The sequence below is a fragment of the Camellia sinensis genome, chromosome 12 (genome assembly GCF_055761805.1).
Source record: "Camellia sinensis isolate YWXY chromosome 12, ASM5576180v1, whole genome shotgun sequence".
Lineage (NCBI taxonomy): Eukaryota > Viridiplantae > Streptophyta > Magnoliopsida > Ericales > Theaceae > Camellia > Camellia sinensis.
In genome coordinates this window covers 28,694,751-28,838,929 of record NC_138972.1, presented here as the reverse complement: position 1 = coordinate 28,838,929, position 144,179 = coordinate 28,694,751, and the positions used below count along the sequence as shown (strand labels likewise).

The window sequence follows — 144,179 nt, the reverse complement described above, 5'->3', positions numbered from 1 at the left end:
AATGACATTTATGAAGAAATTTTAATAAAGTAAAAATTGTGAAGAAATATCGACAGAAGGTAAGATTGGAAAAGAAGATAAATATAATTATAATCATACATTCATATATTTTTTTATCCAATATAAATCAAACAATGGATAAAGGAATAAGTTATCTTACTAATCCAATTAAATAGTGAATACCACACTAATTTAATTGGATTATTAATACATTCACTAATTTGATGGGGTTATTTATTTAATCTTTAAAATATTAATTAAATCTATTAAATTTATAAAATTTATTTAATTCTTAAATTATTGATTAAATTTATAAAATATTTAATTTAAACTTATTTAATTTTTAAAAAATTACAAAAATAAAATCTAAGTACATAACTAATATAAATTAGTAAAAGATAATATCTATTATAAACTTTATTTCAAAAAAATTCAAATTATTATTCCATCTTTAAAAAGTGGTGGTTCTTATGTTGAATTTTCTTGATACGAGTAAAGGTAAATCTATAGTATTTTTTTTATTTATTTTCTACCATAGCTACAAATCAATAGTTTTTATCTAATATTATATGTCAAATTTTATTTATAACTTTTAATTGATGGTTCTTAAGTTTTTCGGTCAATTCTTTTTATGACTTAACTAATATATTATTTTAGTATTATTTGTAGCAAAATATTATTATTTAAATTATCTAATTTTACTAATTCAGTATATCTACTACTCATAATTTTATTGGCAATATTAAGAAATCAAATTCTAATACTAAATTAAACACTCAACGAAATAAAATACTTTCGAAAGACAAAATAAAAGTTTAAAATTTTTTCTTTAATAAAATCTTAATGGGTAAACTATCAATAAATCATAATATTTAGATTTAATTCTAGTTAAGTTTTATTGAAAATAAGTCATAATAAAATCTTTGCTAAAAAAAAAAAAATTTGTGACGATTTTTTGCATATGTAGTTAAAAATTGAAATTTAGTGACTTTTTATCATAATTTTTATAAATTGTCGCTAAAACTTACAATTAGTGAAATTTATCTGTGACAAATTTTTTAAATTGCCACTAAAAATTGAAAATTCGTGACTTTTTTTGTGACTATTTTTTTAAATTGTCGGTAAAATTTATAATTAGTGACATTTTTGTAATAAAATTTCTAAATCATCGCTGAAAATTAACAATTAGTGACTTTTTTAATAGTGTTTGATGAAAATGTCATTAATTACATAGGACCTACTAGACAATAAGTCTGCCTATTAGGACCTATACGTAAGTCCTCCAATCTTAATTAGGTAAGGTTTTTTACTAATTTATAATACGTATCAATATATATTTTATTTTTGTAATCATTTAAGGGACTAAATATGCTTGAATTAATTTTTTTTTAGACTTAATAGATTCCAATCGATAGTTTATGAACTAAATAGGCTTTGATTTATATATTTTAAGAATTGAGTAGATTCAATCGATAGTTCAGAGACTAAATAAATAATTTGACGATAGTTTAGGAATAGCAAGTATAATAAACATATAAATAAATAGGGGTAAATTACAAGTAGATTTGCTTGAAATATGATTTGTCCCGTACAATTTTAGAAATTACATTCTATCTCTTAAATTTTCTAATTTCATAATAAATTTTAACATTTTTAATGATGTTAGAAATTTATTTCAATTAACAATTCGGGTAATTTAATTATTAGATATGAGAGTAGTTATGAATTTATTTATTTTAATTAATTCAATTAAATAAAGAATTCTAACAAGTATTTGTAATTTTGCAAACTATAGGGACAATATGCATTTTAAGTAAATCTCATGAGTTATATTAGTGATTTATCCAATAAATATATATATATATATATATATATATATCATACTATATCTATATTTATATATATAATAACACTGGGTGATTTTTAAAAATGTCTAAGAGATGCAATTGGTTAGAATAGTGTCTATTGACCTAATTAAACGTTGGATGGCTAAAATTGCTTGATTCGAAATAAACTTCCAGTCTAAACAATTATTAACTTTTATTTTACACAATCTCACATCGGAAAAAGAAGGAAAAAAATGAGTTCTTTTCACTTATATAAATTGAACCTTATGTTCCAATTTATATTATAGTGTTGTGCATATTTCAGTTTAAGACGGTTTAAATTTTAAAATAGAATTTAAAAACTTTAATTAATTAATTTTTGTGTAAGGTGGTTGGTTTTTTGACCGAGCCAATTAGGCTGAACTGTTTACAGATTGACTAATTCACTGGTTTAACCACAATTTTAGCGATTTTATCAAAATATATTGATTAGATTTGTTTGATTCATAATAAACTTCTCACCTAAACAATTATTAGCTTTTACTTTACATAAACCCACATCGGGAAATTATTGATTAAGTGAGTTGCCTAACTTATTTAAAATGAACCATATGCTCCCATTTAATATTGTTGTATTATTTATACTTCAATTCAATACGATTTAAATTTTCAAAGTTTCAATTAATTAATTTTTGTGTGAGTTTGGTTGGTCTTCTAACCCGGTCGAATTGGCTTAATTGTTTTCGATTTGATTGACTGACTAGTTTAATTGTGATCTTTAGCTGTTTTATCAAAATATATTAGTATTCTTTAGAAAAAAATGTCACAACCCAAACCCGCGTTTATAGGTTTAGCGTCATGACCGGCCAGTAATCATAGATTACCTACGGCCTCCATACAAATAAACATTTTTATATAAAGTACGGGGCTTAGCGGAAATATAATATAGCATAAAAATTATCCATTGAGTCATGCGTATATAAAAAAGACTTCATATCATAAGCAAAGATTCACTCTTTATGTACATACACCACATTTGTTCCAAACATCCACATCTTATTGTTATACAAAACCCCAAAATATACACAAATACAAAAACATTTATCAAGCAAAAAGGGGTTCAATTAGCATGGCTCTACCTGAGCCTAATTACTTCACTTGGAAGCTCCTCAAAAGGCTGACTCAAGTAGACTCGAGGCTTTCTTAACTCTGATGTTCAACTTGCCCACCTACATATATATAAATAAATATTGAGCTAGGGCCCAGTGAGTAATAACAGAATAAAGAGGTTAGATGAATAAAATTCGATAATATTACTCGACCAGATCTCAATATTCAATTCTCATTAATCAATAAATTCCATTATCGATATCTTTCAATATTAAATTAAGTGGCACATCCATGAAGCAATAATATTTCAATAACAATAGACCATAAGGTCAAGCCAATGGACCACGAAGGGTCAATCCAATGGACCACGGAGGGTCAATCCAATGATCTCTGTGTTTCAATCAATCCAATGGCCATGGTATTGTTACCCCCAGGCAAGGGCCTATGTTTGAAGGATGCCACAATAGTTTCAAAAGTGAACTTCATTCATCAATATAAAATAACATTTTGATAAACCATTCAATCGATCGTTTATTGATTTCAAGAACAATAACAATTTCAAAAATAAATATTACTTGAACATATCTTTATAAAGTTACTACTCACAGTGGTTTGTCTTGTTACTAAGCCTCGGACGTCCACCTAAACAAAATACATAACAAAAGCACAATTGAAGCACCATTTCATTTTAATTCAATTCTTCTCATGTGTCTCTAACTCATTCTATGATTCTATGAGTCCATTAGGTGCTTAAGGATGCTAGAAATGACATAAGAATGCAATTATGCACTTACGAGAGTCAAAATTTGCTAAAACCAGGGTCCTCGCTCGAGCATAACTTCCTTCGCTCAAGCGGGGGTTCAAAAATAAGGATGGTCGCTTGAGCGTAACTTCAGTCGCTCGAGTGGTCTGTAAACTCTGCAAAAGTACTGGTTGTGTGATTTTTATACTCGAGCGTGGATTTTTTCATTCAAGCGAAGAGTAGCATAAACTAGGGTCTGCTCGAGCACAGGTTTTCTCGCCCGAGCGTGATGTAAGTCTCTGTAAAAATACTAGGAGCGTGAATATTTCGCTCGAGCAAGCATTTCTTCGCTCGAGTGGGCTAGTCATAATCTGGGTTTTCCAGTTTGATGTTTGAAGTTCAAAAATGATATTCAAAGCCCCAAAACTTGTATTTCTGGTACAAAAACATGGAAAATCATTATATAACTTGAAAACACTCCCAATTTGAAATCATTTACTCAAAATTATGATCCATTTGACAACCCAAAGCTTGAAACTTTATATTATGAACCATGCATGTATCATATTGAATTTGTATTTTCTTATATCTTTCCAAAACTTAATCAACCCACATGATAAGTATGAAAACATGGGAAAACCCTCAAGTTAAGTTGCAAAAATGCCATGCATGTAAGAATTTCATAGATTCTAACTCAAAATGCACATGCATGTATACAATTCAACTCTCTTCCACCCAATTCATGAGAACCTAACACGCATCCCTTAATTACATTCAAAAGAGTGCTAGAGCTAGTTGGATTAAACTTCTCTATGCAATATTTCCAAGAATTAAAGATAGATTTCATACCTAGTGTTGAATACAAGTGTTGGACCAGCTTAATTCATCAAATCTCTTGCAATTCTTGTCACGCCCCAAAAAAAATAACAATTAATCCTTCCTTAAGCGAAGAGTGCATAATAGAATTGATATCCTTTCATCCATCAGAGTTCGTAATACAAAAGATATTACATGCATTATACATTCATAAATGTTCATCCTGAATCTATAGCATGTAACATTAGTTAATAACAACAAAATAAATGCCCTATGGGCTTACATCTTTCCAAGATATCACTGGGTTACAACAAAAGAGAGTCCTAAGCTCTATACATGTTAAGCCCTCGGCTTGAAAAAACGTTTAAACACAAAACAACAAAATAGAGCCTCAAGCTCCTACGTCCTCCCAAGCTATGTCCTTGGAGGAAGCATGTCACTGGTACTTGAAAATGGTTTCCCAAGTAAGGTAAGCCAAAACCCAGTAGAAACAATCTAATACAATGTATGAAGTTCAACTAAGATATAAGTGTCAGATAAATGTTCAAAATTCATGATCAACTTACATTCTTTCCATAACCATTCAATACTGATATTCATATCTCAATCCATTCTCATTTATTCATTTCGAGTTAATTCATTTCATTCCAAGTCATATGGCAAATATACATAATTTTCTAAATGATCCAACTGAGACTACAACTCAGTTGTTCCCTATCCACATAACCGTCATACAAACACTTCAATCTTGCCATTTTACGAAAATTTCGTCCGCAGGATCGGCACCCTTATATTCACAAGATTTCGGGACTTTTACCCTAAACACTCCGGCCAACTTAATTCTCAATAGAGTCCATCAACTATCTCCTCCCAAACAATGGAATGCGTCCTCTTTCTTCTCCCAAAACATTATACATATACAATGTATTTAAATTCATCGTCATATACAATGACTATCCATAACACATATTTAATGCCTTAATCATTCCGTCATATTCAATGACAACTTAAATGATTAGTTTCAATTCACCTAATCATCATGCAATTTCTACAACGATCATAGATATCCTCCACCGATAACCCAATACAGATATTTCTAAACAGATATTCAATCTTTATAACAGATAATTTATCAAATTTTCCATGAATGAATGATTAAACAAATCCAACTACACCATTCATTTACATTTTTTCCCAATTTCACATTTCTCACATCAATTTCATTATTTATACAAAATAATATTCAAAACACATTTAGGGTAAATCTCCCCCATTATTCAAATATTAATTCAAATGCTAAAATTCACCATTTTAACACAAGATACCCTCATATTCAAAACCCCACAATCATCTATGGAACACAATATAGAAACCTCTTTTTCAATTTGGGAACAAACCCTAAGTTTACCCAAAAACTCCCAAGATTTCCACTATTTATACATAACCACAAATAACTAGGTTAAAACTCATACTAAAGTATAAAATATCCCTACCTCAAAGAAAGAAAATGAGCTAAACAAAAGAGAAACCCCAAAAGTGCCAAAATCCAACTCTAATCGGTTCAAAGAGAAGATCTTGAGAAGCTCCGCCTTTTTATCAAAGGGAGTAGGGTGGAGAAATCAAAGGATCTAGGCCAAAATGTAGAGAGAGAGAGTATTTTAGAGAGAGAGGCTCTCACCTTTAGGGTTTTGGCTGAAAGGATATGAAAAAATGATGTAAAGAGTGCTTTTCGCAATCTGATATATGCGCAGTCTGCTCAAGCAGAGGGTTTCACGTTCGAGCGTCAGACACAAAGATTTGTTCCGCTCGAGTGTAAGAAGAGGCCTACTCAAGCGTAGAATACACACCTTCAAAACTTTTGCAGACGACAGACCAACCGCTCGAGCTCAAGAAATGATGCTCGAGCTGTCACGACCCAAACCCGCCCCTATAGGTTTAGCGTCGTAACCGGTCAGTAATCCAAGATTACCTTCGGTCTCAAAAACAAAATTTCAAAATATTTATAATCATATCGGGCCTAAAGCGGAAGCAAAACAAAAATAACAATGTCCATTGAGCTTATGCATACATGATAACTACAATAATTAAAACATTTTAAACACAATAATAATTTATATACAAATCTTATATATCTCACACATATATACATTTAGAACTCAGCAAGATTCAAAGCTCTGGCAAAGCTAAGGGCTAATTTTCTTGGCTCTACCTGAGCCTAACTCACTCCATTCTAGAAGCTCTTCAAAAGGCTGACACGGGGAAAGTCCGAGGCTTCCTCTATCCTTGTTACTTAGTTTGCTCACCTACATATACATATAAATAGTGAGCTAAAGCCCAGCGAGTAATAACAAAATAAAGAGGTTAAGTGAATGAAGTTCAACGATAATACAAAAACCTGTTTTACAATTTTGAAACGATTCTTAAATCATTTTCGAAGGGAGGCATTTGCCATAATATATCAAATTTATAACGAAACATTTTCCATACCAAATCCCTTACCAAAACATATATTTCATTTTCCGAAACAATCTATTTCAATAGGCAAAACGATTCGATTAGCCATCACATCAATCCCTTGCAATAATAAAGACCATTATGCAAAAGCATTTTCATTAATTCATTAACTTCATCATTAAGATCTTTCAATGTCAAATTAGGTGGTACATCCATGAAGTAATAACGAACCGTATGTCAATCAATCCAAAAGTCATGGTATTGTTACCCCCAGGCAAGGGTCTAGCCATGGTATTGTTACCCCAGGCAAGGGCCTAGCCATGGTTCTATTACCCCCAGGCAAGAGCCTATAGCCATGATATTGTTACCCCCAGGCAAGGGCCTAACCATGGTACTATCACCCCCAAGCAAGTGCCTATAGCCATGGTATTGTTACCCCCAGGCAAGGGCCTAGCCATGGAACTATTACCCTCAAACAAGGGCCTATATTCAATGGATGACACAATATCGTTTTAAAATAGAACTTCATTCATTAGAGAACATAACATTTCAACAAGCCATGCTATCAATTATCAAATCATTTTAAGAATTCATTCAATCAATCACATATCCATTTTGATAGCAATAACATTTCGAAGGTAAAGATAATTTGAACATAGCTTTATAAGGTTATTACTCACAGTGGGTTAAATCGATATAAGGCCTCCGACGTCCACCTATACAAATCACACAATAAAGATATAGTAGAAGCACTATTCAATATTCATTTCATATTATAGCATGATTTACAATATCCATAATAAAGGTTTAACAGCTAATTTTTACATAATTTTCAAGCATTTCCAAAATTCAATTAAACTTATATATATATATATATATATAATTCAACCCCTCAATTTCATGATTCTACTTTCAATTTGGGCAAAATCATTAATTATCATCGTGAATTAACTTAAGATTTTCAAGAAAGAATTAAGGTTTTCTAGAAACATTGAAACTTCTCACACCACTACTTTTAATTCCAAATTTTCTCTTGATTATACACCTAAGGTTCATAATCCACAAGCTTAATCCAACAATTGAACCCCAACATTTCAAACCCTAAACCCCCAAATTCCATGACATAACTCTATATGCTCAAAAATGTAGATTTTGTGTTTATATAATCAAAATACCACAAATCTATCTATTAATGCAAATATTGAAGAAGAACTAGGACCCTTACCTTGAGAATCAATCAAGAAAGCAAAGCTCCAAGAAGAATCCTTCGCAAATCCAAAATCCAATTAGTTGAAAATGTTGAACTTCAAGCCTCTTCACTTTCTTGTAAGGGATCTTGCCCAAATCTTAGAAGAATTGAGAGTATTTAGGGTCAAAAACCTAGGGTTTTGGCCCATCCATTCATGTCAAAACGGCCTCTGGCCCATCCATTCATGTCAAAACGGCCTTTGGCCCATCTATTCATATCAAAACGGTCTTTGGCCCATCTATTCATTCATATCAAACATTTGTCCATAATTCAAACTGGCAGACTCATAAGGCTTATAAAGAAATAAGCAATTGGACAAATGACAAATTTCAAATATTGATATTACTCACAATGATCGGCTTGTGGATTTGCCCTGGAGCTTGACCCTACACATCATATAACACATATAGGTCACAAACGATTCCATCCGCTCTTTAATTCACATATTCCTCTTTAGGCTTCATTCTTATCTCTTTAACTCAATTACAATGCTTAATGCATGCCTAAGAGGGCTTGCAAGTGAAAAAGAACGAAAAACGAAACACAGAACAATCATACAAAATTTTCAGAAACAGGGTCCCCGCTCGAGCGTGGACTTCCCCACTCGAGCGGCCCCTCGAGGCCTACAAAAGTACTGGATATGTCGAATTTACGCTCGATCGTGCACTTTAGCGCTCGAGCGGAAGGCCTCTCTACATGGCTCCCCGCTCGAGCGTGAACTTCCCCGCTCGAGCGGATGTCATGTCTGCAAAAAGTACTGGATGTATCATTTTTACGCTCGAGCGTGAACTCGGACGCTCGAGCGGAAGTTCATCCTACATAGATCCCCGTTCGAGCGTGAACTTCTTCGCTCGAGCGGACACCATGTCTGCAAGGAAATGCTGGGAGCTCGAAATCCCCGCTCGAGCGGCGGTTCCCCCGCTCGAGCGGACATCAAAATTCTGGGTTTTCAAAATATGTTCTTGAGCTCAAATTCGACATTCCAACCACATTCCTTGCATATTATGGCTCCAATTTCACATATACTTGTATTAACATGGTACCAACACTAAAACACATCAACATGGAGCTCAATTTCATGACTCAAACACATGCATGGTTCATTTTCCACCAAACTCATTACCAATATAACAATTTCATGCATTCAACACTTACACCCTTGTAACTTGCACATGCATGTGGTATATTATTCTCATTCTCAACTTATATGATGAAGAGGTGGTCAAGAACATAATCTTCAACTAAAAACTCACATAGATCATGCATTTGGTGCTCAAATACGCAAATTCAAAGCAACTACATACATGCATGCAACATTGACCTTCAATTTAACATGATCAACTCAATTTCATTTCAATTCTTGTTCTTGACCATTAATCAACTTTGAACACACAAGATTACACATTAAACTCATGAATTCAAGAATCAATTGCTTACCTAGAGGCTCAATTTTTCCAATCAATAGCAAATTCTTGAATAATCTTCAAGATCACCAAGCTTTGAACTAAATTGCACAATTCTCCCCCTTTCTCTCTCTCTATAGCCGACTCTCCCTCCCTCTCTTGGAGCCAAAATCAGCCAAATGATAAGAAGGAGAGGTTTTGAGTGTATAGTGCCTTTAAGGTAAGTCACACTAATCAAAAATATCAATAATAAATAATTGGACACTTAACTAATCGTTCTGAATCTAATTATTTTGATCCAAATCAATTTTCAATTAAATCCCACTGTAGGCTTTAAAAATTACGCTAATCAACATGGCGTAATCAATTTCGGGTTCTGTGGCCGATAAGACCTTCAATTTAAATTCCAAAGTAGATTATCAAACAGATATTCCTACGGTGAACAGATAGAAATTCAAAACCATATATTTTCACATGATGGCACACAAAATCATATTAAACACATAATCATACTCATATTAAGGACCAATTAACATATTACGGAACAGGGATATCACACCACCACCATGTTAGCTCAGTATATTCTACTTGCATGACAATTATATTTTTTTTTTCTTTCCTTTTTCACCTCTACCCCCACATCACCACCATGTTTGCTCAATACATTAGAAGAGCCTTCCAAGTCATGTTATGATATAGATCCCTAAATACAACTCAACAAGTCATTATCGCCTCTCCAGTTTTTTTTAGGGAGATATATGCCCTTTATAGAGTTTTACATCACCTTGATTTGGAAGATCCAAAATCAAAGATACTGGTATTCGCAACTAAAAATGAAAAAGATTCTATAACCCACAATTACTTGCATGACAGTTACAAAATTAACCTTGACAGCTAATCAAGCAATGATTGTTCTGATTATAAGATATTGGGTTTATGAATCTTAGTATTTCATTGTCTGTTAACTACATTGCACCCATTCATCTCCCACAAACGAACATCATTTGTGGGATGGATCTTCTAGTTCAATTTTGTTCTCAAGTATTCATAGTCAATTGGATGGCTAAGAGTTGGTTGACCTCGTGTATGTTTCCCCCCTCTTGGTCTAGTTTAATTATTTTGACAAAATAGTTTTGTTATGCATCCAATTGAGGAGTTGTGATTAGTTTTTCACATCATTCGTTTGTTCAGCTTACATATCCCAAAAAAGATAAATAAATAAAAATAAAATAATTCAATTGTTCATCATTCCTTCTTCCTTGCTCCCTCTTATTTGAAAAAGAAAAAGAAAAATACAAAGAAAAAAGAAAAAGAAAAAGAAAAGCTAGGTCAAATCTGTATGTCATTGTTTTTGGGTGAATAATTTGTATGTCATTGTTTCAATTCAGTTGTTATTGTAACTTGTATATATACCTTTGAAAATGGCATGTGGCAGGATGGGAAACATCGTATCACCCCTCAATATCTCTATTTGGAAAATCGTGGAGTAAAGAACATATCGGTGTTGTCAAGTTTAAGTATTTTGTCGTTCTCACGACTGCTCCTTGTTAGAACGGAAGATGGTCATTTGAAAATATGTTGTTAGATTGCCTTTGATGTCTATATGCAGTTTTCTTCTATCATTTTGGAGATAGGTTTTTCCAACGATTCTTAGGGGCTGTTTGCTTCTTTCATTTTGTATTGTATTATTTTGTCATTCATATATGCTTATCATTTGTTATGTCATGTTGTTATTAATGTAAAACAAATTCAGTTGTTCATCATTCCTTCGTCCTTGCTCCCTCTTGTTTGAAAAAGAAAAAGAAAAATACAATGGAAAAGGAAAAAGAAAAAGAAAAGCTTACTCAAATTTGTATGTCATTGTTTCAATTCCGTTGTTATTGTAACTTGTATGTATACCTTTGAAAATAGCATGTGGCAGGATGGGAAACGTCGTATCACACCTCAATATCTCTATTTGGCAAATCGTGGAGTAAGGAACATATCGGTGTTGTCAAGTTCAAGTATTTTGTCGTTCTCATGACTATTCCTTGTCGGAAGGGAAGATGGTCATTTGAAAATAGGTTGTTAGATTGCCTTTGATGTCTATATGTAGTTTTCTTTTGTTATTTTGGAGATAGGTTTTTCCAAGGATTCTCAGGGGGCGGCTTGCTTTTTTCATTTTGTATTGTATTATTTTGTCATTTATATATGCTTATCATTTGCTATGTCATGTTGTGATTAATGTAAAAATGCTTGATCAAGAATTGCGAGTTTTAAAGCCCCAAAGGAGGCTTGTTGATGTGCATCTATTCTAAGGTTTTGCTTTGAATTATAGTTTACTGAGGGACATATGAGATGTGAGGGTTTCGGAAAGATGATTTTACTTTGTCAGTTAGGGTATCTAACGAGGGCTAAATCTGATAGTCAAACAATTTGTTACATGGTTGAATTTTACCCGGGACATTGAAGTACTTGAATATTTGCCAGTCCAAGCAAAGCTATTGCACTTCTAGCAACATATATATTGACTGTTTTAATTGAATTTTAAAGATATTTCTATATGAAAATATTGATATCTAAGGAAGAATTATAAATGAGTAGATGGCTAATTTTTGTATATTCTAGCAAAAAAGTAAATTAAAGTCATTGAAATAACAATCATTTTGCTTGGTTCCCATTTTTTAAAAACAGTTTTCAAAAAATTCTACACTCTTATTTTTCGTTTTTTTTTTGTTTTTACTGAATTTTTTAAATATTTTATATAATTTTTTTACTTTTTAGACACACCTAACATAAATATACTTAAAAAGTAAAAAAATTGTAAAAAAAATCTTTAAAAAATTCACTAAATACTAAAAATACAAAAAAAAATACAAAAATTTAATACATTTTTTGTATTTTTATGTATTTCTTAATTTTTTAAAATATTTTTTCATAATTTTTTTACTTTTTAGACACATCTAAGTAAGGTGCACCTAAAAAAGTAAAAAAAAAATGTTTAAAATTTTAAAAATATTTACTAAAAACAAAAAAATACGAAAATCAAAAAACTCAATTTTCAAAAAACTTAATCCAGAAAACTCAAACCAAACACAGTGAATACTCCTACATTCATCTTGGATACCAGAAATGGTTAAAACATAAATGGATGTTTCACTTGGCTTCCTATCCTTTGCAAGGTTATAGAGCAATGACTTGCTTTTGCCATAAAAATTTACCAAAACAACCACCCACAACTTACAAAAAAATTTCACAACGAGAAAAAGTTCAGTAAGAGTGCTACCAAGTCAATCAGTATACATCGTATTAGAATTCAATAAAAAATCCTTCACAAGAAATAGTAAACCCCCACTATTCACAAACTGATCATAGCAGGTCCACTATACAATCAACTCAACCTTCTAATCAGCAGCAAGACTTTCAAGCAAAAGGATTTTAAGAGAAGGGGAAAACAAACAAACAAACAAACAAACAAAAAGCTATCACACAACCCTTGACCAATGCCAGGTGCCCCAAGTGTTGCTGTTTCCTGGACTTCAGCCAGTATAGCACTGTCATCAGAATCACTACGACCATATAATTGTATCTTTCATGTATTGTATGTTGGCCTCAACTTTCTACTATGAAGATGATCCATTAGATTTTGGCCTAGTATACCCCAGGTTAATTAACTTCTCCACCAGCTTTTTCTCAACTTCAGCCTGAAAACTCCAATAAGAGGAGAAAATACAGATCAAACAACCAGGAACAGGAACACTCGTGCTAAATCATTCATACATACAAATGATTCTGTTGGTTATATAATGCCCCTCCCTACGATCGCTCTAAAAACAAGCCTGTGGACGCAAGGTCAAATGCCATAAAAGACATGAATAAAGCCCCCCCCTAACATCAATTGATTTTAGGAGAGATGGTGAAACTTGGTACATTATTCAAATAGGCAGCGCACAATTCCAAGTCATAGTGCTTGCTAATGGTGCACACACAGAGAGAGAGAGAGAGAGAGAGAGATTAAACCACAAGCATGGGGCTATTCTTTGGAATGTTACAAGCTAGCATCACATTTAGACCTGTCTTCAAAACTGTAAGAAAGATCACAGGTAAGTGCATAAAAACAAAGAATATTTGTATGAAAATTGTTAATTGTAAATCAAAGTTTACCTAATCGACGAGCAATGTCAGATCCTGTGTTATCAGAAGATCCTCCAAGTATGTCAGTAACACTGACAGTATTGTTCTGTACATGACCACCAAATAGTAAGATATGTTGATAACAATTGCTTAATCTTTGATCATAATGAAGATGGTGATCTCATGCCATTATGCAAGGACGGGAAGGCCATCAATGTAGGTGCTTTTATCCTTCATAATTCCTTCTTTGCTACCATTAAAATTTGTAAATAAGGAAATTGTGATTTTTGTCACAAAAATAGGTAGTTTTTGAAAGGAATAATAGGGAAACTTCCCTAAATAAAACAACCATGAAATTCAAAAAAGATGGAAGCTTTCGTGAATATATAATTGTTAACTTACAGGTCGGGTAGGTGCGGCGGCATGTAAGCGTCCAAATCTGGCAGAGTTGCAACCAATCCATGCATAGATCTATAGAAATAAAATAAAACAATTGTCATTAATCTAAATGATTCTTGATTTTTCGATTTTACAAACTCTAATCCAGTATCAATTTTAAGTAACCCATTTGGTGATATAACCATACATACAATCCAATTATGTCAAGACATGATCTATGCAGCATTACATGGCATATAAAAACTGTATAATATCTAAATAATCACATAAACTTGCATATTATTTTTCTTTTCCATTTTCTTTATTTTTTTCTTGATAAGTAGCGCTATTTCATTTTTCCGCAGGGAAACACTCCATGTCAATTAGAAAAAAAAAACAAAAAACAAAAACAAAGCAACACCCCTTAACCCAAACAAAAAAAAAAAAGGATCAGACTTGTGCTAAAACAACCTATCCCTAATCAGGTATTATTACAATCAGTCGAGAATAGAAAGCATTTTCACTTATCACAAAATCAACTGAGTATCAGCATTACATACATAGAAACATATTCCAATTTTGTATTCCCAGCTGACTTTGAAAATCATGGTTTCTCACCTATAGCTACAATAATAAATAAAAAATTAAAAAAACCAATTTATTCCCTCTTAAATTTCATATATGCCCTTAAATCTTTTATAACTCCCATTTTCTTTTTCATTTTTCAATAAAATATTACAATTTGCCCCCCTTTAAATGTTTATTTTGCTAAAAAATTACTTAACACAATTTCACATCCCTCCCATTGATGATAATATTTTTAAGCACCATAGGAATAATTAATACTAACTATTTCAATTATGAAATTGTGAACATAAAGAGTGACAAAACCTAACCTATTTGTGAAGACGTATGATCTAAAAATGAAGGGTAACATCCTCCAACACCTCAGTGAAGCACGTGACTTGCACACCACCACCATCACCATTGTTGGAGTTGATAACCTTGGAGCTTCCATCTGAAGATGTTCCCCCTCCTTCGATTCCCAAACCACCTACTCCTTCCGCCACCACATCAACCAACACTTCTTCTACTCCTACAGCAGACCCACAATTATGCTTCGTCGACTCAACATCTAACCCTCCACTCCCCATTTTCAAACACACTTCATGGAATTCAGAGCTTTTAATTGAGATTTTTTTAATGCATAAACTCGAATTTTACTATGAGTTGGGATGAATTGTGCCAGGGTTTTGTGTTTATGTCCTCGTTGCAGAGTATAGAGAGGCCGATATATTTAAGGTGGCTTATTGGAAAAGAAATTTACCCTGAAAAAAAATGTTTTTTTTTTTTTTAAAATAATGATATTAACATTTTTTTTATTATAATACTAATAAGAGTAAGAGCATCTCTAACAATTTTAACTTCTTTTTTTTTTTTTAAATCAAATTGGAATGAAAACTTCCTTTGATATCAAATACTCAAACAAAGGATTTTGTGCTTTCATCAAAATACCGGTCAAGTGGGCGGACAACCAAGCAGATGTCCAGCTGGTCGACTGCTCAGTGTATTTTTTTCACAAATTTTTGCCTAGAGGTGGTTATCTGGGGGACATCTGGGAGAACATCGGGTGGTAAAAATTTAACGGTTATGAACGGTGATTTGATGAAAGCTCCCATCGTCCTCAATTTGGTGCAAAATTTTTGATATCTTCAATTTCATACTTATTTGATGAAACCATTGGAATAGGAAAAGAGGTGTTTTTTCATCAAATTTAAATTTGATGACAGAATTGATGAACCATTGGAGATGGTCTAAGGGGTTGTTTCGAAAGTGATAAATAAATATATTTTTTAACTTTTTACGAAAAAGCGTATTGAAAATATAGAAATTATGTGATCCAAAAAAGATAAAAAGATAAAAAGGTATATTCTTGTAGTATATGCCAAATAACCTCTTAGGGATGTACAGTTTTTGGCCAAAAAAAAAAAAAAATTCATTATAAATTGTCATACCACTCCTTATTTTTCCACACATCTTTTCATAAAAAATAAAAGCTAACTCAAATAACCGATTTCCAAATGGGGTCTAAATCATTACCCTTCTAATGAGGGTCGTAGGGATGGTCATTTTCCACTACTCTGCTCCGCACCCGCATCCCGCGCCCTGTATAGATTTTCCCGCTCCGATTAAGAAATGGAACGAGAATGGATTTTGCTTCCCGACCCCATTCCACCTGAACCCCACCCCAATTGTATTATTAAACATATTTATATGTATATAATATATTTAGTTTTTCTTATAATAAAGTTAAATTACTAAAATATTATACTTAATATTAATTTTTATTCATTATTTTCTGTCTTATATAATATAATTTTCATTAAGTATAAATTATTATTCATAATATACTATATTATCTATAATTTTTTTAATATTTTTATTTTTTAACTTAAAAAAATAATTTGCCTCCCGCTCCGCACTTGTCCCGCTTCTGTTACCCCCTGATTTGTTCCGCTCCTAATATCATAAGAGGTGGAAGCAGATTTTTATAAATCCGCCCCAAACCCGACCCGTGACCATCCCTGAGGGTTGGCTTTAAAACTGGGGCTTTGAGCCTCAGAAATTTATTTAAAAAACGGATTGCGAAATATTTTAGGTATTATACTAATCTATAAAATAAAAAAATAAAAAAATCACCTAAATTTAAAACACCCCAACAAATTAAATAAATATTCAAAATTAATAAATGATTGGTATAGTGAATTATTTAAAACTAAAAAATGATTGTTTTTACTTTAAAAAAAATTAAAAAATTTATTGATACAATGAGTTATTCTAAATTAATAAATGGATGAATGTTTCCTAAATTTATAAATTATGTATAAAATACGATTAATTATATCAATTATAACTAGAAAAAATTAGTGAAGTCTCTCTAATTTTGGGTAGTAGGAGAGATAAAACATATATATTTTTTATTAGCTAAGATTCTTCAATGAAATTTCTCTGTGATCATACCAGAGAAATTTCTTTATATTGGGGCAAAATTTCTCTATGTTGGGGTGAAATTTTGCTCTGTCGAATTTTCTTTGTGAAAATGTTAAGAGGCCCCAGCTGCTATGAAAATATTATATTTTATTTATTTTATAAAATCTGAATATTAGAGACCTTAAAAAAAAATTCTACTTATAATTGTTTACGAAAAAAAAAAATCAAAGTTAAAATTGATTAAATCTTACTTTTGATTAACTATGTCACAATAAAGATTAAATGGATTAATAATTTTATCCTTTGAAAAATATTTAGTTGACAACTTTGATTAGCAACTTTACAACTAAAAATGTGAGAATAGTAATTTTTTAATAATATTTTGTTACAATTTATTTACTTTTTATTTGGTACTTGAGTTTAAATTATTTTAATCATTTTTTTTTTACTATTATAAACTTTGTTATATATTTAAGTAAATTTTATTTGAAGAATAAATAAAAAATAGGTATTTGGTGGATAATCTTTCAATTATAATTTCCTCCCCCCTAGATGTATAAAAGGCCCGAAAACTCGCTTTTGGGCCTAAAAAATGTCAGGCCTTGCTTCTAATTTGATGTCACTCATTACAGTTTCACCAACCATTTTCATCTTCATTGTTAGGATACATAATATCAAATTCTTTTTTATTTGAATTTATAAATACAAAATAACTTTATAAAATCATATTAGCAACTGAGTAATTTTAGAAATATATTTTTTATGTCTATTACTAGAAAGTTCCACAAAAATCATGAGTCAGGTTGGGGGGAAATTTTCAACCAAATAGCCTTCTGGCAAGTTGGGAATTTTCCCACACACCAAATCACCACCTAATCCTCTAAACTGGTGGGTTGATTGAAGTATTTTAGGGGTTTAGAAAACCTATTTTCTAAAATCATCATGAACCTTGATTACAAATAACAAAAATACACAGCAAGATCATTAGCAACTCAAATTAGTTGCAGAACTACTGAACTTCGTTAGGCAACAAAATATTCCATACAAACACATACTAAGGGCCTCTTGTAAACAGTCAAAAAAAAAAAAAAAAACAGTTAAGAGATCGAAAACCTATCTCATCGTGGATTTTAGTCCATTTGAAAAATCTATACACATACATGCATACATATAAAATTAAAATAAAATAAAAAAACAATTGAAAAAATTTCCAAAAAATTTACACACTAGAGATGGAGGGGAGCCAGAAGGGATAGATCTGTGAGAAAAATAAGAACTGAGATGGGTGGATGAGAGAGAGAGAGAGAGCACCTATGAGATGGTGATTCCAATCTGGAAGAAAAAGAGAGATCAGTAGCTGCAAACCGCGAATGAGGGCGTTGACGGTGGCGAAAGAGGGAGGGTTAGGTGTCGGGCGTCGATGGAGAGAGAGAGAGGGAAACAAGAGGAAAGCCGAGGTGTCTGTGTACAGTGGGTAATTATTCTGTAGACACGTAGCATTTTATAATATTGTGATTGGTGGAGAAAGTGAATAGATGAAAGGGCAATGCTAGAGACCTCTAATTTAGAGGCTCTAAACACACCTCTAATGAGGTGGAAAAGGTTAAAAAAAAAAAAAAAAAAAAACTAAGACACAACACTGATGTGACAGTGGGTGGGACCCACTGCCACATCACTAGTGGTACCTCTAATTAGAGGTCCCAAGCATTTTTCTAGATGAAATATTATGTTGGTGATTGAAAAATATGAAAAGACGTATTAAATGATGATTGGTGAAGAAGTACATGCACATAATCCTCTAAAAATATTAAATAATTTTCTGTGTACAATATAATAATAACTACATTTGGTTGAATTTTTTTAGTTTAAGATTTTTAAAAACTTATTCAAAAATTTAAAACTTATTTAGTTTAGTAGAGTTTTTAAAACTTGTAATTTATTTGGCTTAGTATTTTTGAAAACTTGTTTTAAAATTCAAAATTTATTTGATTTATGATTTTCACAAAATCGATTTTCTTTAGTTTTACAAATTGGCTAAATAACTTTTTATATTTTAGATGTATATGATCTAGATAGACTTAAATAATAAGCAAAATGTGAAGAATGCAAATAATAATAATAATAATAAATACGTAAAATATTAAAATTGTATTAATTTTTAAACTTGATCAATTTTTTAAAAAAAAAATTATACATTTATCATTATTTGGTAATTTTATAAAAAAGTTACATTTAAATGTAAAACATTTTAAATATATGTAAATTGAGTGGATATAAAACTAGAAGAAGAACTATTTAAAATTTTAAAACGCCCATAAAAAATATGAAGGGAAAATTTGTCCTATAAATTAGATTAAATGTATCTAAAAAATAAATTTAAATTAAGTATATGAAAAGTAAACAAATTTAACTATAATATTGTAAATATTTTTTGACTACAAGATAAAGCAAAACACGACTCAAAAAAATTAAAAAAATTGTTTTAAAAACTCGTAAATAAACAAGTTTTGAATTTCAACCGGCCATCGTCCAAAGTAAATTGTGATGGATCTTTCAACCGGTCATCGTCCAAAGCTTTTGCAGCAGTTATCATGAGGGATTCAGATGGCCATTTTATCGATGGGGTTGTCACCTCTTTCTTCTCGGCATCAGCTTTGCAAACTGAAGCGTTTGTGGTGCGTCTGGCATGCCGTTTAGCCCAGATGAATGGGCTTTCTACAGCTGAAATTGAGAATGACAATCAAGAGCTCAGCAAATTGTGTGTTTGAAACAGTCCCCCCCTGAAGATCATGGCAGTTGTGGCTAATATTCGCAGCTTTGCAAAGAACAGAGCTTGGAAGTTCTTGTGGACCTAAAGGCCCAACAACTCTGCTGCTCATTGGGTGGTTGTTGCTCAAGCTAGATCAACACTTCCTGCAAGTTAGGTAACATGTGTGCCACTGGAATTTGTTTCTGTTCTTTCCCATGATGTACCTGCTCATCTTTAGTTTCTTCTATAAAATCCTTACTATTCAAAAAAAAAAAAAAAAAAATTTGAATTTTTAAATTTCTAAAAATTATTTACAAAATATACAATTGAAAATTAGTTTGAAAACTCAGAATCAAATAAATTTTGAATCTTCTGATCAAAAGAATAAATTAATTAATAAATAAATTTTGAATCTTGAAAACTCATGTGAAAACTATTTTACAAAATAAGATTTAATGATATATAATGTTATTAATACGACTTATTGTTAAAAATTTATTTTAAAATTGTGATATAAAACTCTATATTAACTTTGCATTAAAAAAAAAAGAATATTCTTATTTGGTTAGGCATATAATTATAATTTGGTTAATTTAAAATTATCTCTTAGAGTAATGAAAATATTACAATTAATCCCATAATTTTAGAAGAATACAAGTTTTGAAATTTATGAATGTTGAAGTAAAAAAAAAAAAAAAGGGCAAAAAAAAAGGAGGTTAATAGTTGCATACGACATCGTATGTGCGATGAGATGGCACTTTTTCTCTTTGACAACCAGCACCTACGAGTTTGTTTGGTTCGTGTTTGTAGAGTAATTTTTGAGATAAAAAATACATAAATTTGTTTGGTTTGTCTTTTTTCATAAATGGTTTTGAAAATTTGTTTTGAGGAGAAAGTTTAAAAAAAAGTGATCGATTTGATGTGTACGAGAGAGTGAGTGATTTTGGAAAGTAGGTAACCAAACAAAATTTTAAGATTTTTTTGAAAAAATTTATTTGGTTTGATTACTCTTGAAAATTTGTTTGTAGAAAATTTTTTCCATTTTTTTTTTTTTGAAAAACAAACCAAACAAGCCCTACATGTTTCACTTGGTTAGCTTCAAATCTCTTGACTCTAAGGTCATGTTTGATTCATAAGATTAATAGTGAAGTATTAATAATCTTATTAAATTAGTGTGGTATTCACTATCCAATTGGATTAATAATCTCACCCCTGCTCCATTACTAATAATCCTACAAATTTGTTGAATTAATTATCCATTTGATTAATAATCTTAAACCAACATGTTAAAACAAATATAGGATAATTGGGCTTACGGATTAATAATCTCAATCTCATGCTCTAATCCACCCAATCAAACATGCCCTAAGGGGATGTTTGTTTGGACAGGCTGGATAAGAGGGATTGTAATCTATCGGACTATAAGTCTTTGGATACATTGTCCCCGGACTATTTGGTTAGACTGGATTTGTATCATATGTTTGTTTAGTCATGGGATTAGATGTCTGGATTGGACTTTTAGTGAATTCAATATTTGTTTGAGATATTATGGAAAAGGATAAATGTTTAAATGACTAATTTATCATTTTCAATTATTTACTAAGTAATAGCAATATTAAACATAGTTTTAATATTTTAATTATTTTTAGCTAGATTAAATAAAAATTTATTTTATTTTATTTTTTGCACAATTAAATAAATTTATTTTTAAAAAATTAAATAAATTAAATATAAATAAAAATATATGTTATTTTTTAATTAAAATTTTAAATAAATTTATTTTAAATAATAATAATAATTAAATAATGAAATAAAATAAAATATCTATTAAAATTTAAATAATGAAATTAAATAAAATATAAACAAAATTTTAAAATAAAATATCAATAAAATATCTATAAAAAATATTTAAAAAAATTAAATAAATAAAACAAAAATAAAAATTAAATAAATTATTTTATTTTATTTTTAAATTAAGACATTTAAATTTTATTAAATATAATACATAACTAAATATTAAAGGACAAAAATGTAATTGCATTGTCTAATTCTTATGGATGAGTTATTCTATAATTTCTATCTTACCCCTCACAGAATAGGATAGTCTCACAAATATTGGACTATTAGTCCAAGAAACTACCAATTCGAAATAAAATTTTGAAAACAAACAATGAATTATTAATCGGGTGAGATTAATAAACCAATCTTATGCCCTAATCCTTCGAAAACAAACAAACTCTCGGACTCTCTCCTAAAGCGACGCAACAACAGAAGAGAAGGGTCCAATTCCAATACTCCAATAGGCACCGTTCCTAGTTGAAAAATGAAAGATTTTTGATTTTGTGTCTTCATCTCTCTGAAAATGGAAGATCAAATGTGCTTCCGACTATCTTCAACGTCGAATTCGCTCCAATTTCTCTGATAATCTCACTTTTCCAATGCCATCTCCGATTCTTCCTTTCCTTTCGCCTCCACCGTCATCGTTCAGGTTCATCATATTTATACACTCCACCACCACCAAACTCATATGACTTCTTGTTTATACATGAATTATTATTATTTTTTATATTTAATTCGTTTATTTCTTTTGTTGTATCGATGTAGATGTCAAATTCTAGTAGCGAGGCTTCATCTGAGTTCATATTGGTGTATCTACCTAGTGGCTAATACGATTGCTTGACAGAATACATGTATGTTACTCAATTTGATATGATTTACCTATGCTATGGCTTTCTATGATTTGCTGTGAATTTTGATACGATGTGATTCCGATTGTCCGGAAGATCTTCAAGGTAAACACAATGGTGAGAGTGGTGACACAATTGCATCAGTGATTGATCAAGATCAAACTTGTTCACTAGACACTACATTGAAGGAAATCCAGTCCACTGGTGGTAGAAGAACATTCCTGGATGGGTTCGGATGCAAAAATTCCACTTGTAACTTTGCCAGTCGATTTTCTTGCTTTAGGACAATCACTTCCTTGGCTCCAATTGCTCAGGTTGGCATTTCATCTTACTCCTTGTCTGAAGAGCTTGCTTCTAACTATTTTTCTAGGTTTGTTGAAGACCACGTATTGAGCTCATTTGGTCTTCTGATTGAAGGAAAAGCAACAGGACGAGATAGTATAAATCTTCTTAGTTTAATTGGGATACCGGCATTTAATGAGAATGGCTTCCCTGGGTGTTTTAGGCACCTGAACATAGCTCCTATTCTAGGGATGCTCAAAACATCTGATTATATCAATTTAGTGCTTCCCAAGACTCCTTACACTTTGGAAAACATTCTTCATTGCAGCCCTAATACCTTAAAATCTGAATGGCATATAAAATTTTTGATATACCAGCTACTCTCTACATTGGCTTACATGCACCGTTTGGGGGTTTCCCATGGTAATGTATGCCCATCTAATGTAATGTTGACTGGTTTGTGTTGGTCTTGGTTGCGGATTGTTGATAAACCTATTCTGAGCTCTAATTCAAGTAAAACAAGTAAAGAATGCTCTCTTACTCTAACTTTGAGGGTTGGTTGCTGCATTCAGGGTTGTCCTTCTGAAGGACTTTATGCTGATTTGAAGATTTCCCAATCTATGGATTGGCATTCTGCCTTTAATAGTTGGTGGAGGGAAGAGTTGAGTAACTTTGAATATCTGCTCACCTTAAATAGATGAGCTAGGAGAAAGTGGGGGGACCACACATTTCATTCAGTGATGCCATGTGTGACAACCCCGACCTCCGAACTAGTATATTATGTTATTTTATTGAGCCTAATTGCATGATTGTGTGTTTACTTATGTGATTGCATGCTTAATTTCGTAATTATCTGTTGTTACATGGAATGTCTGTTTGAATTGACAACTTAGAGTCAGAAATTGAGAGCTTAGACGGCTTCAGAAACTGAAATTGAATAGCGTAATAGACTAATTTGAATATTTTAGAATTTTATGGCAACTATAATTGGAAACTGATTTGGATCAAAATAATTAGAATAAACTGATTGAATTAATTAGAATTGAGCCTAATTACTCAACCTTAATTATACTTGATTAGGCTAAGCTAATCACACCATATAAATAGCTCTAATCAAGCTTTTAGGCTCATATTTTCACACTTTGAGTTGAGAATTTGGTGAAGGGAGAAGAGACTCAACACTTTAGAGAGAGAAAAGAGGAGATTTGAAGAGAATTGCTAGAATTTTGGTGAATTGAGCTAGACTAACACTTGTATTCAACACAAGGTATGAAATCCATATTTAATTCTTGGAAATATTGCATGAAGTAGTTTAATTCAACCAGCTCCAACACTCTTTCGCTTGTAATTTAGAGTTATGTGTTAGATTTCCATGAATTGAGAGTAAAAGAGTTGAATTGCATACATGCATGTACATTTTGAGTGAGAATCTATGGAATTCTCACATGCATGGCAATTTTGTAGCTTAATTTGAGAGTTTTATCATGTTTTCAAACTTATCATGAGGGTTGATCAAATTTTGGGAAAGTATAAGAACATATATGTTCAATATGATATATGCATGAATCTTAATGTGGAGTTCAAGCTTTTGGTTGTCAAAAAGGATCATGATTTTGAGTAAATGATTTCAAATTGGAAGTATTTTCATGTTATACAATGTTTTTCCAAGTTTTTGTACCAAAAACACAAGTTTTGGACCTTTGAATATCAACCTTGAAGCCCAAACATAGTTCTGGAAATTCCAGAATTCATCGTGTTCGCTCGAGCGTGAAAATCGAGCTCCCAGAAGTTTTGCAAAATTTTATAGTCCGCTCAAGCGACTAAAGTAATGCTTGAGCGAGGACCTTTTTTACTCAGTCTTCCGCTCGAACGACTGTTGAGCTGGCATTTCATGCAACCAGTACTTTTGCCAAGTTTGCAGACCGCTCGAGTGACAGAAATTGCGCTCGAGCGATCACCTTTGTTTTTGAGTCCCCGCTCGAGCGAAGGAAGTTGCACTCGAGAGGGGACCCTATTTTCAGCAAATTTTGAGAAACTCTTTTAAGTGCATATTTGTATCCTCATGCCACTCCAAGTGTTCTTAGGCACCATTTGGACTCTTATAATCATAGAATGAGTTAGAAACACATGAGAAGAATTGAATTAAAATGAATTGGTGCTTCAACTGTGCTTCTATTATGTGTTTTGTTTAGGTGGATGTACGAGGCTTAGTGACAACTCAAACCACTATGAGTAGTAACTTTATAAAGATATGTTCAAGTAATATTATTTTCGAAATTGTTATTGTTCTTGGAATCAATATGTGATCGATTGGATGGTTTATTAAAAAGTTATTTGTAATGATGAATGAAGTTCATTTTCGAAATGTATTTGTGGCATCCAGTGAACATAGACCCTTGCTTGGGGGTAACAATATCATGGCTATTGGATTATTTGAAACACAAAGATCTCGTGTTTGACCCTTCGTGGTCCATTGGTTTGACCCTTTGTGGTCCATTAGTTTTCGCTTCACTGTGATTGAAATATTATTGTTCATGGGTGTGCCACTTAATTTGATATTGAATGACATCGATCGTGAAATTTATTGGATATAAAGAACTGAAACGAGAATTTAATTATCATATTATCGAACTTCATTCATATAACATCTTTATTCTGTTATTACTCACTGGGCTCTAGTTCACTATTTATTTATATATATATGTAGGTGGGCAAGCTGAACAACAGAGTTAGGAAAGCCTCAAGTCCACCCAGGTCAGCCTTTTTGAGGTGCTTCCGAGTGAAGTAACCTGGCTCGGGTGGAGCCATGCTAGTCAAACCCCTTTTTGTGTGTTTTAGAGATTTTGAATTTGTATATAGTTGGGAGTTGTATTTTTGTAAGACATGAATTCTGTACGAATGCGATAGATGTGCTTTTGGAACAAAACTTTGCTTATTATACTAGTTTTCTATATATACGCACAACTCAATGGATAATTTCTATGTCATTTTAAACTTCCACTAAGCCCTGTACTTTATATTAAGAGATTCTTTTGTATGAAGGTCGTAGGTAATCTATGATTACGGCCGGTCATGACGCTAAACCTATAGGGGCACGTTTGGATCCTGACACCATGGGTTATAGATTTTAGTGTGAAACCTTATGAGACTAATGATGCAGGCTGGCGAGATTTGAGCAAGAGTAAATGGCGGTTAGCAAAAGGAGATAAACAGTTAGACTTCATGTATTCAACACCCGAGATCCCTCATCATGTATCAGATGAATGCCTTTCTGAACTGCCTGTGTGCAGTTACAAGCCAAGGAGGTTACCACTGAGTGTTTTACGTATGGCTGTTTGTTCAGTCTATGAACCAAATGAATATCCTTCTACTATGCAAAGACTTTACTAATGGACCCCTGATGAGTGCATCCTATAATTCTACTGTGATCCCCAAATATTTTATTCAATACACTTTGGTATGATTGATTTGGCTGTACCATCATGGGTGGGTACCCCTGAGGAGTTCATTAAACTGCATCGAGATGCTGTAGAAAGAAATAAGGTCTCATGCCAAATTCATCATTGGATTGACATCACCTTTGGGTATAAAATGTCAGGTGAGGCAGCTGTTGATGCCAATAATGTTATGTTGCCTGCATCAGAGCCCACAATGCCCAGGTTGGTAGGGTGCCGCCAACTTTTTACCCAACCGCACCCTGCTCATCAAGTTGCTACCAAGAAAAGTTGTAATACCAAAGCTGAATTAAACATGATTCAATTCCAAGTGAATCAAGTAGAGGGTGAGAAATCTCTCATTCTCGAAACTGCTCATTTACAAGGATTGGAAGAAGCAGCTGCATTTTGTGCGGCATTTGAGTCCCCTCTACTGCTATCATCTAGAAAATCTTGTAGAGGATGACTTTTCTTCACAAAAGCTTCTAAGTGACAGTTTAGAGAAAAATATATCTGGGACACCTGACCATGGAAGCAAATATGGGTTGCGATAAAGGTTCTGAAAAGCGGTTGCGGTCGCCGTAACGGTTGCGGTATGGATTGTAAAGGCGGTAGCATAACGGTTGCGGTAACTGTGATATTTTTTTATTTTTCGCACTATTTGAAGAAAACTTACCTATACGCATATTTTTTTTTCAGAATCATGTTTATTGAGGTTTAAAATAGATTTTCATCAGTTTTTGTTAATTTTTAAGTATGATCCAATATACATATTTTCAAATCACTATAAAAGGAGCTTTTTACATTTTATTTCAATAGTTAATGACTTTAAGAATAATTGATTTTAAATGTTTACAAATTATTTTTTACCAATACCTAAACTAACTGAATAAAAAATATTCACAATTATTAAATGATTATAAAAATAAAAATTGCGCCATGAACAAAAATTATTTTTGAGGCATTGTTTTAGACCACTTTACAGCTAACTAAATAAAATTATTTACAATTAAGTATTAAATGAAATGATTATAAAAATAAAAATTGTGCCGTAAACAAAAATTATTTTTGAACTACTGATTTTATTTATTTTTAAGAGACATTTTTAACACAAGACATTAACAAAATAAAAAAATATTAAATAAAATGATTATAAAAATAAATGCAACCAGTATTTATATATTTTTTATTTTACATGCTAATATAATGAAAAAAAAAAAAAAACTATAAAGAAAAAAAATCCATATAATATTTTTATTTATTTATTTTTTTTTTGGGGAAAGAAAACTATTCATAATATTGTAAAAGGGTATAACGATGTGTAACAGACCATTACGGCTGTTATGGTACCGCTACAGCTATTACGTAACACCAAACCGACCGTTACATTTGTAAATTTTTATCACACCGCTATAGCGGCCGTAACGGGTGGTAGTAACCACCACAGCCATTACGTAACGGTGTTAATTAACGGTTGCGGCCGCTTTTTAAAACCTTGGTTGCGATCCATTGTCGACTTACATTATCTTCTTGGGAATATTGAGGTGGATGATGACATTTCTGTGGGATATCAAGAGTTACTGCTTTGGAGGCCGAAATCATCTCGGTGTAAGAGTTTTTTAGAAGCATCGCGAAAGACATTTTCTATTGGATGCATTTTAGCTGAATTTCATTTGAGGAGGCCATTATTTGATCCAACCCCATTGGCTCTGTACTTGGATAGTAGTGTTTTACCCAGACAGATGCACAAACTTCCCCCTCACACTAAAGTTATTGTTGAGGTATGCATTCAGAAGGATTAGAGGAGGTATTGTCATTAAATTTTCTTTTCCCCTTCTAGAAGTGGTTGAAGCGTTTTGTCAAACTTGGATGTTTGGTCTTGAGTCCTTCCTAAATTTATCTGACTACAAAATCTAAGGGCCTTAGTACTTCCCATTCTCTCCAAACTAATTTAATCTTTTATTCTTAAATTTATTAGGAGGCCTTTTGCCAAATGCCTTTTGGAATCTCCATACTTTTCAACAGCGGTTAGGTCATCCTACTTGTTTCTCAACCCTCTTCAACTTTTGGCGAAAGATGGATTATGTCTTCGTTATGCTGCAAATTTTGCAAAACAAGGAGCCTTCAAAGCAATGGGTCCATTTGCAGCTGAAATGTGTGCTCCCTATTGCTTATCGCTTGTAGTGACTCCTATATCAGATATTGAAGCTAAGTGGACGTATATACTACTGAAAGAATTCTCAAAATGTTTGAAACAGAAAGCAGTAAAGGCACTCATCTTGCATGCCATCCAGACGATTCTACAGGCTAGTTGTAAACATGTTCTTAAATGCTCTGTTATGCATGACTCCCTGTTTTAATTTCTCACTTAGTGAGTCATTTCTTTCAGGCTTCTGGATATTTGCATTTGAAGGTTCTATTCTTCAAGACTCATTTGTGCATGAAATATGGCACCGGATTGGTAAACAGGCTATTTGGAGACAATACTGTTAGAATAGGAAATTGTTAGAATAAGAAATATTATAATAGGAAATAATAATTGTATTCTTATTTATCTTATTTATTCCTTTTTGGTTGCTCATAATTATGCCTGTAATTCCTCAGAATTATCAATATAAAAGGGAATGAAGTCTAACTCATTCTCTAACTTTTTCTCTTCTCTAAAACTACATGGTATCAGAGCCTAAACCCTAGCCCATACCTTCTTCCTGTCTGTCGGCAGCTCTATCTTCCCCAGGAGCCCAGTCAGCCACAGTAGCCTCTCACCTAGGCCATCGCCTGTCATCCCACAGTCCATCCAGGCTATCGTTAATCTCCTAGGGGGTCTGTCGGCACTCTAAGGTCACACCCAGGCCATCGTTAGTCCACTAGGGGGGTCTGTCGGCAGTTTCTCTGGCACCCTAGGGCCTGTCAACAGCCCCTTTGACTCCCTTGGTTTCTGTCGGCATCTCCTAGGCTGCCGCTGACTTTCTCGCAGTGTCGACTCTCTCTCGATTGTCAACTCTCCCAGTGTCGACTTTCTCTCTTACAGTGTTCTTCTCTCTCTCTCTTTTGTTGTAATGGTTTGTTAGTTATATTAAAAAAAAAAAACAACAACAACAAAAGAAAAAAGAAAAAAAAAAAAAAACAGAACAGAAACAAAGTATGATACGTTAAAAAAAAATTAAAAATTAAAAAAAAAAACTTTATGAGTTTGTAGTTACTATTGTGCTTGTTTCTCCACTCTTATCTTCCGGGTTTATGATTGGCATTGTGATTGAGGAATAGTTAGTAGCATCCCCATGGCAAATTTGACTAGTGAATCTACTACCTCTCAGCCCTCTTAGGGCGAGAGTTCTGTCATCCCTTCTACTATGACTGATACCCTCCACATTGGCCTTAGAATCACCACCTTTCTATTCAATGGTCAAAATTACCTCGCGTGGTCGCAAAGTCTGACTATTTTCTTGAAGAGCAAGAGAAAGATGGGATATATTTATGAGTGGGTTCAAGCACCAAGTATCACCGACCCTCATTATGACCAATGGGAGATCACCAATTCTCTGATTGTGGGCTGGTTGATCCATTCTATGGTTCCGGAGATTGGAGAGGGCTACTTGTCTATGACATTGCCCAGGATATTTGGGAGGTCGTAGCCACTACTTACTCCAGGAAGGGGAACTTCTCATAGGCTTTCAAGTTACGTCGATCCATTAAAAGGTCGGGTACAAGGTGAGCAAACTATCCTCTAGTATTTTACCTTCCTTAGCAATGGGTGGAAGCGGCTTGATTACCTTCAGGATTACAAGCTGTCTGTCCCACTGATTCTACTGGTTACCGGAAGTTTGTGGCGCAAGAGCGGGTCTTCAAGTTCTTAGAAGGCCTAAATGTGGAGTATAATTCAGTTCAAAACAGAGTACTTGGCATGGATGTGCTTCCTTCTCTCTAGGAAACCTTTGTTTTTGTTCAGAATGACGAAATTCGTCATTCTGCGATGCTTCCTTCTGCTACTACTGATCGCTCGGCCTTGGTTTCTGCACCCTCTCGTGATGGCGACCATGTGACTCGTGGTTCTCGTCCTTCCTCTGAGAAGGATAACCTTTACTGTGACTACTTTCGTCGACCTTACCACACACGAGAAACTTGTTGGAAGCTATATGGAACTCTCTCTGGTGGCCGAGGCGACCGTCCTGGTACTCGAGAGGGTCGGTTTGGTACTAGAGGCCGCGGGGCCAATGCACGAGCCCATCTTTCAAACACTGTTGAGCCACCATCTTCATCTCTAGTTGTCTCGTCCGTTGCAAATGTTTTGGGGTTATCTGCCTCGGATTTTGAGATCGCTCTTCGCCACTTGCTAGACCGTTGAGCCTCCACTTTTGCTGCAAGTGCACCCTCTTCTTCCTTTGCCAATTCAAGTAACTTGGCTTCCTCTCCATGTGCATTACTATCTCATATGACTGTACCATATGTTTGGCTCCTCTATTTTATTTTCAAAGTATAACCCCTCCTCAGGTCAAGAAAATGTGTGTATTGGAGATGGTACCATTTCGTCTGTGTCAGGGAAATGTTTAATTCATGCCACCTCTTCCTTTCCTTTGTCTTCTATCCTCCATGTTCCCAATTTCAGTGTTAATCTTTTATCTTTGAGTCATATTACCTGTGACTTAAATTATAGCGTGACATTTTTTCTTGGTCATTGTCTTTTTCAGGACCTTATCACGAGGAAGAGGATTAGCAGTGGTAGAGAGGAACATGGGCTCTACATTCTGGATCAGACCGACAAGCTAGCTCATTCATCTATTCAGTTACCATCCACCAAAGAAGATATTTGGCTGTGGCACCGTCGCTTAGGACATCCCTCTTTTTTATTACTTACTCATTTATTTCCCTCTGTTTTTGAAAAAATAATGTGTCAGATTTTCAATGTGAATCTTGTCAATTTGGAAAACAACACCGAGCCTCTTTTGCTCCTTCTATTAATAAAAGTTTAGTTCCATTTTCTTTGATTCATTCTGATGTATGGGGTCCATCCCGTTTTGTGTCTTTAACCGGTCATAAATGGTTTGTTACCTTCATAAATGATTGTTCCAAGGCCACTTGAGTCTATTTGATGAAAGATAAAAGTGAGATTTTTTCTGTGTTTCAAAACTTCCATAAAATGGTTTGTACTCGATTTGGGGCGGTTGTCAAAATTCTACGTTCTGATAATGGAGGGGAATATATTGACTTTGGTCTTGCCACTTACTTCGCCACGCAAGGCATTATTCACCAGACTTCATGCACTAATACCTCTCAACAAAATGGTATTGCAGAATGCAAAAATCGCCATCTCCTTGATGTCACCCGTTGTCTATCATTTGAGATGTGGTTCCTCGATCCTATTGGGGGGAAGCGGTTCTCACTGCCATTTATTTGATTAATCGTCTTCCTACACAAGTCCTTCAAAACAAACTTCTTTTCAAGTTTTGTTCGGGTCTACCTCTTCTGGGTTCTCTATTTCTCCTAAGACCTTTGGCTGTGTTTGCTTTGTCCATAATCATTCTCCCACCCGTGGTAAATTGGATCTTAGGTCACTTAAGTGTGTTTTGCTGGGTTATTCTACTAGCCAAAAGGGTTATAAGTGTTATCACCCTCCCACTCGCAAATGGTTTGTCTCCATGGATGTCACGTTCTTTGAGTCTCAACCTTACTTTCTGTCTTCCCTGGCATCCTAATCATCTCTTCAAGGGGAGTCTGGGTGTGAAAAGATTCATGTTCCACCTGTTTCTTTTCCGCCAATGGTTGAACAGATAGAGGATAATGAGCCAGCAGTTGTTGAGGACAAGGAAACAGGCAAAGTTTATATTAGGGACAAGGACAGACAGCAAGTCACCTGGATGCAAGAGCCTACTCTCCCTCCACTACTGCCAACTTCTTCTCCGGATGAGTGTCCAGAGTCAACCTTATGTCATATGAGTCCAGGTAATTCTACTTCTAGTACTCATATTCCTGATGTTTCAGATCTTGATGTTCCCATTGCTAATAGGAAGGGAGTTAGGTCATGAACTTAGCATCCTATTACTAATCATGTCTCTTATTCTAATATGTCTTTCTCATATAAAGCCTTTCCGTCTAAAGTGTCTTCTATTAGTCTGCCTACCACTTTTCAAGATACTCTCTCTATTCCTGAATGGAAATATGCCATGATGGAAGAGATGAGAGCTCTCAGCAAGAATGACACTTGGGCGTTAGTGGAGTTACCTAGAGGAAAAAATCCAATTGGGTGTAAGTGGGTGTACACGGTAAAACACAAAGCAGATGGTTCCATAGAACAGTGCAAAGCAAGATGGGTTGCTAAGGGCTTCACTCAGACTTATGGGGTAGATTACCAGGAGACATTTGCACCGATTGCTAAGATGAACTTTGTGAGAATTTTACTCTCTCTTGCTGCAAATTTCGATTGGCCACTTCATTAGTTTGATGTGAAGAATGCCTTCCTTCATGGAGACCTAGCAGAAGAGGTCTATATAGATATTCCTCCTGGTTTTGCAGATACTAAGTCCAAAGGTAAAGTATGCAGGCTCCGAAAGTCGCTTTATGGACTAAAGCAATCCCCTAGGGCTTGGTTTGAAAGGTTTGCTCAAGCTATGCTGAAATATAGGTTCAAGCAGAGTCAAGTTGATCATACCTTGTTTATGAAACACTTCTCACATGGTAAGACCACAGCTCTCATTGTTTATGTTGATGATATTGTTTTGACAGGGGATGACGTTGAGGAGATCCCTCAGTTGAAGGAATACTTAGCTAAGGAGTTTGAAATTAAAGACTTGGGTCGTTTGAAATATTTCTTGGGTGTTGAAGTAGCTAGGAGCAAGGATGTCATCTTTATATGTCAGAGAAAGTATGTGCTTGACTTGCTAAAAGAAATTGGACTGCTTGGAGGTAGACCACGAGATACACCTCTAGAACCAGACCAGAAACTTAGTGAGGATCAAGAGGGAGAGCCAGTGGACGGGAGGAAGATACCAAAGACTAGTGGACAAGCTCATATACTTATCCCACTCACGTCCAGGCATTGCCATTGTTGTGAGCATGGTGAGCCAGTTCATGCATGCTCTTAGAACTTCCCACTTAGAGGCAATTATGCGAATCCTGCGATACCTAAAGTCTTCTCCTGAAAAGGGTCTCTATTTCTCAAAACATGGCCATCTTAGTGTGGAAGCATTTACTGATGCAGATTGGGCAGGATCAGTCACTGACAAACGATCAACTTCTAGATACTGCACATTTGTTGGTGGCAACCTAGTCACATGGCGAAGTAAGAAACAAAATGTGGTTACTCGATCTAGTGCTGAGACAGAATTCAGGGCTATGGCTCAGGGGGTATATGAGTTACTATGGATTAAACTATTGTTGGGAGACTTGGGAATTCATCAAACTGACTCCATGCGACTATACTGTGACAACATGGCTGCAATCAACATAGATCATAATCCAATTCAGCATGATAGAACTAAGCATGTGGAGATTGATAGTCACTTCATCAAAGAAAAGCTCACTAGTGGCACCATATGTATTCCGTTTGTGAAGACTGCGGACCAACTAGCTGATGTTCTCACCAAGGGACTAGGGAACAAATCCTTTCATGTCTCAACAAGCTAGGCATGAGAGATATTTTCGCACCAGCTTGAGAGGGAGTGTTAAAATAGGAAATTGTTAGAATAGGAAATAATATTTGTATCCTTATTGTTAGAATAGGAAATAATAATTGTATTTTTATTTATCTTATTTATTCTTTTTTGGTTGCTCAGAATTATGCCTGTAATTCCTCAGAATTATCAATATAAAAGGGAATGAAGTCTAACTCATTGCCTAACTTTTTCTCTTCTCTAAAACTACAATCCTTCGGTTATATCAAAATTATATGTTTCACCTCACAAGAGTTCTGCTGCTGCTGCTTCTGTGCTGCTCATTGTCTCTAGCGAAGAGCTTGGTGTACCAGTTACAGTTCATCAAGTTCAATCAAATCTTTTGTTCTCACTTTTGTGATTTGATAGATGTAGGAACTTAAAATTTTCATTACTATACAAATTTAGAATTTTCTTTCCTGCTCCAGTGTGCTATCGTTTGTTGTTGTCGTTTGTAGTGTGCTAACTGTTCTTGTCATTTCTAGACGATCTTACTTCTGATCCACTGTTTTGGTAAAGGGCTCTGTAGTGATGGAATTGATGTCCTGGTTAGAATTGATGTTCTCAATTTATGGAGTCATTAGACTGGTATATTTTCGGAAAATGTGCTTCTTCAGCTTGTTAAGCTAATTTTATGCTTTTGTTTTTTAGGTGGTCTTTTGGGGGTGAATTTTGTTGTCAGACAAATTCTACCATTACAAAGAAATGTCGTTAACTCTTGCGTCGATGCTTCATATATGACTAAGCCTGAACCCATGCAGATCTGGAGTTCTTTAGCCCTTAATGACATTGGATGGTCTCCTTGCAGTCTTACCGATGGAGGTGGTTATAAAGGAGTTGATAGAAGTATGAGATTTGACATTCACTTTTACTTGGTCCACCTTTGTCCTAGCAAAAATGCTAGCAATCCCAAATGAATTACCAAATATTCTATCAAATACTCACATGGATGTGGGACCAACGCCACATGGGACCCACACCCATGTGAGTATTTGGTAGAATATTTGGTAATTCATTTGGCGTCTCTAGCATTGCTCTTATCCTGAATTGAACATTTGAAATCACAAATTGATTTGACATTTACTATACTTGTTCAGGATGGAAGTTGCCTGCACGTTATGGTTCTCATGCAAACTAGTTTGGACACTGCAGTTCTTCAGGTGTTTCAAATTCCTGCTCCAATCTCTTGACAATATCTTATGCATGTTTACTTTTTTAATATTTGCATTACTTTTGCTCTTTGTCCTGAGATAACACAGAATTGTTATTCATCTTACTATAGAACAGTGAAAAACAAACTTACCGGTAAATACCAGTAAGTTATTAACTTCAATGGATATACAATATAGACTACAACAAATGATGTAGATTCAAAGAGAATAACCAACAATAAACTACAACTGAAATACAATGCAAGAAGATGGAGAATTGAAACAGTAACAAATCAACAGCTTCAAGATGATAATCAACAAAGTAGGAGCCGCAATCAATTAGCTTTCCTTGCATGTAAAGAATGAGAGCCTTTTCTTTTATTTATTTATTTATTTATGTTTTATGCAACAATTATCAGGAATCAACAATCCAAAAAGAATCCCTTTAAAAAGGATGTAGGAATAAAGAGAGTTTTTCCTTTGGAGCTACTTGAAATATGAAATACTAATTGTTACTGAGGTAGAGGTGTCATTTATCTTGAATTTGGTGCATCTCGAAGATTGGATGGGTTGAGATTAGTTGACAACACACGAAGAATTATTTGTTTATTATGGTTGTACCATTTTTTGTTGTTGTTGGTTGAGTTAAACAATAATGACAAATTATGGAAGCTATGGCTCCAATTTAGCCATCATTCTTAAAATATAAACCATTAAGTAGGATAAAAATTGCTAAATCTACAACCACAAAGGTTGTACATACAGTTCTCTCTCTCACATGGTGTGGCACTGTGGTACACAAGTGAGAGGGAGGGCTGCTGATACAACTTTCATTGTTACATTAGTGTCCCAAATTATAATTTGAGTTTCACAAGTACCAGGCGCAGGTAAGGTTTGTGCCTCTTTATGAAGGCATTAAGGAAGTGTGCTTGTTGCATGACACATTGACCTTTTCTACTTTTTCAATGAATATGTGAGCAGCTGTATTCCTTTGCTTTTTCTATGGTTTCTTTCCAACACTTCGCTAATCTGTGCCTCACATTGCACCCTCCATATGTCCCGAAGATAGTGATTCATCCTAATTGATTATTGAGTTGTCAATTGAAAGAGGAATAGCTCTGTTCTAACCTTGTTTCACTACTACATTCAATGATTTATTCCCAGATCTTCTTAGATAATGTGAATTAATGTCAATAAAATACTCTTCTTTCACTTACCTGCATCTTAGGCGCTGGTTAACTAGGTTAAATTTTTTTGGGTAAATTACAAACACACCCTCTGAAGTTTACTTAAATTATAAATTTTCACCTGTGGTTTTAGAAATTACATTATACCCCCTAAGGTTTCTAATTTTATAACAAATGGTTCCTTTTATTAATAAATCATCAAGTTAATTAACAGTTTTTAATAATGTTAAAATTTTATTTCAATTAATATTTCAGATAATTTTATTATTATATAGGTGAATAGTTAGAAATTTTATTTTTTCAATTAATTCTGTTAAATAAAAAATTCTGATAAAGAGGTATTTGTAATTTTCCAAACCATTGATGGCAATTCCTATTTTAAGCAAACCTTAGTGAGTGTATTTATAATTTACCCAAATTTTTTTATAATGCAATTATTTTTCTGCTCACCAGGTTGCTGCTACAAGTCTCATTGCAATTTGTGAGCGAATTGGCCCAGATTTAACGGCATTGCATGTTCTGCCAAAACTCAAAGAGCTATTCGATGAGCTTGCTTTCTCTCAAGAAACCAGCATTACTTCTGGTTCTCTGGAGAGAAGCTTCAAGGTTACCAAACGAAAAGTAGATGAGGAGGATCCAATTGAAAGCCATATGGACCTTGTGTGGGTGCTAGTATTTTCAATTGGAGTCAATTCATAACGTCTTACCTTAATGTCATTTTTAGCGTGTGTTAACTTAATCTGGACATCTACAGGTTGCTTATATATCCCCCCTTCACTTCTCTTCTTAGTATAGAGAAACTTCGCCAGTGTTGTGCCACATGGTTGCTTCTTGAGCAATTCCTTCTACGGTGCCATAACTGGAAGGTATGCTTGTTTCATGGTTCCGAGACTAGTATCCTTTTTTTTTTTTTTTTTTTTTTTAATTTACAAAACAATCAATTCTACATGCTCAAGCACATTTATACTTTATTGCACTTCACAGGCCTGAACTGTCATGATTCAGTGGGAATATACAAGGGAGTCCTCTTGAAGTGGTCCAGACTATTGTTTCTAAAGGGCCTGTTTTTAGCAAGAGCTCAACATCTTCTGAATACAATCCTGCTAAACTGTTGCTCAATGGGGTTGGGTGGTCAATATTACAGTCACAAGGAAATAGGAGTGCCAAAAACTTGATGCCTCATAAGCGAGCAAGTGACCTTAATCAAGATCCAGTTGACAGGCATGTATTTGGGAAACATGAGCCGTGGCATTGGTTCCCTAGTCCGGGAGCTAGCTGGGATGGGCCTGATTTTTTAGGTCGTGTTGGGAGTCTGAGAGATGAACTTCCATGGAAGATCAGAGCATCTGTAATGCACTCCATCTGTGCACATCATGGAGCACTAAGATCTTTGGCTGTTTGCCAAGATGAGTGTACTGTTTTTACCGCAGGAGTTGGTCCAGGAATTCAAGGCAATTGTTCAGAAGTGGGACTTGTCAAGGATCAATTGTACATCTGGTTATTATGGCCATGAGGAGGTATATTCTTATATTCCTTTCATTAAATTGGAGTATCACACCATTGTTTGCAATTAATTGGTATTTGAGTTCTGGAACCTTTACTTATCTCTAGTAATTGTTAGTTTGAAAATTGTATTGCAGAAGCTGTAAATGAGATCCAGTTATTTATCTCACTTATCTTTCATATTTATGGCTCTTGTTCTCTAACATATGCTGCTTGCATCCCCCTTGGTGAATGAAAAGGTGATTTATTAGTTAAAAGTTGAGGAATGAAAATAGAGCTACTCGATTTTTTATTTCTAGCCCTTATACCACAGAAAGAATCAAAGAACCAAAAGCTTTTCTATTTCTACTAGAATAACCGATTTCCAAAAGTACATCTTACTCTGTGTGGTGCAGCACCCCTCTATTTTACAGCGTAGCCCCAAAAAGATTGACTGGGCCAGGGTCAGACTTCTGTTAGATTAAATACCGGCTCGAGTGGAATGTTCCCTATCTCTTCAATTCAGGAGGCACAATATTACTGTCATGGAACTGTATAAATGATGGCCAAGGTACTGTTTTGTCTGGACAACTTTTGTCTGCTTTGGGTTTGGGCAGAAAGTAGTTATAAAAAGCAGTGCATCTAATGGCAAAAGTTATAGCTCATATCATAACATACTATTATTAGATGTCATTGGTCAGTACAAAATGGAACCATTTCAATTTAATGGAGTGACAAGTGTTGTTGACTTCAATAACTGTAGATCAATGTCTCTTAATTTCTTCTCGAAGATTGTTGAATTTTGTCACATGAACATTTTGTCTGCTTTGATATGTCTCTAATTACTCTACAGCTTTCAGGTTTTGAATGATATTTGCGTCCTGTCGTCCCATGAAAGGGTAGCTTCTTGTGATGGAACAGTACATGTTTGGAACAGCCAAACACCATATTCTGCTCATGTTTGGAAACTGATATCTATATTTGCTGAATCATCAGCAAATTCTGCTCATGTTGCTAGCCCTTCAACTTCTACATCAAAGATAAATGCCAATCAGCCCAATATGCTAAATTCCAATCAATTATTATGTGGAATATTTTCAACTTCATTTGATGGGAGCTTGTACACTTGTATGCATCACCTAGAATTCATTGAAAAGCTTGTAGTTGGCACAGGGAATGGTTCTCTCAGGTAAAGACTCTTACAGTGACATTTGCATTCTTAGCTGAAGCAGATAAGCCAAAAAAGGAAAGAAAAAGAAAAAAAAAAAATCAAAATTCTTCTAATGCAGTTCAGCCTTTTGAATTGTACTATTTCATGTAGATTCATTGATTTTACACGAGGTCAAAAACTTCATCTCTGGACACTACAAGAAAAATAGGATATTACCACTTTTTTTTTTTGGCGTTTTTGAAAAACGTTGTGAAATGTTTTATAATTTTTCACCATCTGTGCAAATTTAATTATTTCATCTCGTTTGTTCGCCGTTATTAAAAACAGTGAAGTAACATTTATTTGTGATTGAAGAGGCAAGACTTTTCTGATCAAAAGAAGAGGCGTAACTTTTGAGAGAGAGAGAGAGAGAGGCAGAGAGAGAAATCAAGGCCTTGGATCTTCGATCTCCATCGATTCTTTGGTTGTATGATCTGGAAATTTTTGTTCTACACTTGATTTGAGCGTATGTCTGCAATATCGTTTGAATCCCTCTTTATCTAAGTCGATCTAGGGCTCAAGGTTAGAGTTTTCTGATATGAATTTGCTACATTCACACTAGATCCATAAACTTTCATGGCTGAAACTAACGATTTATAGTTGATTGCTAGTTTCTTTTCTTCTGTTTTGTATATTCGCTTTTCGAATCGATGTATCTAGGGTTTTGAGTGCCGTGTTAATGTCTTTGATCACGTACAGGATAAGCAAGCAGCGTTGGATCTGGATCGTTAACAACAGTGTGTAGAAGCAAGCTCAACGATGTTGTTCTCAGATCTGCTCTCTCTGTCTCTCCGATCTGCTATTATGGTAAATATCAAATCTGCTCTCTCTATCTCTCCAATCGAATGTCACGCATTCTTTTCATTGCTCTATGAGATTTGGACCTCTCTCTATTTTTTATTGAATCTCATTATCTTTGTCACTCTTATCACATTTTCCTTATAGAAAATGTCAAACAGTTTCTAAAATTGGTGCTGGTGACTAGTTCGTTGGTGCTCTCCTATGCATATTGATGATGACCTATTTGTAGTTGAGGTTAGTATTCCTTGATGTTGTGATTCTTATCCTACTGACATAAATTTTTTTATGGATCTTTTTTTTGGTTGGAATAGCTGCTTGATATTGCGATGCTTATTGTACTATTTTCCTTGCATGTCCAATGTTCGATAAAATGTGTCAATGGAAAACTTTTTTTATTTTTATTTTATCTTATTGTTATTGGTGGACCTAGGGCTTTAGGTGGAGGGATCATAGAGGTTAGTGCTTGGGTGCCAGACCAAGGTCTGCCACAGTGGAGCTTGCTGGCCAGCAAGCATTCGGGAAGTTTTGTTTATAATTTTGCTGTGATGGGTCGCTGTTGCTGAGGTGTTTGATTTTGGTGACACCGTATTTATACGGGGTTCCTTCCTCAATGGGATTTACAACTTCTTTTTGAAGGAGATGGGATTCTGGTTAGTGGCTAATCTCTGCCTTTTTTTTTTTTTTGGGGGTAATTAATCTCTGCCTTCCCTTTGGGGAAAAATTCATATTTTACTCGAGATTCATAAATATTACTTGAAGGAGGTCTCAAGGTTTATCTGTGTTTTAATTCTTTTTGTGTCCTATTGGTTTGCATCTTCAACTTTTTTTAGTTTCCACGATAGGTTTTGTTTTCCAAAGGTTGGCATCACTAAGGACAAAGCATAGACTAATAATTGAAGAACCAGTACACTTTTTGGGCTTTTATGAATAATTACAAAAAGCTTTATGGGAACACCAGAAACCATTTTATCAGTGGCACTTTTTGCAGCATTTATCCATGTATCACATCAGCTGGCATGCATCATTTGTCTATATGCTTTCTCATCCACTTCTTGTTTGTTAATTACATAACATGATTTTATTCTACAATTATATGTTGCAGATTATGTACTAGAGGGAAGTGAAGGAACTCCTTTTGCAGGTTTGATATGAAGTGTTATGCATTTGTGGCACACGACATTTATTTCATCGTTGGTTTTGTTTGCTATTGTTCTTGGAACATGGAATTTTTTATTTTATTTTATTCATGAATGTTTCCCACTTATTATGGTAAGGTGGATATTATTATGGGAAAATCAAGTTTCCTCCAGACTATCCATTTAAACCTCCAGGAATCAGGTATTGTGGGTTTTGTCTCCTTAAATTTTTCCACAAAAAATATTTTGATGCTTTTTTAGCAGCTTCATGTTTATTTTTATTTTTAACATTTTCACTAGGTTTCTTTAACTGAAAATTACATTTGTTTCCGTTGTAGTATGACTACTCCAAACAGTCGATTTATGACTTAAAAAGAAAATCTGCCTGTCTATGAGTGATTGTAAGTGCCGTTAAATATCATTGGTCTAGGAATCATCTGTTCTTTCTAATAAACTGATTTTATTTTCAACTCATTTCTATCATTTTTCAGTTCATCCAGAAAGTTGGAATCCGATGTGGTCTGTATCAAGGTAATACATTGTCATTGATGAAAAAACAGATGTCATTGTTTGCAACCATTTAATCTAGCGTCTGATGCTGACTAGAGTTTGTGTGTCTTTTAAATGCAGCATACTTACTAGCCTTCTCTCTTTCATGGTGAGATTCTGAACTTAGTATTATATGGCTATTGTCTCCTAACTATACAGGATAGATACACGACTAGATGAAATGTGCCTGAAATTTTCTTTATGGACATCTCAATTGCATTTATTTACATACCAAACAGTCCTTATTCATTTGACTTTTGAGTCTTTGAGTTCTTGCCAATGACTGTATCATAGGAATGTATTCTGCATTCATGACATTATATAATACTCAATTTTTAACAAAGTATCTGTTTGTGCATTGGTGTAACTGGTTGATTCACTTATTTCGATGAATGGAGGTTTTCTGCACCTTCTCTGCTTCCTCCCTCATATTCCATCTTAGGGTTGTGAATTTGAAAAGAAAAAAGTATTGTTAGTTTGGTAACTTCTAATGGGTCTTCTGATCATCTTCTTGCAGCTGTCTCCACTTTTATTTTAAATTTACTGAATGTTTGTAGACTTTAGGCTGCTAGGCACCAACCTAGTGGGTTGGCCCCTAAATGGCTCGTAGCTCTAATATCTGAATGTGCCAAAATAATATAAATGGGAACCATTTGCACCATAGTGCCAAGCATATTTTCCAGATTTATTGCTAGGATCGACTAAATTGAACATGCATCTAACTAGGAAATGGGAGAACAAAAATAGTGGGGCATTGTTGCATTGATAACTTCAAAGCATTCTATTGTGCTTCCAAGCATTCCTTTCCTGAGTGTGCTTTTCTTTTTTTTTTTACCTCTTATTATATTATTATTATTATTGTTATTATGATATCTCGTTGTCTATATGCTTTGTTCTTTGTTTATGGTCCTACTCATTAATTTTTGTTTGGATCATCATAGTATGAACCAGTTGAAATCAATAATGAGGAACATGATGACAAACCGGACGGTGCAACAGATTTCAATAATAAATTAATATTTATTTTGCTAGTTTGAAGAATTTATCTCTGATATATGCCCCATTTTGAAAGGGCAAAAATTTGATTGTATTGTTTTCTTGAATTGATATCTACTGAGGCATGTATGTTCTCTCTAGATGGAGAAATTTTAGCTGGAAGGCAACTTCCTCCTGTATGCCATCCTGAACTTCATGGTGATATAGCCTTCCATTCCCTTTATATGTTGCAAATTGATGAGAATTTATTTTATTAGTTTGCTAAATACATTATTAGGCTTTTCTAATTATATAGTTGCATTGTTAGTGCCTCTAAGAAGGCTGGAATTGATCTTCACAAGTAATTAATGTGCCTCTAATTATATACTTCATTTTATTATTTATTGTTTCTACATAATTAATGTGTTCTTGCATTAAAAACATTTTTTTTTACCTTTTAACAAGTTTAGGTGGTGCTCTCCATACTCGAACTGTCCGTAATCTGTCTTATGAGTATATATTTATTTGATGAACGTGAAGTTTTTTGAATGTGGGTGCTTGCAGGTGGTGGTGAGAGTTTTGAACTTGGATTGTGATTGTTGTGCTAACTTTTTGTTGACTTTATTATTGGCAATGATTATAATTTGTTAACTTTTTATTTTATTTTATTTTATTTTATTTTTGGGTTAGTTTCTCTATTTTTTGATGACTGATTCCAGTGTTTTTTTTGTAGTAGCATTGGCCAGCTTGTTCCTTGAAATAAGCTGTTAGAATTTACCATCACCTACTTCACCCACTAAACCTAACCCACTACACCACTACCACCTCACCTACTCCACTAAACCTAACCCACTACACCACTATCACCTACTTCACCCACTAAACCTAACCCACTACACCACTACCACCTCACCTACTCCACTAAACCTAACCCATTACACCACTACCACCTCCACTTTACCTACTCCATCTACCACCTACTACCACCTACTCTTCTATATATAGGAATCATTGTAACATTCAATATCAATTCATCAATCAATAATACATAAATTTCTACATGGTATCAGAGCTGGTTTAAAACCTAGTATTTTCGCTTCCCCGGCGGGCGGCAACCTCACCTTAGCCGCCCGCCGGACCTCAACCTATTCCGCTGATAAAATCAACAAAGATTTGTGCAACTGTAGTCATGTGTGAGGCTGATGGAGAAGAATTCTTCACCTCATATGACGAGACAGTCTGGAACTGGAAACACTGCAACATTCTGCTCTGGAATTTTGCAGCAGCTAGATTATAGCTTGGTTGAGTGCCAAGCTTTGGTTCTTCCACCCACTCTTGAACTTGCCCAGCAAAGTGTGAAGGTTCATGCTTGTGTTGGAGGGACTAGTGTGCGCGAAGATCAGCGCATTCTCTCCAGTGGGGTTCATGTTGTTGTTGGTACTCCTGGTCGTGTGTTTGACATGTTGCGGAGACAATCACTTCGCCCTGTTTACATCAAAATGTTTGTCTTGGATGAAGCTGATGAAATGCTGTCACGAGGTTTTTTAAAAATCAGATCTATGATATTTTCCAGTTGCTGCCACCCAAAATCCAGGTTGGGGTGTTCTCAGTTGCTGCCACCCAAAATCCAAGTTGGGGTGTTCTCTGCCACAATGCCACCAGAGGCTCTTGAAATCACCAGGAAATTCATGAATAAGCCTGGAAAGAGAAAAAACTCATGCTAGGATTTGCGAAGTGATTCGCTGCAGGAATTTTGGCTTTGGATGAAACCCTTACCATACTCCACTCATTCTCTCCAACTGTTCTAACTTTTTATTTTTATTATTATTATTATTATATCAAATAATCAATGCACTCATGTTCCCCACTAACAGTGTCCACTTTTGACCCAAACCATTTTCAATCCATCATTTCTCCTTCACCTTTTGCACCCCACTCACCGACTCTCTCTCCACTTTATCACATGGGTTTGTCCCTCTCTCTCCTCCATTTGATTTCAAAAATCACTTATTTTTATTTATTTTTTCCAAGTCACTTTTCCTCTTTTTTAAATACCCCACTTTATTTTGAAACAATCGCACTGATGTTTTTCATATAATCCATCTATAAATATTTTTTATCTATTTTCTTTCTCCCTTGTTTTCTTTCATTTTATTTTTATTTTTTCAACAAAACACTCCCAAAAAAAAAAAAAAAAAAAAAAAAAAAAAAAAAAACAACAACAACAACAACAACATTTTACAAACTTGTCATTTCTTCATGCCGGGGATCAACCCCGATCAGCATTTTACACCATAAAAAAAAAAAAATTATAAAAAAAAAAATAAAAAATAAAAAAAAAAAACACAAAACAAAACAAAACACAACCAACACAAATCGGAACAGTGGGATTTTTCTTCTCGCCTATTCTGCCGGTCTTTTCTTCTTGCCACCGTCTTGGGCGGCCCTTGCCGGTGTTGCCTCCGTGTTTCCCACTCCACTGGGCATGATCACTACTCCCTGCTCCTCCACTGCAGCATATGGCGGCCCTCCAAATCGGAACATAAAACTGGCCTTCCGCTTCAGCTCCTTGTTTTCCGCCTTTAGCACACTTATCTCTGCTCGCGCATCCTTATACATGCGTTGGAGCAGAGCCAGTTGGGCGTTTAACTGCTGCACCTCATTTGTCCTACTCTGCAGCCGGTTCGACAAATTTGTAACCGCAGTCATGGTTTCCACACATGACTTCAAGGTATACTGATTGGCCTCCACATCCGACTGCACCGCCATTTTTTGCTCCACCGACCGCATCGGAAAGTTCAACGGAGCAAAACCAGAGGTGTTTGGTTGAGGTTCACTGGCCACCGCACCAGTTATTTCTCTTGTGGACTCGTTCAGTTCTGGAAAGAGCGTGAGCAGACCACGGGAAGAGGAGGCCATGTTCTGGGTAGCTGGACGGGAAGAAGAGGCCATGTTGCTGAGTGTTTCAGAGACGGGTTGGTTACAGAGTATTACAGAGTTTCTTTCTCAGCAAAGGAAGAGTTGTTTTCAGAGGATTTTCAGAAGTTTTTTTGTCTGCCTCAGCCTCAGCATCAACCTTGGTTAAATAGCGAGGCAGCCACGCGTATCGCGTGCCTCTTGCCACCAGACGACAAAACGGGCGCGCAAGCCAAGGCGCCCACGTGCCTCGCCATCATGTCCGGCACACCTTTTGATGAATTGGGCACGCCTTTTGATGGCACACCTTTTGAAAAATTAGGCACACCTTTTGAGGGTGCGACTTTTTAAGGGTCTGTAAGAATTTATGTATTATTGATTGATGTCTTGATTGATAGATTACAAGATTCATGATTCCTATATATAGAAGAGGGTGAGTGTGTAGTAGGTAAGGAGTAGGTGAAGTGGAGGTGGTAGTGGTGTAGTGGGTTAGGTTTAGTGGAGTAGGTGAGGTGGTAGTGGTGTAGTGGGTTAGGTTTAGTGGAGTAGGTTTAAGTGGGTGAAGTAGGTGATAGTGGTGTAGTGGGTTAGGTTTAGTGGAGTAGGTGAGGTGGTAGTGGTGTAGTGGGTTAGGTTTAGTGGAGTAGGTTTAAGTGGGTGAAGTAGGTGATAGGTTTTAACAGCCCCCCGCAAACTCAAGGGGGATAGGAACTAACCAACTTGAGTTTGGAGAGAGTTACAAAATAAGAAAATACATAAAAATAAAAGAGGATAGGTGACACTGTATGGTCGTGTCAGACCATTGGTGAAGACACTGGATGGTGGTGTCATAACGTTGTAGAGGACACTGTATGGGGGTGTCATAACCATGTAGAGGACACTGTATGGTGGTGTCATAACGGTGTAGAGGACACTGGATGGCGGTGTCAGACCGATGTAGAAGACAGTTTATGGGGTCATGTCGGACCGTTGTAGCAGACAATGTGGTGACAGTTGTTGTGACAGTTTACGGAGTCTTGCTGGACCCTTGTAGAAACTAACCGGAATCAATGTCGGGACAGTTTACAGAGTCTTGTCGGATCCATAAAGGAGCTAACCGGAATCAATGTCGGGACAGTTTACAGAGTCTTGTCGGACCCTTGGATCTCGCCACCGGCGTCGGCGGAAAGATCGAGAAAGACGATGTTCTCTCCGCTGTCCAGAAGTATGAGCAGTATCACGGCTACTATGATGCCGAGAGAGAATGAGATGTTATGAAGATATGATGAGGAGGTAGGTATGTAGTAGACAATTCTAGCGGACTAGGTTGAGGTCCGGCGGGCGGCCAAGGCGAGGTTGCCGCCCGCCGGTGAAGCGAAAAAATATTAAATTCTTAACCTTGCTCTGATACCATGTAAGAATTTATGTATTATTGATTGATATATTGATATATTACAATGATTCATGATTCCTATATATAGAAGAGGGTGAGTGTGTAGTAGGTAAGGAGTAGGTGAAGTGGAGGTGGTAGTGGTGTAGTGGGTTAGGTTTAGTGGAGTAGGTGAGGTGGTAGTGGTGTAGTGGGTTAGGTTTAGTGGAGTAGGTTTAAGTGGGTGAAGTAGGTGATAGTGGTGTAGTGGGTTAGGTTTAGTGGAGTAGGTGAGGTGGTAGTGGTGTAGTGGGTTAGGTTTAGTGGAGTAGGTTTAAGTGGGTGAAGTAGGTGATGAGGACCACAGCTATTGAGCCTTGTTTGGCTGAGGGAAACACCTTTTTTCCGCTGCTGTTAGGAGTATCTTTCCGGTGGAGAAGCTGCTATGGACTATTTGGGGAGAGTGATGTCGAAAGCCGGAGCCTTGGATCTTCTATGTACTTCTCAGCAGCAGTTAGAATGTCATCTGGCTTACTGAAGATGTCCTTCTTCCTTGGGACATACTAGACGTTAACAGTCTGCTGTGGGTTAAGAAAGAAAGGCCTCAAATAATGCTCATAAACATATGCAGCACCACTGATACTCTTTATGATGGTGGATATTTCAATGCCATTACAACACAGCACCTTGAAATTTATTTTATTTTATTTTCTTATCTCTCTTTCTGACCATTACAACACAGCACCAGCACACTTGTTCCCACCTTTCATCATGGTCTCCACTTTCTTTTTCTTTTTTTATATTTATTTTAATCCATCTTTTTGAAAACAAAACCAATATCACTTTTTTTAATTCCTTAATTTATTTTAATAACATGAGTGGCCTCTCTTTTCCACCATCTCCCTCTTTTTCTACACAATATTTTTGTACCACCGCCCACTCCATGATTTCCATATTAATATTATTATTATTTTCACAAAAAAAAGAAAAAATATTAAATTCTTAACCTTGCTCTGATACCATGTAAGAATTTATGTATTATTGATTGATATATTGATATATTACAAGATTCATGATTCCTATATATAGAAGAGGGTGAGTGTGTAGTAGGTAAGACTCTGTAAACTGTCCCGACATTGATTCCGGTTAGCTCCTTTATGGGTCCGACAAGACTCTGTAAACTGTCCTGACATTAATTCCGGTTAGCTCCTTTATGGGTCCGACAAGACTCTGTAAACTGTCCCGACATAGATTCCGGTTAGTTTCTACAAGGGTCCGACAAGACTCTGTAAACTGTCCTGACATTGATTCCGGTTAGTTTCTACAAGGGTCCAGCAAGACTCCGTAAACTGTCACAACAGTGTCTGCTACAACGGTCCGACATGACCCCGTAAACTGTCTGCTATAACGGTCCGACATGACCCCGTAAACTGTCTTCTACAACGGTCCGACATGACCCCATAAACTGTCTTCTACAATGGTCTGACACGACCATACAGTGTCTCCTATCCTTTTTTATTTTTATGTATTTTCTTGTTTTGTTACTCTCTCCAAACTCAAGTTGGTTAGTTTCTATCCTCCTTGAGTTTGCGGGGGGCTGTTAGAATTTACCATCACCTACTTCACCCACTAAACCTAACCCACTACACCACTACCACCTCACCTACTCCACTAAACCTAACCCACTACACCACTATCACCTACTTCACCCACTAAACCTAACCCACTACACCACTACCACCTCACCTACTCCACTAAACCTAACCCATTACACCACTACCACCTCCACTTTACCTACTCCATCTACCACCTACTACCACCTACTCTTCTATATATAGGAATCATTGTAACATTCAATATCAATTCATCAATCAATAATACATAAATTTCTACATAAGCATTGGCCCATGAATGAGTTATCCAATATTTTGATGGTTTTATTAACATTTTTTTGGGGTATGGTTTGTGGTTAAATATAAATAGGTAGGAAATGTTACAATTTTTTTATATTGTTTGTCAAATGTAAAATTGTAGCCACCTGGAAGAGGAATTAAATTTGTTTGGTTTATTTTTGGTTTATTTTCATTTATGTGCTTCTGCATAGAATCCTTGCCTTTCAGAGTTTACCTTATTTAGCTAATAATGCAATTTGACAATTGAATACTTATTTTGCAGAATTTTTTTTTTTTTTTTTTTTTTTTGAGAAGCATTATTTTGCAGATTTAGTGCAATGAAATTTATTTATATTTTTTTCTTTCTATAAATAGCAGTGCAAAATTTTTTTTTTTTTTTGTAAAAAAAAGGAGAAAAAATGGCGTTTTTGAAAAAACGTCACTAAGTGTCGTCATATGACGTCAGCATTTAACTGTGACAGTTTTTAGATAACGGATGTTTGAGAATTTACGGCGTTTTAAAAAAATGCCGGCTAAAGTCATTAGCGACGTTTAATAAACGTCATATACCTAAGACGGCAACCGTATCTGCGACGAAAGTTATAAACGTCACTTTAGCCTTTAACAGCGTTTTTAAGGCTTATAGTGGTGTTTTTTAAACGTCGCGAATTCTGAAAATTCCTGCAGTGGGAGGAGTGAATCTGGTGAATCCAGTTTCCCTTCTCTCATTTATGCTATATGTGCATGTGGATCTAACAAAATGCAAGCTGATGGAGCTGTAGCTTCACCATCTTGGATTGCAGCTGGACTAAGTTCTGGAATTTGCAGGTTAATTGATGTGAGGAGTGGAAATATTATTTCCTTGTGGCGGGCACATGATGCATACGTAACTAAGGTAATTTAAATTGCTAAATGTAAAATGCAATTTAATGAAGTGTATTTTCATTTATCTTCCCATGCCTGCAGTTAGCTGCAACAGACGAACATTTGCTCATCTCTTGCTCTCTTGACAGGACTTTACGAGTTTGGGACTTGAGAAGGTAATTGGGCATCTTCTTTCAATTACTTGAAAAACATGCAAAGTTAACCCGAGTGAGCAAGATTCCTTCCAAGCAAGATTAAGACAAACCTGATCAATTACTTGTAATGATATAAGTCAAATCATATTTTGGGCTGCACTTATGGAGTTTGGTTACCCCTTTACCAGGGGGATTCTTGTTCTTATTTTTGTCTGTGAAGGAAAAAGTAGAACCTTTCAAGTTTCATGTACAACCCTGCCATTCTATAAACTTCCCTGATAACATGGCAATGCAAGTATTGTTGACTAGAAAGCACTGAGCCTTGAGCTCCTAAAAGAAAGTTATTTACTCTTGAGTCTTGACAGTCACTTAGTTTTAAATAACTATGGAAAGGATCACCACCAGATTTTAACCTGGATGATAAACTCCTACCAGCCCAAAAAGGGAGGTGTAGGGTTCAGGTCCCAGTTGGCACATGAGAGTGTGTCTCAGCAATAGAAATCAAAAAGATGTTTACAAAAGGGATCTATTGTGCTGTATAGTTTCTCACATCCCCCACTGTACCCCAAATGTGCAGGTATCCCCGCTTTTTCCATGTTCAGTTGTGGTTGGGAGCAGCCACTTGGGAAATGTTTCTCATCCTGCCAAAAAATCTCACAAAGGCGATGAGAAGGGAATTTGGAAGCATTTGGACAGGAAAATAATGAGAAACTTTCGAATTCAAATATATGTCCACACATATTGATTAATTTGCATGTAATTATCTATCTATACAAAGATATTTTGTGGTTTGTGGGCAGGTGGCCTTGTTTGCCATTGTTTATTTATTTTTACTTTTAGGGGGAAGGCGATTGGGAGGAGGCTGCTTTGAGAGGAAAATTTAAATGATAATTTTTCTCCAGAATAACTATGTCATTCCTACTCAAAATTTCTCTCTTTGTCCAAGGGAATTGGAAAAGGGAACTGTTCTAGTTAAGTTAAATAGAAGTTTTTTTTTTTTTTTTTTTTTTTTTAACTAAGTTAAACAGAAGTATGACATTAGATATTTCGTGTCTAATTTGTTGTTTCTGTGGACATTTTCTTGTAGGAATTTACCGTCACATCCTATTGTTTTGAGAGGTCATAGTGATACTGTATCTAGTTTTTCTATGTGGGGACAAGTTGTGATTTCAATCGCCAAAAATAAGATTGGTCTTTCTTCTTTAGCTAGATTTGCAGATGAAGTACGCATACCAAAATGTTTTTCTTCTTCTTCCTTTTTTCTTTTTTTTTTTTTCTTTTTTTTTTTCACTTCTACCCCCACACCACCACCATGTTTGCTCAATATATTCTACTTGCATGACAATTGTAATTTTTTTTTCTTTCCATTTTCACCTCTACCCCCACATCACCACCATGTTTGCTCAATACATTAGAAGAGCCTTCCAACTCATGTTATGATATAGATCCCTAAATATGACTCAACGAGTCATTATCGCTTCTCTAGTTTTTTTTAGGGAGATATATGCCCTTTAAAGAGTTTTACATCACCTTGATTTGGAAGATCCAGAATCAAATATAGTGGTATTCACAACTAAAAATTACTTGCATGACAGTTACAAAATTAACTTTGACAGCTAATCAAGCAATGATTGTTTTGATTATAGGATGTTGGGTTTCTGAATCTTATTATATCTTATTATTTCATCGGCTGTTAACTACATTTCATCCATTCATCTCCCACTAAAGAACATCATTTGTGGGAAATGGATCTTCTAGTTCAATTTTGTTCTCAAGTATTCATAGTCAATTGGATGGCTAAGAGTTGGTTGACCTCATGTATGTTTCTCCCATCTTGGTCTAGTTTAATATTTTTGACAAAATAGTTTTGTTATGTATCCATTTGAGAAGTTGTGATTAGTTTTTCATATCATTCGTTTGTTCATCTTACACATCCCACCAAAAAAAAAAAAAAAAATCAGTTGTTCATCATTCCTTCTTCCTTGCTCCCTCTTGTTTGAAAAAAGTAAAAGAAAAATACAAAGGAAACAAAAAAAGAAAAGCTGAGTCAAATTTGTGTGTCATTGTTTCAATCCATTTGTTATTGTAACTTGTATAATTACCTCTGAAAATGGCATGTGGCAAGATGGGGAACATCTTATCACACCTCAATATCTCTATTTGGTAGATCGTGGAGTACGGAACATGTCGGTGTTTTCAAGTTTAAGTATTTTGCTGTTCTCACAACTGTTCCTTGTTGGAACGGAAGATGGCCATTTAAAAAAATGTTGTTAGATTGCCTTTGATGTCTATATGTAGTTTTCTTTTGTCATTTTGGAGATAGGTTTTTCCAAGGATTCTCCGGGGTGGCTTCTTTCATTTTGTTTTGTATTATTTTGTCATTCATATATGCTTATCATTTGTTATGTCATGTTGTTATTAATGTAAAAATGCCTGATCAAGAATTGCAAGTTTTAAAATCCCAAAGGAGGCTTGTTGATGTGCATCTATTCTAAGATTTTGCTTTGAATTATAGTTTACCAAGGGACAGATGAGATGTTAGGGTTTCAGAAAGCTAATTTTGTTTTGTCAATTAGGATATCTAATGAGGACTGAATCTGATAGTCTCTCAATTTGAACCTTGTGTGTTACATGGTTGAATTTTACCCAGGACATTGAAGTACTTGAATATTTGCCAGTCCAATGCCATTGAAGCAAAGCTATTGAACTTCTAGCAACAGATATATTGACTATTTTAATTGAATTTTAAAGATATTTCTATATGAAAATATTGATTTCTAAGGAAGAATTATAAATGAATAGACACGTTATTTAATTTTCTATATTCCAGCAAAAATGTAAATTGAAGTCACTGAAATAAAAATAATCCTACATTCATCCTGGATACCAGAAATGGTTAAAACATAAATCCCTAAATGGTTGTCGATGAAAGATCATGAATAATGAAATAGTAGCATATTTCACTTGGCTTCCTATCCTTTGCAAGTTTAGAGCAATGACTTGCTCTTGCCATAAGAATTTACCAAAACAGCCACCCACAACTTACAAATTTTTTTCACAATGAGAAAAAGTTCAGTACAAGAGTGATACCAAGTCAATCACTAATACATCGTATTATAATTCAAAAATCCATCACAAGAAATACTAAACCCCCACTATTCAATCAGCAGCAAGACTTTCAAGCAAAAGGATTATTTAAAAGAGGGTACAAAAAACAAACATAAAAAAAAGCTATCACACAATCCAGGACCCCCAACTGATACTGGACCTGTCAGCAGAATTGCTACGACCATATAATTGTATCTTTCATGTATTGTACGTTGGCCTCAGCTCTCTACTACGAAGATGATCCATTAGATTTTGGCCTAGTATACCCCAGGTCAATTAACTTCTCCACCAGCTTTTTCTCAGCATCAGCCTGAAAACCCCAATAAGAGGAGGGGAAAATATAGATCAAACAACCAGGAACAGGAAGACTCGTGCTAAATCATTCATACATGCAAATGATTTTGTTGGGTATATAATGCCCCTCCCTACGATCGCTCTAAAAACAGGCTTGTGGACGCAAGGTCAAATGCCATAGAAGACATGAGTAAAGCCCTCCCTAACATCAATTGATTTTAGGAGAGATTGTGAAACTTGGTACATTATTCAAATAGGCAACGCACAATTCCAAGTCAAATGGTTTATAACTAAACACCACCATGTAAAACCCAAATATCTATCAAATTGAAAATTAAGCTTAAGTACGCAGTGCATACAGTCATAGTGCTTGCTAATGGTGTAGGGGAAGAGAGAGAGAGATTAAACCTCAAGCATGGGGCTGTTATTTGGAATGTTACAAGCTAGTATCACATTTAGACCTGTCTTCAAAACTGTAACAAAGATCACAAGTAAGTGCATAAAAGTAAAGAATATTTGTATGAAAATTGTTAATTGTAAATCAAAGTTCACCTAATCGACGAGCAATGCCAGATCCTGTGTTATCAGAAGATCCTCCAAGTATGTTAGTAACACTCACAGTATTGTTCTGTACATGACCACCAAATAGTAAGATATGTTGATAACAATTACTTAATCTATGATCATAATGAAGATGGTGGTCTGATGAAACCAATCAAGAAAGAGACCAAAATGATGAAACCAATCAAGAAAGAGATTTCATTAGAGAGAGAAAATCCCAAAATGGGTACAAGAGCTCTCAAGCTCTAAATTATTCAATATCAAAATATCATAAAACTGAATACTAGAGGAGCCTAATCTTATATTTATAGGATAAAAACATAACAACCATACTAACTCTAACTAACTCTTATTGTGCTAAACATGACAACCATACCAGCTCTAACTACATCAGACTTCCCCTCTAAAGAAAACAACTTGTCCTCAAGTTGGGGCAACAACTTGTCCTCAAGTTGGGGCTACAACAAAATGACTCAAGACAACAAAATCAACAAAATGACTCAAAACAATGACTTATGAGAATATGATTGACATGCAACGGCGACCAAGACTAAGTAGTTGCAAATCCTTATTCAAGGTCATCATAGCAAACATCCTTCCATCAAAATGAGTTCTCGTTTATGGACATCAACTGAAGCCATGTTGAGGTGTGAATAGACCACTCATGTAGCATGCCATTTTGGAAGCAAGATGTTATCCAAATAATGCTTCTCGCATGGCCCAAGAATAAACTCATCTACACCAACACGAAGTGGAATAAATGGCTTTGAAGATAGCATAAGAGGCATTTCTTGGAAGCAACGTTCATTCAACAACCATGTAACTTCAGTGTCGTGACTCTCCACCATAATTTTCATAGAATATAGAAAAGGGATAGAAGGTTGGATTAAAACCACTTCCTTCATGGTAAGCAATATTTCATTCTCATGTTCTTCATCCTCATGTACACTTTCATGCTCTACAAGAGGGTCGTCCTCATCATCATAGTTGTCAAAAATTGAAACTCCTTCGTACTCACAAGCATCAACTTCTTCATATTCACAAACGTCAACTTCCTCATAATCCAACACCTCACTATCGTCATCAAAGATGGCAACATCTTGATCATGGTTTGGTTCATCGTCTTGATCAAAGACAGGAAAATTTTCGTCACAAACACAGAGAGCTTGACTACAATCTCGTTCTTGGCCACAATTTTCCTCCATGTCTTCTTCACTAAAGATAGAAGCTTCTTCCTCATCATATCTTGGTTCAACCACCTCGCCACTAAAGAGCATCTTAAGATGATATCCCTCATCAAAAGTCTCTTGCACTCCAACACTAGTTGAGCAACCGACTTGGAAATAATCAGAGGACAGTTGTCCGACTGCAAAGCCTTTCGCATTGATGGCCGGAACTTGAAATGCCCTTCTTATGTTGCTTCTCAACCAACAAAGATGGCACGTGATTAGAAGGCAAGAAGTGCTCCTTGAACTTCTTCCTCATCTTCCTTCATTCTCTAATGTTTTCTTGGCCGTTTCGTTGCCTACCAACTTGTAATTGTTTCCACCAATTGGAGGCACGACCTTTGAGGCTTTGAGAGACCAACTTCACCTTCTTTGCTTCCGGCACATCATAATACTGGAAATGACTCTCAATTGTCTTCAACCATTCCTCGAACACATCCGGATTGTAGCTTCCACGGAATTCGGGAAACTCTAAATCCTTGACGGTACCATTCCACTCAGAATTCAACCCGTGTGAATATGCTCTATGCCTATGTGGAGAACCAAAGAAATCATCAAGCTGATGATCCTTAGAACCATGGGTTGGTTTGCGATGTTCTAAAAATGTGCACTTTTTGACTTATTGGCTTATATGGGTTGGGTTTGATGTGATATGTTAGAGAGATGATGTGATTTAAATAAGATGATGTGACTTAAATAGGATAGTGACTTTTTGACTTTTTGTATTATTTAGTAGATGCCAAACTTGGCCCATTACTACCTTTGGAATGAAGTTGCAAGCGTTGCACCTTTCTAACCAAGGTAGCTATTTGTGAACTCAACTCTTCAATCTCATTCCGTTGATTTTGGTATCCAATGTTCCTTTCAATTGAAGGACTCATTTCGATTTCGTCTTCCAAATTTGCAGCAAACACCTGACCACGGCCACCCATTTTACCTCTACGCCATTGAGCCATCAACTTCTAACAAAGACTTGATCAAACACTGTTCACAGCACTGTTACAGCAGGATTTACCACTCAAACAGTAGCTGATATACACTCACAAGTTCCAATCAAACCAAACTCGATTTCACAATCAAAGAGCAACCCAATATCAATCCAATTCAAGATTAACTCCCAACAGTATCAAGAAACAAGAATCAAGATTCAAGAACCAAGAACCGAGATTGCAATACGATGTCAAGAACTAAGAATCAAGATCAAGAATTGTGTCCCACAATATCAATTCATGCAAATATGATCAATTCATAAAAATTGATTCAGAACAGTCCTAATGAAAGAAGAAAGTCGAATCAGTTTACCATGATCAAGCCGAAAGCAAATAGCAGAGATCGCGACTTTGTAACAGCAGGAATCGTGACTAGAAATGAAAATTCAAACACAGTTGATGAGTTCGAAATGATCAACTCAGTGCGCAACTCAGATTCAAGGCTTCGCAGGAGATCGCAAAAATCAGCTAGGTTCGTAAGGCTGATCTGATGATTGTGACACTAGAATCTACCTAGAGTCGAAGGTCAAACTGCAACTAAACTTGGATTCAAAGTTGTGGACAATGCTTGTACCCCATTTGAAGTCTAGATTCATAACAACGAACCTTAATTTGAACCACAAATGCAAGAACGAATTCAAGAATGAAGATCTTTATCAAGGAGTTAGATCACAAATTGAGGGTTTCAATTTGTCAAGAAATCAGATCACGAGCACAGATCGATTGAAGGTTCTCAGACAGAATTTTGTTTTCGACTCAGCAAAGTTGACAAACCAGGCCAGAACAGAAGTTGATTTACCAGAACAGAGGTCAATCTAGGGTTACGATGTGAACCCAGTTGCTGTTAACCAGAAACAAACAGGAATCCTTCTTCATCTAGTTGAAATTGATGATCAATGGGCAAGAACCAGGTTAGATTGTCAGGCTCTGATACCAAAATGATGAAACCAATCAAGAAAGAGACCAAAATGATGGAACCAATCAAGAAAGAGATTTCATTAGAGAGAGAAAATCCCAAAATGGGTACAAGAGCTCTGAAGCTCTGAAATATTCAATATCAAAATATCATAAAACTGAATACTAGAGGAGCCTAATCTTATATTTATAGGATAAAGACTCAACTAACTCTAACTAACTCTTATGGTGCTAAACATAACAACCATACTAACCCTAACTAACTCCTATGGTGCTAAACATAACAATCACATTAGTTCTAACTACATGATCTCATGCCATTATGCAAGGACGGGAAGGCCATCAATGTAGGTGCTTTTATCCCTCATAATTCCTTCTTTGCTACCATTAAAATTTGTAAATAAGCAAATTGTGATTTTTGTCACAAAAATAGGTAGTTTTTGAAATGAATAATAGGGAAACTTCCCTAAATAAAACAACCATGAAATTCAGAAAAGATGGAAGCTTTCGTGAATATATAAATTGTTAACTTACAGGTCGGGTAGGTGCAGCGGCATATAAGCGTCCAAATCTGGCAGAATTGCAACCAATCCATGCATAGATCTATAGAAATAAAAGAAAACAATTGTCATTAATCTAAATGATTCTTGATTTTTTGATTTTACAAACTCTAATCCAGTATCAATTTTAATTAATCCATTTGGTGATATAACCATACATACAATCCAATTATGTCAAGACATGATCTATGTAGCCTTACATGGCATATAAAAACTGTATAATATCGAAATAATCACATAACCTTGCATATTATTTTTCTTTTCCCTTTTATTTATTTTTTTTCTTGATAAGTAGCACTAATTTATTTGTCCACATGGAAACACTCCATGTCAATTAGAAAAAACAAAAACAAAGCAACGCTCCTTAACAACAACAACAACAACAAAAAAAAAAAGAAAAGAAAAAAAAAGGCCAGACTTGTGCTAAAACAACTATCCCTAATCAGGTATTACAATCAGTCGAGAATAGAAAGCATTTTCACTTATCACAAAGTCAACTGAGTATCAGCATTACATACATACAAACATATTCCAGTTTTGTATTCCCGGCTGACTTTGAAAATTATGGTTTCTCACCTATAGCTAAAATAAATAAATAAAAAATCCAATTTATCCCCTCTTAAATTTCATATATGCCCTTAAATCTTCTATAACTCCCATTTTCTTTTTCATTTTTCAATAAAATCCTACAATATGACCCCCTTTAAATGTTTATTTTGCTGAAAAATTACTTACACAATTTCACATCTCTCCCATCGATGATAATATTTGTAAGCACCATAGGAATAATTAATACTAACTATTTCAATTACAAAATTGCGAACATAAAGAGTGACAAAACCTAACCTGTTTGTGAAGACGTATGATCTGAAAATGAAGGGTAACATCCTCCAACACCTCAGTGAAGCACGTGACCTGCACACCACCACCATCACCATTGTTGGAGTTGATAACCTCGAAGCTTCCATCTGAAGATGTTCCCCCTCCTCTGATTCCCAAACCACCTACTCCTTCCACCACCACATCAACCGACACTTCTTCTACTCCCGCCGCAGACCCACAACTATGCTTCATCGACTCAACATCCAACCCTCCACTCCCCATTTTCACACACGCTTCACGGAATTCGGAGCTTTTAATTGAGATGTTTTTAATGCATAAACTTGAATTTCACTGAGTTGGGATGAATTGTGCTAGGGTTTTGCGATTATGTTCTCGTTGCAGAGTATAGAGAGGCCCATGTATTTAGGGTGGCTTATTGGAAAATAAATGTTTCCTGCAAAAAATTGTTTTTTTTTAAATGATATTAACATTTTTTTTATTATAATACTAACAAGAGTAAGAGCATCTCTAACGGTTCATCTTTTTTTTTATAATCAAATTTGAGTAAAAACTTTATTTGATATCAGTGAAATGGCCTTGAAGAATATTATTGTTGAACTTAATAATGGAGATAAATTGGATGGAAACAACTATGATATCTGGCACAGGAAGGTTCAGTACCTTCTCAATAAGCAAGAGTTGCTCGACCATTTGACTAACATCATGGCCATTCCTAAGGCAGGGAACACAGCACAACATCGTCGTGACCACGATGCCTATGCAAATGGGTTTAAGAGGGATAGGAGTGTGCGCTTTACCTTGTTGAGCTGCATGCATGATGACCTCATTGGGGAATTTGAGAAATTCTCAACTGCCAAAGAAATGTGGGATCAGTTGCGCTTGAAGTATGGAGGCACGACAGCAGCTAGGCTGCGTGCCCTTACATTGAAGTTCAATCAATATGTGATGGACCCAAAACATACTATGGCTGAGCACCTTAAGGTGATGTCTGCCATAATTAAAGAGATGAAGGCAGCTGACAATGATCTCACTGATGAGCAACAGATTTTGTCAGTCATCAGATCCCTACCTGACCCTTCGTGGGGACATGTGAAATTGGTGCTCACGCACAATGAGGGAATCAAAACTTTTGATGACATTTCTCGACACCTTGAGCTCGAGGCAGATGGCAAAGATGCAAACTGCTGTGCTACACTTGTCACTAAAGCTAGAAGGCACAGGAGATACAAGCCTCAGCACAAATGACAACAGAAATGAGTAGACAAGCAAAGGCTGAGAATCTAGCGCCAAGAGATGGCAGAGTAACCAAGCGTCGCAGTGGCAAGCGTGCTGGAAAGAATGATAGGTCCAAACTCAAATGCTATAACTGTGGATAGAAGGGTCACTTCGCTCAAGATTGTACTGAGATGAAGAAGGTACACCTTATTACCAGCTCTCTAAATATATTTGTCTGTTCACATGTTTTTATTGATCACTCTCTCCTTGGTTGGATTGTAGACACGGGAGCAACCAAACATGTAGCTAGAGATTAGGCTGGATTTGTAGATTATCATCAGATACCAGTTGGTAGGAATTATGTAATAATGGGAAATGGAGCTCAAGAAGAAGTCTCAGGAGCTGGTAGCTTTCAGCTCAAGTTGCGTACTGGGCGCAGCTTGCTCCTTCATGGCTTTATGCACCAACTATCCGATGTAATCTGCTTTCAGTTTTAGCACTTTTGAAGTTAGATTTTTCTTTTCATTTTGAGGACATTAGTTTGTCAATTTATCTTGGTAGAACATTTTATGGTCATGCTACTTTGAGGGATGATTTCTTTATGTTAGATTCAGAATCAGAATCGAATAATAATTCTCTTATTTGTGTTGCATCTTCGTCTTCTTCTCACTGCTACAAAATCATAAATAGATCACGGATTTTAAGTGTGATGTATATTATTTAATCATGGATTTTTTATTTTGTCAAAGTGTGATATTTGAAAGTGTGATTGTTCAAGGTCATTTTCGATCATACTTTTTGACCGTCATTAAAAGATAATTTCATCACATGTTTTGGCCGTGATAATAAACATTTAGATCACGAATTTTAAGTGCGATCAATAACTAATAAAACCTGAGATTGAATTTAAATAATCCATGATTAATAGTGAGATAAGATCACAGTTATATGCATTTCTCATCACGATTAGTACATGTGATAAAAAAAAAAAGTTCGACCACAAAATGTGACTATCAATCACAACATATCAACTGTGATTAAAATCCAAACTAATATCTAAAATATAATCAATATTATTTGTACAAAAATTTCCTTTGAATCACAACATTGATCACATATGAATAGCTAATAACATCATATATTTCATAAATGAAAGTCTAATGTTGGAAAAATATATACAAAGAAAGTTCAGGAATAAAAGGTTTTTAAATGTGATTACACAATAAAAATCTCATTAAAAAAATGAAAAAAAAAATTAATTAAGAATAGGCCAGTCAGTAGGAAAAAAGGGGAAAAAATAATATATAGATGCAATATGGTATAATACAAAGAGTAGGGAAAGAACTTGGAATTCTTATTATCTTATAACAAGCGTAAAAAATAATTAGCAGAAATTGTAAGCAACTCTAGGAAAACGTATATAGATGCAATATGGTATAATACAAGAAAAAAAAAAGAAAAAGAATAGGCCAGTTAATAGGAAAAAAAGTAATGATACATACATTCAACTGAGAAGCTGTGGATAAATGAACAATATAGATGTGGCAATCATATAAGCCTAATTAGATAAAGAACTCCAAAATCAACACCATTAGATCCCCTCCCCCCCCAAACAAAAAAAAAGGCCCTTCGACAAAGAAACAAAAAGAGGAATCGCACAAGGAGAAAAGTAACGAGGGCTCCTGAAGATCAATCCCCCCCCCCCCCCAACAAAAAAAAGGCCCTTTGACAAAGAAGCAAAAAGAGGAATCGCACAAGGAGAAAAGTAACGAGGGCTCCTGAAGATCAATTTCCTGAATGATTCCAAAACAAAGTAAAAAATGACAAATAAATCAATAGCTGCTAATTCTTAACCACATGGAGAACAAGACAATAATCTGTTAAGGCTAGCACAACTCAAAATCAACAATACCCTACAAAATAAATACTAAGCCAAACTTAGTTTAAGATGTTAGTGCTCGAACATCAACATTATTCACATTAGTGGCAGTTAAATAGATTAAGTTATAAGCAAAATATCAATAGCTAGCACTCATGACAGGGCAAAAGAGAAAAATAACCAAAACTGGATCTCCTTTTGTTGAATTGACAATGGTGTTCATATGGGAAATAACATCAGCCTTATCTTCCTGCAATGGTAAAAAATAATGAAGAAAAGTTAATGAATTATATGCTCAGTAAAGACTATTGAAACATTTAATATTACTGCAGCTACACTACATGAGAAACAGCTAGCAAGCAACATAGAGCACATATTGGGATTAAAGTTTACTCTTTGAAATGATATGAGCCTTTCCTGAATAAGTTGCGTTTGAATCCCAATATGTTTCCCAAGTAAGTTTAATGGATGAATCCCAAATTTTTCCCTGAGAAAGTTTAATATTTGATATGTTATATAGGTCTTCCCTCAATCTGCTCCTCCTGAATTTTATTTAAGTAGTCAATTGCATTTTATTATCAATCCATTACTTGCATAAATCCTTTTTAAAAATAACTGAGTGAGGAAAGAAATGGGGCAATTCTATTTTATTTTTTATTTTTTTTGATCACTAGATTTAAGGAATTAGAATACAAATCTACCATGTTTCAAAATGTGCATTCCCAACTGAAAATCACAATGAACTTTTCAGCAACTTTCGTCATCACTATAACAGTTTAGGGCTTTGCTCATAACCAATGTGTTGCAATAATGATGTGGTGAATTATTCAACAATAATGATGTAATCACAAAAGATTAATTAATAAAGATAAAAACACCTCAGCATCAGTATCTTTTGCAGACCAAAAGAGAAAGAGTAGTATATCCTAATCAACATAATCTCTCGAAACACCATCGCTAGAAGGGGAGGAAGATTTTTGAAGGTACGAAACCATATTATAAAAATTCAGGGAAAAGGAAAAGGAAAAAAATAAAAAGAAATCTCTCTAAGTATAAGCTTTAGGGGTGTGCAAAATTAGGGATTTTTGCTGTATGAGAACAATAGTTTTTCTATGAATTTGGAGATTCAATCACAGATTACAAATTAGGTAAAATCATGCGGTTCTCATTCTCTACAAAGACAAATTTTTATCAGACCTTTCCAAATAGTTCTTGAAAATATATAAATAAATGTGTTCACCTTCGCAATGTTGTGTGAGGCTAAGATGGCGGCTACCGTAGTTGTTGCGATCGAGATGTAGACGAAGGGTCACTAAGGAGGGAAGAGCAGCGACGGTGGTGAGGAGTGTGGGTGTCCATGAAAAGGAAGAAGCAAAGTTTCTGCTGTGGTCGTGGTGGAGAAGTGAGAGAGAGAGAGAATATTTATTATACATCACAAACTTATTAAAAAAATAAATAAAGAACAATTTTGATATAAATAAAATAAAATAATAAAATAAAATAATAGTACTCTTTTTAAAAATTTTAAATCCAAGATTCTTAGAATATTTATAATCAAATAGATTTGATATATACAAAAAAATATAAACAATTACATTGAATTTTTTCTTATATAAACAAAATAAAATGATAGTGAAATTTTTTTCCTTATGGAACTTGATAATATAATGAAACTTTTCATCTTCTTTTATTTTTTAATGAAGAAAATAAAAAGTATAATTAAATTAGTACACACAAAATACAAAAAATATAAACCCAAAACTGTTAAAATAGTTACAATCAAAGAAATTTATACAAAAAATAAAATAATCATAGCCAAAACCCAGAAAAAACTATTTTTTATAATTTAAAAAAAAAAAACCTTAAAAGCACTGGACACTCAAAAAAAAGTTACGTAAACGAACAAATCAATTTTTAAAAATATAATTTATATATAAAAACAAAATAAAATTTATATATAAAAACAAACAAAAGCTTAAAAAGGTGAAATAGGAACTAAAAAAAATTGAATATAATTTTTTTATAAAAAAAATAATATAAAAACATAAAAATATATAAAATAGAAAAATACAAACTCGACTCTTATAACACTTATAATCAAAGAAATTTTATAAAAAATTAAACAATTATTTATTTTTTTATTTATTTATACTAAGAATGGTCCCTATTTAAAACCCAATGCACCTCAGTCCTCTATGGTTTGATAAAGTTGAAAATGATACAAAATTAAACACATTTTAAAATTAATTTAAGTTTTTAATGTAAGGTTGAAGAATCTATTAATATACACATTCATATAGGGGACGTTTTGGAAGAAAAAAGCCAGGTTTTTTTGGCTAAAATAGCCACAAAAAACAAAATAGGCTATTTTAGTCACAAAAAAACAAAACATTAAATCCAACCTATAATCATTACAATCCTCTCTCATAAAAAAAGCCAAAAAAGCCAAAAAGCCAAAAAACCCTTCCTAAACCAGGCTAAAATAGCCCAAGCTAAAATAGTCAAAAAGCCAAACCCACTTCCCAAACGGAGGCATAATGTAAGGCAAGAGTACCAACATATATCATCAATTCTTACATACATATATATTGATGGACCGTATACATGCATTAAAAAAATAAAAATAAATAAAAAAAAGAAGCAAATTGGCATTGAGCAAGCCTCCAGAGTGAGCGCCCTCAACAGGAGACTTGTTCTCAATTGCAAAGATGTCATCTTTGTATCACAATAACAATATAGTCTCCCCATCCTGAATTATCACGCGCCGCTCTTCCTTCGGCAACGCCGCCACTGGCACTACCGGTACCCATTTCTTCCCCTTCTCATCACTCACTCTGCCTCCGCGGCCCTTGTCGTCGGCCACCGAGACTTCAGTAGCCTTACACGCAATTTTACGGAGAGAGATTGGGGATGAAGTCAAAATTAATGGGTTTACTGGGTAGGCGGTTGGGTGGCGCAACGGCAGCAATAGCGGTAGTTTCCGGCAATGCGGCGACGAAGGAAGGAAAAGGACTCTGGAAATGAGCTTTAGGGATGCGGTGGCCATGGATTATTTGGGGGTGGTAGAGAGAGAAAGCTCTGAGCTAAGAAATGTGAGAACAAAGAGGAGAGAGAGAGAGAGAGAGAGAGGAAATTGTATTGGGTAGTTCATTAAGGAAGAAAGTGGGATTTTTTTTTTTTTTCAAATCACATAAATTCCACATGGCATCATTGGTAGAGGCTTCAAAAAAGTAGTATAGATGATGGATTGATCTTGACGGTTGTAACCAATTATAAATATAAACACTTTTAAAAATAGTGTTGTTTTATTATAGAGATATAAAAATAAAATTAAAAATATATATATATCCAATCACATTTATATAAAAATTGTGATTAAAAAAAATATATAATCAAATTTATTTGGAAGGTAAGATTAAAAATAAATATTATCTCATTTGATTAGATTAACTGTGATTGAAATATCATTCTAATTTTTTTAATCACATTTCTACTAAAAGTGAGATTTTTTAATTCCTCATGTGCAATCTTTAAGCATTATTGTAGCAGTGAAAATACATATTTAACTCAAAAAATTTGAAAAATTGTATATTTTTCAATTTAACTCCGATTAAAGCCTATTTTATATCAATAAAAAGCTTATGGAGACTACAATCTAAATATGTAAATTTCATTTACAAAAAATGAAATTTTATTTTTTGTTTTTGAGTACCAAAAAATCTGCTTTATGCAAAAAAATACATATTTAACTCAAAAGATTTGAAAAATCATATATTTTTCAATTTAACTCCGATTAAAACCTATTTTATATCAATAAAAATCTTACGGAGAGTACAATCTAAATATGTCAATTTCATTTGCAAAAATCGAAATTTAATTTCTGTTTTTGAGCACCAAAAAATCTGATGTATGCAAAAAAATACATATTTGACTCAAAAAATTTGGAAAATCATATATTTTTCAATTTAACTCCGATTAAAGCCTATTTTATATCAATAAAAAGCTTATGGAGAGTACAATCTAAATATGTCAATTTCATTTACAAAAAATGAAATTTTATTTTCTGTTTTTGAGTACCAAAAAATCTGCTGTATGTGCATTACCCAAAAAAAAAAAAACTTTGAATATGCCATAATATAAAACAATATTAATGATACATCAATCTAATAGTATAAACAATAAACAAATCAATGTCATACTAATCAAGAGGCGAAAACAAGCAATAGGCGGAAAAGAGTTAGTAATATGCTGTGATAGAGAATCAGCAACCTTGTCAATTTGAAGTGTGTCGGTGGAATAAACGGATTCAGACATAACTTTCACGTTCAAACCGAATCCATGGATCATGTGGGTAATCACATGCCTCTATTGATGTCTTCGAATAATTCCTAGTAGTAGAGTAGAACTACTAGCGAACTACCCACACTATTCATAGTACAAAGGCGGAATGGTTTATGGGAAGAGAGAATGTATCATTTTTTTGTTGTATGAAATACAGAACCCAAGATCCGTTTATATAGGAGAGTTAAGAGACTTATAGGATAGACGTATTATCCCAGATAATATCTATCACATTTCAATAATATCATATTAATAATTATTATCCATATCAAGATTATCTCATATCTTGAAATATAATCTATTATTTTATTTGGATCTCTCCTAATCGGGTCATGCCACCGTGGGCGATCCGATTAGGTTTGGGTTCTAAACTCGACTCAATTTCCAACAGTTCCATAAGGGAAACTCTAGTAGCCTCTTTACTAACGTGAGTTTGCAACAAGAAGGACTCGTAATTCAAGCTTTCAAATCTTACTGTGTGAGTGTTTCTCTACCTAAGGTAACCTATATTTTTCGAACAGTAATATTAGAGCATTTTACTAACACAGCATATTAATAAACATTTTACTAAATAAATATCATCAATTAAACTACTAAAAGCGCAAAAATAAAGTTAGTAATATGCTGTGATAGAGAATCAGAAAATATCCTAGAAAAATAATTGGAAGCAGAAAATATAGCGATTCTGATTTTGACCCATTACTTATTGTATTCCGAACTCGGGCTGGTATGGTTTAGAATGGTTATCCATATCTTGTTTCACTTGCCTCTCCTCTATCTTGCTTATCAGGTTGTATTTGTGTATTTGGAACAAGTTGGTTGCTTGTTTTTCCAAACCTGTGATCCCCAGATTTTGGCTCTTCCACTCAAGCAGGCATTCTTGCGCTCGAGCGGGCTTCACAACTTTTGTTCCTCCGCTCGATTGGCCATTCTTGAGCTCGAGCGGGATCATGTTTTCTTTTGCAGGTCTGCAAATACTGAGAGAGTGCATTGGACACTCAAGTGTCCAGTCCCACGCTCGAACGGGGTCCTTCGTCTGCAAAACTTCTAAAAATGTGTATTTCATGCTAGAGCGTAACTTTTTACGCTCGAGTGGGCCTTTATGTCTGACCCTCGAGCGTCATTTTCCACGCTCGAGCGGACTACGTGTATAACAGTCTGTGAAGATGACATATTGAATCACTTTTTCTTCTCTCTCTCTTTCTCAAACTTCCCAAAAAACCTAGATCCACACATTCTCTCTCTAACAACTCACCTTCTCTCTAAGATTTCATCTAGATCCGTTGGGATTTCCACCCTAGTGTCTTTGAGAAAAAGCTAGAATACCTCAAGATCTACATTTTGATTCGAATAGAAGTGGGTTTCACTGTTCTTAGAGTTTCTCTCTTGTTTGGCTCATCTTCTTTCTTTGAGGTAGGGATTTTTCTACACTCTCATACGGTTTTTAGCTTAGTTATTTGTTATTGTGTAACAATGGTGGGATTTGGGAGTAATTTGACCAAACCTAGGGTTTGGAGATAAAATATAAAAGAAGAGTTTTTGGTAAATATGAAATAAATGGGGTTTTTACCCTAATTGAATCAAATTGTTAATTTGTATAAATGATTGAAATTAGCATTGAAATGTGAAATTGGATGATTTTTGATATAAATTGTGAAATTGAATATGTATTACTTTACATCTTTGGAATTTGGAATAAACTATCTATTTGAGATCGAATATCTGTTTAGATATAATTATATTGGGCTATCGGTGGAGGATAGCTTTGATTGTTATAGAAATTGTATGTGGATTAGGTGAATTGAAACTAATCTTTTGTTGGTTGTCATTGAATATGGCCGTGTTTAAATACATTGTATATGTATGTTTGTTTGGGAGGAGCAAGGGGATGGATTCCATTATAATTAAGTTGGCCGGAATGTCCTAGGTGAAAGTCCCGAAATTATACATGGGTGCCTAGCCTGTGGATGAAATATTCGTAAAATGGAAATTGTAGTGCTTGTATAGCCTACCTTTACATGGGTCCCGTTTGACGGCTGTCCTCGAACGAAATATCCGTGAAATGGAAGTTTGAAGTGTTTTATGCATATGTGTTGTATGATTTGAAAATTATTGAGTTGTAGCCTTAGTTCGGTTGTTGAGAAATAACGAAATTGACTCATGAATTGAGACAGATAAGTGAATGCACTATGAATTGAATGTAAATGGATTAAGACACGGAATTGATATCTTATGAGTATATAAAGTTATGAAAAGTTTCACCACAAACATTGTTTATGCACTTTGTACTTATATCTCTACAAAACTTCATATATTGTGTTAGATGATTCCTACTGGGTTATGGCTCACCCTATTTGGGAAAAACATTTTTAGGTAATGATGGAATGCCTCCACCAAAGCAATAGCGTTGGAGAGATTTTCGGGAGCAAGAGCTTCTTATTTTGATTATATATTTTTGTAAAGCCAAGGGCTTAAGATGTAATGAGTGAAACTCACTTTTGTTGTAACCAAGTCAAGGCTTGGAAAAGTGTAAGCCAATAAGGCATTTATTTATGTTAAACTTTCTTTTGTATCATTAACTTCATGAAATGAACGGATTATTTACTCTGATTTATGTTACTAATTATGTATGCTTTAGATCATTTATTGTGTATTTTGGAGGCATTACAACTTGGTATCAGAGCGTACCGGGTTTGAATACTTTGGGTACGTGGGGAATGGTTAATACTGCAATGGGTTTGTCTCGCTTGTTATAGACTTAAGTGTGAACGATATATGCTTATGTGATAACATGCTAATGTGATTATTTGGGTATGGGATTAAATTTTTAGGATGTTGATTAGGTCTATGGGTTTCTAGGAGTCCTGTTACATAATAAGTGAGACCGCTCGAGCGCACAATGACACCCTCCTAGAAGTTTTGCAGACAGAGGCTAACTGCTCAAGCGCAAGAATGATCGCTTAAGCACAAGAAACATCGCTCAAGCGAAGAACACTACCCTTCCAGTATCTCTGCAAACCTACAAAAATACTAGAAGTTCTCAAAGATCGCTCGAGCGACCAAAGGACTGCTTGAGTGAACTGACCAAAATCTGGGCAATGACTCTTATGAAAAACGAACTCCCAACCTGTTCCGAACGCAACAATAGCATCCAAACAACCAAACTCAATCAAGAACAAGACGATTAAGGATGTGAACAACCAAATAAGACAAGGAATCCGGATCCAAAACAATAAACGAGTTGGGTCAAAACTAGAATTGTTACACAAATAAAGAATACTCTATTTTTTTATGTAAAGTTAATATAAAGTTTTATATCACAATTTTAAAATAAATTTTTAACAGTAAGTCTTATTAATAACGTTATACACCATTAAATCTTATTTTGTAAAATAGTTTTCAAATTAGTTTTCACAAGAGTTTTTAAGATTCAAAATCTATTTAATTATGAGTTTTCAAACTAGTTTTGAGTTGTATATTTTATAAATAATTTTTAAAATTTTAAAAATTCAAAACTTGTTCGGTTATTTTGAATTTTTTTGAGTCTTGTGTTTTGTTTTATCTTGTAGTCAAAAAAATTTTACAATTTTATTGTCAAATTTGTTTACTTTTCATATACTTCATCTAAATTTACCTTTTAGATACATCTAATCTAATTTATAGGATAAAGTTTAACTTCATATTTTTTATGGACGTTTTAAAAATTTTAATATTTCTTTTTCTAGTTTTATATCCACTCAATCTACATATGTTTAAAACGTTTCACATTTAAATGTAGCTTTTTATAAAATTACTGAATAATGAGAAATATATAAAAAAAAATTAAAAAAATTGATCAAGTTTAAAAATTAATACAATTTTAATGTTTAATGTATTTATTATTATTATTATTATTATTATTGCACTCTTCACATTTTGCTTGTGGTTTGGGTCCGTTTGTTTTGGGTTATAAGAGATGTGATTGGATTAGGATAGATGTGGAGTCCACTAATATTGTGTTTGTTTATAAAATGGGAAAGAGGATTCACAATATCATAGGAGTAGGATAAGCCTCCATGGATGAGATTTGTAGTCCCTCATGGAGATAATATTAAAAAAACAATCTCTTGAGATTAGAGGGGGATTTACTGTTTTGCCCTCTGTTATCCCACGTAATTTACTAACACTATTTGATTAATATGGCCTTTTCTCTATCATTTTTGTTAATTATTCCATCATTTTTTACTCCACCATTCTTTATATCAAAATAATTTAATATAAAAATATAATAGTATAATAATATTTGTACCAAAAAAAATTATATTTAAAAAATAAAATAGTACCAAAAAATATATATTTATGAAATATAATTTTTAATATTAAAATATAATTTTAATATTTATAAAATATATTTTTAATATTAAAATATGTAATGCATTTATTAGTTGGTATAAGTCAAAATTTGATACTAATGCAACAAGAGTATTTGTGGAATTTTACATAGTTAATCCCACTCTTATCTCTCAAAACAAACATGAATTATTGCTAGTCCATTAGTTATCAAATAAACACAAATTTCTTAGTCCCCTCGCTAACAGTTTTCTTATTAATAATCCCCTCACTAACAATCACATCCAACCTATCTTTGAAAACAAACGACCCTTTAAGTCTATCTAGATCATAAAGCATAAAAAGTTATTTAGCCAATTTGTAAAACTAAATAAAATCAATTTTGTGAAAATCCTAAACCAAATAAATTTTGAATTTTAAAATAAGTTTTCAAAAATACTAAACCAAATAAATTAGTATAAGTTTCAAAATGAGTTTTTAAAAATTCTACTACTAAACTAAATAATTTTTAAATTTTAGAATAAATTTTTTAAAATCTTAAACCAAATGAATTTTAGATTTTGAAAAATTGATTAAAAAATTCAACTAAACGGCGCTATTCATTGACAGATTGTACGGTACACAGGGGTGAGCGCGGGTCGGTTGCGGCCACGAAACCTCCAATCCGCCATCCGTCCGCCAGATTGGCGGATTGAAGAAAATTAATCCGCATCCGTCCGCCAATCCGGCGGATGTGGATTGAGCGGATTGGCGATTTGGCGGATGGATGTGAATCGGTTTGGCGGTTTAAAATTTTATAAATTTTTAACATAATTCAACTTGTGCACTTCCTTAAAAAAAAAAGAAAAAAAAAAGTATTACAGTCAATGACTTAAAAAAGTATTTACAATCACTGTATGCCTTATCCAAAGAAAGAAAGTTTGAAACTTTAGAATATCACGATCACTGCATGCTTCATCCACATATTACAATCACAACATGATTCATCCCTATAAAGTATTACAATCTGTGATTCTTAAAATATAATAACAATTCAAACCACCAAAACCATAAACAGAGCAGTAGTAGATATTGAATGTCTCTATATTGTTACATCTACATATGTTTTTGAAAACAAAAACCAACCAGCATATATCATATTTTCTATTTATTATTTTTAGAGTTAGATTTAAAAACTAAAAAATATAGATGAATAATACGTTTATTTTTTTCAATTCAAAAATATATTCAAATTGAAAACTTTTTTTCAACAGAATATTTAAACTCTTTTTCAATTGAAAACACAAACATAATATTTAAACAAATTGAAAATACAAAGTCTTATAAATTACTACAGGTGCTCGCGATTTGGCGGTTTGGCGGTTCGGTTGCGGCCAAAAAATCTCAAATCCGCCATCCGTCCGCCAAATTGGCGGATTGGAGAAAATCAATCCGCAACCGTCCGCTCATCATCTCGCATCCGTCCAAAATGCGACGGATCGGTTCGGTTCGGTCAGTTTTGACGGATCGGTATATCCGCTGCTCACCCCTACGGTACACACAGGGACGGAGCTATGCTTTCAACAGTGGTGTCAACCGAACTTCAAATTTTTGATAAAACATATGAAAAAAGTTATAAGTTCTTACAAATTGAGCTGGGTGGGCCTAAATAAAATAAATTAATTTTTATACTTTTATAAATTGACCTCAATAGGTAAAAATAAAATTGAACTTTATTCATAAATTTAACTTACTTTTGTCGATGTGATTTAGGAATGGAAAATGAGTTGGACCTCTTCAAGGAGGCACCCCTTTGACCCCTCTCTTTCTGACCGGCCAACTTTTTTTTTTTTTACTTTTTATTCACCTTCAATTATCACCCGTCACGTGTACGTGGAATGATGATCAGAGAGGATTTCAACGCCCTCATCCGTGGTTTGCAGCTACTAATCTCTCTTTCTTCCAGATCGGAATCATCATCTCATAGGTACTCTCTCTCTCCCTCTCTCATCCTCTCATCTCAGTTCTTATTTTTCTCACAGATCTATACTTTCCGGCTCCCCTCCATCTCTCGTGTGTAAATTGTTTGGAAATTTTCTCAATTGTTTTTTATTTTTATTTTTTATGTATGCATGTATGTGTATAGATTTTTCAAATGGACTAAAATCCACGATGAGATAGGCTTTCGATCTCTCAATTGTTTTTTTTTTTTTTTTTTTCTTCTTTGATTGTTTACAAAAGGCCATTAGTATGTGTTTGTATGGAATATTTTGTTGCCTAATGAAGTTTAGTAGTTCTGCAACTAATTTGAGTTACTAATCATCATGGTTCATGATGATTTTAGAAAATAGGTTTTCTGAACCCCCAGAATACTTCAATCAACCCACCAGTTTAGAGGATTAGGTGGTGGTTTGGTGTGTGGGAAAATTCCCAACTTGCCAGAGGGCTATTTGGTCGAAAATTTCCCCCCAACCTGATTCATGCACATCCCTTCATTCTTTGTATCTAAAGAGCTCCAGGCAAGTCTCCCTAAAAAAAAAATAATAATAATGAAGTCACTAGAAACCAAAAAAAATTAAAAATTATGGTTTAAGCATGTTCCAATCAATGCCTAAAAAACTTCTTAGATCCACACATCTGTTTAAAGTCAGTAGTACCCATACCACATTAGAAAAACCGTTGAGACCCACGCTACTACTGCCCATCATCCGCTAGCAATTATGTAAGGCATTAGTTGTAGAACAAAGCTAGTGATTGTTGAAGCATGACAATAATGTAGGGTTGCTTCACTTTTTTTATTTTTATTTTTATTTTTTTTATTTATTTTTTATTCAAGAGAAATAAAAACATGTAGTAGTTCAAAGAAAATTACAATTACTAGAGGATTAGTCCCTCACAATAGCAACCCCAGTCATATCATCAATGACTAGAGCTCTAACTTCTTCTGGTGGCTCTAAAATTACTACATGCTCATCCTGGGCCACACCCATGTTTGCCAGCTTATCTGCAACTTTGTTACCCTCCCTAAGAATGTGGCTGAGAGAGCAATTACATCTTTGCAGGAGGAATTTTGTATCTTCAATAAGGGCCTTATGTGGGGAGATACGTTTTGGGCCATTTTGAATTAGGCTGATGGCTTGTTCAGAATCTGTGTCAATCTCCACATCCAATTTGCCTTTCTGAAATAGGATTGTAATGCCCCTGTAGATGCCCCATAGTTCTGCCTCAAAGCTTGAGCAATGACCTAGTTTGCCATAGTAGCCCCATATCTAGGTGCCAGTTTCATCTCACAGTAGTCCTCCATATCCAGCCTGAATGGGGTCACCTTTAGAGCATCCATCCATGTTGAGCTTGAGTTTACCTGCAGATGGAACACACCATTTAATTAATTTAGGTTGGGATGTATGGGGGTGGAGAGGGGATTGGAAAGCGTGCTCTCTTGAACATAATTCCTTATGCTCTTGAAACTAGTTTGAATGGGGTTAGCTATGCTTTCAAAAACCAATTTGTTGTGATCCTTCCAAATCTGCCAAAGAGTTACTAAAAAAATGAGGTACCAATTGTTTCCAAAAATTAGATTTTTAACTCTTGTATTAGAAGAAACCCATTCAAAACGAGGCTGTCCACATCCTTGCTCCCACCAATTGTGATTCATGATTTCAGTCCATATTTCTTTGGATTTAACAGTCCCTGAGGAGGTGGCTCATATCCTCATTGAAAAGTCCACATCTAGGACATGGATTAGAAGATGCCATGTTTCTTACGAGCCGCAGATGGTTAATGAGCAGTTTACCTTTCAGAACAAGCTAGAGGAAACATCTTAATTTCTGGGGAATTTTAATCTTCCAAATCCATTTCCAATCTGTGCCGTCCCCTTCATGATCAGTAATGATTTTACAGGCAAATGCTGTAGAGAAGTTACCATTTGAGGATCCAATCCAAGATGGGGCATCAGTGTAAGTTACATACCTAGGTCTATAGATCCTGTGTATATCTTGGAGGTCATGTTGATTTACCAGGTTAGCAAGCATAGCAGTGTTCTAGTTCCCCTCATCATCAAGTACAGAGCTAACCTTGTCAAGGTCATTAACTTGTAGGATGTGATAGGTTTGGGCTAGGGTTGTTTCCCACACCGCCAATCATTCCAAAATGAAATATAATCACCATTTCCAACTCTCCACTGAATACTTTTTCTAAGTGTGTTTCTATTCTTACAAATACCTAGGGTTACTTCCTACCATCCGTCACATAACATATCAGCCGACAATTAAGATTCAGGTAAAGGTTTTCTCTTCAGTTTTTGAATCTTCTGATTCGGTTGTTATTGTTGCCAAAACTGAAACTATGCTACTATTGAGCTTAGATAGACAGATGCGAACGTTATGGAATTTCATGTTGTGTTCTGAAAATCATTTTTTCATCTTAATTTACAAGGCTTAAAAATGCAATCAAATAATCTGATTTTGACCGTTGACTCTGTGTTTAAAGGTTTTTCGTCTTGATCAATGGGGCCATTAAAACAGTTGCTGGACACAAACAGAACGGTGTGCTCAAAGTTATCTGTCTATCGTTATCTGTATATTATATGTGTATTAGTGTCTCGTGATTCTTTCCCCTTACTTTTAAGTGGCCACATTACATATGTTGGATTTTATATGATCGAATTTTGTGCCACTAAAATGTTACCATAAAAAAATAATTGGTAATTTCAAATGCAGAGGAAAGGTTTAAATTTGTTAATGTGTTTTGAGTCCAGGGAATTGTTCATTTCATCTGTTAAAAAAAAAAAATTTTTTAATTTTTTGGTTGGGAAAATTAGTTTAAATGTTGGAAATCCTATGTCTCCGTTGCCTTTTTATTTTATTTTTTTTGGCATTTGGTTGGGGGCAGAGGTGGGAGCTAGGGGTGCGTTTTTTTTTTTTGTTGTTAAGGATTGAGATGTAGATTTATGGACATGGAAAGCTCGACTGGCCATCCAGGTTAAGAAACACTACTACTTATTGAGAATGTTACGTATCTGAGTGATTAGATGAATTAAAATTCAGATATATTTTGTGCATTGAAAACAAGACTTTAGACAAGACTTTGATAGATATTGCACATTGACATATGCCACGCAGTAGTATACCGGCCTAAGACTGAATCCTATTTATTTCATTATGCATTTCAATAACAATATAGGTTACGAGGCAACCTGTGTGTTAACACAGAAAGGAATGGGGTTGAACCATTCACTTGATGTGTTATGCTTCTCTTATTCTAGTAACCAAAAATGTTGTATTTAAAGAAAATTAAAACAAGTATCTTCTGTCTTGTCTGTATTTTGGAAATATAAGCAACCATGCAACGAAGGCACCTCTATTCTTAAGTTTTCAGGATGTCTAATTAGTAGGGATTAGTCTATTGCTAATGTCTGAAATATCAGTGGACAAATACCAAAGTGTATGATGTAGCTCAAGCCTCAAGTGTGTAACTGTCCATAAACGGGAGCTTTTAGTGCTTAGAGTGCGCTGGTATTTCTCTTTTCACTGTTAGATCCATCCCATTATGTTTTCCAATGGCATTCTATTTTTTGTTTTTTATTTTTAAATTCTCTTGCCTTTAGTTCCCTCCATATTCATGATTTGGCACGAGGCACTAGTTCAATGATATTATCTTTTTTTGGTTCACTATTTAAAAGCTTTTCTTCTAGTATTCCCAGGAAAATGATTTACTTGTCTATAAGTGATTACAAACGTTCAATGTTGCGCTGCTTTTTTACTATAATTTTTAATTATCACCTTTATTTGTTTGAGCTTCTTTTAGCATGTTATGTAATGGGTTTGTCTTGACAATCTGATCTGTCACTTTCTTTAGAGGAAGCATGGATGGAGAAATCTCTAGCATAAAGAAGTGGATCATATTGTATCCTATTTACATAAATTCAAAGAAAACAATAGTAGAGGGAAGGCGAATAAGCACAAGCAAAGCCTGTAAAAATCCTACTTGTGCTGAGATTGGTGATTGTTGCTCTCATCTTAAACTCCCGTTTGCAATTGAGGTTTGTTGTTTTGAAATCTGCAATAATCTTTGTCAAATATTTGATTGCCATTGACACTCCCCTTGTCTTATCTTTTCTAAAGCGAGTCTGGTGGCATTGTGATAATGGGTGGATATATTTAATTATTTACATATTCTATGAAATGATTTGACGCAGCGGAATACACGGGGATTAGATATCGTTCTAGTAGACGAAAAGAGCTCTTGAATCCATAAGAAAAGTAGAACTTTGAATCCACAAGGAATGGAAAATATCTTAATATTATTGAATAGAAGTTGAATAAAAGTTGTCTTTGCCATGAGGCTTACATAGCTATTTATAATAATGTAAACCTTGGAGACCAAATATTCTTGGACACCAAGAAAAAATTAGGAAATAATAAACTAATCTAATTCTTGGAAAACAAAAAACCTAAGAAATTAGAAAAACAAAATTAAAACAAATTAAGAAACCTAATAATTCTAAAATATTTATGCTAAATTACAAGAATTCTAATAAAATAATATATCAAAAATATTAAAACTAAAAATATAAAAATTCTTAACATCTTGTCCTACATCAGACTCCTCTTCTTTGAAAGAATTCATTCTCAAGTTCATATTAGAGATCTGCTATCGTTCATGCCAAATAAAAAATACTTGGAATACTTCAGTTGTTTGTCACTCTTTCAAAAATTATATGCAGAGAAGTCTACTTTTAGAAAGTTATTCTCCATATGCTTCAATTGGTTGACAAGATCAATTAGACAAGCATTGAAAATCTCCACACCAAGAAAATCAACCAAATTTAGTAGTTGTTTGGGATGTGCTATATAAGTGCACTTTTTGACTTTTTGGTTAAAAAAATAGAGAAAAGAATATGTATGTTTGGGATAACTTTTGACTTTTTATGAAAATATGTGTAATAAAATATTGTAGTAAAATCAAAATGACAATTTTACCCTTTTTGACTTTTTGGGCAGTTGGATTCAAAGGGCAAAATAATAATTTTGCCCTAGTGGCTTTCCCCACAAGTTACTCTTGAATAGTATAGACTTTTTAGCTTTTTTATTAACATTTTGACTTTTTGACTTTTTTAGTTTATTCCAATCATATCCTTACTTTATGTAGAACTTGCATGCTCTCTTGATGTTACACCATCCCAAATTCAATTAATCATTCAATTATCAACCTTGGAATTTCAAGTGTAGTATCAACCAATTTCTTTGTTGCACGTAGCGGTTGTATTATCTCTTCTTCTATTTTTTCTTTGTTACTGAGTTCAATCAGATCTCCTTCTTCCTCAATATTTTTATGATTTGTTTGTAAAACTTTCTCTCAAATATTCAAATTACCATGTGTTGATGCATTATCAACACTCGAACAAGACTTTGTATCTTCTTTATTAGTTTTACAAACAATCTCATCATAAATAATATTTGGATACGAATTCTTTTCTTTTGCAACTACAATTTCATTGCAAATTTTTACCAACTCCATGAAAGTATATTGATTTGTATATGACAATATATCTTCATGATCATGAAAATAAAATTTTATTGCTAAAAACTTTTTCATTATTAACCATAATTGAATTTTGTCTTTACCTTTACAAACTTGATAATCTTGTAATCCATTCCACCACTTCAATACACTTTTATCAAGTTTGTAGGATGCAAATATATTATTCTTTTCATGAGGAATCTTCATGAATTAAAAGAAATTTTCAAGATCAAGTAACCAATCAAGAAAATCTTCGTTTGGAAATTTACTTGAACTGTTGAAATATGAAATTTTTGCAAAATAACATAAGCAAATAGGTTGGCCTTGGGTGAATCCTTCAGCGCAATTGCTGTCAACTATTGGTTGCCTCTAGTTGATGATTAGTCCCAAATCGGCAAGTAGATTACAAATCTCATTGCGAAGTTCATGCACCTTTAGCCGATGTTCCTCAATCGCATCCCATATGACTTCCACCCTATGATCAATGTCAAAAGGGATTGTGTGTTCTCCATTGTCTAGTGTCATTAAGCTAGGCAAATCTGTGCTCTGATACCACCTGACGCCCACCTGACGCAGCAGAATACACGGGGACTAGATATTGTTCTAGTAGACGAAAGGGGCTCTTGAATCCACGAGAAAAATAGAATCTTGAATCCACAAGGAAGAGAAAATATCTTAATATTATTGAATAGAAGTTGAATAAAAGTTGTCTTTGCTAGGAGGCTTACGTAGCTATTTATAATAATGTAAACCTTGGAGACCAAGTATTTTTGGACACCAAGAAAACTCAAATTAGGAAATAATAAACTAATCTAATTCTTGGAAAATAAGAAACCTAATAAATTAGAAAAACAAAATCAAAACAAATTAAGAAACCTAATAATTTTAAAATATTTATACTGAATTACAAGAATCCTAATAAAATAATACATCAAAAATATAAAAATTCTTAAAATCTTGTCCTACATGATTTCTTGTTGAAGATTGATAAGGCATGCATATCCACGAGATTTCATGCAACAAGGAAGGGTGAGGGTATTGCTGAAAAATGAGGATGGAACTTTCTCTAATCCAGCCATTTCTTCAAGTAAGGATAGGCTTTATTAATACGAGTACCATTAAATTTCTCATTTTGCTGCTATTCTCTTTGTAATTGCATGCTAAACAACACAGCATTTATAAAATGTAACCTTCCTGCATAAGATAAGAATTTATGAGTCCATGATTTCATTCAAGCTGTAATCCTTTCCACCAAACTTGAACAGTCCGCAGGCCTCAACGTAGTAGAAATGAGAGGTACCACAAAATATTGACTGGTAATATACCCCGTTGAAAACCAAAACACCAGTACAATGTTCTCTGTCTGGTCAACAACATTTGAACCGAACGGGTTACTTCTATTAACAGTTGGCTGCAAGCTTGATAAAGATGAAAAAAATATCTATGGCTTTCTTGATCACTTTTACAGAACTCATAAGCATAGGTGAGTTATAATCTTCGTTTTCCCACACCTCCAATTATGCTGGAACTCATTTTATTGACAAGAATATGAAACACATGAAGTTAATGAATTTCATTGCCATGGGTGTCTGATCTGAAATGTAAATTTGGGCTTGAAACAATAATTGAACTTCATGACTTTAACTTTGCATTATCTTGTTTATTTATGTTGCGATTGCTTGCAGGGAAACAGCTAATGCTTCGCATAGCATAGTTGGTACCCAGACACCCTGGGAGGACCAAGAAACAGGAGCCTGCTGCTGCATCGACCTCGGGTGCTGTACCTTCAAAATCTGGGAAAGGTGGAAAAAAGAAGAGATAGCTTCACTAGTTTGTGTTTCTTCCCCGTTGTCAGTGTTAGGCCCTAAAATTTCTACATCAAATATTTTTTTTTTTAAAAACCCTCTGTGTTTTTGTTAGTCACCATTTTTTTTTTTGTTTGGAATATTTAAAGATACTTTTTTTTTTCCCCTGAAAAGAGCAGCTGCATTTTTGTGGGGATAGAAATTGTGGTAGTGAACTAGTTCAAAGGAAATGCATAGTTAACACTTAATAGTGCAATGTGTAAAATTATCCAGTAATCTTGGGAACATGCTGACATGGTGCTTCCGGATCAATAAGAACAATAGTCATGGGATAAATGTTGTTGACTTGATCCACATCGTTGGATGATGGGAGACAGGTTGCGTATGAGTTTTGGGCATGTCAAAAGTTTCTGTGACAATTTTCAGCATGTGCATTGGCAGTAAAGCTTGTGCACATCCTATATGCCTCGTAGATCTTAGATCTGGTAGGTTGAGAAACTCTACAATGAAGTGAAATGGTACCTATATATATATATATATATGTAAACATATGTAAGTTGGCTGAAGTTAGAATTAAAACCAACTTTGTCAATTCAGTTATTATTGTAAGGCTGCAAGTTGTTTATGACATTACTTGCCACGAACACAAAAAAAGGTAGTTATGCCATGGACCTGCCAACCATAGTTCTAATAAGTGCTAGTTAGCTACTTGTTTAATCTTCCTCATGACTCCCTTCTGTGAAAAGTCCAAACTCTCTTTCTTTTCCTTTAGGAAGAAAAAAAAAAAAAAAAAAAAAAAAAAACTCAAGATGTAATAAAAAAAAATATAATAAATTATAAATTTAAATTTAATATAATTTGGCCAACGATCACAATAAATTCACACACATCCCACAGCTGAAACTTGCTTGTATATGGGTATCCCATCATTGTAGGAGTTGGACATTGAATGTTTAAGCATTTTTTTTTAGAACCAAATGAATCAGGTTAGATATCACACAAATTGTATGTAAAATTAGATACAATTCTCTTATAAGTGATGGATCTCACTTTTTTATCGGACTTATATTGAAATATTTTCAAAATATTTAAGATTCTCTCATTTCGAACTAATATGTTATTTTTTTTTTGACATCATTACCATACTTGCAAATATATATTGCTGATCTAAAAAAGCTCCTCCTAACCTCAACATTATTTATAGGCCTTTTTCCCCAATCCATGCATGATTAAATGTCTCTCAACCATTCTCTCTCTCTCTCTCTCTCTCTCTCTCTCTACTTAAGTATACTCAACAACGAGGCCCTCTTGCTCTCTATCCTATATGTATTGTTTGAGATCTCTTGGGAGATCATCATCAAGGCATAAGAATTGATGAGTCTTTCTCAAAATCTAGGCCCTCCTTCTCACCTATTCTCCCAAGAACTTCTACTTAGGCTTTACCAAGCTTTTATATTTTCAATACCAATCCTCTTTTCCATAATTTTGTTTCTTTTGTCTTATTTGTTTTTCCTCAAGAGGAGGTCCTCTACCCTCTCTTCTACTCCCCCAATACTTCCAATTATTCTGAATCATCATCATGCTACTTCTTTTTCCCCCTTTGTGTGTGTGTGTGTGTGTGTGTGTTCATCAACAATATATATTTTGTGATGCTCATCTTGTGTACAATAATATCCAGCTGCATACAATCATTTTGCCAGATAGTGGAGTCATAGATGCATGCAGAGTCCAAGTATATGCTATAATTTTACTTCAAAATTCAATCTGATTTTTAAATTTTTGACAAAATTGCTATTCATACATAATTTTTATATAGAATTCATCAGGATGTGCTGGTAGCATTTTGTAATTAAATGTTATTTATATTGATGCTTAATTTTAAAATGATAAGTCTCCATGCAAACACATCATTCTGTATAGTTTTTCTATAGATATATTTCAACTTTTTTTTTTTCCCTTTCTTTATTTATGTAGTGTTTGCACTGACTTCAGAGATGGGGTTGAAGGGAGAGCTGAAAGAAAAGTTTCCAGTTGTCCTGTTTCATGAAGGTTTATGGGAGAAGGACTCACAGTAAGTTCTCTTACATTTTCTTCATTTCTCCATCTCATACTGCAACCTCATAATTGAAGTGTGTTAATTAAGGTCTTGATGCTAGAGAAATTAACATTGTTATGATCATAATTGTGCTTCTCTATAGAGAGTTCCACTAGATCAATCAAATTGACACGGTGGTTCCACCAAAAAAACAATGCAAAATCTTCTCTTTTTTTTTTTTTTTTTTTTTTTTTTTTTTTCTTCTAAAAGAAAGTGCACATGATACAATTTATCATGATGAATACAGTGCTGTTAAGATTGTATCTCAAAAATAGACCACTTACAAAGTTTGTCTCTGTAAACACTTGGAAGTGTTTGACATGTATAATATATCGCCAAAAGCACAAAAAATAGTCATGGATAATTATTTTTGCAACCAATCATGACCTTCATTGATAAAACTACTTATAAACTTTTATCTGTCTCCATAGACAGTTAGAATCTCTAATAACATCCACTATTTTTCAAGAAGTGCACGGCTCTAAATTATTTCAATTAGAAAGAAAGTATTCAAACTAGTATAAAGATCAATGGCATCTTAAAAGGGTCTGCATATATATTCCCAATATAAAAATGAATAATAAAAAATTAAAAATTTTGTTAATGAGTTCACCAAAGGTCTATTTGGTGTAATTTCTTTCAAATTAAAAGTTGATAATTAAAAAAACATAAGTTGAAAGTATAAGTATCCTTCTTAACTTTTCAATAACTAAAATTTTCAACTTATTTAAATTAATTTTGTCGTATTAATTATAAGTAGAAGTTACACCAAACAATTTTATACAAATTTTCAAAATAAGAAAGTTATATGCAACCCAATAAATTACACCAAACAGGATGTAAGGATATTTGTTAAAAAATTTAAATTAATTGTACATTCTTCATAAAAGTGTGTTTCTATAAAGAATATACAAATTTTAAACTTTTTCTATCAATACCCTAAAAGATTAAAAAAATTAACAACAATGATTTATCTCACTAATTTAGGAGTACTAATTGAGAACTAATAAGGTGAAAATTCAAAAAAAAAAAAAAGAAATTAAGGCCAAACAACACATCAATGAGTGGGCCCACCTCCTAGAGCTCTTTTAGAGTTCATAATTTAAACTTCCCAAATATTTTTCTAAAATTAAAGATAGAAATTAAAGAAAAATGAGTAAGAGCACTAATTAGTGCTATCACTAATGATGTGGCAGTGGGCCCCACCATAAATGATTTGATGTTTTGACCTTAGTGTTGTATTATTATTTTTTTTTATTGAGTGCCATGTCATTAGTGGTCTTTTTAGAACTCTAAAATTAGTGGTCTCTATCATTGTTGGAAATTAAAATGACTCCTTACTCCTGTCCTTGCTTCTAGAGAAAAGAAGACATGCTAGAGGGCAGAGAAGGAAGACTAATTAAAATACTAATTTCTTTTTCTGTCATCAAAGTTGTAAGATTTGAAGAATTTTGAAATGGGCCAGTGTACCACTACTATGCATTGTAAGTGTGATTTGGTAGCAGATACTGTCATCAAAGTTGTAAGATTTGAAGAATTTTGAAATGGGCCAGTGTACCACTACTATGCATTGTAAGTGTGATTTGGTAGCAGATACTGGGGACTAATAATCAAAAGGTTCCACAAAAGAGACACAACTACGAATAAACAATTAACGAAATGATTAGATCATTTTTTTTCTTCTCTTGCTTAATACCTTTAGACGGTGGGTGATTATCTCTTTCCCACTACGAAATAATAATAATAATAATAATAATAATAATAATAATAATATAAAGAAAAAGTGATATATATATATATATATATATGCAATTAGGACATGATCATTTTGTTCTTTTGAGATACAGAAGAATCTCTTCTGTCATTCTCATCTAAATTTGGGTACTAGAACAATATTGCTGGGGTGCAGTGAAACTGATCATTCTTGTTATTGTGGAGGCGTATTTTGTGAATGATAGCACGTGGTTAAGGTGACGTCGAAGTGTCAGTCGATGTACCACGTGGCTTGGTCATGCACCGAGATGATCTTAGCTAAGCCGAGGTTATCTGTGGAGACACCGGAGTCCAAGGTAAGCAGATAAGGGACAAGAGTTCTAGAACAGAGGAGGATCTCAGTCTGGGTAGAGGTAAGGCTCGAGAAGAGTTTATCTTTATCTAGATGAAGGTCCAAGATGAACATGGAGCCTGAGTCCATTGAAGTGAGGCTTCTAAGGGGATCAGGTCACTGCTGGTTATAAAAGTGAGGCACCCTCGTGGGTCTGAGCTAAGTTCTTTCTTGTGAGTTTAAGCACTATTTGCTATTTATGAGAGATATTGATTACTGATTTGACTATCGAAGTGCCATAGGTGGACGAACCACCGCCAGATTCTCATATCTTGTACAGGTTGTTAGGCTTAATCTATTCTGTCTGTGCTATCCAGCTGAGTTCCCCGTTTGATTGTGTAGTCAAAAATCAACACCCACAATTTGGCGCCGTCTGTGGGAACTTAAGGAGAATAAATGGCCACTAACGGGTAAGGAGAAAAGATCGGGGACGATGTCCCAGGTGTGATTGGAAAACATGCCGATCCTAACATTGAGGAAGAAAACCATAATGAAGGAGCACGAGATCAGAATCCTGGGGAGATTGACGTCGGCAAAGAAGGAGAGGCCCCAAAGAAAGCAGGCCGAGATGAGTATTATAATGAAAGCGACCTCCAGGTATGGAAGGACAGATGCTTGAAGAGGGACGGCGAGATGAAGGGGAAGTCAAATAAGTTGGCAGACCTACAATCAGTTGTCAACTTCATGATGTAGAACAACGTAATGCAACCACCGTACCCGTTGCAAGACACACCGATAACAGCGGCTAAGACCGACGCCCAGAAAAGGGGGCAGAAAGAAATCCCAGTAGGCCCTCAGCATGACAAGGAGAAAGAATGTTCACATCGGTCTTCACAGGATGTCGGGCGAGCAGAGTCAGTAAGAGGTGAGTCACAGAGGACGCCTCGTACCAAGGGAACCTATGTCAAAGAACATCGGTGTGACAACCCCACTATGTATCATATTTGGCATTTAATTAATTAAGAAGATTTAGATTCTCTATTAGTTATCATTCTGATTTAATTCAGGATTTACGAGAATTTTAGAGTCTGATTCGTAAATGATTTTAATAATGATTTATTTTGGAATTAGAAATTAAGGGTTCAAATGGCTTAAGGAAGTAAAATTAATAAGTTGAATCGGTTCAATTTCGAGTACCGGACCATATGGGGGTTTAATTAAATATTCGATTCAATTCTGATTCAGTTTAGTAAAATCAAGATTTGATTAATTGGGTCCAAATTCGAATTAATTAAGTCAATTTGGTTACAAGAATTAATAATTGTGATTATTTTGGATTAAATTCATTTATGAGGTGTTTAATTTGAATATGTAAATTATTGACAAGGATTTTATGTTTGATTTTGAAATTGAAGGCCTTAGTAATTTATGAAACCAAAATTGATGATGATAATGAATTTAATTTAATATTCAGAGCCTTTGGGGAGTTTAATTAAAAATCTGATTCAGAGTGACAAAATTAAATATAATTAATTGGGCTATAATGGAAGTCAAATTAGACTGATTAGATTATGTGTGATTTGTGATTAGTTATGATTAATTTAATTATATGCTAATCAAGATTTTTTTAGGCTAAGTGTTGCTTAATTAAATTAATCCTAAGCATGAATTGCATTATGGAACAACTAGAATTTGTGGGTGTGGGTGCACTGAGAAATTTTGGTCGGTGTACTGAGAAATCTGGTTGTGAATGTTGTGCTGCAGCTTGGATCAATGTGCACGTGTGTAGTGTGAATACAAGTAGAGAAGTTGTGTGTGTGTGTGTTTTATGTGCTGGTGAACTCAATGGGTAGATGTAATTCATTTGTGTTACGACCCAAACCCGTCCCTATGGGTTTAGCACCGTAACCGGCCAGTAATTCGTGATTACCGAAGGCCTTCTTAACAGTAAAGACAATATTATAGAGTACAGGGGCTGGCGGAAGCCAAAACAGTAATAAAAAGATGTCCAATGAGCTGTGACAGTCTGTGTGCAAAAAGCCTTTTCATACATATTTACATTCATAAGCAAAATAGTATGTAAATACATATACAATCATCCAGGACAGGGATCTAATCCCTATTAGAACAGTACAATACAAGTCTATACAGTGCTACAAAACAGATACATAAGGGTGAACTAAAACACTCCAAAAAGCCCTAGCTTGAAGGACTTGGAACCTCACAGTGAGGCACATTGGTTGGCTTGACAAAAATGGAGCTAACCCGACGCTCCTAACTTCGCTCCGGTGCCTGAACACCTACATATAAATATAAACAGTGAGCTAAAGCCCAGTGAATAACATATGCATAAAGGGGTTAAGAATAAATGTCTTTTCAGTATTTAAAGCAGTCATTTAAATCAGTATATCAGTCATTCAGTCATAGCATTCATATGTGGTACATCCAATAGCAAAACAGTACAGTAGGTCTTAATAGACCGAACAGACAGTTGATGACCATCATATCAGTAAACAGTAGTGGTTCCAAACACGGGAACCGACAGAGATCTCTGTAACAGTAGCAGTAACAGTACACTAACAGTAAATTGCTATGGATACCACGAATACAGTTCATAAATAGGACAAACATTCATTCAGTAAGAAATATCATTTCAGAAGCAGTACAGTTGTTCATTTAGAAAATATTCATGATTGAACATATCTTTACAACATTGTTACTCACAGAGTTCTGGGCTACAGATAGGCTAGTGAGCGTCCTTGAATGCCAACCCTACACAGTTACAGGATGAACACACACTAAGTTACACACTTGGGAATCAATGACTTCGTCCCTACTTGACTTGGTGTGGTTCTACATCAATATCCTCATTAAGATGTCTTAAACTAGGCCTAGGAATGCTTAGGATGAAATGAGGATGCAAAAATGCACTTTAAAACATTTTTCAAATTTTTGCTAAAACAGGGGTCCCGCTCGAGTGTGGCTTTCTCCGCTCAAGCGGACATGCAGACAAAGGAGCTCCGCTCGAGCGTGACTTTCCTTGCTCGAGTGGACTGCAAACTCAGGCAAAAGTACTAGATGCATGAAATTCACGCTCAACGGGCGCTTGACCTTCGCTCGAGCGTGAGACACAAGTCCTCGCTCGAGCGTGCATTCCCTTGCTCGAGCGAACTGTAAACACATGCAAAGTACTGGATACACGCATTTCACGCTCGAGCGTTACTTTCCTCGCTCCAGCGGACTGCATGAACTCAGAGTGTATGCTCGAGCGTGGATTTCCCCGCTCGAGCGTGGATCCAAAATTTGGAATTTCCAGATTTGTCTCCAAGCACAAAACTCAATCTTTAAAGCATCAAATTCGATCATTTTGGGCTAATTTTCTGGAAAACACTTTAAAACTCATAATACAACACGTTTCAAAGATCAATTTGCAAAATCAAAGCCCAAAGGTAGTTCAATTAAGCACAATTTTCATCCAAAGTTCAAGAACATAACTTAAATGTGACATGCATGTATTCAACCAAGATCAAAGCTTCAAATACTTGTTCAAAAGAGTCAATTCCCTTAAAAACATGATGAATTCATGGCCCATAGCAAAAATATGAACATGCATGTAACAATTTCGATGAAAACAACCTCAAAATGCTAGAACATGTACATGCATGCATGATTTAGCTCTAAATTCCACATTTTAAGCCATAACTTGACTCTAGACTTCAATATTCTTCTAAACCATGCAAGAACCAACTCAATTCATAAACAAGAAGGTAAAAGCTCTACCTTAAGTCTTCAATTTCAAGTATGGAAGCTCAAACTTGCTATTATCCTTCAATTCCTCTAAATTTCAAGCCAATTCAAGATGAAATCACTCTTTCACCCAATTCTCTCTCTCACTCGGTTAAGGTCTTCAAAATGGAAGAAGAAATGATGTGTTTAAGTGTATGAATTGAGCCTCAAGATGCTAATAAAGGTGGCCCACTAGATGGTATAGCATGTAATTAACCTTGGGTCAATAATTTAACATTATTTAGTCTAATTTAATCAATATAATCATACCAAATCAAATTTCAATTAAATTTACCATAAAATCACATAAATTCAAATTAACATAAAACACTAATCAGTTTCGGATTCGGCCGCCGATAAGGCCTTCAATTTGCAGTTTAAAACATAAAACATGAACAGATCATTTAGCAGTCAAACAGATAGACATGCATTTAAACTAATACACTCACTCAATCAGTTCAGAATTTCAGTCAATTAATTACTTAACATGCTTAATCATAGATTAGCACTAATCAGTGGCGAGGGTTGTCACAATTTGACCCAAAACATTTTGCAAAAAGAGAGAGAGAGCACCAAGAGTGAGAGTGAGAAAGAGAGATATGGTTCTAGTCAACACCTATTTGCTGGAAACGTAGAAGTAGAGCTAAGGAAAAGCAAGGGAAAATGAAGAAAGGATAAAAGACTCAAGAAATTCAACCATTGAAGACCTAAGGTAAGAAATTGAAACTTAGATTTTATAAATAATTTAACTAAAAGCTAAAATTAAGAAATAGTTGGGTTCAATTCCATATAAATAAAAAGAAAATGAGCAAGATGATGAGGAAATGGAGTTAGGTTCAAATTTATGAAAGTTAAATTGGGAATTAATTATGTTGAGTTTGATTTTTGTAGTATTACATGAGTTTGAGTCTAATCTCTACATGCATGAACATATTCTTCAATTTTGACACTCTAATTGTACATGCATCATGGATTTCTAATAATTGATTTCATGTTTTGATGAAATAAGAATTTAGCTTTGGAAATTTATGGGTTTATGAACAATGAGCTTAATTTGTAAACTAAAGGAGTTTTGATGTAAATGATTTAAAATTGATCATATTTTCTTGATTATGTAAGAGTTTGTGTGGTTTTAGACAAGCCATGTATGAACCCAAGTCTTGAAATTATATTTTGAAAGTTCAATTCATGTTTTAGAATTTGTGGGTTTGGAATTGGGCTTGATGTGAAGAAAATGAATTAAATTAAATTTGGACAAATTTGGAGATGGATTATAATTTATATTTGAGAATCAAAAATTAGTTTGATTTTAAATCAAATTTCATACATGCAAATATTTTTGAAAGGGCTTTATAGCTTCAATTTATGTTTCATAAAATAAAGAAAGATGATTTTTGAAACATGGAGAATTTGGCACCAAATCACACATGCATACATAATTTTATTGAATCTCATGAATTTGAGTGTCATTCCTACCATTTGAGATGAAATTAGAGTCTACATTTCAAATGCATGCACAATCCATGAAATGTAGAATTGATGCGCATGAGTTATGAAGTTATGGAAATGAATTTGAAATAAGTTGGGCTTGTATGATCAATCCTTGGAAATTTGAGATTCAAATCTTGTAAAATTGGCCCTTATATTCATGTTAAAAGTCATATGGTGGAAATATGAGTCTTATGATATTAATTATATTGGTTGGAACCAAGTTTTGAAGCTCAAACATAATCTGGAAAAACCCAGAATTCGACCTGTCCGCTTGAGCGAGGAATATGTCGCTCGAGCGTGGAAATCGAGCTCTTAGAAGTTTGCAGAAATTTGTATTGTCGCTCGAGCGGCAAAGTGTACGCTCGAGCGAACCCTGTTTTGCAAGGCTTCTCGCTCGAGCGTCGAAAGTCTCGCTCGAGCGTAAAATATAAGTAATCAGTACTTTTACAGACCAAAGGGGTCCGCTCGAGCGGCCGAAGCTATGCTTGAGCGAAGAGCCCTGTTTCAGAAATTTTAAAAAGTTGTTCTATACTTCGTTTTCCGTTCTCTTTCATTTCAAAGCACTTTTAGGCATGCATTAAACATTTTAAATGAATTAAAGAACATGAAAGAAGCCTAAGAGAATTAAACAAGTTAAGAACGGAATAAATTGTATTGTGACCCGATTTCTACGTGTGTCATGAATTGTGTAGGGTCAACTACAAGAGTGAACCAGATATCTGAACACTGTGAGTAATACTTTAGTAAAGATATGTTCATATATGCTATGTTTAAATACAACTCATGTGTTAGTTTTTTGGATTTGTGAATTCAAATTATGAATGAGCATTCTATTCATCTGATTGTGCTAGACTTTGTAATGAAATTGAATAGTACAAAATATTTGATTACATGGATCAAAGGTCGTTCTGAATGAATATGAAATGGGCCTAAAGGTTGTTGTGTATATTTGACAAAGGATATGGTTGATAAGAAATGGGCCCAAGGTTGTCTAATATGTGTGTCAAGGGCACAAAATGGACCTAAGGCCGTCTTAATACGAATACGATCATGATCACGAGTGTAAAAATGCGCATAGATATGAATATGGACATGATCGACCTAAGGTTGTTCAGTATAAATATGCGCATAGATATGAATATGGAGATGATGGACCTGAGGTCGTTCAGTATAAATATGCGCATAGATATGAATACGAAAAGGATGGACCTGAGGTCGTTCTGTATTATGATTGGGCCCGAGGCCGTTATGCAATATCATTAGACAAGTATTCTGGACCTGAGGTCATTATGTATGAATGAGTATTTTGGACTCGAGGTCGTTCTGTATGAATGAGAACTTGGACCCTCGGTCGTTTTGCCCCTCTGATACACCTTGAACATAATGGATTGAACTTGAAGTCGTTCTGATTTGAATTTACATATGTTATGCATAAATATGAATTACTTAATTAAGAATCTCATTCATATAACCTCTTTACTTTGGTATTATTCACTGGGCGTTAGCTCACTCTTTATTTATATATATGTAGGTGTAGGTGAGCAATTGGAGGATTAACATTAGAGTTTGCCCAGGAGTCTGCCTCTTTGTCAAGCCACCCAAGAGTACCTCTATGTAGAGGCTTTGTGCTGTTTTGTTTTGTCAAGCTTGGGATAATCTCTGTACTTGGTTAGAAGTCCTTCACGTAGTGTGTGAGATATGATATAAAATATGTCTTCGTACATGTATATATGAAAGTGTGTTAAGAATGTTTTAATTACTTCAGTTGATCATTGTAGACGTCCCCGAACGTCCTGGGGAGAGATCCCCCATTTTGTTCATTTGGGCTCACTACAGTTTGGACTCAAATTATCACGGTTCTTAATCTGATCTTGCAAAGTGCAATGTAAGACTGATAAATCACCAAAGAGTCCAAATCTGGCAAATCGTTTTGGAAAATGGATTTTTTAGAAAGAAGTGCCAAACATGGACTGCTTTGTCAGATACAGAGTCGCCACCTAAATATTTATTTTGGGGGAATTAAGGAAACCCTGACTCGTTGCCTAAGGCCACGTGTCCGTCATTACCAAAGTTGCCTTGGCTCAGGAACTTGGGTACGATTGGGGAAGGTCAGCTATGAGCACCCCCGCTCGCTCGATCAAAGATCGGCCTCTACTAACCATGATATCGAGTTTTGAAAACGTTATGTGTTCTTATTCCGATTATTAGCCTAGAATTACTATGTGATGCGCACAACACACAAGTATAGACTGGGTCGCCTGAATTAGAACAAAATATTGCATGTTTGTTTTTTGAAAACTGTTTGCTACCCGCAAGTAGGCTTAAAATGGAGATTTTGCCACCTTCGGGTGGGCTTAGAAAACATGGTTTTGCCACTGTCTAGTGGGCTTAAAACTCACAGTCGATGCCTTATTCCAATTCAGATAATCCAACCTTCACCCACAGGCATTCAAGCAGATATATCACATAAGCACATAGCCTCATGGTAAGCATGCTATCATGGCAGTCACTCACACGCATGCAAGGATGCTAAAGCATAAACGCTTACCGAGTACTTAAAGCCAAAACAGAAACTAGTTAGTGATCATATGCATGATCCTAGTTCTTGTTAAGATGGCTAATGCAACACATGCAAGATGCAACTACAATAGGCTCGGCTATTCTAAGATGGTATATGATGATGCTATAGCTAACACGTATTCAACTTAGAATTAAAATACAAATGCAGCTAGTATGATGCGCCGAGCTTGGTGCATGCAAGATAAATGTGTGGATGCAAACATACGAGCATAAGTTTGCTAAATAAAACATGCCCTAATCTAACCATCATAAGCTAGTAAATAAAAAGGAGAAAGAAGTGGGGTTGGAAGACATACACTCACTCACGCACACTTATTACACAATTGCCCTCGCTCGGAGGGTCCGAAAGAATAATACAGATTAACTAATTAACTAATTGACTAGCTAACTAAATATTACATAACCTTTAATTAATTAACAAATTAATTACAAAAAGAAAGTGGCCACAACCCTGCCTCGGAATGATGGGATGATGCATGCTCGATTTGCCTCGCCCGGAAACTCGGTACCATGCCACTGTTGCCTCTGTTTACATTGCCTTGCTCCTCTGAAATTCATGAAAGTTTCCAAAATCCTTCTGAATCAACCCCTGAGTGCTGTGGAGTGCCACCGGCCACAATCCAAATCCACCGGCCATGAGAATAGGCTTATCAGCCAAGTATTGAACCACCGGCTAGACACTGATGGTCGGTCGGCCATTTCTTTCTGCAGAGCCCTGTTTTGATAGCAGCAGAGGACAGACAGTGCATGGCATGAAATTTCAAAGCAATGCGTGCGTGGCCACTCTCCCAATCATGCTATGGACTCAAGGGAGTGTGGCCCTCGGTACTCGGGCCACCAATCACGCATTTCGATGCATGATGGCCAAAGACACCAAGTTTGCAAATCAATGTAAATACATGCAACAAAACAAATGAGTGCCTTACGCCCTATCATGTTGAGATCAAAGACGTCGGCGACCGAGGGTTGAGATGTGTTTTGCCACTTTGAGTACGAACACACCTCACCCCTCATGCTTGGTTTGACACCCCAAACCAAGCAAAATGCAATGCATGTATGCAAAGTGACTCAAGTATGCAAAGTAGCCCAAGTATGCAAAATGGCTAAGTTAACAAAACATGCCAAATGCAATGTAAGCCAAACATGCAAATGTACAATGTGCTAAGCATGCAAGATGTAGTGCAATGTGAGCTAACATGCCACCATTATGGCAATACAATAGGTATACAATGATGCAACCTAGATAAGCAACTATACAAAGTGATAGGCATGCACCAATGCAGAAATGCATGATCTATGGACTTACACTAAGGTGGAGGAGCCCCAGACACACCCCAAAATAGTGGCCAAAAGTGATGGGAATGATGGATAAAACACAACTAAGCATGCACATGCGAAGGTCCCAACACTTAGGCATAAAAGGCAACTTTCAAAGACATTTAAAAGAAGATAATTATGGGAATTAAACCAACATATTAAGCTCTGAAATACATGCCAAGGGGATGATGCCAAGTCAAACAAAACATGCAAACAAGGCGCGCAATAGGGCCCAAAACTTGAGGCCAACAAGGGGGTATTCCACTACAACTATCATGACCACACATGGCATGGATTATGCAACCAAAAAACAGAGTTTCAATGCATCAAAATACACTCCAAAACCCACTGATATGGCAGCTCAAGGTCTTAAACAAAAAGGCATACACCAAGGCCCAAACGTGGAGCATAAGACCGCAACTCTTCAAGGCATGGAAGGGGGAACAAATGCAAGCATGTAAGCATAAAACATGGACTGAAATGGCATGGGAAATGACTCCAAATCATTGAAACAACCCAACTAAAGTGTGCTAATGACTCACACACTCAAGGCTCACAAGCCAAAATGCATGGTGGCTATACTAAACATGGTAAATATGATCAAATCAGTACCTAACAGACCTCAAGCATGATGAAATATGACCAAAAGCTTTATGAAGTGAAGCTAGAACATGCAAGCATAGAGGGGCAAAATGCATGGCACATGTTATGACGATAAAGGGGATTACTAAGCAAGTGTGTGATGCATGTAATGGACCATAAATCCGACTAAAGACAAAGATATAATATGACCAAATAACACCCAAAAACCTCTGAAATGAAGCTAAGTAAAGCTAAGCATGCATGCTACCTTTGTGAGCCAAAAACATGAACAAATGAGACACAAAGGGAGAAGGATGTCCCTTCCCTATGCAAGACCTCAAAACCTCTTTTTCGATTTTAGTGGTGAGAAGGCCAATACACAAAAGGTCCCAAAGCTCAACAAAAAAGGTACAAAAGGGGCCAAGCAAGGCCTAAGAGGGAGAGGTCGACCCCAAACAAAAATGAGACCTTAATGAAACATCTTAAGCATGAAAAATTAGAGTTTTTATCAGTTATACACAAAGCTCAAAACAGCATGCAAATTGGGTTAAAAGCTAGTGCAAGAATAGGGAATATAAAGTAACTAGCTCACTCTTGAAGAACACTTGAAGAACAGCAAGTCTAGCCCTTTCTTCTGATCAAAATCAACTCAAAACTCTAAGAACAACCTCCCAACACCCCCCAAAACTGAAGTATGGTGTAATACTAGGTGCCTTAGTGCAAAACTAAGAACAAAAAACACCCTTTTGAACCCCCAAACACACACACATGAAGAGAGAGAGAGAGATATAGAGAGAGAGTGTGATATATGAGATATATCAGATGTATATGTCTGATTTGCTGAACCTCCTCAAAGGAGAAGGAAGGCTTCCTTATATAGAGGAAAACAAATGCCTAATCTTCTAAGGGAAGCTAATACAAAAGGGTCAAAGGGGGCAAGCTTCTAAGGGAAGCTAAGTCAAAGGTCTAAGCTTCTTGAGGAAGCTAAGACAAAGGGTCAAGCTTCCTCAAGAAGCTAGAGCAAAGGGTCCAAGCTTCTCCAAGAAGCTTGGGCAAAAAGGGTGCAAATCCTCCATACACATGTATGGAGGATTGGTCTGTGTGCTCCAGCTGGCACAGCTGGCATGCACCATGCCTGAGAAAGGCAAAAAGGAGGTATCGGCCAGAAAGGAGTCAATCGGCCAAATAAATGGTCGGCCGACCACACAAAATGCTGACCGGCCATCACCGATGGCCGGTAGCATTAAAATAGGGCCGGTGGCCTCAAACCAAGGCCGGTGGATTTCAGGGGTAGCTAACAAGCTACTCTCTACCCTCAGGTGCAAAAACAAACAAGTTCTTGGTGCAAAACCAAGCACAGAATAGTCGAGTTGAGAGATCCTGAGGCAAGGCGTGCGGTCGAGACCTCCGGGAACTCAAAACGAACACGAACATGGATGATCATCGGGTGTTCAAACGATGACGTCCAAGTCTTGAGGACGGTCAAAAATGGGGTGTCTACAGTTGCCCTTCTTTGACAGAACTCGAAAGTCATAACAATGACGGGAGTGAGTGTCAAAGCCCAGAGACGACTCATTTTTGACAAGGCCTAAGACTTAGACAAAGCATACAAGCTACAGGTAAAGATATGCGCCTGAGGGCAGGGGAAAAATGCAAGAACAATGCACAAAGCCGAGCATAACTTATGATCATGCAAAGAAAGCTGTAACGAAGCATATACATAAAATAAATGCAACAGTTTAAGCAATCTAACATAAATCCAACTACATTACAATGCAGAAAGGATGTAAGAGAATTATGTAATTCTCGCTACGCTTCATGCGGAGAATACAATACCTGTGTGGTTCGTCTGGTCGCGCCAGCTTCAAATGAACCGTACATACAATATCGTGCCTGTAACAGCAAGAGAACTTCACAGGTACAACATCTTTAGCAACATGCATAACAATGCAAGTTAAAACTGTGCGACAACGTAAGTCGAGTAGGACGCATAACAATGCAATTTGGGGGCAAGCACAACAATGCTATGAAGACACAAACACATGTAAGTAAAGAACACGTGACAACATGCACAATGTGTGAAGATCTAGACACATGTACGTAAAGGACACGCGACAACGCATACAATGTGTATAAAAAGAATTTGAACACATATAAGTAAAGCATAACGCGACAACGCATGCAATGTGTATAATAGGAACTTGAACACATGTGAGTAAAGCAATAACGCGACAACGCATGCAATGTGTATAAAAAGAACTTGAACATATGTAAGTAAAGCAATAACGCGACAACGCATGCAATGTGTATAAAAGGAACTTGAACACATGTAAGTAAAGCATAACGCGACAACGCATGCAATGTGTATAAAAGGAACTTGAACATATGTAAGTGAAGCAATACGCGACAACGCATGCAATGTGTATAAAAAGGAACTTGAACACATGTAAATAAAGCAATACGCGACAACGCATGCAATGTGTATAGAAAGGAACTTGAACACATGTAAATAAAGCAATACGCGACAACGCATGCAATGTGTATAAAAGGAACTTGAACACATGTAAGTAAAGCATAACGCGATAACGCATGCAATGTGTATAAAAAGGAACTTGAACACATGTAAGTAAAGTATAACGCGACAACGCATGCAATATGTATAAAAGGAACTTGAACACATGTAAGTAAAGCAATACGCGACAACGCATGCAATGTGTATAAAAAGGAACTTGAACACATGTAAGTAAAGCATAACGCGACAACGCATGCAATGTGTATAAAAAGGAACTTGAACACATGTAAGTAAAGCAATACGCGACAACGCATGCAATGTGTATAAAAGAAACTTGAACACATGTAAGTAAAGTATAACGCGACAACGCATGCAATGTGTATAAAAAGGAACTTGAATACATGTAAGTAAAGCATAACGCGACAACGCATGCAATATGTATAAAAGGAACTTGAACACATGTAAGTAAAGTATAACGCGACAACGCATGCAATGTGTATAAAAGAAACTTGAACACATGTAAGTAAAGCAATACGCGACAACGCATGCAATGTGTATAAAAGGAACTTGAACACATGTAAGTAAAGCATAACGTGACAACGCATGCAATGTGTATAAAAAAGAACTTGAACACATGTAAGTAAAGCAATACGTGACAACGCATGCAATGTGTATAAAAAGAAACTTGAACTCATGTAAGTAAAGCAATATGTGACAACACATGCAATGTGTATAAAAAGGAACTTGAACACATGTAAATAAAGCAATACGCGACAACGCATGCAATGTGTATAAAAGGAACTTGAACACATGTAAGTAAAGCATAACGCGACAACGCATGCAATGTGTATAAAAAGGAACTTGAACACATGTAAGTAAAGCATAACGCGACAACGCATACAATGTGTATAAAAGGAACTTGAACACATGTAAGTAAAGCATAACGCGACAACGCATACAATGTGTATAAAAGGAACTTGAACACATGTAAGTAAAGCATAACGCTACAACGCATGCAATATGTATAAAAGGAACTTGAACACATGTAAGTAAAGCATAACGCGACAACGCATGCAATGTGTATAAAGGGAACTTGAACACATGTAAGTAAAGCATAACGCTACAACGCATGCAATATGTATAAAAAGGAACTTGAACACATGTAAGTAAAGCAATACGCGACAATGCATGCAATGTGTATAAAAGGAACTAGGGGCATATTCAACTGAAGCATGGTAAAGACATGTTATTCATGATGTTGAGATGCGACTCTAAAGTAAGACGAGGCATCACTCGACGCAAGACGTGTAATGAACATAATTGAAGCGATTTGTGGAATTCGTAAGATATATAAAAGGATACGAGGAAGGATACTCTTTGCGCGCACCGAGCATCGCACACAGAAGACATGGCTCGAGGTCAACACGAAGACCAGTTAAAATTCCAAAGCGCACTTTCTTGCACTATCTCGAGTAATGAAGGTGCCAAACCGTATAATTGACCCGAACAAGGACGCGGGAGACGTATCGATCACACAAGGGGGGGCCATCGGTATTAGTCCAAATACCTTGCTGCCCTGCTCTCCTTTTGCTTTACTTTCCTTTTTTTACTGTTAGTTTTAAGCACATTGCACTGCCTCAGGCAGGTTTTACTTTTTTCAAGACTGTATTTTTGCAAAAGACATGATGGAAATAAAACAGCTATTTTGTTCAAAAAGGTGTTACATTTGTACTTTGTACGCATCGCATCGCGTGGCATCACACAACAATGTGAATGAAATTGAACTTTGTTTGAAAATTAAGCACTCGCATCGTAATAATCAGGTAGTGAACCGACTAACAACTCGATAAGCAAAACAAAGAAACTCGATAAGCTAACCAAGTGCGAGTACAACTCGATAAGCAAAACAAAGAAACTCGATAAGCTAACCAAGTGTGAGTACAACTCAATAAGCAAAACAAAGACTTAAAGAACTGAAATACAACTCGATAAGCAAATGTACAACAACTCGATAAGCAAATGGACGTGACTCCGCAAAAATCATCATCGGAGGGCATTGGAAGTGGTGCCAGTCCCCAAATTCTTAGCATGTTCAACACATAAATAGCTCAGGGAACAAGAAGGAAGACCACCGGCCATAGGGGAAAGCCATCGGCCTCAATAAATGGCCATCGGCCATCAGTTTTGACCCATCGACCAAAAATGGTGGTCGGTCGGCACTATTTTTGGCCGGCCGGCCATAAATGACAAGAACCACCAGAATGTTAACACCTGTCCTCCACTCACACCTTATCCCCTACAAAAAGCCTCAACTTCGTAGTTTTTCTCAATTCAACACTAATTTGCTCCAAATGGAAGAGTTCCTTGCCCAGAATCTCACAGCTTGGATTGCCAACTTGGATGGCTCGGAAAAGCTGAATTTCCGGGCTTCGATATTAATGCACTATTCACTCTGAGTCGTACCCCGTTGCACTTTCCTTTTCTTCGTGCCGCGGCGAAGTTTTGAAATCCGGTAACACATGTCTTTAGCTTTGGCGGGCAAGAGGTATGTCCTACCTTCGAAGATTTTCAAGCTTTGATGGAATCTGAGCGCAACGAAGAAGTCTTGCCTCAGCTTCGTTTCGGCCACGCCCAAGCTTTAGGGCGAATGTGCGGGCTCACGATGCATGACGCTTGATCTTCGATTTGTGATGGAATGCTGGATGTTCTGAGTTTGATTTACCGGTTTTTGGATGCCGGTGACCGCAGTGACCATCATTGGCAAGGCTTTCGGCGCCACGCCCTCTGTTTGTGCATGCTATCTCATTTCTTGCTCGCCTCGGGCTCCGGAGGATCTAGTGTCCGGTTGGTCGAGGTTGCCCAAGGTTTGAAGGAGGGCAAGAGCTGCATTGCCATGACTCTGGCTGAGACATTGATGGGCTTGGACGCCTTTTATCGCCGAGAGATGACCAGATTTGCGGGGAGTCCACTACTGCTACAGGTAATGTTTCCCACCCAATCTCACATATGTATTGCTCACACCACACGGCTTTCAGGCTCAGTTTTTTTTTTTCACAAAACCCTTTTCTCACTTTTCTCTCATCGTACATCTCTCTATTCTTTATTCTCTCATTTTTCATCCCTTCCCAGGTGTGGTTGATGGACAAGTTACAGGTTGTGGACTTTTGACCAGCATACTCAGCTCGTGGCTACTTCTTCTGACAACGTCTAGTCGATGCCCTTGATGAGGGTTGGTGGTTCGATTGGATGTGCAGCTTGTCCGCAGACCGCATTGCTTGGCGGTGCCCTTGGCTCAACTTACCGGCAATGAGCTACAGCATGTCCCGGCAAACTAGGATTCAGTTGATTGGCTTAACTCACTGTGTGTTCTATTTCCCATTCGGTTCCAGCGCCAGTTTGGCCATGATCAGATTTGCCCGATAGAGGGGATAGAGTACCACTTTCGGCCATTTTCGGTCCGAGGCGCACAACTTGCCCGGTATGCTATAGCATGGAGGACTAGAGAACTCTTGGCCCCCGCTCCCACTTTCAGTTGCACCTTGTCTGATGAGTGCATAGATTGGCTTAATAAAGAGGCACAGATTGGGCCTAGCTTGGCATCAGAGGCTTCGACCAGCTCTGGGAGGGGGCGCAGGAACACCTAACTTATCTATGCCCCGAATTTATTGCTTTATTAGTACTTTCAAGTTTTCTTTATGAATGTAATAAAAAAGTAACTTCAATTTGTATGCAAGAGCAGGAGAACTCTGTATTGAAATCAATGAAATTGAAGGTTGTGGGTACTGAAAATTTTTTGCTTTGGTCCAAAAATGGTCTAAGTTGTAAAAAGATTAATTTGAACAAAGTCAATTTTTATCAAAACTTTTTAAAACCATTTTCGATATGGATCAGAACTGGACATGCCTGAGATCTGTCACTAAGATGAATAACCCCAGGGCCCAGCAACTGGAAAGTTGCCCCTAGTCTGAATAGCATTGTACCGGAGATTACAACTGAACTCTTGAAGGCTGAATAGACAAAGATGACCGACATGATCAAATGGACAAAGTTGATCGGGAAAAAGTTTATGGCTGAACCTCAAGATGAAGTTGCCTACGTATCCCAAAGATGGGAATCAAGCCTTACGTAGTTCAGGCTTGGGTTCACTCGAGTATTTTCACTCTCCTTTTGCGCTCTAACTTTTGCCAAGGCCGCCCTTCGCGGGTTTTCAACCTTGCGAGCTCTGTTTTTATAATTTCCAATTTTTCATGCTCTAACTTTTGCCTAGGTTGCCCTTTCGGGTTTTCGGCCTAGCGAGCCTCTCAGGGGTAATATTTCTTCAACTTGTCCATATTGATCGGCTGTGAAAACTCTAGGCCATCTAGATCCATCAGAACCACAGCTCCACCTGACCAGATAGACTTGATGATGTAGGGACCAGTCTAATTGGGTCTGAACTTGCCCCTAGGGTCGTGGATGGGAGCTCGGTTGTCCTTGAGCACCAGATCTCCTTCTTTCAAATTCCTGGACTTAACTTTCTTGTTGAAAGCCCGGGCAATTCTACGCTGATAACCTGAACATGGTATAGTGCTTTCAATCTTCTCTCATCAAAGAGCATGAGTTCTTCAAATCTGCTCTGCTGCCAATCTGCTTCGGCTATCTGACACTCAGCCAGTACTCGCAAAGATGGAACCTCAATTTCAATAGGTAGAACGGCTTCCATCCCATAAACCAATGAATACGGAGTCGCCTAGTAAAAGTTCTAATCGAAGTTCGGTAGCCCCACAGAGCAAACGGCAGCTTATCTGGCCAGTCCCGGTAGGTTTCCACCATCTTCTGCAGTATGTCTTTGATGTTCTTGTTGGCGGCCTCAACCGCTCCATTGGTTTGCGGCCGGTATGTGGATGACTTATGAAAAGTCACGTTGTATTTCTCCAACAAGTCAATCACTTCCTTCTTGAAGTGGGAACCGTTATCTGAAATTATCTCATTTAGGACTCCGTAACGACAGATGATGTTGTTTCTGATGAACTTTACAATGTGCAAAGCCTTCAGTACCGCATAAGACTGGGCCTCAACCCACTTCGTGAAATAATCTATCGCAACTAGGATAAACTCATGCCCATTCGACCCCTTGGGCGTGACAACCCTGATTACATCGATTCCCTAAACTGAAAATGGCCATGGCGAAGTCATGTTATACAGCTTCGACGGCGGGATGTTCATGCGGTTTGCATGGATCTGACACTTGTGGCATCACCGAACAAAGCTGATACAATCCTCCTCCATGGTGGACCAATAGTAACCTTGTCTGAGAATCTTCCAGGCTAACATTACCCCGTTTATATGTGTTCCACATTCCCCTCCATGGATGGCCTCCATTAGGCGTTTCGATTCTTCGGCTTCTACGCACAGCTTATGCATTCCCAGATGACCTCTCTTATACAGCTTACCCCTGCAGATGATGAACTGAACGGCCATTCTTTTGATTGCCCTTTTGTCTTTGGCATTTGCCCCTGGTGGATACACTTCCTTCTCCAAGAAATTCCAAATGTCATAATACCAGGGGTTCTCGTCCTGAACCTCATCTATGGTAGCATTTGATTCATATGCCGGCGCAAACTTTTGGTCAATGATGATCAGACGCATTCGGACTCCGAAAAGGATGTCTATCATGGAAGATAGAGTTGCTAGTGAATCTGCGAACCTGTTGTTCTCTCTTAACAGATGAGCGAAGTTTAGCTTCTCAAACCGAGGAATTAACAGGTCCAAGGTCTGGTGATACATTATCATCTATTCTTTTTTGACTTTCCAATCTCCTTTTGCTTGAGATACAACAAGGTTCGAGTTCCCGATGACGTCCAACCGTTTTGCCCCTAGTTCCAGGGCTGCTTTTAGACTGGCAATGCATGCCTCATATTCTACTTTGTTGTTCGAGACTTTGAACCAGAGTTTGAAGGCTAAAGGGATACGAAAATTATCGGGTGCTATCAGCAACACCCCTATTCCATACCCGTACTGGTTTGACGCTTCATCAAAGTGCATCATCCAAGTTTCATCGTCGATATGCAAAATGGCCTCATTTGGGAATAAGTACTCAACTGCTTCACCCCCTTCCACTGGGTGATCAGCTAGGAATTCTGCTACTGCCCTTCTCTTGACTGACTTGCGCGTCACATATTTCGAATTCGAAAAGCAAAAGTAACCAACGAGCTAGCCTACCCGTAAGTGTTGGTTTCTTGAAAAGATATTTGATGGGATCCAGTCGTGAAACCAACATTACGGAGTGAGCTAACAGGTAGTGCCGCAGCTTCTTGGTAGCCCATACCAAGGCTAAGCAAGCCTTTTCCAACGGTGTGTAGCGGGTCTCATACTCTAGCATCTTCTTGCTCAGATAGTAGATGGCTCTCTCCATCTTGTCTTCTGATTCCTGCGCGAGCATGCAGCCCATTGTAGTCTCAGTCACTGAAAGGTACAATATCAACGGTTTCCCTGGCTCAGGTGGTGACAACACGGGTGGGTTCTGTAAGTATTCCTTGATCTATTCAAAAGCAGCTTGGCATCGGCCATCCCATTGGAATTTCATTCCTTTCTTCAGGAGACCAAAAAGTGGTTCACAAGTCAAGGTTAATTTTGAGATAAACCGTCTTATGAATTGCACTTTACCTAGAAAGCCTCACACCTCCTTTTCAGTCCTTGGTGGTGGCATTTCTAAGATGGCCTTAATTTTGGAAGGGTCGACTTCGATACCTCTCTGTGTAATCAGAAACCCTAGCATTTTTCCTGCTGTAACACCAAACGTTCATTTATGAGGATTCAGCCGCAAACTAAATTCTCTAATCCTTTGAAAGAACTTTTGCAAGGCGGTGTAGCGGCCCTCTCTTTCTTTGGACTTGACAATCATGTCATCCACGTACACCTCAACCTCTTTGTGGATCATGTCATGCAATATCGTGGTCGCGACCCGTTGATATGTAGCTCCAGTATTCTTCAACCCAAACGGCATCACTCTGTAGCAGTATGTCCCCCACGGGGTGGTGAAAGCAGTCTTTTCCCGATCTTCTGGTGCCATCACTATCTGATTATAGCCCGAGAATCCATCCATGAACGCGAGTAAAGCATGCCCTGCTGTGAAGTCCACTAACTCATCGATATGCGGCAAGGGAAAGTCGTCCTTCGGACTGGCTCTGTTCAAATCCCTGAAATCCACGCATACCCGGATCCTGCCATTCTTCTTCGGCACTGGAACAATGTTGGCCAACCAAGTCGGGCATTCAGATACCAGCAGGAACCCTGCGTCGATTTGTTTGGTGACCTCTTCCTTAATCTTGAGGGCCCAATCCGGGCGGATTCTTCTGAGTTTTTGCTTGATGGGTCGGGCCTCGGGGTCAAGAGGGATCCGGTGCTGTACAATCTCAGGATCGATTCTAGGCATGTCTTCGTAGGACCACGCGAAAACATCTTTGAAATCTTTTAATAAAGTGACTAAGCGCTCGCGTTCCTTCGAAGACAACGTGGACCCGATCTGGACCAGCCGCGGGTCATTCTCAGTACCAATATTCACAGTAATGATTTCATCAACTAAAGGTTTAACAAATCTTTCCTGCTCTTGATCAATTAATCGTTGCAAAATCGGAGGAATTTCTTCCTCGTCGTTTTTATCAAAATTTTGAAAGTCTTGATTCAAGCAATAAATCAAAGGCACAGAAAAGTACTCAAAAACCATAGCCACATCATTCTCATTAAGCACATCTAAATCGTTCGATTCTTCGATTACAACAGACTCAAAAGAGAAAGAAAAAGACGACCTAGACAGGACTGTGGCATCTGGGTTATCACCCCCAGGAATACCGGACGTATACTCAGTCGAGCTGGAACCTGATTCCGACTCACAAGACTCGGTGGAATCAGATTCCGGCTCACTACCTGACCCGGTGCTGCTTGACAAAAATCCCTCTTCATACTGCCAAATGAGAGAGGGTGCGATGGATGCATCCAAAATGGTTGACGGTAGGCCCGCAGCCATTTCATTCCCGATCATGGACACCGAGAAGTTATCCCCCAAGCACTTCTGTTCGATCGGAGGATCAGAAAGTAGATATGCCAGCACTACCCCCATTTCACTTTTGGCGTCCTCAGACTCCACTTTCTTGCTCTGCTTAACCTCAACTGTTGGGTCTGTCTGCTCTTCGGCAACATCATCCCCGGATAATTGCAGATCAAAGAAGATCTCAAAACCTGGCACGCGTTTCCTCTCCGCGTTCAGCCACGGCTCTGGGAAGCCACAAAATGGAAAGTCCTCCCCCTCCCGGACGAAGCGTCCGTTTAGGGTATCCTGAATGGGCCGGTGCATTGATTCAAAAAGCTTCCCTGCCTGCTTCGCTCTGGCTCTCCCAGCCATCTCCTTACCTTTCCTTATCCAATCCTCTTTGGTGGGCAGATAACCCAAGCCAAAGGTATGTGGGTTGTGTGGCACTTCGGCCAATGCTGCAACGCCCTTCCAGCCGCTCTTTCCTAATCCCATCCCAGGGACGTGTTGGAGCTTGTTCATGAGGTATACTGATTGAGCACTAATATACACCCCCTCATTAACAGCTACGATGTTCTGCATGACCCGGGCCTCAGCTAGGGTAAAACTCGATATGAACACATCTTCCATACCGTGTTCAATTTCCAAAACTGGCATAGATACTTCTGGTGGTGGATGGATCGACGAATTTCCAAAAACAATGGCTACTCCCTTCCCATGGGGGTATTTCACCATCTGATGCAAGGTGGACGAAACTGCCTTTAACTGGTGCAACCACGGCCGTTCCAGGAGTAGATTGAAAGTGGCGGGAACCTCTAGGACGTGAAAGTCTATCTCATGCTGTCCCAGCCCAACCTTGGTCTGAATTTTCACTGTTCCCATTACTTCTTTGCTCGTGTTGTCATATGCCCGAATCACCTGGGTTGTCGGCACAAAGTCCGCGGTCTTTAAACCGATTGCATATGCAGTTCTTGCCGGGCACACATTGATGGCGGACCCTGTGTCGACCAATACCACGGGTATCCATTTGTTTCTACACTCCACAGAGATGTAGAGTGGCTTGTTATGGTTCGCACCCTCAGGTGGCAATTCCTTGTCGGAAAAAGTCAACATTGGGGTAGCTCCTCCCGGAAAAACTAAGCCCACCAGTTGTTCAGGCGTGGTGTCTATTGAGAGCTTGGCCTTGTCCATGGCCGATAAGACAGCTTGTCGATGCACTCGCGATGCCATAAGCAGTCCCCAGATGGAGATGTTTGCCTAGATCTTTTTCAACTGCTTCAGTACAGCCTCTTCTTCGATTTGCTTCTCTTTCTGCTTTTCTGCCTCCTTATCTTTCCTAGACGCCTCTAGCTGATCTAGGTGCGGGGGCTTGAAATACCGTCCGCTTCTAGTCATATGATCGACTTCGCCGATGTACCAGGTATCATCTGGTTGGTTGCTCCCCCAATCCTCATCCGTGTGGGCAAGACATAAATCATCGTCCTCCCACCACATTCCATCGGCCGCCGACAGACACCTGTCAGGCTCCGGTATGACTGTTCTCGTACTCGCAGTACCTTCCATCCATATGCTCGCAGCATTCTCTGTCCCTGTGCACACAGCAGCTTCAGTCCCCACGTGGGCCTTAGCTTTCCTGATTCTCTCAGAATCCTCAAATCTTTCTTGTTTCAACTGTGTCAGTACAACTGGCTGTTCAATGATTCCTGTATTCAAACCGCTCAGATCCCGAGCAAAATTCTTGGCACCGGCGATGCTCTTCGATCCTCGGCCCTTCCGGGCATAACTGATGCCCTTGTCCCTAACGGGCCCTGTTCCAACTGAAATTCTTCGACAACGTCTGGTAGGTCATCAAGCCACCCAGTAGCCTCTACTGATTCCTCGAAATCTGACCAGTTGGCGGCCATGTCCCCTAGGCCTTGTTCGTTGAAAAATTGGAGGTCAGCAAAGTCCCCTTCCACAGCCGCTAAGTCATCTGATCTCTGATCAAATCCATCCCCCTGTATCACACAAAGCTCTGCCCTCTCTGGCAATTCCACACTTGACCTATCCTGGCCTACCGACAAAATGTAGTCACTCGGACTGTATATCTCTTCAGCAAAACTCCCAGATTCCTCAGATTCTGACTTAACAATGCCATTCTCCTTCGAAATCTCCCCCGTTCTGTCTCCGACAGTCACCACCATTGGTTCGGGTTGGGTTCTGGAGGTGTCCAACATGCACAAGTCAGTGTAGTTAGGAAGGAGCACCTCCGGCTTGGGTAGGTGAGATGGGGTGATATATATGCTAGGATCGTAAGACACGACCCCAGTCTGGATAAAGTTGATTCTTTTGGGAGGTGGAGCTTGATGGTGTGGTGGGAGAGGGTTTGTTGTGACATTGGATTTTTCAGGAGGCACAATCACCTCATTATCAATGAGATCTTGAATCTCATGACGTAATCAAAAGCATTGGTCGGTGTCATGATCGTGCTGTTGGTGAAATGTGCAATATTTGGCTGGGTTGTGGGTAGGGGGAAGTTTTTCCGGCAATGGCCACGGCTCTAGGGGCTTCAAGTGCCCTTTTTTGATTAAAACCCCCAGAGCTTTGGACAGGGGCATCTATAGTGGAGCGAAGGTCCTTTGGTTTTTGGGCGGGTATTTGGCTGTTTGTGTATTGCTCCCGGACGCACCGGAGAAGAGCGTAGCTGCCATGGTTCTTCGAGGGGGAATGGTGGTGACCATGCTCACTTCTGAGGCTCTTGCAGTGGCAGCGCCACTCGGGCCTGCATTGGTGTTGCGGTTAAAGGTTCTCCTGGGTTGCTCTCTGTCATTGTCGATCAAGCCTTGCTTCAAGGCATCCTCAATCTGTACTCCCATCTCATGCAGATCTGAAAAGGTAGGGAAGGGGAGCACAATCATTTTCTGCATTAGTTTGGATTGGAGGTTGCGCACAACCATCCGTATTTGATTCTTGTCCGTTGGCCTAATGGTCATCATTGAGGCCTTGGCCCTCCATCGGGTCACGAATTCTGAGAAGCTCTCCTTAGGCTCATGTCTCGTCGTCTCAAGATCATGGGTCGTAATCTCGATTTGCGTGTTATACGAGTATGGTGCAACGAAGGCCTCAGCCATCTCATCCTAGTTCCGCTTAACATCATCTTCCAATTTGTGTACCAGATGGCCGCCACACCCGACAGGGTCCGGCCGAACAAATACAGCTTCTGTAGTCTGGTGAGGCCCATCGGTCTTAAGATATCTGAAACAACCTCAGGTGCACCATAGGGTCCCCAGACCCATCAAATTGGTCAATTTGTGGCATCTTGAACCGATCTGGCAGCGTCACAGCCGCGCCAGTATACCCATCTTCAATATCAGGGATGGTCTTGACTCCTTGGGATTTCTTGAACAGCTTTTCAAGCTTGCTCAACTTCAACACTGTGGGGTCCACTTCGAACTCAAAGGGAGAATCCAGTACATTGATAGGCGTGGGCGCCTTGGATAGTTGCGGTAGAATCGGGGGCGAAGCCGGACCCGTTGGAATGTTTGTATCCTCTTGGATATGCTGGACATTTGGTGTCTCCTCAGGTATCGGAACCCTTGGTGGGGGAGGAGCTTGATGTGAAGCAGATGCCCCGGCTTGCTGCTGTAGCCTTATGATTAACTCTGCTTGTTCAGTTATAACCGTGGCCTATTGTTTGGCGAACTCCGCCTGTCAGACAGCGTCTTGCTGCATAGTTTTCATGCTCTCTTGGAGCTGGCGCACCATCTCCTCTAAGTTTGCCATACTGCTCTGCTCTGGTTGAATTACCGGTATATATTCCCTCTATGGCGAAAATTGAGGCCTCGGCGTGACTGTCCACTGGTAGGGTTGACCACTGCTTTGGCAATCTCTACTCGGATACATTGCATCTTCTCGACCTTCGTCTAATAACCGGGGGTAGAGAATAAAACACTGGTTGTCCGTCGACCAGATCCTCAGATCGATTGAGTCGGCGACCTCTAGTCCAGAGTGCTTGGGGAATATTTGCTGGGTCGGAAGTAATCGTGCTAAACTACCTGGCAAAAAGATAAATAAAGCAATAATAAGGAAATAAATAACCAGACAAACGGACAACATAACAGCGTAAAATAAACACACAACACACAGTTGGGCATAACAACCTGCAGTTAATAAGCTGAGTACACTGTTCCTCAACACTGATCATTATTCCCAAATTATTGCCCCCAAAACAGAACCTGATACCCGCAGATAACTGATTCCCAAAATACCGAACTGGTGCCCGCAGGCCTGATGCTCAAACTTGCAGACTGATACATGCATTCTTGTAGAGGCCAACTCTAAAGCACATAACAAATAAGTGAGAGCCAAAGCACCCCTATGGAGGGGTAGGGTTTCCCTATCCTATTTTGTCAGGAGCTAGGGTTTCACTACGCATGCAGCGGTTTCAAACAACCTATAATCAGGTGGCAACCTGTCCTAGCTTGGAACGGTCACTACGGATTCCGAATATGCACTGAGTCGAATGGTCAAAAAGGGTACCCCGGTGACAACCGGGGTTTGTGTTCCCATCGTGGCAGAGCCCGTAATCGGTCAGCCTTACGGCACACTTCTCAAAGCGAGCCTTCGGCAAACCGTTCCAGAATAGCAGACGGCAAACACTGTGACTTAGGCGCACCAATGTAAATGCAATGCAAAGAAACACATAAGTGTAATCAAAACAAGATATCATGAGTTCGAGTCAAGCTCTCTAAGTCCCCAGCAGAGTCGCCAGAAACTGTAGACGTCCCCGAACGTCCCGGGGGAAGATCCCCCGTTTTGTTCATTTGGGCTCACTACAGTTTGGGCTCAAATTGTCACGGTTCTTAATCTGATCTTGTAAAGTGCAATGCAAGACTGATAAATCACCAAAGAGTCTAAATCTGGCAAATCGTTTTGGAAAACGAATTTTTTAGAAAGAAGTGCCAAACATGGACTCTTTGCTAGATATAGAGTCGCCACCTAAATATTTATTTTAGGGGAATTTAGGAAATCCTGACTCGTTGCCTAAGGCCACGTGTCCGTCATCACCAAAGTTGCCTCGGCTCGGGAACTTGGGTACGATTGGGGAAGGTCAGCTATGAGCACCCCTGCTCGCCCGATCAAAGATCGGCCTCTACTAACCATGATATCGAGTTTTGAAAACGTTATGTGTTCTTATTCCGGTTATTAGCCTAGAATTACTATGTGATGCGCACAACACACAAGTATAGACTGGGTCGCCTGAATTGGAACAAAACATTTCATGTTTGTTTTTTGAAAACTGTTTGCTACCCGCAAGTAGGCTTAAAATGCAGATTTTGCCACCTTCGGGTGGGCTTAGAAAACATGGTTTTGCCACTGTCTAGTGGGCTTAAAACTCACAGTCGATGCCTTATTCCAATTCAAATAATCCAACCTTCACCCACAGGCATTCAGGTAGATATATCACATAAGCACATAGCCTCATGGTAAGCATGCTATAATGGCAGTCACTCATATGCATGCAAGGATGCTAAAGCATAAACACTTACCGAGTACTCCAAGCCAAAATAGAAACTAGTTAGTAATCATATGCATGATCCTAGTTCTTGTTAAGATGACTAATGCAACAAATGCAAGATGCAACTACAATAGGCTCGGCTATTCTAAGATGGCATATGATGATGCTACAGCTAACACGTATTCAACTTAGAATTGAAATACAAATGCAGCTAGTATGATGCGCCGAGCCCGGTGCATGCAAGACAAATGTATGGATGCAAACATGTGAGCATAAGTATGCTAAATAAAACATGCCCTAATCTAACCATCATAAGCTAGTAAATAAAAGGGAGAAAGACGTGGGATTGAAAGACATACACTCACTCACGCACACTTATTACACAATTGCCCTCGCTCAGAGGGTCCGAAAGAATAATACAGATTAACTTATTAACTAATTGACTAGCTAACTAAATATTACATAACCCTTAATTAATTAACAAATTAATTACAAAAAGAAAGTGGCCGCAGCCCCACCTCGAAATGATGGGATGATGCATGCTCGATTTGCCTCGCTCGGAAACTCGGTACCATGCCACTATTGCCTCTGTTCACACTGCCTTGCTCCTCTAAAATTCATGAAAGTTTCCAGAATCCTTCTGAATCAACCCCTGAGTGCTGTGGAGTGCCACCGGCCACAATTCAAATCCACCGGCCATGAGAATAGGCTTATCGACCAAGTATTGAACCACCGGCTAGACACTGATGGTCGGTCGGCACAAAAAGTGGTCGGTCGGCCATTTCTTCCTGCAGAGCCCTGTTTTGACAGCAGCAGAGGACAGACAGTGCATGGCATGGAATTTCAAAGCAATGTGTGCGTGGTCACTCTCCCAATTATGCTATGGACTCAAGGGAGTGTGGCCCTCGGTACTCGGGGCACAAATCATGCATTTCGATGCATGATGGCCAAAGACACCAAGTTTGCAAATCAATGTAAATGCATGCAACAAAACAAATGAGTGCCTTACGCCCTATCATGTTGAGATCAAGGACGTCGGCGACTGAGGGTTGAGACGTGTTTCGTCACTTTGAGTACGAACACACCTCACCCCTCATGCTTGGTTTGACACCCTAAACCAAGCAAAATGCAATGCATGTATGCAAAGTGACTCAAGTATGCAAAGTAGCCCAAGTATGCAAAATGGCTAAGTTAACAAAATATGCCAAATGCAATGTAAGCCAAACAAGCAAATGTACAATGTGCTAAGCATGCAAGATGTAGTGCAATGTGAGCTAACATGCAAGCAATATGGCAATACAATAGATATACAATGATGCAACCTAGATAAGCAACTATACAAAGTGATAGGCATGCACCAATGCAGAAATGCATGATCTATGGACTTACACTAAGGTGGAGGAGCCCCAGCCACACCCCAAAACAGTGGCCAAAAGTGATGGGAATGCTGGATAAAACACAACTAAGCATGCACATGAGAAGGTCCCAACACTTAGGCATAAAAGGCAACTTTCAAAGACACTTAAAAGAAGATAATTATGGGAATTAAACCAACATATTAAGCTCTGAAATACATGCAAAGGGGATGATGCCAAGTCAAACAAAACATGCAAACAAGGCGCGCAATAGGGCCCAAAACTTGAAGCCAACAAGGGGGTATTCCACTACAACTATCATGACCACATATGGCATGGATTATGAAACCAGAAAATAGAGTTTCAATGCATCAAAATACACTCCAAAACCCACTGATATGGCAGCCCAAGGTCTTAAACAAAAAGGCATACACCAAGGCCCAAACGTGGAGCATAAGACCACAACTCTTCAAGGCATGGAAGAGGGAACAAATGCAAGCATGTAAGCATAAAACATGGACTGAAATGGCATGGGAAATGACTCCAAATCATTGAAACAACCCAACTAAAGCGTGCTAATGACTCACACACTCAAGGCTCACAAGCCAAAATGCATGGTGGCTATACCAAACATGGTAAATATGATCAAATCAGTACCCAACAGACCTCAAGCATGATGAAATATGACCAAAAGCTTCATGAAGTCAAGCTAGAACATGCAAGCATGGAGGGGCAAAATGCATGGCTCATGTTATGACGATAAAGGGGATTACTAAGGAAGTGTGTGATGCATGTAATGGACCATAAATCCGACCAAAGACAGAGATATAATATGACCAAATAACACCCAAAAACCTCTGAAATGAAACTAAGTAAAGCTAAGCATGCATGCTACTTTTGTGAGCCAAAAACATGAACAAATGAGACACAAAGGCAGAGGGGTGTCCCTCCCCTATGCAAGACCTCAAAACCTCTTCTTCGATTTCAGTGGTGAGAAGGCCAATACACAAAAGGTTCCAAAGCTCAACAAAGAAGGTACAAAAGGGGCCAAACAAGGCCTAAGAGGGGGAGGTCGACCCCAAACACAAATGAGACCTTAATGAAACATCTTAAGCATGAAAAATCAGAGTTTTTATCAATTATACACAGAGCTCAAAACAGCATGCAAAGTGGGTTAAAAGCTAGTGCAAGAATGGGGAATATAAAGTAACTAGCTCACCCTTGAAGAACACTTGAAGAACGGCAAGTCTAGCCCCTTTCTTCTGATCAAAATCAACTCAAAACTCTAAGAACAACCTCCCAACACCCCCCAAAACTGAAGTATGGTGTAATACTAGGTGCCTTAGTGCAAAACTAAGAACAAAACACCCTTTTGAACCCCCAAACACACACAAATGAAGAGAGAGAGGGAGATATAGAGAGAGAGTGTGATATATGAGACATATCAGATGTATATGTCTGATTTACTGAACCTCCTCAAAGGAGAATGAAGGCTTCCCTATATAGAGGAAGACAAAGGCCTAATCTTCTAAGGGAAGCTAATACAAAAGGGTCAAAGGGGGCAAGCTTCTAAGGGAAGCTAAGTCAAAGGTCTAAGCTTCTTGAGGAAGCTAAGACAAAGGGTCAAGCTTTCTCAAGAAGCTAGAGCAATGGGTCCAAGCTTCTCCAAGAAGTTTGGGCAAAAAGGGTGCAAAGGGTGCAAATCCTCCATACACGTGTATGGAGGATTGGTCTGTGTGCTCCAGCTGGCACAGCTGGCATGCACCATGCCTGAGAAAGGCAAAAAGGAGGTATCGGCCAGAAAATGAGTCAATCGGCCAAATAAATGGTCGGCCGACCACACAAAATGCCGACCAGCCATCACCAATGGCCGTAGCATTAAAATAGGGCCGGTGGCCTCAAGCCAAAGATGGTGGGTTTCAGGGGTAGCTAACAAGCTACTCTCTACCCTCAGGTGCAAAAATAAACAAGTTCTTGGTACAAAACCAAGCACAGAACAGTCGAGTTGAGAGATCCTGAGGCAAGGTGCGCAGCCGAGACCTCCAAGAACTCAAAATGAACACGAACATGGATGATCATCGGGTGTTCAAACAATGACGTCCAAGTCTTGATGACGGTCAAAAATGGGGTGTCTACAATCATGTACGCACAGCTCGATGGACATCATCATTTTTGTTTTGCTTCCGCTTTAGTCCCCGATAAAATTAAATAATTTTGAAATTTTGTCTTTGAGGCCGTAGGTAATCTACGGATTACTGGCCGGTTAAGATACTAAACCTATAGGGGCGGGCTTAGGTTGTGACAATCGGCATATACAGGGAAAGGGACTTTGCATTGATACAGTGAATGAAGAAAAGTCCAAGAGGATACATCACGACGTTGGGAGTAGAGCACCAAAAAGGCTGAAATCTGTTAATAGCCGAGCTCCTGGTTGAATAAAGAAGGACCTGAGAGACTACCTCCAGAGGAAGCGACTCAATGCCGAGGTCACATTCCTCGTCAAGCCGAGAACGCCGTTCTCAATGGAGTTGGATAGGTTTGAGGCCCCGAAGAGGTTTCATATGCTGAAGTTCCAAGTTTTTGACAATAAGTCTGATCTGAACTTTCATGTCGGCTTATATTTAAATTCAATGGCTTTGTATAGTGGGAACGAGCAGCTGTTGTGCAAGATGTTCCCTTTATCCTTTGGGAAAATTGCATCAGATTGGTTCCACAAGTTGCCGAAAGGGACTGTGAAGAGTTGAGAAAGCCTAGCCGAGATGTTTGTGGCTAGGTTTGTAATAAATATGTTGCAGCCACTAAGGGTAGACTCCCTGCTGGCTTTGAACATTAATGAGGGCGAAAGCCTTAGGGCTTATGCCAAATGGTATTATGAGGTGTTCAACCGAATACCCGTATGCAACCAAGAGTTGGCGGCCGTATCTTTCAAAAGCGGCCTAAAGGATGAATGTCCGCTTCGAAAGTCATTTGCAAAAACTCTACCAAAGAGTATGGAGGAGCTCATGGCACAAATTGAGAAATATGCCAGAGTGGAGGAAGACACACACGGAGCTAAGACACCAAAGCAAGAGAAGAGAAACGGCTCGCCGAAGCGAAGTAGATGTAACACTGGTTTTAACAGGCAAGATACAGGCTTGAGGGTTGCACAGGCAGTCACCACTGTGTTTCGGATCCCAGTTTACAAAGTTCTAGAATGAATCAGGAACCAGCCGTATTATAGAGCGCTAGAGAAGATCCCTAGCTAGTTTATGGGAATGAGCCTTGGGAAGCACTGTGCCTACCATAATGAGGATGGGCACTTAACTCAGGGGTGCAGGGCTCTGAAAACGCACTTGGAGGATCTGGTCAAATGGGGTCATCTGAGAGACCTAGTAGATAAGGCCAGAACAAGCGAAGAGCAGACAAGGCTGCCCTAGGCACCGGCAGCACCACATTTATCGCCGCCACCACAGCAAGCAGATGGACCTCGGGTGATCAATGTGATTCACTCAAGGGTCAATGAGAATGAGGTGCGTGGGAAGACTCAGAGAGTGAGGCACATGCAGCATGTGTATCAGGTCCAGCAGAAGAAGCATAGGACCAATGAGTATCAGGGGCCAATGGTCTCTTTTACCGAGGCAGACCTGGATATGGTGCAGCATCTACACAATGATGCCTTGGTGATAATGTTGAAGATTGGGGAGTACCAGGTAAGGCGCATACTGGTTGATCAAGGAAGTTCTTGTGACATCATGTATGTTAGATGTTACAAGGAACTTGGCCTTCACCCAGATGATCTGGAATAGTCCAATAGCTCGATGGTTGGGTTCAATGGAATGCCGACGTGTCTCTGGGAGCCACGAATTTGGAAGTGCAGACAAACACGAAGAAGGTAAGCACAGAGTTCACAGTAATTGACATCCCTTCCCCTTACAATATTATCTTGGATAGACAGTGGTTGCATGTAATGAGGGTTGTTCCCTCAACATTACACCAGCTATTGCGATTCCCAACAGAATATGGGATTGAAGAAGTCAAAGGGGATCAGGTGCAGGCAAAAAATTGCTCCATGGTAGCAATGAAGTCTACCTCTAATGTGCGAGAAACAGAGACAATGAAAATTGAAGATGAGGACATGAAGGTCCTAGATGATGTGGGCAAAGAACCAGTAACAAGAGTGAGGAGGCTTTGAAAAAAATTCTGGTTCAAGAATGTGACGAATAGCGCTTTTTTCTTTCGGCTCAGGTTTAGCCGAAGAGGAAGAAAATGAATTGGAAGCTTTCTTGCGAGAAAACATAGAAGTGTTCGCTTGGACGCCCTATGAGATGCCAAGCATCGACCCTGAGGTCACTTGCCACAGGCTCAATGTAGACAAGCCTATCATTCAGCGGACAAGGAGGCCGACATTAATTCGCGTGGAGGTAGTAGAGGAGGAAGTGGGCAAGTTGTTGGAAGCCAAGGTGTAACAACCCTCACCACTGTTTACCGATTGACTACTAATTACTACTAAACTGAGACTGAACATGATTAGTAATCGAATTGATTGAAATACTGAACTGATTGACTGAAATCTAGAACTGAATTGATTGAGTATATCTATTTAATTGTATGTCTATCTATTGACTGAAAAATTATCTGTTCATGTTCTACGTTTTAAATTGCGAATTGAAGGCCTTATCGACGGCCGAATCTGAAATCGATTGATGTTTTCTGATCATTAGAATTTATGTGATTTTATGATAAAATTAATTGAAAATTGATTTGGTATGATTAAATTAGATTAGAATAAGCTAAATTGCATTGTTGGCTTAAATTATCATTTTGCCACTCTAGTGGCCCACTACCTAGACATATGTGAGCCTTAGTACACTCAAACAAAACATTTTCATCAGCCATTTCTTGCACTTAACCGACCAAGAGAGAGAGAGTGAGAGAAATGAGTTGTTCTTAAGAGTTTGGTTTAGAGAACTTGAAGAATTGAAGTGTAGATTGCCAAATTGAGCTTCTAGTCTTGTAATTCAAAACCTAAGGTAGAGTAATTACCCTCTTATTTATGAATTGAGCTTGATCTTGCATGTTTCATGTCAAATTAGTGAGTTAAGTCTAGAACTAGCTCAAGTTGTTGAATTAAGAGCTTAATCCATGCATGCATGTTGCCATTCTTGAGTTTTGAAGTTAATGTTCATGAAATCTCACATGCATGTCCATGTTTATGCTAAAGTCCATGATTTCATCTTGATTTTGTAAGAATTGGCTCATTAGAGCAAGTGTTGGAAGCTTTGAATTGGTTAAATTCATGCATGTTTGCATGTTCTTCATATTCATGAAATTTGGTTTCAAATTAGGTTTAATTGATCTTCCTTTGGGGCTTTGATTTTACATTTGAGCTTTGAATCATGTTAAACTATGAGTTTTGGAATGTTTTCTGGAAAATTTGCCCAAGAGGATCGAAATTGGTGTTTCAAAACTTGATTTTGAGCTTGAGGTTCAAATCTGGGAATTTCAGATTTTGAACTCACGCTCGAGCGGGGTGACTAGCGCTCGAGCGTGGAATTCGTGCTCCCAGCACTTTGCACTATTTTGAAATCCGCTCGAGCGCGGTATTGGACGCTCGAGCGAGACCTTGTGTCTTACACTCGAGCGGCTATCGAGCGCCCATCGAGCGTGATTTTCACACATCCAATACTTTTGGCATGTTTTACAGTCCGCTCGAGCGGAGTATTTTGTTTGCCTGTCCGCTCGAGCGGGGTAACCTGCGCTCGAGCGGATCCCTTGTTTTCTGAAAATTTTGAAAAATGTTTTAAAGTGCATATTTGCATCCTCATCTCATCCTAGGCATTCTTAGACCCAGTTTAAGGCATCTTAATGATGATATAGATGTAGAACCACACCGAGTCTAAGTAGGGACTAAGTCTTTGATTCCCGAATGTGAAACTTAGTGTATGTTCGTTCTGTCACTGTATAGGGTTGGCTTTCGGAGACGTGCTCTAGCTGCTTATAGCCCAAAACTCTGTAAGTAACGATATTGTAAAGATATGTTCAAAGATGAATATTTTCTGACTGTTAACTGAACTGCTTTCTGAATTGTTATTGTTAACTGAATGAATGTATGTCCTCTATTCTAAACTATATTGTGGCATCCATAGCAACTACTGTTTACTGTTACTGCTACTGTTACAGAGATCTTTGTCAGTTCCTATCTTGGAACTTCTGTTTACCGATATGATGGCCATCATTGACTGTTCGGTCTTTTAAGACCTACTATTTATTGTACTGCTATGCCAATGGATGTACCACATATGACTGTTATGACTGAACGACTGATATACTGAATCAATGAACTGTTTTCATTACTATAAGGACATTCATTCTTAACCCCTTTACGCATTATGTTATTCACTAGGCTTTAGCTCACTATTTATTAAAATATGTAGGTGTTCAGGCACCAGACCGGAGCTAGGAGCGTGGGTTAGACTCCTTTTTTTGTCAAGCCGACCACTGTGCCTCACTGCGAGGTTCCGAGCCTACCAAGCTATGGCTTAGGGGTGTTTTAATTTTCCCCCATCTGTCACTGTATCTGTTTTGTATAACTATTTAGACTGTTACTGTACTGTTTAATAGGGATTAGGTCTCTGTTCTGATTGATTGTAAATGTTGTACATACTGTTTTGTACTGTTCATGTATATATGTATGAAAAGTCTTTTTGCATACAGACTGTCACAGCTCATTGGACATTGTTTATTTACTGTTTTGGCTTCCGTTATGCCCCTGTACTCTGTATTACTGTCTTACTGTTAAGCAGGCCTTCGGTAATCTCGGATTACTGGCCGGTTACGGTGCTAAACTCATAGGGGCGGGTTTGGGTCGTGACACAAGGCCATTTGGGAGGTGAACTACCCAACCTGGCTGTCCAACACAGTAGTTGTGAAAAAAAAGAAGGAGAAGTGGAGGGTCTGCGTGGACTTCACCAGCCTGAATGAGGCTTATCCCAAAGATAGCTTCCCTCTGTCAAAAATTGATCAGCTGGTGGATGCCACTTCAGGGCATGGGAGGATGAGCTTCCTGGATGTTTACAAGGGACACCACCAGATAGAAATGTATCCCCTTGACGAGGAGAAGACTACATTCATTACCCCAAAAGGGTTGTACTGCTACAGAGTGGTGCCTTTCGGGTTGAAAAATGCAGGAACAACGTACCAGAGGTTAGTGACCAAGATGTTCAGACATCTAATTGGCAAGACAGTAGAAGTGTACATTGATGACATGGTTGTGAAGACCAAAGAACCTGGGAATCATCTAACCGACTTGAAGGTAGTTTTTGACATCCTAAGAGCATATCGACTCTAACCCAATGCTTCGAAATGTGCATTTGGAGTTGGGTCTGGTAAATTCCTGGAATACTTGGTCACTATGAGGGGCATTGAGGCAAGCCCAGATCAAATCAAGGCCATCATTGACTTGGGAGCCCGACGTCAACCAAGCAAGTCCAAATTTTGACCGGCAAGACTGCAGCCCTGAACAAGTTTATCAGCCGAAGTTCTGGTAAGTGTGGACCATTTTTTACTTTGTTAAAGAAAGCCACAGATTTTTTTTTGTGGATAAAAAGAGTGTGAAGTCGCCTTGGCCGACTTGAAAATGTACCTAGCAACAGCTCCAGTTCTGTCAAATCCAATACCTGGGGAAGAGTTGTTCCTATACTTGGCAATTTCAGAGCACGCAGTAAGTGCAGTGGTAATCAGGGAAGAAGGGGGAGAGCAAAAGACAGTATACTACGTAAATAAGACACTAGCAAATGCAGAAACTGGGTACCTGCCCTTAGAGAAATTGACACTAGCCTTGGTGATGGCTTCAAAAAGATTGAACCACTACTTCCAAGCCCACAAGATTGTGGTGCTGATTGAGCATCCCCTGAAGTCTCTATTGTAGCATGGTGATCCAACAGGTAGAATAGCCAGATGAGTAATGGTACTGGGCCAATACGACTTGGAATTCAGGCCTAGAACAACAATCAAGGATCAGGTTCTGGCTGACTTTGTGGCTGAATTTACCCCTGGTGCCACCCCACGTCAGGCTACAGTGTGTCGTGACCTCAGTTGTCCAGGCGAGCCAGAGGAAACCCAACTAGGGCCCAGGAACCCCACTCTAGCAAAACAAAAGAAAAAAGAGAAACCAAAGCCCCGCGACATCTACATCGGCGACTCCTTTCACCTGTTTGTTGATAGAAGTTCAAATCGTCAATGAGCGGGGGTAAGAGTAGTGTTAGTATCTCCGGATGGGTGAATGATAGAGCAGTTTATTCGTCTAGGGTTCAAGGCCTCAAACAATGAAGTAGAGTATGAGGCACTGATTGCAGGGTTGAAGTTAGTAGTAGCAATGGAAGCTAATGGGGTGGTAATCTTCTGCGACTCCCAACTTATTGTGAATCAAGCAATGGGCGAGTATACAGCCCGAGATGAACGAATGATAGCTTATATCAAAGAGGTTGTCAGACTGTTAGCATTGTCCTAGGATTGCTGGCTACAGCAGGTTAGCCAAAATGATAATAGTCATGCCAATGCCTTGGCTAACCTGGCTATTGCTATGAAATTAGGGGAGGCAAGGACAATAATGATTGATTATTTGTCAGGCCTAAGTATAGAACCACTGGTCACAGAGTACGAAGTAATGTGTGTGGAGATGAGTCCAAGCTGGATGGATGTAATCGTAATGTTCATAAGGGATGGCAAGCTACCGGATGACCGAAAAGAGGCGCATAAGACCAGATTGAAGTCGGCCAGGTTCTGTTTGTCAGTAGAAGGCCATCTCTACAAAAGATCCTTCACTGGGCCACTTCTAAGATGTGTGCATCCATCCCAGGTTGAGGATTTCTTGTATGAAATACATGAAGGTGTATGTGGAAGCCATGTTAGGGCTAGATCACTTGCCCATAGAGCCATATCCCAAGGGTGATGGTGGCCCTACATGCAGAAGGATGTTGAAGCCTATGTCAGGAAATGTGAGAAGTATCAAATGTTGTACCTTTGATACATCAACCAGTAGCAGATCTGAACCCAGTGTCCAGTCCTTGGCCGTTTACTCAGTGGAGCATGGACCTAGTGGAACAACTGCCCTAGGCAACTGGACAGAGAAAGTTTATGTTGGTAGCAACTGACTATTTTACGAAGTGGGTAGAGGCAAAACCCTTGGCCAAAATCCGAGATATTGATGTGAAGAATTTCATATGGAAGAACATAATCACTAGGTTTGGGATTCCAAAAGTCATTGTGGCAGACAATGACACCCAATTTGATAGTAAATTGATCAAGAGCTTTTGTGCCAAGTACAAAATTAAGAACTATTACTCTATTCCAAGTTTCCCCCAGAGTAATGGTCAGACAGAAGCATCTAACAAAACCATCTTGGATGGGATCAAGAAGAGGCTGGAAGCAACAAAGGGAAAATGGATGGAAGAGTTGCCCAATGTACTCTGGGCATATCAGACTATGCCGAGGAGATCAACTGAAGAGTCCCCTTTTGCCATGGCTTATGGCACTGAAGTAGTTATCCCGCTGAAGGTTGGCATCCCTGAAATCAAAACTCAAGGAGTGGAAGATGGGACCAACAAGGCATTCTTGGCCCGAGATCTGGATCTTTTAGAAGAAAGAAGAGAAAGAGCAGCAATTTGGCTGGGGGCATACCAACAGTAGCTAGCTAGGGCTTACAACAAGAAGGTCAACCCAAAGGAATTCAACATTGGAGACCTTGTCCTAAGGAAAGTTATCGGCAATAAGAAAGATCCCAGGGAGGGCAAGCTTGGGCCAAACTAGGAAGGATATTACAGAATCATCTCGATTGCCGGTAATGAAGCATATCGGCTAGAAGACAGTGATGGCAAGGAGTTGTCACGACCTTGGAACACTTGCAATTTGAAGTTTTTCTTTCATAAAACACTAGCTTGATTTTTTTTTATTACTGTTGATATTTGTGCGATAGGACTGAAGTAGTCTTATGGCGATGTTTCTGATTGAAAAATGATGAATAACTTAGACTTATCATATGGTAGAGTTGAATTATATTTTCTATATGATAGAGTTGAACTAAGTTTGCGATGTTTTCAATTGAAACATGACGAATAACTTAGACTTATCATATGGTAGAGTTGAATTATACTTGTCATATGATAAAGTTGAACTAAGTTTGCGATGTTTCCGATTGAAACATGACAGTTAACTTAGACTTGCCACTATGGCAGAGTTGAACTAAGTTTGATCTCATTAGATTAACAGAGAAACCGAGGTCGCAAAACTCGGCTAATCTTTGTTTGAATTAGAACTCAGCAAGAATTGGAGTTGCATGATTAATGTGAACATAAGTGGTACTTAGGTTCACATTAGGAGGCAGGAGACAGAAATGAGGAACAGGCTTGACACTTGTTGAAATTTTTGAAAAAATTTACAAGTTGGAGTTAGCCGAGGTATCCAGATAAGGGATACTCGAATTGCTTGTTACCCAAGATCACCAACCAAGGTAGTCTATCTTTGAAAGGGTGAGGTCTTGCTAAAGGACAGATACTACAAGTGAAGGAAGAACACTTGTAAAAATGTTAGCGTAAAATATTTTTAAGTGTTGTTTGGCTGAGATCACAATAAAAGGTGAACTCCGAGGTAAGTTGGTCCGAAGTGGCCAACCAATGGTGCACTTGAGATAAAGTGGATTCAAGGTGATACATGTCAGATGTATTCTAACCCGAAATAATTACAAAATTCAGGTGTACTTGGAAAATTGGAAAAATATTCTAAGTGGAGAAACATGCAAAATAGAAGGAAAGCAGTAAGCATACATGAAAAGAAGCATGCATTCAAAAAAGAAACTTGTTCAAATACAAAAGGCACGTCAGCTTAGTAATAAAAGACTACTTGTCCAAGTATAAGAGATGGCACTTCGGCCAAACAAACAAACTATTACAAGTGTTCAAAAGCGAAAGAAAAAAGTACGAAGCAAGAAAATTTTCTAAGTAGACTGTTTTGCTTCGGTGGTTGACGGTGTTTTGGACTTGGCAGACAATTTGGAAAGCTTCTCGGCAGTCTTCTCAGCCTCGATCTCGGCATCGATCTCGAGAAGGGTCTAGTCAAGCCTCTTCTTGGCGGTTTGGATCTCAGCTTCAGACATGCCTTTTGTAGGCATCACGGATGTCAGCTGCCTCTTCGACGTAGGCCTTTTCGTCAGCAGCCTTGAGATTAGCCTCTTTGGTGGCCAGAATAGTTTGGAGCTCGATTTGGGCTTGGGCCTCCTTTTCTTTCGCTTCTTGTGCTTCAGCCTAGGTGATCTCAGTAACATTCTTGGCCGCTTCGGCGCGATTTTTAACTTTAATTTGGGCTGCTTGGGCAGCCTTTGCCTGGTCTAGCAGACCTCGGACACAAGGCCTCGGCTTGATTAAGAGAAATAAGGAGTTTGGTTACCTCCTTAGTCTTCTTGGTCAACTCCTTCTTAAACTCCTCAGTCTTGACCGCGAAGGAGTGACCCCGTTGAATGGCTTGCAAGAAATGAAACAGATTAGTAAAAATTTGGTAAGTGTTGGAAAACTTTAAGAGATAAAATAAAAAGACTTACCAGGATGCAATGCTGCATCATTAGCGCACAGTTCTCATACTCAGTCAGTTCGGCCATACGGTTGAGGTTGGCCAGTAGGAGAACGGCGGTAGAAATGGCGGCACTGACTTCCACACTTTCGAGGGCACTGTCCCCAGCTAACAAAGGTCGGTCTCCAACCCTAATGGATGGAACCCAGGGCTCGTCAACAGGGAAAACACCAGGGTGAGTAGCACCTTCGGACCTCAGCCTTTTTTGTGATGGTTTATCGAATGCCTCAGCCTCGACAGGTCTCTTCTCGGACGCAGAGGTAGTCTTCTCTATTTTAGCCAGCTTGGAAATGGGCACAGTATCTTCTAACTCGACCTCGGTGGCTATGGCTTAGGCTTAGCCCTTTTTACCCTCTTTGCCTTGGGCTTCTGTTGAGATTGGGATGGGAAAGAAGAATGGACCGATACCACAGCAAGGATATTGGTGAGAAGATCGTCTAGAACAATTTTGGCACGGCCCATTTCATTTGCGGTGGTAGTAACAATGACTCTAGGGTCGAAACGAATTGTTGGCAAGGCAATAGGAGGATTAGATAGGTTGGTAGCCGAGAAAACTAGACTTTGGCATTTGCGGCTATGAGTTCTTCCGGCTAGAGCATTAGTAGGAGCTCGGCATCGACGCTGACACTAAGCTGAAGGAATTAGCTGGGGGGCAGAAGTGGACGGTTGGTCGGAAGGATCTGGCCTTGGAGATGAAGCAACTGGAGGAGTCGCAGTAGATGGAGAAGTCTTGTTTCGGCGAGGAACGTCGGGCAGGACAAATTTGTAGGTCAGAATATAGTTAAGCAGCAGCGAGGCCTTACGCTTCTCAATTGGCAAACTTAAGAGCTTTTTAAAGTCCGGGCTTAAGAAGAAGGTCTGACGGAAGTCCTTTGATAGTTGGGGGAGAATTGCAAAAGCCAAAAAGCAAACATTAGTATCAACAGATGAGTTGATAAATCTTAAACAGAGAGAGTTATGGGATGACTCCGTTCTTACCATCACCCTCTTTAAAAGCTGTTCTGCACTGAGGATAGAGACGAAGATCGTCATCAGACGAAAACTCCCAGTTGCCCGAGATGATCAAGTAATCATCCCCAGCACCTTTGTTGGAGTTTGGGAGGTCGACTATGAGTTTATAAGCGGTAGATCTGGGTTTGAGGTAATAAATGTAGCCTTTTTCAGATTTAAAGCCACACATGGTATAACAGAATTGGATGTCGGCTAGGCTTATCCTGGTTTTTTCTCGGTGTGCTAGTACGATTATACCATTGATAACCCTATAGGAATTAATGGCTAGTTGTATGGGGTTGAGTTTGTAGTAGTAAAGGACTTCCCTAAAGAGGGTGTCTAAGGGAAACCTGAGTGCACACTCTATGACAGCAACTATTGGGAAGGGCATGGAATCTACATCAGGCATGATAGAGTCCTCATCCCCAACCAACCTGAGTTGAACGTCGGCTGGGATGGAGAACTCTTGTCGGAAATACTCTATTTTGGTCGGGGTGTCTACCCTCCACCTAAACATACCCATGATCTTGACTTAGAGCATTTTGTGATAGATTTTAGAGAGAAGAAATTGGTAGGGTTTGAGAACCTTGGTTAAACCCTAAACAGGCACTTGGACAAGAATTTTGAAGATCCAAGGGGAAATTTGTTTCAATTTTTCCTAAGTGTGTGAGTTCTAAAGCAAATCTCGAACCTATAACTATAGAAAAAAAGAAACAGGAGCAAGAATCTGAAAAACAAACAAAGCAAACAGAAACGGAATGAAGTTCAAAGCCAAGATGTATCCCAAAGAGGCAAAATTCAAAGAATCACATGAAGAAGAAAGAAACACAGATATAGAATCCCAAATCCACAAAACACTGAGTGAGTGTGTAAAGGCAATGTGCACAAATCACAAACAAACATGATTGACAGTCAAGAGACACAGTGACAAAACTTCAAGGTATAGAGTAGATTTAAGAAATCGATTCATGATACAACTATGAACGCGAGATTCAACAAACAACGAATGTAGTAAAAAGAGCATATGGCGAGTTCAGGAAGGAAACATATTCAAAGTAGTAAAAGACTGAACTTAAAGAGGAAAGAAATTGTGAACTTACCGAGTGAAATGAACGCCGATATAAAGATTGCCAAAGTCAGACGACAAGAATAGTCGAAAGCAGATGATGAAAAGTGCAACGGAGGTGGTGAAATACGGCAGTTGCGGAGCTCAAAGGAATGGCAATGGAGGTTTTGGGAGAAAAATGTTAGAGAGAAAAGATTTGAGGGGAGGCAAATTGAATTTGTAAAAGTGAAAAGACGGGAAGCGAGAAAGGGGTTTTTTTTGTCAAAAATACGAAAAGGCAGCAAAAATGAAATGCAGTGCTTTGGACAACGTGCTTGTCAGGTGGTGGGGACAGAAACGACTAGCCCTAATAGCGCGTGTCAGGTACGAAGCAATAGGGAAAGGGCACGTGTATGAAACGGTTGGAAAGACTATGCGCGACAGCTCATGCGTAGTTAGAACTCTTGCAATTCTTGAAGTAATGAGGCAATAACTTCTATTAGGGAAATGATCTTGGGCTGAGATGCTTAAGAAATTGATCCTTGATTCTTGGTTCTTAATAGAATGGACAACTGATTCTAAGTTACGTGAAGCCGATGAGTCATGATCTCGGTCAGAGAGAATAGTGAATTTAAGCCGACATGCTATATTGATAAACGGTGTAGGTTCTATCACCTCAGGTTGCCGAGGTAATAAAACCTAGAGGGCAATTGTGGGGACGTATTTTGTAAATGATAGCACGTGGCTAAGGTGATGCCAAAGTGTCAGTCGAGGTGCCACGTGGCTTGGTCATTCGTCGAGATGATCTCGACTAGGCCGAGATTATCTGCGAAGATACCGGAGTCTGAGGTAAGCAGATAAGGAACAAGAGTCCTAGAATAGGGGAGGATCTCAGCCTAGATAGAGGTAAGGCTCAAGAAGAGTTTATCTTTATCTAGATGAAGGTTCAGGACGAGCATGGAGCCTGAGTCCATTGAAGTGAGGCTTCTAAGGGAATCAGGTCACTGCTAGTTATAAAAGTAAGGCACCCTCGTCGGTCTGAAGTAAGTTCTTTCTTGTGAGTTTAAGCACTATTTGCTATTTGTGAGAAATATTGATTACTGACTTGATCATTGGAGTGCCCCTGGGTGGACGAACCACCGCCAGATTCTCATCTTCTTGTGCAGGTTGTTGGGCTTAATCTGTTCTGTTGGGGCTCTCCAACTGAGTTTCTCGTTTGGTTGTGTGGTTAAAAATCAACACCCACAGTTATTATTAATAATCCTAGTTATTTAGAAAATTTTATTCAAAGATTGCCTAAAAAGTAGAGAAGCAAATTGTATCCCTAGTCTTTTTAATTTGTCTTTTGATTTGAATTAACTTGGTCATTGTAGTTCTAATTTTATCAATTCTATTTTGAATTTTTCACATTGTGTCAATTTAGTTCAATTTGAAACAAAAATCACACCAAAAAAAGGGAGGGGGGAAAAAAAGTTGACTTTTTGTTTATAACATTTTTGTTTTCCTCAACTTGCTGCTGACTTTCTGAATTTCTTTGAAGTAATCCGTTTTATGTATAGCATGTTCTTGTTTTACTAGATTTTATGACAAAAAATGTCAATGTTTGACAGATGTTGTGTTTGCCTAGGAGAATTAGAGATGAAAGAGGAGTTGAACCAGGTGTGTAGAGACCTTAATTTTTGGTAATTATAATTGAAACCCTAAGTCTTAGGTTAATTGAATTTTATTCCCTAATTTCATAAAATTTTACAAAATGGTCCAATAAAGAATAATTTTACTGTATTTATTTTGTATTATAATTAAATCCTAGAACGACATTTTATATTTGAAAATATCGCTAACACTTAATTTTTATTTATTTTAACCCCTAGTGTCTAAATTAATTCACAAATTACTCGGTAAATTCTTAGTAAACTCTCAGTAAATTCTCAATAAATTCTTAATAAATTACTCAGTAAATTCTTAAAAAATTACACAATAAATTACTTAGCAAATTCATAGTAAAATCTTAGTAAATTACTCAATAAATTCTCAGTATATTACTCAGCAAATTCTCAGTAAATTACTCAGTAGTTTACTTAGAAAATTACTCAGTAAATTCTCACTAAATTACTCAATAAATTTCTTAGTAATTTCTAAGTAAATTACTCGCTAAATTCTCAGAACACTTTCAGTAAATTACTTAGTAAATTCTTAGTAATTTCTCAAAAAATTCTTTGTAAATTACTCAATAAATTACTTAGTAAATTCTCTGTAAATTACTCAGCAAATTCTCAGTAAGTTTCTGAGTAAATTCCTCAGTGAATTCTTAGTAAATTCTCATTCAATTCTCAGTAAATTCCCAGTAAATTTTTAGCAAATTACTCAATAAAATTATGAGTAAATTCCTCAATAAATTCTTGGGAAAATTAGTCTAAGGTCTCTCCCCCATTTTTAGTAATGGAAGAAATCCACAATATTATTTTATGATGTTTAAGGCCCCTCAACTTCCACACCCATATATCACAGAGAAATTTGACTGAAATCAAACTTCATTTTTATTTGTCTCTCTCTCTCACTCACTCTAAACTTTCTTGGTGTGCCCAGTTCATCAGAAACTCTGGCGCCTTCAACATCCCTGCCAGAGACGTCGCTAAAGACGGCAATGCAAGGCGTAGGACGTGGGATTCAACGGCTGAGCCGTCTGTGACGACAAGGTTATGTAGATGTGGATGAGCAACACAAAGGTGATACTATTAAAAAAAATGGATTCTAAACCTAGTTTTAAAAGAAGTTCATCAATTGATCAAAATGATGAATCTCAGAATGTGGGATTGAAACAGAGGTATGAGTTGATTGATTTGCCACCAGATGCAAGACCCTTGTTAGTTTTCATCAATAAGAAGAGTGGGGCTCAACGAGGAGGTTCACTCAGGCAACGTTTGAACATGCCCTTGAATCCTGTTCAAGTCAGATTTTTTTGACCAAAATTTATTGCTTCCCCTCCCCCCTCTCACTGAAGCAGTACAACATATATTCCCTCTGTAATCTTTTATTAATAATCTTCAGCTAATCGCGGTGAAAACAGGATGTGGGATGTGATTTCTTAAAGAGATGTATCCTCTTAGTTAAGTTTTAAAATGTTTGATCTTTGATACTGCTTCCTGTAGGTTTTCGAGTGGAGTTCAATAATGCATCCAAACTGTTTGACAAAAGGCCTTACCCAGATACATTCTTATATCTTTATTTTTAACCATCATCATCTTCATCATTTCTCTCTCTTTCGGTTTTTGTGAATTTCTCTGAATTTGAGGAAAGGAATTTTATGAATTTCTCTAGATTGGAAAGGAATTTTCTTTAGATTTTTGTGAATTTCTCTGGGTTGGAAGGAAATTCTCTCTGAGTTGAAAGGGAAAATTAAAAAAGGCCATTGTTGATCAGAGCTTTTACAAACATCTATGGGTACTTTTTGAAAGTTGTTTTGGAAGATCTCTCTCTCTCTCTCTTTCTCTCTCCCTCTTTCAATTTCCTTGATGGGTTGGGTTCTTCTTCAACTCTTTTTCTGTGGTGGTAATAAATCATAATCTGTGCTCTTCTTTAGATTCTCTTCCTGAGAAATTTGGTATTGGAGATGTGTAAAATTTCTCTGTAATGTGTCCAGAGAAATTTGGAATTTTCTCTATGATGTATCCAGAGAAATTTAGAATTTTCTCTGTGATTTGTCCAGAGAAATTCTCTAGATTGAATTTTCTCTGGATCAAATTTTCTGTAGATTGATATTGAGGGACCTTAGACATTGTGAAAATATTGAGTGTCCTTTATGCTATAAAATCTTAATACAAGGAACCTTAAAAAAAATCTCTTACATTCTTATTAAATTCTCAGTAAATTACTCAATAAATTACTCAGCAAATTCTCAATAAATTCTTAGTAAATTATCAGTCAACTTTCAATAAATTCCCTGTAAATTATGAATAAATTCTTATTAAATTCTTATTAAATTCTTACTAAATTACTCAGTAAATTACATAGCAAATGACTCAGTAAATTTTCAGTAAATTCACAATAAATTTCTCAATAAATTCTTAGAAATTACTTAAAAATTACTCAGTAAATTCATAGTAAAATCTTAGTAAATTACACAATAAATTCTCAGAAATTACTCAGTAAATTCTTAATAATTTACTCAGTAAATTCTCACTAAATTACTCAATAATTTCTTAGTAAATTACTCGCTAAATTCTCAGTAAATTCTTAGTAAATTCTCAACAAAAATCGGAGTAAATTCTCAGAAAATTCTTTGTAAATTACTCAATAAATTCTCAGTAAATACTTAGTTTATTACTCACTAAATTTTCAGCAAATTACTCAGTAAATTTTCAGTAAATGGTCAGTAAATTCTTAATAAACGCTTACTAAATCACTTAGTAAATTAATCAGTAAATTGTCAGTAAATTCCCAGTAAATTTTTAGTAAATTCCCAGTAAATTCCCACTAAATTACTTAGGAAATTATTAGTAAATTCCTCAGTAAATTACTCAATAAATTCTCAGTAAATTCCTCAATAAATTCTCAATAAATTCTTTGTAAATTACTCAGTAAATTCTTAGAAAATTCTCAATAAATTACTTCATAAATTTTCAGTAAATTACTCAATAAATTTCTTAGTAAATTCTTTGAAAACTCCTTAATATATTCTCAGTAAATTTTCAGAAAATTACTCAGGAAATTCTCAGTAAATTACTCCGTGAATTATTTAGTAAATAATCAGAAAATTACTCTGTAATTTCTCAGAAAATTATTGAATAAATTACTCAGTAAATTCACTATAAATTCTTAGGAAATTCTCAGTAATTCTTTGTAAATCCTCAATAAATTGTCAGTAAATTACTTAGTAAATTCTCAGAATTTTTTTTTTGTAACTTACTCAGTAAATTCTGAGTAAATTACTCTATAAATTCTCAGTGAATTCTAAGTAACTTAGTAAATTCTAAGCAAATTACTCTGTAAATTCTCACTTAATTACTCAGTAAATTCTCAGTAGGTTTATTAGTAAATTCCCCAATAAATACTCAATAAAATCTCAGCAAATTCTTCAATAAATTCTCAGTAAATTCCTTAATAAATTCTTAGTAAATTACTCAACAAATTACTCAATAAATTCTAAATAAATTACTTAGTAAATTATTAGTAAATTACTCAGTAAATTATTATTAAATTACTCTGCAAATTATTAGTAAATTCTCAATAAATTACTCAATAAATTCTCAGAAATTACTCGATAAATTCTCAGTATATTATTCAGCTAATTCTCAGTAAATTACTCAACAAATTCTCAACAAATTCTCAGTAATTTACCCAGTAAATTCTTTATAAATTACACAGTAAATTTATCGCTAATTTCTCAGTAAATTAAACGCTAAATTCTTAGTAAATTCTTAATAAATTCTCAGTAAGTTTCTAACTAAATTCCTCAATGAATTCTCAGTAAATTCTCAATAATTTTTAGAAAATTACTCAATAAGTTTCTCAGTGAATTACTCAGTAAATTCTCAATAATTTCTTAGTAAATTCCTCAGTATATTCTTAGAAAATTACTTAGTAAATTCTCAATAAATTACTCTATAAATTCTCAGTAAATCACTCAATAAATTCTCAGTAAATTACTCAATAAATTACTTAGTAAATTCTCAAAAAATTGTTCGTAAATTGCTCAGTAAATTCTCAATAAATTCCGTGTAGATACTCAATAAATTACTTAGTAAATTTTCTACAAATTACACAATAAATTTTTTCGTAAATTCCTCTATAAATTACTATGTAAATTCTTAGTCAATTTTCAGTCAATTCTTTGTAAATTATCAATAAATTATTAGCAAATTACTCAGTAAATTTTCCAGTAAATTTCTCATTAAATTCTCAATAAATTACTAAAACGCCATGCTATTCCTTACAAAATCATGTCAAGATAAATACAATAATATACCTAAAAAGTCATCTTTCTCATTGAACTAGGAGTTAAGATATTACAATTCAACATTTACATTCCCACGATACCCAAGATTCATATTCCAGTTCAATGAACTAGATGGTCTTAGACAATATAAACCTCTAGGGCATACGACAACAAAATAAATTTAATAGTTTTGATACAGAATCCTAATTCAAATAACAAAATGTCCATGAATCAACTCTTCCCAAAATGAGCTATTGCTTGTTCCAATCCATCAATGAGGTGGTACTTCATCATTTCCTGAAAAATAAAATAGGATTGAGCTATATGCCCAGTAGGAATACATTTAACCAAGTATTTAATTGTTCGAAAAGTTTATGGCATCCTTGAGATAAACACTATAAGGAGTTTGGGTACACATGTAATCTTCATCAATTAAGTAAACAACACAATAATTAAGCAATGACAATTTTATTTCACGTCCTTACAACACAACGATTAAACAATCACATCAATAGCAAACAAACCATGAGTCCCATGAAAGAGTCCAAATCAAAACTCAAGTAGCTTTTGTTTTAAAGAAAACCATCCCCACATTTGCCGACTATTATACGGCAAGGAGTTGGCACCCAAATTCATCCGTTTTTCCACTTTTACCGACTACAATACGGCAAGACCAGTGGATACCCAAAAACATTTTTTTCACATTCGTCCAGCGATAAGCCTAGACAGGGCATTTGGGCACCTTTTAAACTCTCTGCGCGGGTACCAGCTCAACACCACATTTTCAAAACTGACTGTTATCCGAACTCATGCACAACAAACAATTCTATCACACTTCTATTCTATTTACAAGCATTCAACATAGCAAGAGATGAAACACCACATAATATTCAAAGAAAGCCAATGTCTAAGAATTTAAGGAGATTCCACACTAATTAATGTTTTCTACTCAAAATAGAAAGTTAGGGTTTTGTCAAATTTAGGGGTTCCTTTCTTTCCCCGTAGATATTGGTCTAAATAACATTCATATACATGTTTTATACAAAGGAGCAAAGAAATTTCAAGTAAAAGTCAATTAAATAATCTATTTATGTAAAACATGGGCTTAACCCAACTAAATCTTCAAATTGGCTCATGGGTCCCAACAATACCACAAAATTCCTTCAAAACAAAGAAATACTAGGTTAAAAATAACCCTACTTTAAGAATCAAGCGAGATATCAAAGCTCCTAGAAGAAACCTAAGCGAATCCCAATTCTAATCGGTAAAAAAGTGAGATCTTCAAGTCTTCTTCACTTTTTGGTAAGCAATCTTGGCCCAATCCGAGGGAATGAAGAGTATTTTAAAGTGAGAAACTAGGATTTTTCAGAAATGGGGAGAGAGGAGGGAAGATAGAAATGAAAAGTATAAAGAATGATCTAGAATCGTATTTTTAAAGCTGCTAAATTCGCACAGTCCACTTGAGCGCAACTTCCTACGCTCGAGTGTAGGACAAAAACTCCGGAGGGTCACTCGAGTGATAAGTCCTCCGCTCGAGTGTAAAATGACATGACCCAGAAGTTTTTCAGTATACAGTGAAACTACTGGGAGCCAACATTCTCCACTCAAGCGCAACTTCTTACGCTCAAGCGACCCGCCTTTAAACTCGGGAGATTCTGAGAGCTAAAATTCTCCGCTCGAGCGCAACATCCTTCACTTGAGCGAACCCTGGAACAAAATGTCACAATTACTCAGTAAATTCTCAACAAATTCTCAGTAAATTTTTAGTATATTACTCTGCAAATTCTCAGTAAATTCTAAGTAATTCTCAGTAAATCATAAGTAATTTACTCAGCAAATTATTCAGTAAATTCTCACTAAATTACTCAGTAAATTCTTAGTAAATTCTGAGTAAATTCTCAAAAAAATCTTTGTAAATTCTCAGTAAGTTTCTAAGAAAATTGCTTAGTAAATTCTCAATAAATTTTTAACAAATTACTCAATAAATTTCTCTTTCAATTCCTCAACAAATTTTCAATAAATTCGTAGTAAATTACTCAGTGAATTATTTGTAAATTATCAATCAATTCTCAGTAAATTACTCTGTAAATTATTCAGTAAATTGTCAGTAAATTCTTTGTTAATTACTTAACAAATTCTCTATAAATTGCTCAATAAATTACTTAGTGAATTATTCATAAAATTATAAATAAATTCTCAATAAATTATCTAAAAATTACTTAGTAAATTCTTAGAAAATTCTTTGTAAATTACTCAATAAATTTTCAGTAAATTACTTAATAAATTCTCAGAAAATTATCAGTAAATTCTCTATAAATTACTCAATAGATTCTTAGAAATTACTTAGTAAATTCACTGTTAAATCTCAGTAAATTCTCAGTATATTACTCAACAAATTCTCAGTAATATAATCAGAAAATTACTCAATAAATTCTCACTAAATTTCTCAGTAAATTACTCACTAAATTCTCAGAAAATTCTTAGTAAATTATCAATAAATTCTCAGTAAATTAGTTAGTAAATTTTCAGCAAATTACTCAATAAATTTTTCAGTAAATTCCTCAATAAATTCTCAGTAAATTACACAGTAAATTGTCAATAAATTCTCAAGAATTACTCAATAAATTCTTAGTAAATTATTAGTAAATTACTCAGTAAATTATCAGTCAATTCTTACTAAATTCCCTATAAATTATTCAGTAAATTCTCAATAAATTACTCAGGAAATTGTTAGTAAATTTCTTAGTAAATTCCTCATTAAATTATCAGTAAATCAATCGGCAAATTCTCAGCAAATTATCAATAAATTACTGAATAAAGTTCTCAGTCAATTCCTTAATAAATTCTTAGTAAATTACTTAGCAAATTCTTAGCAAATTCATTATAAATTACTTAATAAATTCTCAGTAAATAACTCAGTATATTCTTTGTAAGTTACTGAGTAAATTTTCAATAAATTACTTAATAAATTCTTAGTAATTTCTCAATAAATTCTCAATATATACTTAGTAAATTACTCAGTAAATTCTCTACAAAATACCCAATAAATTTCCCCAGAAATTCTCACTAAATTCCTTTATAAATTCCAAGTAAATTATTCAATAAATTTCTCAGTAAATTCTCAAAAAACTCCTCAATACATGCTTAGTAAATTACTCAGTAAATTCTTTGTAAGTTACCCAGTAAATTCTTTGTAAGTTACTTAGTAAATTACTAAGTAAATTACACAGTAAATTATCAGTAAATTACTTGGTAATTTCTCAGAAAATTACTGAGTAAATTTTTCAGTAAATTCTTAGTAAATTCTAAGTAATTCTCAATAAATTCTCTGTAAATTCTTAGTAAATTACTCAGTAAATTCTCAATAAATTACTCAGTAAATTCTTAGTAATTTACTTAGAAATTCACAGTTAAATCTCAGTAAATTACTGAATAAATTCTCAAAAATTACTCAGTAAATTTCAATATATTACTCAGTAAATTCTCAATAATTTACTTAACAAAGTACTCAATAAATTACTCGCTAAATTCTGAGTAAATTACTCTGTAAATTCTTAGTAAATTATCAGAAAATTCTTGGCAAATTCTGAGTTAATTCTCAGTAAATTCTATGCAAATTACTCAGTAAATACTCAGTCAATTACTCAGTAAATTTTCAGCAAATTACACAGTAAATTCTTTAATAAATTCTCAATAAATTACTCAGCAATTTGTTAGTAAATTACTCAATAAATTCTTATTAATTCTCAATAAACTCTTAGTAAATTGCTTAGTAAATTTTTAGTAATTTCTTAGTAAATTCTCAATAAATTCTCAGTAAATTCTCAGTAAATTACTCAGTAAATTATCAGTAAATTCTTAATAAATTACTCAGCAAATTCTTAGTAAATTACTCGGTAAATTCTCAGTAAATTACTCAAGAAATTGTTAGTAAATTCCTCAGTAAATTACTCATCAAATTCTCTGCAAATTCTCAGTACATTACTCAATTAAGTTTTTAGTAAATTACTCAATAAATTCACAGTAAATTCTTTATAAATTACTCATTAAATTCTCAATAATTTCTCAATAAATTCTTAGTAAATACTCAGTAAATTGCTTAGTATATTCTTTGCAAATTACCCAATAAATTTTCCCGTACATTCTTAGTAAATTCCTCTACAAATTCTTAGAAAATTACTCAATAAATTTCTTCATAAATTCTCAAAAAATCCCTCAATATATTCTCAGTAAATTCTTATCAAATTCTCAATAAATTATTTGTAAATTGCTAAGTAAAAATTCTTAGTGAATTACTCATAAATTCTCAATAAATTACTAAGTGAATTATTCAGTAAATTACTCAATAATTTTTTAGAAAATTACTAAGTAAATTACTTAATAAATTGACAGAAAATTCTCAGTAAATTTTTAGTAAATTCACAGTAATTCTCAAAAAATTCTCAATTAATTATTCCGTAAATTCTCAGCAAATTCTCAACAAATTTTGAGTAAATTCTCAGTAAATCGTTAAATTTTCAATAAATTTTCTGTAAATTACTTAGTAAATTTTTTGTAAATTCTCAGTAAATTACTCAATAAATTCTAAATAAGTAACTCAAAAAATTCTCAATAAATTCTGAGTAAATTACTCAGTAAATTATCGTTAAAATCCTAGTAAATTACTCAACAAATTCTGAGTAAATTACTCAGTAAATTCTCAATAAATTCTTAGTAATTTACAAAGTAAATTTTACGTAAATTACTCAGTAAATTCCCAATAAATTACTTAGTGAATTTCTCACTAAATTATCAGTAAATTGCCAAGTAAATTCTTAGTAAATTTCCAGTAAATTACTCTGTAAATTCTTAGTAAATTCTCTATAAATTACTCAGTAAATTATCGATAAATTCTCTGTAAATTCTCAAAAAAATCTTGATAAATTACTTAGTAAATTCTCAGTAAATTATCTGTAAATTATTCCATAAATTATAAGTAAATTACTCAGTAAATTCTCAATAAATTACTTAGTAAATTCTCAGTAAATTATCAGCAAATTGCTCGGTAAATTCTTAGCAAATTCTAAGTAAATTACTAAGTAAATTTCTCAGTAAATTATTTACAAAATTCTCAGTAAATTCTTATTAAATTCTCAGAAAATTTTGAGTAAATTTTCAAAAAATTATCAGAAAATTTGTTGTGAATTACTCAGTAATTTATGAGTAAATTCTCATAAAATTACTCAGTAAATTCTGTACAATTTTTGGTAAATTACTCAATAAATTCACAGTAAATTACTCTGCAAATTACTTCGTAAATTCTCAGAAAATTCCTAGTAAATTCTCAATAAATTACTCGTTAAATTTTCAATAAATTATCTGTAAATTACTCAGTAAATTATCGATAAATTCTCAGTAAATTACTCAATAAATTCTAAGTAATTACTCAGAAAATTATGAGTAAATTACTCAGTAAATTATCAGTAAATTCTTTGTAAATTACTGTAACGCCCTTAATTTAAGACATAAATCATCCATTCACAAGTTCCATGAACATAAAGAAAAGAATACATTTCCATTCGTCAGAGTCTTCTTTACAAAAGATATTACATGCATTACACTTTCATAAATGTTTATCTTGAAACTATAGCATGTAATTCTAACTTTTAACAACAAAATATGTGCCCTACGGGCTTACAACTTTCCAAGTATTAACTTGGTTGCAACAAAAAAGAGTCCTAGCTCTATACATAGAAAGCCCTCGGCTTGAATATACATGTATCATCAAAACAAAATAACCCAAAAAGGGAGTCTTCAACTCCTAAACCTCCCAAGCTAAGATCTTAGAGGCGGCATGTCACTTGTACTTGAAAAATGGTGTCCCAAGTAGGTTGAGCCAAAGCCCAGTAGAGATATGCTAAACAGTATATGAGAATTAACTAAAACATTAGCATTTGATAAATGTTTTAACACTTATAAACCATCTTAAACCTTTTCCATAATCAATTAACATTGGTACCCATATTTCAATTCACTTCCAATTATTACCCAAGTCAATTCATTGACACAATTCATTATCATATAAACAATTCAAAATGAGACTACAACTCATTCATTGACACTTCAATCACAAACATCGTTCATACACTTCCATATCTTGCCATTTTACGGAACTACGTCTGAGGGAACCGACACCCAAATATAAATAAGATTTCGAGACTTTCACCCTGGACACTCTGGCCAGCTTAATTATCTATGGAGTCCATCCCCTATCTCCTCCCAAACAATGGAGTACATCCCCTATCTCCTCCCAAACAAGATACATATACAATGTATTTAAACATGTTGTCATATATAATGACCAATTCAATCACATATACAATGTTTACATCCAATCGTCATATTCAATGACATATTCCAATTAATTAGTTTCAATTTACCTAATCAACATGCAGTTTCTACAACAATCATGGCTATCCTCCACCGATAGCCTAAAACAAATATATCTAAACAGATAAATAAATTTCTCAACTTATAATTTATCACATTTTTCATAGGTGAGTGATTCGTCAATCCAACTCTACCATTTAGTCACAATTTCCTCCAATTTCATGATTCTTAAACTAATTTCATATTTCCACATCAATTTCATAATTATACCAATAATTTTCCTAATTCAACTAGGGCATTTTTTCCCATTTTCTCAAATAGTGCACCCAAGGCCAAATTTCACCCATTATACACAATTAACCCATTTTCAAGGTCTTACATACACATATGGAGCCCAAATAAGAAAACCCCTATTTCACAATTTCAAAGTCAAACCCTAACTTTACCCAAACTTCCCAAATCCCACCACTTATACAAAATAACCAATATTTATGTTAAAACTCATATTAAAGAGTAGATTATCCCTACCTCAAATGGAAAAGCTGAAATGAGAAGAAGAGTGAAACCCAAGATGCTCCAAATCCAAACTTTTTCGGATCAAAAAATAGCCCACGAAATGCTCAAGCCTTTTTACAAAGAGAGTAGGGTAGAGAGACTCTAGATCAAGAGTATTTGTAGAGAGAAGGGATAGTTTAGAGAGAGAGACAGCCGAATTTAGGGTTCATAGTGAAAAAGGAGATGAAAAGTGATAAAAATCACGCTGCTGCGAACTGATATATACAGGGCTCGCTCGAGCGAAGGAGTGGTCGCTCGAGCGACCAAACACAAAAGAACCTCGCTCGAGCGAACAATGCAAAGCTTCAGGTCTGCAATGCAGAAGCACACTCAAGCGCAAGGGTTCTCACTCGAGCGAAGGAACACATAACACAGGGTTCGCTCGAGCGCAAGAATGCTCGCTTGAGCGAAGAATACCAACCTTCAGGTCTGGCATAGACATAGACGCACGCTCGAGCGCAAAAGGGCTTGCTCAAGCGAAGAGACACACAACACAAAGCTCGCTCGAGTGTAGGAACCCTAGCTCGAGCGAAGAAGCAAATACCCAAGGCTCGCTCGAGCGAAGAAGGCAAAACCTGGGCAGCAACCATTTGTTTCAACTCACAACCAACCTATTCCAAACTTAACCAACACATCCCAAAACTCATATACAAGGAATTAAAGGATGGAAACAAGACATAGACAACAACATACAACCACGGAACCTGAGTTTGGAATACAATAAATGACAGGGAAAACTCGAGATTATTCAGTAAATTACTCAATAATTTTTTAGAAAATTACTAAGTAAATTACTTAATAAATTGACAGAAAATTCTCAGTAAATTCTCAGTAATTCTCAAAAAATTCTCTATTAATTACTCAATAAATTTTCAGTAATTTACTTAGTAAATTCTCAGCAAATTCTCAACAAATTTTGAGTAAATTCTCAATAAATCGTTAAATTTTCAATAAATTCTTTGTAAACTACTTAGTAAATTTTCTGTAAATTCTCAGTAAATTACTCAATAAATTCTAAATAAATAACTCAGAAAATTCTTAATAAATTCTGAGTAAATTACTCAGTAAATTATCGTTAAAATCCTAGTAAATTACTCAACAAATTCTAAGTAAATTACTCGGTAAATTCTCAATAAATTCTTAGTAATTTACAAAGTAAATTCTATATAAATTACTCAGTAAATTCTCAATAAATTACTTAGTGAATTTCTCACTAAATTATTAGTAAATTGCTAAGTAAATTTTCAGTAAATTACTCTGTAAATTCTTAGTAAATTCTCTATAAATTACTTAGTAAATTATTGGTAAATTCTCTGTAAATTCTCAAAAAATTCTTGCTAAATTACTTAGTAAATTCTTAGTAAATTATCTGTAAATTCTTTGTAAATTATTCCATAAATTCTAAGTAAATTCTCAATAAATTACTCAGTAAATTCTCAATAAATTCTTAATAAATTCTCAGTAAATTCTAAGTAAATTACTCAGTAATTTAATAGTAAATTACTTAGTAAATTCGCAGTAAATTATCAGTAAATAACTCGGCAAATTCTTAGTAAATTCTCAATAAATTACTCAGTAAATTTTAAGTAAATTACTAAGTAAATTTCTCACTAAATTACTTACAAAATTCTCAATAAATTCTCAGAAAATTTTGAGTAAATTTTTTAAAAATTATCGAAAAATTTGTTGTGAATTACTCAGTAATTTATAAGTAAATTCTCATAAAATTACTCAGTAAATTCTGTACAACTTTTGGTAAATTACTTAGTAAATTCACGGTAAATTCTTTATAAATTACTCTGCAAATTACTTCGTAAATTCTCAGAAAATTCCTAGTAAATTCTCAATAAATTACTCGTTAAATTTTCAATAAATTATCTGTAAATTACTCAATAAATTATCGATAAATTCTCAGTAAATTACTCAATAAATTCTAAGTAATTACTCAGAAAATTCTCAATAAATTCTGAGTAAATTACTCAGTAAATTATCAGTAAATTCTTTGTAAATTACTCAGCAAATTAAAGATATATTTCATACCTAGTGTTGAATACAAATGTTGGCCTAGCTTAATTCATCAAATCTCTAGCAATTCTCTTCAAATCTCTTCTTTCTCTCCCTTAAGTGTTGAGCTCTCCTTCGTCTCTCTCAAAATCTCAACTCATGTATGTATATTCTATGAGTTCAAGTCATGAGTTGGCTTATATATGATGTAATTAACTTAGCCTAATCAAGGTTGATTAAGGTTAATTAATTAGGCTTAACTCTAACTAAGTTAAATCGATTTATTATAATTATTTTGATCCGAATCAATTTTCAATTAAAGTTGTCATAAAATTCTAAATATTCTAATTATTCTATTAAGCTAATCAATTTCAGTTTCTGAAGCTGTCTTGGCTCTCAATTTCTGTCTCTAAGTTGCCAATTCGAACAGATATTCCATGTAATAACAGATAACTACAAAATTAAGTATGTAATCACACAATTAAACACACAATCATGCAATCAACCTTATAGAAACAATATAACATAATAGTTCGGAGGCTGGGGTCGTCACAAAATTACTCAATAAATTACTCATAAAATTTATTAGTAAATTACTCAAAAAATTTATTAGTAAATTACTAGTAAATTATCAATAAATTACTCAGTAAATTTCTTAGTAAATTCTTCGTAAATTACTTAGTAAATTCCAACTAAATTACTCAGTAATTTATCAGTAAATTACTCAGTGAATTACTCGGTAAATTCTCAATAAATTTTTTGTAAATTACTCAGTCAATTATCGATAAATTTTCAGCTAAATCTCAAAAAAGTCCTGGAAAATTAATTATTAAAGTCTTAGTAAATTCTCCGTAAATTATCAGAAAATTACTCAGTAAATTAGCTGTAAATTCTTAGTACATTATTCAATAAATTCTCATTAAATTACTTAGTAAATTCTCAATAAATTACCCCATAAATTCTTAATAAATTGTTAGTAACTTACTTATTAAATTCTCAGTAAATTATTAGTAAATTACTCAGTGAATTACTAAGTAATTTATAAGTAAATTCGCAGTAAATTCTCCGTAAATTACTCGGTAAATTTTTAGTAAATTCTCTGTAAATTATCGGTAAATTCTTAGTAAATTACTCAATAAATTCTCAGTAAATTCTCACTAAATTAATCAGTAAATTTCTCATTAAATTGCTCACAAATTTCTCAATAAATTATTGACTAAATTCTTAATAAAATCAGAGTAAATTACTCAATAAATTCTTAGTAAGTTCTTTATAAATTCTCAGAAAATTCTCAGTAAATTACTCAACAAATTACTTCGTAAATTCTCAATAAATTCGTTATAAATCACTCGTTAAATTTTCAATAAATTCCCGATAAATTACTTAGTAAATTATCAGTAAATTCTCAGTAAATTATTTAATAAATTCTAAGTAAACAACTCAGTAAATTCTCAATAAATTACTCAATAATTCTCAAAAAATTGCTCTGTAAATTCTCAGTAAATTACGTTGTAAATTATCTGTAAATTCTTAGTAAATTATTCAATAATTTCTAAATAAATTACACGGTAAATTCTGAATAAATTACTCTATAAATTCTCAATCAATTCTTAGTAAATTCTCAGTAAATTATCAATAAATTACTCAATAAATTTCAAATAAATTACTTAGTGAATTACTCAGTAATTTATTAATAAATTACTTAGTAAATTCGCAGTAAATTGTCAACAAATTACTAGGTAAATTATTAGTAAATTCTTTGTAAATTACTCAGTAAATTTTTGGTAAATTCTTAGTAAATTACTTACTAAATTATCAGTAAATTACTCAGTAAATTCTCACTACATTACTTAGTAAATTTCTCAAAAAATTACTAGCAAAATTCTCAATAAATTCTTAATAAATTCTCCAAAAATTTTGAGTAAATTTTCAAAAAATTATCATAAAATTTGTTGTGAATTACCCAGTAAATTATAAGTAAACTACTCCTTAAATTCTCAATAAATTCACAGAAAATTACTCAGTAAATTTTTTAGTAAATTATGTATAAATTTTTTGTAAATTACTAAGTAAATTCATAGTAAATTCTTCAAAAATTACTCAGGAAATTACTCCATAAATTGTCAGTAAATTTCTAGTAAATTCTCAATTAATTATTCATTAAATTTTTAATAAATTCTCTGTAAATTACTCAATAAATTATCGGAGAATTCTCACTAAATTACTCACTAATTTCTAAGTAAATTACACAGTAAATTCTCTGTAACGCCCCAACTTCTGGGCCGTTAAATACGTACAACAATACAACACAAGTAGGATAGATAACCAAAACATCTTAACAAACATATATAACCAGAATTAATATCACAGATAATTCATTTATGTTCCATTACAAGATTACCAAAACATTGCCAAACCAAAAGTCAAAAGGGAAAAAAACAACTAGTCTAAGTCTTCATATGAACCATAGCTCCAACATTTCATCTTATTTGCCTTCGAAATATCCTTCACCATTGTAAACTGCTTCATTACCTGGCATGACACGCCGTGAGCTTGGAATGCCCAGTTAAAACACACACACGCCCATTTCTTCTATCAACCAATCAACCATACACAAAACAAATTGGGTAACATAACATACAATATTACAACAAGGTTCTATGAGTTAGTAGTTAGACTAGACATCTAGAATCCCCCAAAGAGATTCTTCTACCCAACCACAAGAATTGAACACCGGACTATTCAGAACTCCACATTTTGCTGCTTTGCAGACCTTACCACCTATGCCCACCTCCCGGTTATTTACCGGTCAGTGACATTGATGGACCTCAAAAGGGATGGCCAAACAAGTGGGCTCGCTTACACCCAAATCGTGCCTAGGGCTCGCTTACACCCTGCACATACCATACCAAATCGTGCCTAGGGCTCGCGTACACCATGTACATACCATACAAAAGGGCTCGCTTATACCTTGAAACTACCGCATAGAGTCTGAATACATCCGTGTCAACCTAAGGGCTCGCTTAGACCGCTTGCGCAAGACTTAACTCATTTAGTTTTAGTCCCATCATAATTCATGTCATTCATACGTATAAATTATTCCACAACACTAATGTGAATGTCACCCTGTAGACGCGCCCGAACGTCCCGGGAAAATCCCGTTTTGTTCATTGGGCTTACTACAGTTCGAACTCAATGTCACAATTCTTAATCTGATCTCACAAAGTGCAATGCGAGATTGATAAATCACTAAAGAGTCCAAATCCAGCAAATTATTTTTGAAAACTGATTTTTGTAAAAAAGTGCCAAACATGGACTGCTTTGCCAGATACAGAGTTGCCACCTAAATGTTTTATTTTGGAAAATTTAGGAAACCCTGAATCGTGCCTAAGGCCACATGTCCGTCATCACCAAAGTTGCCTCGGCTCGGGAACTTGGGTACGAGAGGGGAAGGTCATGTAATGAGCACCCCCGCTCGCCCGATCAAAGATCGGCCTTTACTAACATGATATCTTGTTTTTGAAAACACATGCGTTCTTATTCTAGTTTATTAGCCTAGAATTACTATGTGATGCACACGGCATACAAGTATAGACTGGATCGCCTAAGTTGGAACAAAACATCTCATGTTTGTTTTTGAAAGCAGTTTGCTACTCACAAGTAGGCTAAAATGCGGATTTTGCCACCCTCAAGTGGGCTTAGAAAACATGGTGATTTGCCACTCTCAAGTGGGCTTAAAACTCGCAATCAATGAATTGTTTCAATTCAAGTAACCCAACCTTCACCCACAGGCATTCAGGTAGTTATATCACATAAGCAGTTAGCCTCATGGCAAGTATGCTATCATCACACACATGCAAGGATGCTAAAGCATAAACACTCACCGAGTACTCCAAGCCAAAACAGAAGCTATGTTAGAAATCAATGTATGATCCTAGATATGTTAAGAATGCCTAATGCAACACATGCAAAATGCAACTAAGATAGGCTCAGCTATTCTAAGATGGCATATGAGATGCTACAAATAACATGTATTCAACTTGGAATTGAAATACAATGCAGTTAGTATGATGCGCCGAGCCCGGTGCATGCAAGACAGATGAATGGATGCAAACATGCGAGCATAAGGATGCTAATTGAAACATGTCCTAAAACTAACCATAGTAAGCTGGTAAATAAAAGGGAGAAAGAACTGGGGGTTGGAAGACATGCATCACATACATGCACACTTATTATAAAATTGGCTCTCTCGATGGAGGGTCTGAATAAATAATACAGAACCAACTAGCTAATCTAAGCTAATCTAATTAAACTAGTTATTACACAACAAAATGAATAACAAGTTACAACTAATTATTACACAACACTAACTAATTAACAAATTAACTAAGTTAGCAATTAAATTAGCATGCAAACTACATGAAATGGGTTGCCTTAGCTCTGCCTTGGATGACGAAGGATGCATGCATGCTCGAATTGCCTTGCTCGGAAATCCATCGCGACGCCTCGATTTGCCTGTATTTGCAATTGATCTCAGAACACTGCAAAAGGCTCCGAAAGGCTGAAACTCCACCTTGGGAATTTGTGGGAAGGCTGCCGACCAGCTATTGGCATTGGAGACCACCTGTCAACCACCTTTTGTGGTGAGAACCAGAAAAAGTGGTCGGCCAGCCACTTTATCTGGTCGGCCGACCAGTTTCTGCTGCTGGTTTCTGGTTTGCTGCAACAGAGAGCAAGAAAGGGACATGGCAAAGTATTTGCAACACATGTATGCACAACCACCATCCCCATCATTACATAAGCTCAAGGGAGTATAGTTCTCGACCCTCGGGTCACCAATCACGCATCTCGATGCATGATGGCCGAGGAGTCGAATTGTGCAACTCAATATGAAATGAATGCACATACGAACATCTAAAGCCTAGAACTCCATCATGTATAGTTAGTGTCGGTGACCGGGAATCGAGGCACTTTTCATCACTTTGAGTATGAAACGTCTCTCGTTTCTCGTGTTTGGACTAACACCTATTCCAAACATAATGCAACAAACATGGCATGCATAATGCGCCTCAAGCACTCGACTTAATGCAACATGATGCGAACATGCAAGGGATAAACATGCAAACATGCAACTAGCATACACAATGCTATGAACCTCATGGCATACTCAATGCGCAATGGACTAGCATACACAATGCACATGGTAACTAGCATACGTAATGCAATGAAAATGGCATGTACAAGTGCAATGATCAATCATGTAACAACATGGCATGCTCAATGTTACAAACTACATGAGATATTC

At 36.1% G+C, this 144,179-nt stretch overlaps 2 protein-coding genes, 2 long non-coding RNA genes and 3 pseudogenes across 12 annotated transcripts; 5 read left to right on the top strand and 2 right to left on the bottom strand.

The window, feature by feature from the left end:
• Window positions 1-12,830: 12,830 nt before the first annotated feature.
• Window positions 12,831-22,312, bottom strand: LOC114260826 (uncharacterized). Its single transcript, XM_028201004.2, is given in 10 exon segments — window positions 12,831-13,283; window positions 13,600-13,664; window positions 13,744-13,819; window positions 14,116-14,184; window positions 14,988-15,187; window positions 18,394-18,569; window positions 19,602-19,803; window positions 21,917-21,967; window positions 22,069-22,187; window positions 22,263-22,312. Coding segments are annotated over 10 exon segments (1,089 nt in total). The 3' UTR covers window positions 12,831-13,202.
• A 392-nt stretch (window positions 22,313-22,704) lies between these two features.
• On the top strand, window positions 22,705-31,058 carry LOC145804423 (uncharacterized). The gene is made up of 3 exons (XR_014346119.1): window positions 22,705-22,832; window positions 26,399-26,459; window positions 30,923-31,058. It is a non-coding gene; the product is annotated as an uncharacterized LOC145804423 (long non-coding RNA).
• Window positions 22,839-23,748, top strand: LOC145804422 (protein GFS12 pseudogene; annotated as a pseudogene).
• Window positions 31,059-33,335: 2,277 nt separating the features above from the next.
• Window positions 33,336-50,660, top strand: LOC114260825 (protein GFS12-like; annotated as a pseudogene). The gene is made up of 19 exons (XR_014345529.1): window positions 33,336-33,839; window positions 34,004-34,013; window positions 34,532-34,726; window positions 34,978-35,040; window positions 36,672-36,880; window positions 36,973-37,084; window positions 37,224-37,735; window positions 38,561-38,889; window positions 39,226-39,717; window positions 39,856-39,945; window positions 40,142-40,361; window positions 40,814-40,852; window positions 40,986-41,049; window positions 41,186-41,248; window positions 41,339-41,378; window positions 41,478-41,505; window positions 49,356-49,422; window positions 49,494-49,567; window positions 50,124-50,660. The product of XR_014345529.1 is annotated as a protein GFS12-like (transcript).
• Window positions 50,661-52,564: 1,904 nt separating this feature from the next.
• On the bottom strand, window positions 52,565-62,592 carry LOC114260851 (uncharacterized). Of its 3 annotated transcripts, none has more exons than XM_082898248.1 (7): window positions 62,377-62,578; window positions 61,318-61,386; window positions 58,046-58,475; window positions 57,174-57,242; window positions 53,501-53,576; window positions 53,357-53,421; window positions 52,565-52,964 (listed from the first exon to the last, which is right to left on the bottom strand). In XM_082898248.1, the coding sequence occupies exons 3-7, from the start codon at window positions 58,301-58,303 to the stop codon at window positions 52,884-52,886; spliced, it is 549 nt and encodes a 182-aa protein (XP_082754374.1). In that variant the 5' UTR covers window positions 58,304-58,475; window positions 61,318-61,386; window positions 62,377-62,578; the 3' UTR covers window positions 52,565-52,883. The 3 variants fall into 3 exon arrangements, with proteins under 3 accessions (XP_082754374.1, XP_082754375.1, XP_028056854.2); XM_082898249.1 differs by having other exon boundaries at window positions 58,046-61,050; window positions 62,377-62,543; XM_028201053.2 differs by lacking the exon at window positions 61,318-61,386 and having other exon boundaries at window positions 62,377-62,592.
• Window positions 62,593-71,623: 9,031 nt separating this feature from the next.
• On the top strand, window positions 71,624-79,207 carry LOC114264478 (signal recognition particle 19 kDa protein-like; annotated as a pseudogene). The gene is made up of 5 exons (XR_014346118.1): window positions 71,624-71,772; window positions 75,642-75,825; window positions 76,001-76,005; window positions 78,299-78,393; window positions 78,992-79,207. The product of XR_014346118.1 is annotated as a signal recognition particle 19 kDa protein-like (transcript).
• A 152-nt stretch (window positions 79,208-79,359) lies between these two features.
• Window positions 79,360-116,950, top strand: LOC145804421 (uncharacterized). 5 transcript variants are annotated; one of them, XR_014346113.1, is made up of 4 exons: window positions 79,360-79,596; window positions 81,086-81,182; window positions 116,323-116,369; window positions 116,792-116,950. It is a non-coding gene; the product is annotated as an uncharacterized LOC145804421 (long non-coding RNA). The 5 variants fall into 5 exon arrangements; XR_014346114.1 differs by lacking the exons at window positions 116,323-116,369; window positions 116,792-116,950 and adding an exon at window positions 83,145-84,294 and having other exon boundaries at window positions 79,385-79,596; XR_014346116.1 differs by lacking the exons at window positions 116,323-116,369; window positions 116,792-116,950 and adding an exon at window positions 83,116-83,461 and having other exon boundaries at window positions 79,461-79,596.
• Window positions 116,951-144,179: the final 27,229 nt, after the last annotated feature.

Excerpts from the sequence above, each read along its gene's own strand:
- LOC114260851 (XM_028201053.2), bottom strand. The coding sequence starts at position 58,303 with ATGGGGAGTGGAGGGTTGGATGTTGAGTCGATGAAGCATAGTTGTGGG. Across the intron at positions 57,243-58,045 it reads TCATACGTCTTCACAAACAG|ATCTATGCATGGATTGGTTG; the intron begins GTTAGGTTTTGT and ends TTATTTCTATAG. Across the intron at positions 53,422-53,500 it reads TGGCATTGCTCGTCGATTAG|TTTTGAAGACAGGTCTAAAT; the intron begins GTGAACTTTGAT and ends TCTTTGTTACAG.